We start from the raw sequence: 144179 nt of genomic DNA on the forward strand, positions 1-144179 counted from the left end.
ATGAAAATAACTCTTTGAAAATTAGAATTGGGCAAGGAGAAGCCAGTGAAGCTATGAGAAATCAAGAAATATCCAAACAGATTATAAAGAATGAAACAAATTATATTTATATATATCTATATACAATTATAGCCTGCTTGGGGGTGGGAAGCTGAAAGGGAGAAAAAAGAATAATGTAAAAAAAGTGCACAATAGAGAACAAAAGAACCATTTACAAAGAAGTAAAGATGGACACTCGTAAATATAATTTCTTCTATTAATATATATGTACACACATATATATTATATCATATATATTTATATTTACATATTTATATGTATACACTTTCTTGAACTGATATTTATTGTTATATATTTTGAATCCTTCCTGATGTTCTGCTGAGAACATGACAGTGTTCTCTTGTTTTGTATCCCTTTTCTGTTTTATTATTCTGTTTTTTTAAATAAAATAAATTTGGGGGAAAATTAAAAAAAAATAAAATTCTAATAAAGAACAGCAACTTCTACAAGCAACCAGGAAAAATATAAAAAATGTAAAAAGATATTAATAGAAACTTCAGGAGGAAATGCAATATGTTCAGAACAGCAAAAGAACTCAATATGCAATATAAAATAACATACCTCGCAATTCTGGACCTAATCATTTTTTTAAAAGGCATTTGAAGCATTCCTATAAAGACAACCAGACTTGAACAAACTATTTATTTTGCAAATATCTTTCTTTGGTATATCTAAGATCTTTATCAATATCTATCTTTAATCTCTATCTATATCTTGAATGCCAAGCTCTTATCAGAGAAATTTGATACAATTTTTCCCCTTTGACTCTTTCCCTTCTTATCTTGGGTGCCTTAATTTTGTTTTTAAAGACATTTTTCAATTTCATGTAACCAAATTATCTATTATCTTTTATAACTGGATTAAGATCTCTATTTAGCCCTCTGTTAGTTTGGGTACTTTATATTTTTAAATATATTCTATTTCTTTTCTGTTCTTATATTTGGTAGCATATAACTTTGCATAGTAAGTTCTATAAATTGTTTTGTACAAGTTTTGTTGTGATTTGTTACCATGTTTATTTGTTTTGTAGTTGTTGATTTAATTTTTTTAGCAGATTAGTTAAATATTTATAATTTTATTATTTTTTTCAGAAAACCAACTTTTGTTTTATTTATGATTTCTGTGTTTTTGTTTCTAGTTTATTTCTCCTCTAATTTTTAGTATTTTCTCTTGTGTTTTCTGTGTTTTATCTTAGGTTTATGAATTTCCTAATTCTTTAGAATATATATTCAATCTACTAATCTTCTCTTTTCCTATTTTGTAAAATACAGGGGTCCTCAAACTACAGCCCCTGGGCCAGATGTGGTAGCTGAGGATGATTATCCCCCTCACCCAGGGCTATGAAGTATCTTTATTTAAAGGCCCACAAAACAAAATTTTTGTTTTTACTATAGTCTGGCCCTCCAACAGTCTGAAGGACAGTGAACTGGCCCGCTATTTAAAAAGTTTGATGACCCTGTAAGTTAGCATATGTTTTAAGAGATGTAATTTCTCTTTGGAGGACTTACTTTAGCTGTATCCCAGAAATTTTATTATGCTATTGTATCATTATCATTTTTCTATGATTTATTCAATGACATGTTCATTATTTATGATTTCATTTTTAAGTCTCCAGTTGAGTCTATGCCTTGTTTGTACTCTCTAAATTTATAACCATTTTTGTTGTATTGTAATCTATAGAGTACATGTTTACTGTTTTTACCATTTTACCTTGTGATATCTGTGTCATAATATAAAGTCGATTGCTGTAAAACTTTCATACCATGCTGAAAAATGTGTGTATTTCTTAATTAAGCCATTAAGAAGATACCATGTCTTTTAACTCTAATTTCTCCAGCAGTTTGTTCAATTCTATATTTTACCTCATTTATCTTTCTGTTAGAACTGTCTAAAACTGAGAGAAGAATATTACAATCTTCTTTGTAATCCACTTAATTTTCATTTATAAATTTAAATGCTAAGGAATTTGAATCACATAAATTTAATATTGATATCAGTTTGTTGTTTATAGTTATTTCAGTATAATGAAATATATTTATCTTTTTATGTTTTTTTTATTTTGTCAGAAAAACATGCTTATAACTCCTGCTTTTTTTGAGTCACCTGATATGCAATAATTTTTGTTCCAATCCTTTATTTTTATTCTGTGTAGATCTTTAGTTGTTTTAGGCGTGTTTTTGAAGCAGCAGGTGTGAGGCTTTGTTTTCTTACTCAATATGTTATTCTTGTTTTTTTGAATTGTTTAATATAGTCACCTTTAAAGTTATGAGAATTGTGTTTAAATTTTCCTAATTATCTTTAATTAATTTTTTTCTGAATTAGCATTTCTTTCTTTTTCTCTGTAAAGGCAGTACTTTGTTTCTTCAGTAATTTTAGATTAATCTACTTTAAGGCAATGCCATTCCCACTGGTTCTTTTCATCTTATCCTCTTTTTTTCTCTTAATTAGATAGTCAAGTAAAATCATCCTTCCTCACTTTCCTTTCATCTTATTTTGATTATTAGTTTGTTATTTAATTTTTTTTACTATTTTTTAAAAGGACTTCTTCCTTTCATTCTCTTTATTACATTGTTTGCTCACATGAGTAAACAATGTATAGTGAATATTATAGGAAGTAAAATGGATACTTTTGATTACATAAAAACATAAAACATTTATTTTAAAAATGAAGCCAGTTATGATTAAAATGGAATGAGGAAGGGGAAGTCAGTTGTGTATGGATGTGTGTCCTTTAGTATCTAAAATAAATAGGTATAAGGACAACTAAGTGGCAAAGTAGATAGAAAACCAGTCCTGAAGTCAGAAGGACCTGAGTTCAAATGTGATCTCAGACACTTAACACTTCTTAACTGTGTGACCCTGGGCAAGTTACTTAACCCTCATTGCCTCAACAGAAATAAATAAATAAATAAATTAGGTATTGATATACATTGATGTATAGGGATATAGATACATATAGACACACATGTGTGTGTCCAAAAGCCATTCTCCAATAGATAGGTAATCAAAAGAATATGAACAGTTTGCAAAAGAACGGCAAACTATTAACCATCTTATAAAAAAATTCTAAAAATCATGAATAATAAGAGAAATTTAAACCAGAACACATCATGTCCTTAAAATTGGCAAACATGATAGGAAATAGGAAGAATCAATGTTGGATGGGTTGTGAGAAGATAGACACACAACAGTGAATCTGTGGAGCAATAAACTATTTTGGAAATAAATTATAATTATATAAAGTGAATAAAAATTCCCATACCTTTTAATACAGATATTCTATTCATAAATTTGTGTCCCAGGGAATTCATAGATATGGGGGGATACCAATATATTCTAAAATATCCAAAACATGACTTTTTAAGCTTATTGATTGAAAATTTGATTAAAATATATGTATTGTGTATTGATGTTATTGAATATTACGTATCTAAGAAGTGATGAATTTAGATAAGCTTGGAAAGATCTACATGAGGCAATATAGTGAAATAAAAAGAATCAAGAAAATATACACATCAAGTACAAAGGTATAAAGGGAAAGAATATCCAAAGAAAATTCAAAAGTGAATGTTGCAAAATTACAAAGAATAAGTGTGGCTCCAAAGGAGTGATTTTAGAAGATCCATCCTTTACAGAATGAGGAAGTGCATGAATATGGTGCATTACACATATTTTCAGATGTTTGTGATTTATTGATCAATTTTGCTGATTTTTTTCTATTTCTTTTATCTTTTTGCAATATTGTTTATTTTATGGAGTGATTTTCTGGGAATGGAAAAGGGAGTGATGTGGGGGGAAGTTTGGTAATATAAAAATATCTTTTTATTTTATTTTATTTATCTCTGATAAATATCATCTTTTTTTAAAACAAGGGAAGGAAATAACACACAATTACAGATAGGAGAAAAACTCAAAAGCAAAGAAGGTATAGAGAAGATTAAATGGATAAATATGATGACATAAAAATATAAAGCATTTATATGCAAAAATCAGTCCAGTTTTGATTAAAATGGAAGCAATTAATTGGAGAAAATCTCTTGAATTTCTCCAAAATGAAGGTACAATATTCAAGATATATAGGAGATTGATACAAATATGTAAAAATAAGAACCATTCCCAGTGGTCAAAGGATAGGAATATACAGGTCCCAAAAGAATAGTGCCGTTACTAAAAACAGTATAAAAAATTCTCCAAATAAATAATAATAAAAATTAAGATTACTCTAAAGTTCTGCCTTATATCCCTCTGACTGGCAAAGATGCCACAAAAGGAAAATGATGATTAGTGGAAGGAATAATATAGTAGGATAAGAATAAATATCCACTATTGGGATTCCATACTGTATTCCATACAGTCTGGAAAGCATTTGAAACCATACACACAAAGTCACTAAACTGTGTATACCTTTTGATCCAGCAATCTGTCAGTCTTATACTACAAAACAATCCTCCCCAAAAGATGGAAAGAATCTATATGTACAAAAATATTTATAGCAGTATTTTTTTTTAATTTTAGGAAATAAATGGTAATGAAATGTACTTTTTCAGAAAATATCTGAACAAATTATGACATATAAATGCAGTGCATCACAAGTAAGGTGAAAGGGATGAATCTTGAATGACCAATAAAATGATGAATAATGAAGCTTCATGTGTGACCTACACTATCCTCCTATCTGTAAGGATGGAAGTATTGTTGTATGGTTTGGAGGCAAAATAGGCATCTATAGCCTTTTCTTCCCTCATCTTTTTCCAAGGGAGATTTTAATTCCTGCCAAGAGAGGAAGCAGAAGGTAAGGTCCAGAGGTCACTCTGCTCTCCTCAAAGGAGGGAATAAGAGGAGGATACCAGAAAATAATTATGCCCTCTTCTCCCTTATCTATTGTTAGTCTAGGGAATACAATCAGGCTCAATACAATTTCTGATCATGTATTGGGAAGGAAGAAGGACCTTAGCTTTATATCTAAAGTTTGACACTCTTCACACCAAATACCAGTTCCATAATGAACACATATAGTGAATAGCAAAGAAAACCATTTTTCCAAATCATAACAAAAGAAAAATTAGTCTTCCTTCAGCAAACTGAAGTGTGGTTGTCTTCTTCCATCATTCTCTTGAAGCTGTAAACCAGAATCACCTGAAGTGACTGAAGTTTAAAGAGTCCTGAAGAAGACTTAACAAGAGTGAAGCACTCTTCACTTGGATCTTGACAATTCTGCCCCACCCCTCAAACAAGGTAGGACTTTCATCTCCATCAATGAGAAAAAAGCCCCATACCAATGAACTTTGGGATTGAGGTTATGGAGGCATAGGGACTTGAGCAGAACCAGAATAATTTATACAATGACTACATCATTGTAAAGGCAAACAATTTAGAACTCTGATTAAGGTAATGATCAACCATAATTCTAAATGACTGATAATAAAGCAGGCTTCATACCTCTTGGTAAACAGATGAAAGCTCTAGGTGCAAATTAAAACACACATTTTCAGACATAACCAGCACAATGTATTTTTTTTTTTTTGGCTTTACTATCTTTTTATATTACAAAGGAGAGATTTTATTTGTGGAGGGGGAATTGCTCAAGGGAGTGGATAGTAATAGTGATACAAAAAAGAAAAGTAACAATTAAACATTTTAAATTACATAAAACATAATAGAGAGGCTCACAAATAAATATAAAAGAGCAGGATTGTAATGGCACTACCATTTTAAGTTTAGCATATATTTTAAATGAGCTATGATGTAGTAAATTTGCCATTTTCCATATTATTTTCTTGTTTTGACTCTGTATTTGTAAATATTCGATTCCATTGATGATTGTCAAGTGAATTAAAAGAACATATCTGAAAGTGTAGAATATATCTACATAATAGCATTGCAATAAAAAAAATCATGATTTCATAGAGTCAAATGCTTTTGGCATTCAATCACAAAGAAAATATAAACCATTTAAGAAAGAATCTAAGAAGTTTAGTGTTCATAATGAGTTTCAGATATCTAATAAGATGAAGCATTGATATCACAAATAGGGATGCTAATTATTTTCATTTAAATGCCATTAACTAAAAGGTTTACTGACCAGTATAAATACTTTGGGCTCCGACCAATTCCCAGTAACTATGCTGGAACGCAATTCTATTTTTAAGTCCTTGCACAGTCAAGCCCCTGAGGCAGCTGAAGAAAGTGAACTTGGCTGGCCTAGACTCTTTTATCCGAGTTGGCTGACTAGAAGAAAAAAAAAAAAACTGCACTGTGCATAAAAAGTCAGCTAAAGGACATTTTTAACTATTCAAAAGCAGAACCTTTGTATTTAAAAAGGTTCTATAAAAAAAGATTATATAAAATTTTGACTAAAAAATAGAGCACTGAAAGGATGAGTAGAAAAATCACTCATAGAAGAAAAAATTTTTGAGCTCTATATTTACAAGTAGGGCAACTACTTCGAAATAGTAACTAGTGCAAATATTGTCTATGACTATAGCAGAATTTATCTGTGACAACTGATAGCTCAATACAATTCTTGTGTCTTTCCTTGAAACTTGCTTAGAATTGTTGAACTTTTATCAATGTCCATAAGCTGTTAAGATAATTCATTTGTGCTCCAGTACCATATTAGGCACTATGCAGACAAAGACAAACTGGTTAATATCATTTATATCAAGGGAAACTGTGTTCTAAGTTGATTCTTTGACTAGGGAAAAATCAGAATGGGGAATGGGTACATCTCAGAATCAGAATTATTACATATTCTCTATTAATAATTATCACTTTCATGTATGTAATCATTTATAAATTATAAAATGTTTCACATACATACTATTTGCACGTGATCTTCAACAATACTGTGAGATAAAATAGGTAATTCTATCCTTATTATTCGCATTTTACAGATCAGGAAACAGTCTAAAAGAAGTTAGGAGTACCGCTACCAAGTGGTAGAGAGAAGACATGAAAGTCAAGAGCATTTGCCTTTCTCAAATTTTTTGGTGCCTCTCCTCTTTTTCATTGTCATTTAAATATTACAGACATTGGCTCAGGAATATCTACCAGGTCTTTCAGACCCAGGAATCTTGTTCTTCTGGGCCAAATGACTTCAATCCATTAAGGGCAGGCTAGTTACACTCTTATTATCTCCTTTAAATATGTTGGATATCAACTTTCTATTAGCCATTTTCACTATCAATTCCAGTGCAAACATGATTCTCCTTGGCAGAAAAAACAGAAGCAAAATGAGAACTGAGCAGCTCTGCTTTCTTTCTGTTGTCGTTTATTATTGTCCCATCCATCCCAAACAGTGGTTCTAGTCATTCTTTGATTTTCCTTTCATCTGAGTATAGCTTCCTAAAATTCTTGTAATTGTCCTTAGCTCCTTTCAACAGCCTCAACTTATTTTGAATTGTACCTCCCTGACACTATTTTTCCTTTTTTATTATTTTCTTTTTTTTCTTATTATACATGTGCATTAATTTTTTAAAAATACATATTTCTTTAATAATCATATTGGGAGAGAACAATCAGAACAAAAGGGAAAAAACCCCAAGGGAAAAAAAAAACAGAAGAAAAAGGAAAAAAATGAACATACCATTTGTTGATTTACATTTAGTCTCCATAGTTCTCTCTCTGGATGCATATGACATTTTCTATCCCAAGTTTTCTGGGATTGCTGTGGATCAATGGTCTCCTCTTTCTCTATTTTATTTATGTAGCTATTTAGAAATATAAAACTTCCCCTAAGCTTCACATAGGTTTTGGAATATTGTCCCATTATTGCCATTTTCTTGGATGAAATTATGATTGTTTCTGTGATTTGTTGGGTTTGACTCACTCTTTAAAATTAGATTATTTTAATTTCCATTTGGTTTTTAGTCTGTCTTTCCATGGCCCTTTATTGAATATAATTTTCTTGCATTGTGATATGAAAAGGAGGCATTTACTATTTCTGCCTTTTTGCATTTGAGTGTGAGGCTTTTATGCCCTAATACATGGTCAATTTTTGTGAAGGTGCCATGTACTGTTAAGAAAAAGGTGTATTCCTTTTTGTCCCTATTCAATTTTTGCCAGAGGTCTATAATAACTAGATTTTCTAGGATCCTATTAACTAGTTTCTTTCTTGTTTATTTTGGGGTTAGATTTTTCTGATTATGAGAGGGGAATGTTGAAGTGCCCCACTAGAATAATTTTGCTATCTATTTTTTTCTATAACTGATTTAAAATCTTCTCTAGGAATTTGCCTGCTCTACCACATAGTGCATATACATTTAGTATTGTTACTTCTTCATTATTATGGTACCCTTTATCTAGATGTAATTTCACTCCTTATCTCTTTTAATAAGATCTATTTTTACTTTTGCTTTATCTGAAATTAGAATTACTATTCTTGCTATGCTTCAACTGAGGCATAATAAATTCTGTTCCAGTCTTTTACCTTTACTCTGTATGTCTCTCTATGTCAAATGTGTTTCTTATAAACAATATATTGTAGGATTTTGTTTTTTAATCCACTCTGTTATTTGCATTTTATGAGAGAGTTCATCCCATTCACATTAAGTTATGATTACCAGCTCTGTATTTCCCTCCATTCTATTTTCTTCCCTGTAGATACTTTTGTTCTCTATTTCCACCCTGTCTTTAGCCTTGTGGTTTTTGTTTTTTTTTTACCCATTCCACCTATTACTTTTTCTCCTATTACCCCTCACTCCTTCTCTTAGTAGTATTTTTACCCATCCCACCTACTATCTTATCTCCTCTTACCCCTCCCCCTTCTCTTAATAGTGTTTTTTAACCCACTCCACCCACTACCTTATTTTCTATCAACCCTTCCCTCTTCTCTTACCTTTTTTCCTAGTGTTTCTACCTTCCCTTTTATCCTGTCCCTCCCTTTTATTTTCCTTTTTCTCCTCCTACTTCTTTGTATGGTTGGATAAATTTCTATACCCAACTGAATGATTAGATTATTCTCTTAAAGCCAAAACTTCAGATAATGCTCATCCCCCTCCATTCTTTCCCTCAATTGTAATAAATCCTTTGTACTTCATGTGAACTAATATCTTCATGTGAACTAATTGTCCCATTATACCTCCCCTTTCCTCTTTTCCACCTCTTAATGTCTTTTTCTTTGATGTGATCACATCAGGGACCATCCACAATCACATCCAGAACATGTGATACCTCCACCCCCCTCTGTCTGCCCTAATGACATATACAGTTACAGATATTCTTTTTCCATCTAAGAATGTAAACACTTTAACCTTTAAATATATATTTTTCTTTGTTTACCTTTATTTGGCTCTCTTGAGTCCTGTGTTTGTAAGATTAAATTTTCTGTTTAGTTCTGGTTTTTTCAAAAGAAATGATTGAAAGTCTCATATTTCATTGAAGCTTCATCTCCTCCCCTGAAAGATGATGCTGAATCTAGCTGAGTAGTTAATTCTTGGTTGTAACCTCAGATCTTTTGTCTTCTAGAATATGGCATCCCAGCCCCTCTACTCCTTTATTGTAGAAGCTTCCAGGTGCTAGGTAATCCTGACTGTTGCTCCTTGATATTTGAAATTTTTAGGCTGGAAGCTTGAAATATTTTTTATCTTGAGATAATAATTTTGGAGTTTAGTCACAATGTTCCTTGGGGTTTTCCTTGTGGGATCTCTTTCTAGAGGTGATCTATGGATACTTACCATGAGTATTTCCCCCTCTGTTTCTAGAATATTGGGGCAGTTTTCCTTAATGACCTTTCATAGAATGTTATCCAAACTTTTTTTTTTTTTGGTCATGGCCATCAGGTAGGCCAATAATTTGTAAATTGTCTCTTGATCTTTTTTTCCAGAATGGCTGTTTTGCTAATGAGGTATTTCATATTTTCTTCCATTTTTTCATTCTTTTTAGTTTGACTGATTCTTAATATCTCACAAAGTCTATAGCTTCCATTTGCCCTATTTTAGTTTTTAATGTATGATTTTCTTCAGTTAGCTTTTATATCTCTTTTTTCCATTTGGTTTATTCTAAGGAGTCTGTTTTCTTCAGACATTTTTTCCCTTCCTTTTCCAAACTGCATACCTCTCATTTCTTTTCTAATTTTTCTTCTAACTCTCTTTATCTGCCTTTTGATGTCTTTTATGAGCATCTCCAAGAAGTTTCTTTGGAAATGAAACTAATTTATTTCACTCTTTGAGATTTCTTCTGTGGACATTCTGTCCTTGTCTGAGTTTGTGTTTTGGTCTTCTTTGTCACCATAGTAGCTTTCTATGGTCAAGGCTCTTTTATGCTTCTTGCTCATTTTCTTTCTTTTTCTTTTTGGTATTTCTTCTTCTTCTTTTTTTTTTTTTAACTTTTATGCTTGATCTCTGCTCCTGGGGTTAAAGGGGTGCTGTCCCAAGGTTCCTGCACAACTCTGAGCCTTGGCTTTGAGCACAGGGGTCCCATGTATTCATAGAGGATAGCTTTGCCTGCTCTGTCCAGGAAATCGCTTGATTTCCCAAAATTTGCCTTCTGAGCTGGGATTGGAAGCTGCTCCACTGATTTGCTTTTCTACTGAGTCAGGACTGAGGGTCTTAGTTGTTGATTTGCTGTGATTAAGACCTTCTCACTGGCTTTCCCAGAGTCTATCTGACCTGGGCTGAATACCCTTTTCATTGCAGTGAGACTGACCTTTTTTTTTTTTTTTTTTAATTATAATAACTTTTTATTGACAGAACCCATGCCAGGGTAATTTTTTACATTATCCCTTGCACTCACTTCTGTTCCAATTTTTCCCCTCTCTCTCTCCACCCCCTCCCCTAGATGGCAAGCAGTCCTATATATGTTGAATATGTCACAGTATATCCTAGATACAATATATGTGTGCAGAACGAAACAGTTCTCTTGTTGCACAGGGAGAATTGCATTCAGAAGATAAAAATAACCCGGGAAGAAAAACAAAAATGCAAACAGTTTACATTCATTTCCCAGTGTTCTTTCTTTGGGTGTAACTGCTTCTATCTATCATTGATCAATTGAAACTGAATTAAGTCTCTTTGTCAAAGAAATCCACTTCCATTAGAATACATCTTCATACAGTATCGTTGTTGACGTATATAATGATTTCCTGGTTCTGCTCATTTTACTTAGCATCAGTTAATGTAGAGACTGACCTTTCTTGAAGTTTTTTCAATCTATCTTGAGGTGGAGAGTGGTTTCATTCCATCAGACTCTGTTCAGAGGCTTCCTTTCATGTGGTTTTTGAAGAAACTGGAAGAGCTCAAGCAGCTTCCTGACTTTACTCCCCATTTTAGCTCCACCCCCAGAATTCCTCTACCTTTGCAATTTAAAGAAATTCTCCTCCCAGATAATATTTGCTGTCCCCAGAAAAATCAACTGAGAAGTTTTTTTGGATGTTTGTCCATACTGCCAAATCTGGATAGCTGTCTGGTGATTTGAGACATTTTACTCCCAAGTGTTTTTCCAAAGGTACTTGAAAAAGATCAATGAGTCTCAGAAAGTCTTTTTGGTATAGTTCTTCAACAATCCAGAAATTATTAGTCTCTTGAGAGAGTTCAGACTACCAAGTTGATAGGTTTGGAGATTATATTTAACCCTAAAAATGTGAAGCAGCTAGATGGCAACAGTGTATAGAATGCCAGACCTGAAGTCAGGAGGACTCATCTTTCTGGGTTCAAATCTAGTTTCTGAAAATTACTAGTGATATGACTCTAGGGAAGTTACTTAACTATTTGCCTCAGTTCCTCATCTGTAAAATTAGCTGGAGAAGGAAATGGTAAACTATTCCAATACTTTTATTGGACATTGTCCCAAAGGGGACATGAAGAGTTGGACATGACTGAACCAAAAAAAAAAAAAAATTGGTTAATCCAACTGTGTGAAATTTTATCAGTTATTATCTCTTTCTGACTGTAAATACCTTGTTCTAACCCAAAGGCTTTATGCCTTTATTTAAGTAAAAGGAAAAAGAAAAATAAGAATCAAAGGCAAAGTGTTCCCCAAAGAACTCCTAACTAGAACAAGAGACCTGGAGTTGATTGGAAATCATCCTTACCTTCAGGTAAGAAACCAAATGTTCTGGGCTCAAATCTCTATAACACACAAGTCATACAACATTTCCCCAATGGATTTCAGCAACATTTTGAAATACATGTCAGAGCTCACATCTCTTTGGGATCAGCAGATTAATTCAAGAAAGAAATAAAGTACATTCAGAAACGCTGAGAGAGGTGTGAAACTCTGAAAAAGGAATTAAGAACTGGGGATTGATTGCTTGGAGATTTCTCAGCCATCAAGATAATCCAATAAACCCGGAATCAATAAAGACTTCAGACAAACTGTCTTGCCTCAAGCCACAATTTTACAAATAGTCCACAACTATTCCAAGATGAAAAAAAATTAACATTGATTAGCCCCACAGCATGTTTTAGGTACAGTGCTAGGTACCATTGTTCTAAGGATACAACAAACCCACTGCTCATACTTCTACAAGCATATTAAACATGTAATACAATAGATAACCATATTTAATTGAACCATGCAAAATTTACCTCAAAAAAAAAAAAAAAACAAACTAGTCCAACTTGTAAAAGAAACATCAGAAAATTGACTATCCAATTACAGTTTGAAAACATAACAAAAAAAAATATTTTTTTTCTCCAATGGATCCCAGTAATAGTATTATATTCAAGAAGGAAAATCTTAGAAAAGCTCAAACAGTAATCTCTCTGCACTCCCTCACCTTCATCTGGTTTCACTGGATTGATCTTCTGACACCCCAACTCCAAGCCCCTGCTAGTATATTCATTTTTAATAGTCACCCTCTTGATAAAATTAGGTCAGAGCAAAGGCATTTACTACAATAGTATAATAAGAACAACAATGACAAAACATTCCTGCCTGTGGCATACTCTCCCACATATGCAGTAGTGGGAAGAGTTCACTAGTGGAGAGGCACAAATGTCAAGAACACATGTGGCCAAGGCAATACCTATCTCTGGCACTACCGGACATAAGTATTTTCCTATAATGTGTTTCTGTTTCTCTTACTTAATAGACAGTCTACAGCACAGGTCACTCCACTGAACTTCCTAAGTCTATTTCTTTCTGCAGCTCAACATAATTCACAACAATGTTCTTTGCTTAGTGAATTGCTTTGTTCTAAAATGTCATTGGTGATTGTGAGCTTCGTAAAAAAGGAATGGGTCAATAGGAAGAAAATAAATTAGGTTAAATTTAGGTAAAAATTTGCTACTGAAATGTGGAATAATTTCTGTCAAATTCAAGAATTTCACTTTAAAAATCGATGGAAATATAAGAAAAATCTCAGCAGAGTGCAAAAATTAAATGATCTAATAGGTCCTTTCCATATTTAGTTTCTTTGATTTCAAATTAGCTCAAAGAAAGGCTAAGCTTAGAACAGGATAAGCTGTAGAGCACTAGATTTCAATTAAGCAAGAAGTGGTAAATAACTCTGAAGTGACATCCAAGTCATCCTATATTAATATCACCTATTTTAGGTTAAATTTCTAAGCAAAAAAGTGAGTAGGGGGTCCTCCATTTTAGAAGGAAATTAGTCTTTTTCAAATTTATTCTTCCTACTTGGAATTAGAATTCTCAAAGATATGTAATGAATGTATACTAAAGATCATAGCTTTTTACAATATTAAAATAGATAAGGATTCTAAGGATGTAAGCAATTATAGATTATTCCTATAATCTGATTAACCATCAATAAGTATTGAAGCAGAGGGTGAACCAGATAAATCAGGATCCCACTCATTTTGTAATGAACCTCAGGAAATATTTAGTAATAGGATAATAAATTTAGAACTGTAAGGAATATTAAATGCCATCTATCTCAACACCTTATTTTACTTGTGAGGAAACTGTGACTAAGAAAGATTAGATGATTTACATACAGGTAATAAATTATAGGGTCAAGATTTGAACCCAATTCTTCCTACCTAAAAACTGAGAGTTTTTTCTATTGCACTATAATAATTTCCTTAAAAATACCTCTCATCGGGGTGGCTAATTGGTTCAGTGGATAGAGAACCAGCCCTGAAGTCAGGAAGACCTGAGTTCAAATCTGACCTCAGAAACTTAACCTAGCTATGTGACCCTGGGCAAGTCACTTTACCCCAATTGCCTCAGCAAAAAAAACAAAAAACAAAAAAAACCTCTCATCCATATATTAATAAGTGATTGAAATAATGAAAATTCTCACAAAATCATGACAGAGAAATTTCTTCAGAGAGGTGAGCAAGAGAAAAGCACTTGAACAACTATTTATTATTTGATAAGAACCCAGGAAGAAATTGGTCAGCTGACTTGGTTCACTAATCACTAAGTACCCAGTGTCTGAGCTCAAACTTCTTTCTAAAATGGGGAGGTAATAGGAGACAATTTGAATAGTGTGAACAAGAACAAGGTAAACTAGAAATACAAGGCTAATTTGAATCCAAGTTGGCAGATGTATGTCTTAAGCAATAAAATATCATAGAAATCTATACATTCAATATGTTTCCTACTCTTTTAACACTAGTCTGACTGGGAACAACATGTTTCATCTACAGTGTCTTTCTTATGCTGGCAAACATTAAGAATAGGCATTACTCTGAGTTTCAGGGAGAAGAAAGGGTTTTTTATTAAATAGAAAATTTTTCTACATCTCCTCCAACATTTGTCATTTTTTTCCTTCTATCATTTTAGCCAGTATGATAGGTATGATATATGAAAGTTGTTTTAACTTATATTTCTCTAATCAATAGATTTGAGCTTTTATTCATATAGCTTTATATAGCTTTTATTTCTTCTTGTCCATATTCTTTTACCATTTATCAATTGAGGAATGACTCATATTCTTATATATTTGACAAAGTTCTTTATATATTTGAGATATGATATCTTTATCTGAAAAACTGTCTACAAAAATTTTCTCCTAGGTTTTTACTGTTGTTGTTTTGTTGTTTTCCTTCTAATTTTGACTACAATTGGTTTTATTTAGGGGAAAAATTTTTAATTTAATGTAATCAAAATTATACATTTTACATCACAAAATGCTTTCTATCTCTTGTTTATTCATAAGTCTAATAAATCCATAAGTCTGATAAATGTTCCATGTTCTTATTTTCTTATACTATATCCCTTTATATCTAGGTCATGTATCCAGGATGAATATATATCTTGATAAATGGTATAAGATAGTGGTCTATACCCAATTTTTGCCATTCTGCTTTCCAACTTCTCCATTTTTTAAGATCAAATAATGAATTCTTAACACAAAAGCTTAAATCTTTGCATTGTCAAACACAAAGTTACTATAATCATTTGCTAATGTGTATTGTATTTCTACTCTGTTCCACTCAATTACCTTTCTATTTTTTAGCCAGTACAAGATAACTGTAATAGTTACTACCTTATAATACAGTTTAAGGTCAGTAATACTAAGCCCTATATCCCAAAGAGATTATAAAGAAGGGAAAGGGACCTGTATGTGCACAAATGTTTGTGGCAGCCCTTTTTGTAGTGGCTAGAAACTGGAAACTGAATGGATGTCCATCAATTGGAGAATGGGTGAATAAATTGTGGTGTATGAATATTATGGAATATTACTGTTCTGTAAGAAATGACCAACAGGATGATTTCAGAAAGGCCTGGAGAGACTTACACGAACTGATGCTGAGTGAAATGAGCAGGACCAGGAGATCATTATATACTTCAACAACAATACTATATGATGACCAGTTCTGATGGACCTGGCCATCCTCAGCAACGAGATCAACCAAATCATTTCCAATGGAGCAGTAATGAACTGAACCAACTATGCCCAGAGAAAGAACTTTGGGAGATAACTAAAAACCATTACATTGAATTCCCAATCCCTATATTTATGCCCACCTGCATTTTTGATTTCCTTCACAAGCTAATTGTACAATATTTCAGAGTCTGATTCTTTTTGTACAGCAAAATAATGTTTTGGTCATGTATACTTATTGTGTATCTAAGTTATATTTTAATGTATTTAACATCTACTGGTCATCCTGCCATCTAGGGAAGGGGGTGGGGGGGTAAGAGGTGAAAAATTGGAACAAGAGGTTTGGCAATTGTTAACACTGTAAAGTTATCCATGCATATAACCTGTAAATAAAAGGCTATTAAATAAAAAAATTAAAAAAAAGTAATACTAAACCTTCTTCCTTTATTTTTGTTTACTAATTTCTTTGATAATCTTGACCTTTTATCCTTCCAAATGAATTTTGTTGTTATTGTTTTCTAGCTCTGTAAAATAATTTTTTAGTAATTTAATTGGGATGGGATTGAATAAATAGATTAGTTTGGATAAAATTGACATTTTTGTTATATTGACTCTGTCTATCCATGAATAATTGATATTTCTCCAATCACTTAAATCTGACTTTATTTGTATAAGTGTTTATAATTATTTTCATATAGTTCCTGGACTTGTTTTCATAAACACACTCCCAGATAGGTTATACTGTCTACAGCTATTTAAAACGGCGTATCTCTTTCTATCTCTTTTATAGGATTTTGTTTTGTTTGTGATATGTTGAAAATGCTAATGATTTATGTGAATTTATTTTATATAATGTTACTTTGCTAAAATTATTGTTTCCATTAACTTCTTAATTGAATCTTTAGGATTTTCCAAGTATATCATCATATCATTTACAAAGAGATAGTTTTATTATCTTTTTGCTTATTATGATTCTTTCAATTTCTTTTCTTATCATTGCTATTGCTATCATTTCTAATATCATATTGAATAATATTGGCAACTATAGGCAGCCTTGTTTCATTCCTGATCTCACTGGAAAGGCTTATAACTTATACCCATTACAGATTATGATTGCTGATAGTTTTAGTTAGATGCTTCTTATTTTAAGGAAAAATCCATTTATATTTGTGCTTTCACCTGTTTTTAATAGGAATTAATGCTGTATTTTCTCAAAAGCTTTTTCTGTATCTATGGATATGGTCAAGATTTTTATTATTTTTATTATTAATAAAATCAATGATGATAATAGCTTTCCTTTTGTTAAACCATTCCTAGAAGACTAGTATAAATCCCACTTTGTCACAATGTATCATCTTTGTAATAAATTGTTGTAGTCTCCTAGTTAGTATTTAATTTTAGAATTTTGCATCCATATTCATTAATGAAACCGGTTTATTTTTTTTCTTTCTCTGTTTTTACCCTGAGAATGATACTTAAACCTCATCAGAACATAAAACAAATTACAAATCTGCTAATTAGGCTATGAACAGTCAAAACAACTCCAGTACATGTTGTCCAATCATTCTCAGTTATGTCCAACTCTTCATGACCCCATTTTGGGGGTTTTCTTGGCAGAGATATTGGAGTAATTTACCATTTAGTCCTCTGGCTCATTTTACAGATGAGGAACCTCGAGCAAATAGGACTAAGTGACTTGTCCAGGGTCACACAACTAGTGTCTGCAGCAGGATTTGAACACAGAAGGATGACTCTCCCTGACTCTAGGCCTCACACTTTATCCACAGTAAATTTCTGTTGTTAAAAGAATCAGGCTTAGTTATTGGTAACTATTTTCTCCAAAGAACATGAGTAATTTCTGGAGATCCCTACCCTGCAATCATTCAGCTCTGAAATAATAATAAAATAAAATAATCTCAAACTCAGAAGATCACCTCCTACCCTTGATATGTCCATTTCAAGGCAGAACTTCATTCTTCTATGTGATGACCATGCTAGCACCCAGGATACCTTAGAATCAGCCGGAGTCAGGATAAGCAAAAGTCCTTAGTCTTTATTCTTGGTCTTTAGGGATAGAAGTGAAGGGGATGGAAGCAGAATCTCCACCACCTCCTTCTTCCTCTTCCACTGCCAAAGAGACTCTGGTTAGTCTTACTCCACCCCCTAGTCCCTCCTACAATCCTCTATATACATCAATCATGGAGCCAGCACAGGATAGTGGGAAGGGCCATTTTCCAGGCATATGCCCATAGAGTATTGTCCAATCGGTAGTTAGCCTCAAGTGCTCGGCTGTCCTGACCTCATTGCATCAACTCAAGAGTTTCAACCCTCTACACTTCTGTGATAAGGAAACGAGACAAGCAACCCAAATGCATTCCCAGGCTTGTCTAGAAGGACATGTGCATTAGCTGTCCAATGTTTTCAGTCACATGAAGGTCAAGGGAAAAAAAGGAAGGGTTAAGAAAAATTGCTTTTTTTCCTGGTCTCCCCTACCAAAACAAAGCAACTTAAAACAGTCTGACATAATTTGCAATTGAAAAGGAAGGGTACATCTACCTAGTTATGAACTCTTCTGATACTGGAGCAAACAAGGAGATTCTTTATTATCACAAAGTATAAGCCGTTTAGCATTCTATCACATATGGCCACTGGCAGAGTCTGAAAATCCCACATGATCAACTAAAATCAGAAATACCAAGTTTAAGCATGCTTCATGGGACAGTCCCTATCAGCCAATTCATACTTTATATCTTGGCTTCTATAAGTCAATTCAGAAAAGAAAATAAACACTTATTAAACGTTTATTACATGCCAAAACTGTACTAAGGATTTTACAAATATTTTATCATTTGATTACCACGAAACCTTAGGCAGTATTTCCCATTTTACAATTGAGGAAACTGAGACAAACAAGTTCAGAGACTGCCCAGAATCACAAAGATAGTATCTGAGGTTAAATTTGAACTTAAATCTTGCAACATTTTATCCAGTGTGCTTCCAAATAGGATGAAAAATATTAGAGTAATGCATCAGGGGAACACTAACTTTACTTAAAATAAAAATGTGAAACTAGGAAAGTCCTTTTCAAGGAGTTGGCATTTAAGCTGAACCTTGACATTAACAAGGGTGAAAAGATTTAGAGGTGAAGAATCAAAGATTAAGCTATGCAGAATAGTGTGCAAAGTTGTTAGACTTGAAGTCATAAAGACCTTAGTAGAGTTCTACCAAATTTTACCAGCTATGTGATGCTGAGTGAGTCTTTTAGCCTCCTTCAATCTCAATTTTCTCATCTGTAAAATTAGGAATAATAGCATCTATTTTATAGGATTTTTATGAATGAAGATAATAAGGATAACACATGTAAAGCAAACCAAAAAATCCTATAGAAATGCTAGTTTCATGTTACATACATATATATAATTATGTATTTATGTATGTGTGTATGTATGTATATATGTATTCCAGGTGATAGGGACAATGAAGATGAAATTTTAGGGGCAGAAAATAAAAAGTAGACTAGTTTGACTATAAAGCAGGATAAGTAAACAAGAACAATATGTTGATCATCTTGGAAAGATTAAGTAAAGCCATATGGTCTTTAAATACAAAACAGAAGAATTTTTATTTTAAGCAAAGGCCATAGGAAACCAGCAAAGCTTTTTGAACATAAAAGGGATAGAGCAATATTGAAGTTTTATGAATGTCATTTTGGTAGATGTGAGAAATTTGAGGTAAGGAAAACAATTTGGAGACTATTGAAGTAGTTCAAAGAAGTAAGAAGGATGCAAGATAAAAGTAGTTATGTTGTGACTAAAGAAAACAGAATAGGGGAAGCTAGGTGGTGCAGTGGATAGAGCACCAGCTCTGAAGTCAGGAGGACATGAGTTCAAATCTGATCTCAGAACATATATAGTCTCAAACCATAACACTTCCTAGCTGTGTCACTCTGGGCAAATCACAACCCCAATTGTCTAGCAAAACAACAACAACAACAACAACATAATAGATGGGAGAGATATTAAGGTAGAATAGAGAAGACTTGGCTAATGATTTGACATTAAACCTTTTTAGGTTTAGTTCCTGCTTTAAACTTTTAATCAAAATGTAAGTATAAATGGCTATATATGTTTATGCAAATATAATAAAAATGTGAAATATAATTAAGTTGCATTTCCTTAAAAAGGGAAATTTCAAAGTAGTACTAGATAGTATAAAGAGCTCTTCAGATATCATGTGCACCTTCATTAAGATATTGATAGGAAAGTGTCTAGTGAGTTGAGTGAATTCTCATGGTATGAATAAGAATCACAAAGGATGAGAAAATTGGGTGCATTAGGTCCATCTGTATTGTGACAGACACAATGCATTCTATAATGTCTGGGTTATATAGCTGGCATATCTCATTATTTATACAAGGGTATGTTTGTTATTTAGGATGTCAAGGTCATAAATGCTAACATTCCTTTGTGAATGAACTGACAGTGTCTGCTATAAATGTATCAAGGGAAAGCTGTAATGTCCTTGAGCAAAAAACCTTATTATCTTTGCACCATAGAACATGCCTCAAGGCCATTTCTCTTGGCATTGGTCAAGTTGTGTAAAGATAAATAGAACTGCTTTAGGATACTCGTATTCTTACTAAATATTTTCCTTCTTCCCCTTGTTATTTTTTTTTTTTTTTGCTTTTGACTAATTTGCTTTTTATCCTAAAATAGCTTAGACCTTTATTTCCAGAAGTTATAATTTCATAAATAATTTCCATCTTGCTCCAAATGGAAGAATCTTTTGTAGTATTCTAGTTCCTAGGAATATAGATAATAGACTTTCATGTCCTCTTGCTAACAGGCTTTTAACAGAGATAAGAAATATGACTTTTCCAATTTTATATTCAACATCTCATTTAGTCAATCAGTATTCTAGAATCCCTGGATGCCAGAAAACTGAAATATCAATAGCATAAATCAAAAATAGTACCTCTCCAGAAGGAAAAGTTGGTGAACCCCTTTTGGGATTACATCATCTGGCACAATGCCTATCCTTTGAGCCATCAGGATCATGTTGCAAATCTCATTTCATGAAGGAACTTCTATATTCACTTCCCTACCCATCCCTACCCTAGCTCACCCCCACAAACCTCATTTAATTCTCATTTGATTCCCATGAAACCTTAGGCAGTATTTCCCATCTTAAAATTGAGGAAACTGAGACAAACAGGTTGAGAGACTGCTCAGGATCACACAGATAGTATCTGAGATTAAATTTGAACTTAAATCTTGCTACATTAAAGGTAGCTATATATGTTTCCCATATAGCTAGTGTTTACCTAATTTGGGCTAGAAATCTAAGAAGGTAGAACATCCCTTCTCTTTAACTTTCTCAAGCATTCTACTCAAATGGGTAAAATAACTTTAAATAAATACTAGTTGAAAAAATAAGTTATATGCATGTTATTTTCCCCTTCTCTATTATGGAAGTTAACTTACCACAAAATTACTTATATAGAAAAATTTTTTATTAAGTAGTAAGGGAAAATGAGCAGAAAAATTTAATCAAATGTTGCTCTTCCTTTAGCTGATATTGACTCCAAAATAATTTTTTTTTCTCATGAAGAGTTTTAGTCCTGGGTCTATTACTTACTAGTTACCTTATGACTTAGTGTAAACCATATACCTTTTATCATTTTCCTCATTTCTGAAATGAGCATATTTATTTTTATTTATATGCATTTTTTTAAGATCAAATGATCCATAGTCTCACAATCCAAGCCTTCTGCCTCAGTGGTGTCAAACACAAAAACAACTCTTTGAAAAATACTAAACAATATACAAGGATCTTGGCCCATGGCATATTAATTTGGATAACCACATATTGATATTTGTATTTTTATTTATTTTGTTAAATCTTTCCCAATTAAAATTTTAAGCTAGTTGAGGATACTCAGACATACTATAGTCAGCCTCATATTTTGACACCTCCACTGCATAATGTGGCTCCATTTTTAGTCTTATTTTGAGTCTGTCAAATCAACCATGGCTCCAAATTATGTCATTGATTAACTAGGTATATGACATCATAGTAGAGGTTCAGGTTAGGACATAATGAGAGATGCAGAATTATTATTTTCAAATGCAATTTTAAAAAAGGCTTTCACTGAAGGTTCATTTCTCCTAGCTTCTATTAATCCATGAATTGTATCATGGCATGATTGAATGAAGTAAAGACTTGGAATCAGTGACAGCTAGGTTGGAATTCTGCCTCAGATGGTCTCTTGCAATATGGATTTTGGCAAATCATTTAACGTTTCTGAGCCTGTTTCTGTTTGTGTGTATATATATATATATATATATATATATATATATATATAATAGAGATAATTTCTATATCAGAGGATTGTTGTAAAGCCCAAAGGAATTCAAGTTTGTGAAATTTAATGCACTATATAAATCTGAAAACCTACAATAATGATTAGCATTATCTTGCTCTCTTCTTTTTTTATGGAATTCAGATAGAAAAAGTGATGGAATAAGTTATTCTTTAATATTTAATGTTATGCTAGTTGCAGATATATATGTATATATCTCACCCCTCCCCATATAATTTTGATTTTTTCAACTAAATCTTTATATTTTAAAAACTTTTTCTTCCATGTAATTTGAATATTATGGAGTATTCAATATTATAATATCTATTTAAAGTGTGATTCTGAACTTTTTATATCTGTTACATCCAGACAATTTTATATCTAATAGCACTCTGCATGGATAATGCCCACCATGATTAAATTTATCCTGCCATCCATATGTAGAGAAGCTGGTAGATGTGGTGGATAGAGTGACAAGCCTGGAGTCAGAAAGACTCCTCTTCTGAATTCAAATCCAGATTCAGACACTTACTTAGCTGTGTGACCCTGAGCAATTCACTTAATCCTCTTTGCCTCAGTTCCTCATTAATAAAAATGAGCTAGAGAAGGAAATAGCAAACCATTCCAGTATCTTTGCCAAGACAACCCCAAATGGGGATGGAGAGTAGACAAGTCTGAGCTCTTCCTGGCTTCCCTCAAATCAAACCCAGATTAAGCCTCTGAATGGGTTTTGGAGTGACAGAACGCATGAATATTAGAAGTGTAACCAATTTCCAGCAAAAGATATTTTGGAAGAACCTCAGGAAAGTTCTGTCTCATTTGGGCAAGGGCGGTGGGGGGGGGGGGGGGGGGGAGAGAGGTTGGAGAAGAGAGGCAACCCAGCATAGGCGCAGCACAGGGACCCAGGGCAGAGATACCTCTGCACATTGGGGAAATCTAGTGGGAAGGTCTTAGTCAAAAGACAGCAGTATTGGCTACTCTGTTCCGATTCAGAAGACAATGGATTAGCAGACTAGCTGTGAGACTTCCAATGCAACTACAGAAGCCAAATAGTGAGCCTCTGAACCCCAACATAATAGGCAGGACTTGGCCATCCCCACCCAGCAGAAAAGGAAACCAGCAGCACCAGCCCCAGGGCAGCATGAAGTCACTATCTGAGGAAGTTTGGGACAATCTCCCCTTTGTCCAAAGAGCAGAGCTCAATCTTTAAAAATGAGCAAAAAAGCAAAAAGAGCTCTGACCATAGACAGCTATTATAGAGACAGGAAAGAACAGACCTTAAACCTTGAGGACACTGAAGGCAAAACGTCTCCAGATGAAGCCTCAGAGGGAACATGAGTTGGTCTCCAATTCAAAAGGCTTTCTTGGAAGAATTCAAAAAGGATTTTAAAAGAGAGAAGAAAAATGGATAAAGGAAATAGTTTTGCAGTAGTGTTTGGGAAAAGAAACACAGAAATTATCTGAAGAAAACTCCTTAAAAAAACAGATTTGGAGAAATGGGAAAAGAATACAACTCTTTGAAAAACATAATTGGTGAAATGGGAAAAGGGAACAACTCCCTAAAAAATTAGAACAGGTGAAATGAACAAATGAACAAAACAACTCATTTAAAAGTTCAATTGACAAATTCAAAAGAAGATAAGAAAAGTTAACTGAAGAAAATAATTCAATAAAAATTAGAATTGAAACAAATGGAAGTGAATGACTCAATGAGACATCAAGAATTAATCAAACAAAAGCAAAAAATAGAAAAGAAAAAAAAAAAGAAGAGAATGTAAAATTCTTCATCAGAAAAACAACTGGAGAATAGATCCAGGAAAGACAATCCAAGAATTATTGGACTGCTTGAAAACCAAGATGAAAAAAAGAGCCTAGATAACGTCTTTCAAGAAAATCAGTAAAGAAAACACTCCTAATGTCCTAGAACAAGAGGGTAAAAGTAGCCATTGAAAGAATCCACTACCCACCTCTGAAAGAGACCCCAAAATGAAAACTCCAAGGAATATCACAGCTAAATTTCAGAATTATCACATCAAGGAGAAAATGTTGCAAACATCTAGAAAGCAACGATTCAAATACCATGCAGCCACAATCAGGATTACTCAAGAGCTAGGAATTTCCACTTTAAAGGATCAAAGACCCTGGAGTATGATATTCCAAAAGGCAAAGGAGTGTGGACTATAGCCAAGAATTAACTGCCAGCAAAATTAATCAGTATCTTTTAGAGAAAAAGATGAAATAGAGGAATTAAATAGAGGAATTACATTTATTTTTGATGAAAAGACCAGAGCTGAACAGAAAATTTGATCTTCAAATACAAAACTCAAGAGAAACATAAAAAGATAAAAAAGGAAGCAAAAATTGTTTTTTTTAAAGGTTAAAAAGTTTACATTCCTATCTGAAAAGATGATATTTTTAACTCTTGAGAACTGTATCATTGTTAGGGGTATACTTAGAGAGTGAGAGTATAATTTGACTTTATTGTGATTATATAAAAAAAGAAGCTAGGGGTTGAAAAGGTATTGTACTCGAAGAAAAGGGAAGAGGAGATAGAATGCAATAAATTATATCACATGAAGAGACAAAAAAGACTTATAATTGAGGGAAAGAAAGGAGGGTGATAAACATTATATGAAACTTAATCTCATTGAATTTGGCTCAGAGAGAATATCAGACATATTTAATTTGATAGAGAAACTTGTTTTACCTTATAGAGAAATAGGAGGGGAAAGGGGAAAGGAAAAGAGAAGGCTAACAGAAGAGAGAACAGAAGTAGGGAGGGAAAGAAATTAAAAAAGAGAAGGGGCTATAAAAGAGGAGGCCTGATTGAGGGACGTGGTGAGCAAAAGCAAAACACTGGGAAGGAAGGAAAGGGAGAAAGGAAAAAGAAAACTATAACTTGGGGAAAATAATATGGTGAGAAATACAGAGTAAGTAATTTTGACTGTGAATATGAATGGAAAGAACTCTCCCATAAAATGGATGTGGATAGCATACTGTATTAAAAGCCAGAATCCTACAATATATTGTTTACAAGAACATATTTAAAGCAGAGTAATACATACAGAGTAAAGATAAAAGGCTGGAGCAAAATCTATTATGCGTCTGCTGGTTAAAAAAAAAAAAAAAAAAAAAAAAAAAGCAGGGGTAGTGATCCTGATCTCAGATGAAGCAAAAGCAAAAATAGATGTAGTTAAAAGAGATAAGAAAGGAAACTACATCTTGCTAAAAGGAACCATAGATAATGAAGTAATATCAATACTAAACATATACACCAAGTGGTATAGCATCCAAATTCCTACAGAAGAAATTAAGAGAGCTGGAAGAAGAAATAGATAGCAAAACTATACACTAGAGGGGGATCTGACCTTACTCTGTAAGAACTAGATAAATCAAACCACAAAATAAATAAGAAAGAAGTTAAGAAGTAAATGGAATTTTAAAGAATTTAGATATTTTGGAGAAAATTGAATGGGGACAGAAAGGAATATTTTTTTCTTGGTGGTACATGGAATCCACACGAAAACTGACCATATATTAGGGCATAAAAACCTCAAAATCAAATGCAAAAAGGTAGAAATAGGAAGTGAATCTTTTTCAGATCATGATACAATAAAAATTACATGTAATAAAGGATAAAAAAAAAAAAAAGATCAAAACTTAATTAGGAGCTAATCTAATCCTAAAGAATGAGTGGATCAAACAATAAATCAGAGACACAATAGATAATTTCATCCAAGAGAATGACAATAATGTGACAACATATCAAATTTTATGAGACATAGCTAAAGTAGTGCTTAAGGGAAATGTTTTATCTCTAGATTCTTACTTGCATAAAACAGAGAAAGAAGAAATCAATGAATTGGGCATGAAACAAAAAAAAAAAAACTAGAAAAAGAACAAACTAAAAACTCCCAATTAAATACCAAATATGAAATTCTGAAAATAAAAGAGATTAATAAAATAGAAAGTAAGATGAACTAATAAACAAAAGTAAAAACTTCTATTATGAAAGACCAACAAAACAGATAAACCTTTAGTTAATTTGATTTGAAAGATGAAAGAAGAAAATCAAATTTCTAGTATCAAAAATAAAAAGGGTGAATTTTCCATCAAAGAGGAAATTACAGCAATAATTAGGAGCTATTTTGTCTAAGTATATGCCAATAAATTTAATAATCAAAGTGAAATGGATGAATACTTACAAAAATATAGAGTGCTCAGATTTAGAAAGGAGGAAATAAGAAAAAATTTCCAGGGCCAGATGGATTTACAAGTGAATTCTAACAAAACATTTAAAGAACAATTAATTCCAATACTTTGCAAACTATCTAGAAAAACTGAGAAAGAAGGAAAGAGTTCTACCAAATTCTTTTTATGGCACAGATATGGTGGTGAAACCTAAATCAGGTAGGGTCAAAACAGAGAAAGAAAATTATAGATTAATTTTCCTAATGAATATTGATGTGAAAACCTTAAGTAAAATATTAGCAAAGAGATTACAACAAGTTATCACCAGGATAATACACCATGACCATTTTATATTAGGAATACAGAGCTGGTTCAATCTTAGGAAAACTATTAGAAAAATTAACTATATCAATAACCATAAGATTATCTCAATAGCTGCAGAAAAAAAAAATTGACAACCCAATCTTATTAAAAACACTAGAGAGCATAGAAATAAACTGAGTTTACCTTAAAATAATCAATAGCATCTATTTAAAACCAAGTTTTTTTGGTATCATATGTATCATATGTAATGGGGACAAATTAGAACCATTCTCAGTAAGATCAGGGGTGAAACAAGGTTGCCCACTATTACCATTACTATTCAGTATTGTATTAGAAATACAATATATTAGAAATGTTTGCTATAGCAATAAGAGAAGGAAAAAAATTAAAGGAATTAGAATAGGTAATGAAATAAAATTATCACTTTGCAGATGTTATGATGGTATACTTGGAGAAACTACTAGAAACAATTAACTTTCACAAAGTTATAGGACACAAAATAAATCCTCATAAATCATCAGCATTTCTATATGTTATCAACAAAATCCAGCAGCAAGAGATGCAAAGAGAAATTCCATTTAAAATAACTGTAAATAATATATTTGGAAGTCTATCTGCCAGGAGCAAAACATTTTCCATGCAAATAAAGAAAGAGCTAAACAACTGGAAGAATATCAAGTGCTCATGGGAAGGTGGAGCTAATATAATAAAAATGACAATTCTACTTAAAATTAATCTACTTATTCAGTGCCATACCAGTCAAACTCCCAAGAAATTACTTTATATAGCTAGAAAAAAATAATACAAAGTTCATCTGGAAGAACAAAAAGTTTAGAGTTTCAAGGGAATTAATTAAAAATGCAAATGAAGATGGCCTAGTTGTACCAGATTTAAAATTATATTATAAAGCAGCAATCTCTAAAACCATTTGATACTGGCTAAGAAATAAAAGTGGATGAGTGGAAGATTAGGTTCACAAGACACAATAGTCAATGTCTATAGTAATGTAGTTTTTGATAAACCCAAAGACCCCAGTTTCTGGAATTAAGAATTCAGTATTTGACAAAAATTTCTGGGAAAACTGGAAAATAGTATGGCAGAAACTAGGTATTTACCAACACCTAACATCCTATACCAAGATAAGGTCAAAATAGGTTCATGATTTAAACATAAAAAAACGATACTATAAGGAAATTAGAAGATCAAAGTGTAGTCTACCTCTTAGATCTGTGAAGAAGGAAGGAATTTGTGAGCAAAGAAGAACTAGAGATCATTAATGATCACAAAATAGAAAATTTTGATTATATCAAATTGAAAAGCTTATGTACAAACAAAACCAATGCAGATAAGATTAGAAAGGAAACAATAAACTGAGAAAACATTTTTATAATCAAAGGTTCTGATAAAGGCCTTATTTCCAAAACATATAGAGAATTGACTCAAATTTATAAGCATAGAAGCCATTCTCCAATTAATAAATGGTCAAAGGATATGAACAGACAATTGTCAGATGAAGAAATTAAAACCATATGAAAAAATGCTCTAAATCATTATTGATCAGAGAAATGCAAATTAAAACAACTCTGAACTTCCACTACACACCTCTCAGATTGGCTAAGATGAAAGGAAAAGATAATGATAAATATTGGAGGGGATTGGAGGGAAAACTGGGACACTAATAAATTGGTGACGGAGTTGCGAACTGATCCAACTATTCTGGAGAGCAATATGAAACTATGTCCATAGGTCTATCAAACTGTTTATATCCTTTGATTCCCCAAGAAATCATTAAAAAAAAAAAAAAAAAAAAAAAAAAAAAAAAAAAAAGGACCCACATGTGCAAAAATGTTTGTAGTAACTCTTTTTGCAGTGGCAAGGAACTGGAAATTGAATGAATGACTGTTGGGGAATGGCTGAATAAGTTATGATATATGAATGTTATGCAATAGTTTGATTTTTAAGAAACAATCAGCAGGATGATTTCAGAGAGGCCTGGAGAGACTTACATGAACTGATGCTAAGTGATGTGAATAGAACTAAGAGAATATTGTTCACAGAAACAACAATTTTATACAATGATCACTTCTGATGGATGTAGCTCTTTTCAAATATGAGGTAATTCAGGTCAATTCTAGTAGACTTGTGATGGAGAGAGCCATCTGCATCCAGAAAGAGGATTGTCAGGACTACATGTAGATTGCAATATATTTTTTCACCTTTTTTGTTGCTGTTGGCTTGCTTTTTTTTTTTTCTTATTTTTTTCTTCCTTTTTGATCTGATTTTATTGTACAGCATGATAATTGTAGAAATATGTATAGAAGAATTGCACATGTTTAACTTATATTGGATTACTTGCTGTGTAAGGGAGGGGGTGAGGGTAAGGAAGGGAGAAAAATTTTGAAGACAAGGTTTTGCCAAAGAGAATGTTAAAAACTATGCATATATTTTGAAAATAAAAAGCTAAAAAAAAGAAGACCCCAAATGAGGTCTGAAACAACTAAACAACCACCATAAATATATGATGTGTGTGCGCACACACACACACATATATGTTATGGGCCAGAACTTGAAACAAGGTGCTAAGTCAGTGGAATTAATAGAGACAATGGTTATTTAGCATGGTGCTTAACAGTTTTCTAGTTCAGTACATGTACTTAGTACTTACTATGGTTCTACAAGATTCACACCTTTGATAAGAGACCATATAAGTTCGACAAACTTAGCCAGAATCAGAACTAGGGAATACTAGAGAAGTGGTGGCGGGCTCTCCTCCTTCGCTTCTCCACTGAAATCAAGATCTGGAAGGCCTCCAGAAAAACTAGCCAAGCCCAAAGTGAAGGAGACAAGACTTTGAAGGAGACAATAAAGGATTTAGACTTTATTTCCTCACTGCACTTGTGATGATTACTGAGCTGAAACGAAGGCTGCTTCCAGAGACCCCAAGGAAACCTCAACAGAGCATATTACATTTGAAAGAGAATATTACACACATACATATGTATGTATATATACATACATATTCAACAATAGCTGTGAACTCATTTAATTTAATCTAATATTGAATTTATTATGCCCTGAGGATTAAAAAAAAATAAGATAAAAAGGAAATTCTGTTGGTGTTCAACACTAATTCTACTAAGAAGATAGAAACATTGTTGGTATTCAAAGATTACCAGTTTTATTGGGAGGATAGAATAATGTACACTGATAAATACAATATGTCAGAAGTAAGAGAATAAAGCATAGATTATATAATGTTTTAGAGGAAGTTTTGAAGATGTAGAGAATACTAACAAATGTAGGAAGTATCAGGGAAATCTTTGGAGAGGAGGTAATACCTGATCTCAACCTGGAAAGAAGATAAAGAATCTGAAAGGTGGGTATAAGAAAGAAATACATGAAGAATAAGAAAGAAAGGCATGAAAAATGGGCTGAGATATTATAGCAAGTTAAGAAAATAGCTAATAGTTCATTTAGAAGTCAGCATAGTATGTTTAGAGGGCAATGTAACTTGTGGTTACCTTGAAGTGCCTTGAAAATTCAGAACTGACTGAATCCAATGGATTTATGTGGATTAGGTCCAATCTTGGGAATGTCCACACTAAATCATAATTTCAGTATATTTTTCCTTACTGTTTTAGGTAGAAATAAACTTTATACTATGTAATTGTAATAATAGAATGTAAATATCAGTTGGAAAATGTCATGGGGAGTAAAATTTATTATTGTAGTTTTTCTTAGAACTTAATGGAGAAATCTAAAAGAATACCATGAAGCATTATGAAGATACATTAAATCACTAAATCAATTTTGTGACATTATTCAATTATCTTGGTATTCACAATACACTTTTTGTTATTGATATTCATAGAACAAAAACATTAGGAAATATTGGTTCAAATGATTCATAGCACCCCACTGTGATTTGAACTCCTTTTGGAAGGGAAATGAATTAGAAGTTGCTGACATTTTTAAACTATACACACACACACACACACACACACACACACGTGTGTGTGTGTATACATATATATAGGTATATATACACACATATATATATATATATATATATATATATATATGTAAAACTATACAGACTCATGCAACTTACCCTAAGGCTTTGAAACTCCCCAGAAGGAAAAAAACATTATGAGGACTATTAGAGAGGGCAACACCTTTTTCATGGCTGTCATCTCTTGATCTAAGATTTTATGCCATTGCCTCTCTAAGGCCATGAGTTTTGGCGCCCATCAGGCTATATGAATGGGAAGAGCTTCCACATGCCTCTGTACCAAATTACTCTCTGTACGACTTTGGGGGGTGGAGAAGGGGAATTCCTTGGGTTTAGTTTCATTGATAGCTCAATCCTTTCTGGTCTATCCTCCAAAAGGGAAAAAGGCAAAAGGTGACAGATTCACATTATCAAGACATCCTTTTACAGGAATAACACTAAGGGATGGCTCTGTCCCATAAGCAACAATCTTGATAGCTTACATATGTGTATGTACTCTCTTTACATGCATTATCTCACTTGATAATCACAACTCTGTGAAATAGAGTATCAAAAAGATTAATTGACTTTCCCAATAACAAAGCTAATAAGTGGAATTTGAACCCAGACCTCCCATGTTCCATCTACTAAGCTAGACAATTCCATTTTAAATTAATGAGATTCAAAAAAATTCTCAAACAACAAACAAAAAGCCTCCTCTTCCTACCATTTCAATAGTACTAGTATTGCAGAATGACCTAGGAGTTACCTGCTATACAATATTATTAAAATGAAGATCTAAACATGAGTTAGAACAAGGCTATTGAAGACCATAAATGTCAGGCTAAGGAGTTTTATTTTACCTTGGTTGGTTATTGTCCTTTGTTCTCAAGGAGAACCAAAATGACAATACTATGTTGTAGTCAAATTATGTAGTGTTTCTGACTGTGGCTGATCAGACCAATATGGGCTCAGAATACTCTAACACAGGTTGGGTACAAATAGTCCATGTGAACAGTTGAGGTGGATTCTTTTTCTTTTTCTTCTGAGTTACTTTAATCCAATTTTGCTAACAGAACACAGTATTTCTCTGATGAGGGCACACTATGCTGATGGTTTTGTACTAGTGATTCCCATGTCACAGAATCAATCCAAAAGTTCTTAAGAGACACCTTGAGAGTGTCCTTGTATTGTTTTCTGACTACCATCTGAGTGCTTAGCCTATGTGAATTCTCCATAAAAGAATCTTTTTGGCTAGCCTACATTTGGCTAGCATTTGAACAATATGGCTAGCTTGTCAAAGTTGTGCTCTCTTCATTAGAGTTTAAATGCTTGGCAGTTTATTTAGAGAAAGGACCTCAGTGTCTGTTATGTAATTCTGCCACGTGATCTTCCAGATCTTCTTAAGACAATCAAAAAGAAATGATTCAGTTTCCTGGCATGGCAGTGGAGACTGTGCAAGTTTCACGGGCATACAAAATACAGAGCACAAAAGCTCTGTAGACCTTCAGTTTGATATTTGATTGAATACTTCTCCTCTCCCACACTTTCCTTCAGAGCCTCCCAGACAGAGTTGTTCTGGAAATGTGTGCATCACTTTTATTATGAACGGGTTTATTCCTGGAAAGTATACTGCTAAAGTAAATTAATTTATCCACAGAATTCAAAAGTTCTCTATTTGCTATAATCAATATGCTATATTGCTATAATTGCTATAATCCACATATGTATGGTGTAGTGCTGACTGATGGAGCACCTATTTCCTTGTTGTTAATTGTTAAGTCAAAATAAGCAAAGAATCAATACTTACTTAGTTGCATCTGAACTTCAGAGGCTTCATTCAGTACACAATCATTTGCAAACAAAAAATCATACACCAGCACACCTTTCACTTTAGTCTTAGCTTGTCACCTTTTCAAGTTTTCTAGTTTCCCTACAATCAAGGGGAAACACTAAAAGAGTTTTGAACAGTGAGTGACAATAGAGAACTGGAAGGAGACCTCAGAGGCTAATTAGGCCAATAGAAAATTGTTCATTTATAAATTCGGCATGTACATAGTCAATTGCTATTAGATTCATGGCCTGAGAAATCAAGAACATTCTTGAAGGATCAGTGATTACTAGAGTGTGTAGGATGAATCCTTAAATGAACCTCATTTTATAAATTTTTTTAAAAATTCTGCCATGCTAACATTTCCCTCCATTCACTCCAAAACAATCAGTCTTCTATTTTTCAGAAGTTACTGAATGGAATAGTCTTTCTTACTTTTGTGTTGAATATTTTGTAAAAGCAAGTCCCAATATCACTATTGGCTATTCATATCTTTTCAAGTCTCTTAATTGTTTCAAGTTTCATTTTCCTTATCTATGAAATCAGGATATTTACATCCGTTCTGTACCTATACTCAAGAAGCCATGTACATGAGATTTATTTTTAGGATTTATTTTCTTTGAGTTATCTAGGTAGATAAGTCCTCAAACACAATTGAATGGAGCACTGGTTTGTGTAGCATCTTTAGCCTTTATTCTGTTTATACTTTTCATATTAACACATCCACATAGGTCTAAATTCAGTAGGATCAAGTTAGATACAGTTTCATTATTGTTATTCAGTATAATAAATGAGTCACTGATAACATGTATTTTAATTTCCTATAGTAATTACTAATGTATCTTTACCCATATTAAACATTCCTCTACAAATACTTCATGCTTTGGCCAACATGAACTCCTTGCTGTTCTATAACCATATTCTTCACTTTCCTCCCTTTATAACTTTGCTAATGCCCTGCTCGCTAAATGCCCATCTATTCATCTCAATTAAGGCAGCTAGATGGCACACTGGATAGAGTTTTGGATGTGGAAATAAGAAAACTTGAGTTCAAATTCTTAAAAATTTACTTTGGACAAGTCATTTAAACTTGGTTTGCCTCAGTTTCCTCATCTGGAAAATGGGGCGATAATACCTACCACTTAAGGTTGTTGTAAGGATCAAATGAGATAGTGTTTTTAAAGGTTGTTGTAAGGATCAAATGAGATAGTGTTTTTAAAGTGCTAGCTGATGCATTGAATAGAGTGCCAAGCCTGTAGTCAAAAAAATTCATCTCCCTGAGTTCAAATTTAGCTTTATATACTCAATAGCTGTGTAATCCTGAGCAAATCATTTGACCTTCTGCCTCAATTTCCTCATTTATAAAATGAGCTAGGAAAGGAAATGACAAAACATTCTATTATTTCTACCAAGAAAACCCCCAAAATGGAATCACAAAGTGTCGGAGATGATTGAACAACAAAACACATATATGTAGTAGGTGCTACATACATGCTTATTTCGCTTCCCCTCTCCTTGAAATTCCATATATGCTTAAAGTTCAACTTAAGTATTTTCTCCTTCTTGTGTCCTTCTGAGACATATCTGTCTGGAAGTAATTGTTTTTCCTCCTCTGAATGTTTAAACTATAAAAAGTATTTATTGATTTAATATGATTTAAAGCTGGAAGCAATCTTAAGGATTACCTAATTCAATTCTATCATTTACAATTAAAGAGAATTACTTGCAAAAAAGTTAAATAGCTTTGTTGTTGTGGCAATTGGGGTTAAGTGACTTGCCCAGGGTCACACAACTGGAAGTGTTAAGTGACTAAGGTCACATTTGAACTCAGGTCCTACTGACTTCAGGGCTGGTATTCTATCCACTGTGCCACCTAGCTGCCCACTAAATTGCTTTTAAAATCAGATTGATAGTAAGAAACAGAATTTTGAATTGAGAACATATGGCTACAAATTCAGTGCTTCTTTTCTTATATTTCCACTTAGCATCCTAGTTTATTTGTGTACATATCTTGTGTCTCCAAGATTTTAAGTGCTTTGAAGACAACTATATCCTACTTATCTTTGAATCTCCTTTAACCTCTGTCAGAGACAGATAAGTGGTACAGTGCATAGAATGCTGGGCTTGGAGTCAGAAAAATCTGAGTTCAAATCTAACCTCAAACACTTTTTACTTGTGTGTCCTTTGGCAAGTCACTTCACCCTGCTTATCTCAGTTCTTACCTGTAAAATAAGTTGGAGAAGGAAATGGCAAATCACTCTGCATCTTTGCCAAGAAAACCCTGAATGTGTCACAAAGACACAACTAAGCAGCAATAACAACAACAACCCCTATCACAATGACTTGTACAAAGTAGTTACCTATAAATGCATATTCAATTCATTTCATGTAATATAGATGAAAAAATACTTTGAAAACTATTTTACAAATGTATTATATTAGTTCTTATTTGTATGAAATAGACTTTCTGCAAATTCCTCTTTAATACAGTATTGAGCTAAAGGAGAAAATGCCAACATATGAGTAGATAGATAACACAACAGAAATGCACATTTGTGTGCAAAGCAGAGTATATTAACCTATAATAAAGCTAAAAAACAAACCACAACCGCAAAAAAGCACACATTAGCACATTGTGTTTGAAATATTCCTTGAAAAATGCAACTAATGGTACTAACAAAATGTGAGTAGATATCATATGATTAGAAATAATTCTACACCATAATCAGAAATACTTCATAAGGCAGGCTAGTCAAATTACTATTATTCTAAGCTTTGGATAGAGCCTTTAATGGTCTCAGACCAGTATTTTCATCAACATAAAAGGAAACAAAAGACATTCTCCCACACCGATATGCAAATACTTGTTTAATATCCATAAGCATTATTAAAAACTAGCTCCTTTACTTCATATAGTATTTATTTTTTAATTGAAGCTTTTTATTTTTAAAACATGTGCAAGGGTCAATTTTGATTGACCCTTGCAAAACCTTGTGTTCCAATTCCCTCCTCTCCTTTCTCCCACTCCCTCTTCTGGAGGGCAAGTAATTTAATATATGTTAAACATGGTAAAAATATATGTAAATCCAATATAGGCATACATATGTATACAATTATCTTGTTGTACAAGAAGAATAAGATCAAAAAGGGAAAAAAAGGAGAAAAAATAAAATTCAAGCAAACAACAACAAAAGAAGTGAAAATGCTATGTTATGATCCATACTCAGTTTCCAGTTTCCACAGTCCTCTCTGGGTATAGATGGTTCTCTTCATTACAAGATTATTGGAACTGGCCTGAATTGTTTCACTGTTGAGAAGAGCCACATTCATCAGAACTGATCATCATATATTCTTGCCATTGCTGTATACAATGAAATCCTGGTTCTGCTCATTTCACTTAGCATCAGTTCATATAACTTTCTGCAGGCCTTTCATATAGTATTTATAAAGACTAACAGTTCTCAAACTTTTTGGCCTCAAAATTCCTTAACAGTCTGAACAATTATTGGAAATCCCCTCAAAAAGCTTTTATTTATGTGGGTTATATGTATCAACATTTACTATATTAGAAATTAAAATGTCTTAGTATAATTATGAAAATAGTTTTAATAGTCTGAAAGTGACTCAGAGACCCCAAAATATACCCAGACCACATTCTGAGAACAGTTGATCTAGAGAGAACTTTTAAAATAATGAATGGTGAAAAAATGCTGAAACTCAGCCCATTACAGTGAATAGTCAATGTTGGAGGGATGAAAGATAGGCACACTAAGACCTTATTGGAAGAGCTATGAATCAAGACAATCATTTTGGAAAGCAATATAGGATTATGAAAATAAAGTAATTAAAATATACATATCCAGAGATTATATTATTGGATATATTCCCCAAGGAAGCAATTGATTAAAACAAAAACCCTCATATATAAAACAAAATGTTTATTAACACTTTTTGAAATAGCAAAGAATTGAGAAAAAAAGTAGCTGCCTATCAATTGGGGAATGGCCACAGAAATTATAGTATGAGAGAAATGATAACTAATAGCTAATATTGGGGAGACACAAGATTTATCCCTTTCTGAAATCTTATTTTCTTACTAAGCCAAGTCAGCATCTGAAAGACATTGCTAATAATGAGATGGGGTTAACTTTCTCCTCAATCTTATTCAAATCCCACCCTTTTGGGGAAGCCCATTGTGTTCTACTTAGGTTTGAGTGGCAGATAAATTCTTTGATTAGATTGCCATCAAACTCTTATTCTCCACACCCTTCATTATACTAGATTCACCTCTCATTATAATATTCTTTCTCTCTCATTACTTGTTAACTAATCAGAATCAGTGTCACTCTCAAGAACATACATCCTTCCAAGGACATATAAGCTTGAGTGGGTTCTGTGAAGAGTCTTCAGCATTTGAGAGTGTCACTGATCTCTTTTTTTTAGTTATCGGCTAACATGATTAATAAAAATGGCTGATTACCCAGAAACTATGTCTCTTGAACTTTTTATACATTCCAGGTATAATGAACATAATGAAATGCTGAAAGAAATATTGAAAGAAATTATGAATTATTATTTTAAAAGAAAATATGAATGTGATCAATACAGAGTTGGATGGAGATACATGAATTGATAGAAACAGTGGAAATGGAAAGAACTATCACACACAAAAAACTTAAAAATGAATTAAAGATCAAATATGGCTAGAAAGGAGAGATAGTATATACTTTCATTTACTTGATCCCTTTGTAGATGTTGGAGGTCCACAGGTGTTGTACGTTGTTCATAGTTTCAAGTTTGGAGTTTTTTGCCTTGGAAAAAAATTACTATTTTTATATGGGATAGCTCTCTGAAAAAAAGCAGCATACTAGGAAAACCATGATGTAAAAAAAAAAAAAAAAAAAAAAAAAAGCAAAAGGTAGCCTGTTTTTATTTTAAATAAATCATTTGAACTATGCCAGTTGGGTTCACTAAACATTTATGTTATCTGATCTCAACTGAACTTTCACTACTGCATAACAATTCCTTTTTGATTCTGACTGACTTTCTCATTCTCAAAGTCAACTTTTATTTCACATAAACTAGGACTCCATCCCCTAAGCTCTAATTTCTTTGCCTGTCCAGAAACCAGACCTTCCATGCCTCTCTGCAAGTCATCTTGTCATATATCTATGTAAGTAAACTTTTCTTCTTCCCTTCTTTCTTTCCATCACCCCTTTGTGTGTATCCTCCTTCAATAAAATGTAAGAACATTGAGGAGAGGGAAAGTTATTTATATTTATATTCTAGGTACTTAGCACAATACCTGGCACATAATTGTTGTTTTGTCCTTTGCTTTTGAAAAGGACCATGACATCAGGTAGATGATATCATGACATGCAAGTGAATTGGATTAGAGTAAGGGAAGGCTATGCAAAGTCACCTGCCTCACTTTCCCTTCCAGAACCATCTGGGTTCATTGGCAAGAAAAATATCGGACTAGAGATGGCCCTGGATGTTAAGCCATTAATAAATGTTCTTTCTAAACTAAACTTTCTTTTCTCTTCTCAGACTGCCAAAACCAACTTTTCTCTCCCTCTCAGCAGAGGAAATTTATTCCTGTTTTAGTGAAAAAATAAAAGCCATCTACTTCAAATTTCCTCTTTATTACTTCATACCCCCAAAATACTCCAATATTTTCCATTTTCTCTTCCTTCACTTCAATCTCTGGTATATAGATGAGCCTTCTTACTTAAATTTCTTCCAAGTTGTGCTCTTGGTCCCATCCCTTACTGTGTCTTGGAGCTTATCTTTTCTTTCTCTGTCTCTGTCTGCCCTCTCTCTTTGCTTATATTTCATATTTATATATTTATAAATTTATAAATATAAATAAATATATATTATATACATATAATTATATTTGTCTCATATTTTAGCTAGCTCTTTCTTTCCTTTTACTGACAAACATTCCCAGGTCTTCATGATCATCAAAAAGAAAAAAAAAATTAACTCTCATTCCTTAAAGCTATTGTTTTATATCTTTTCTTCTTTTGATGGCCAAATTCCTGAGTTACGCACAAGTCTCCATTTCCTCATTTCACACTCAAATTCCAGTCAGTCTCTTATAATTTGTCATCAAACCCCAGCGTAAGACTGAAACCACTCTCCTCCTCAAAATTATTAATCTCTTAATTGCTAAATCTGAAGACCTACACTTTGAACTATTTAAAAACTAATAATAATTTTGGAGAACAAATCATGAAAAATCTCTTCTTTGACACAATGTTGAGAATATTACACATATTGTCATATTCATTCTTTTTTTTTTTTTTTTTATGTACTTTTAAATTTATTTTAAGGAAGAATTCATTGTCCGGTATGGTGAGGACAAAAGGATGGAAAGTTTAAAATTGTGTTAAAAAAAGGCAATAATAGTACTTTTTTGAAAAAAATCAAATGACCTTTACTTAGCCCTTAACCATTTTAATCTATCTGAACTTTTGAAACTACCACTTCCTAGACCTTCTTTTCCTACATTGTTTATGTAACAATGTAACTTACTTCTGTTTATCCCTTCTTCATTTTCCTTTGCTAGGTCATATTATCTTTTTTATCTTATCTCATCTACTAAAGGTGAGCTTGCTTTTTATTCTCTCAAGGCGCTTTCCTAGACTTTCTCCCCTTTTCCTCTCTACTTAATAATCTCCTCTATTCCCAAAAAGGTTCAATAATTAGCAGTGCAAGATTCCAAAATTTTCTATCCGTCCCTAATTGCTACATTGAATTCCTTTCTATATGTTGAATAATTTTATCTATTGTTCCATTAGTATTTCAAGCTCTATATGTCAAAATAGATCTCATATTCCCCCCCAAAAAAATCTTTCCTCTGCCAGACTTCCTCATTTCTGCTGATAGTTCCACTCTTTCTTCTAGTCATTTGGATTCATGACTTTGAAGCCATTTTTACTCTTACTCTTCTCCCAATTCCCTTATCTAATCAATGTTCAAATCTTGCTGTCCCTACTTCCACAATACCTATCACATTTGTCCAGTTATCTCAACTCAAAGAACCTCTACCTCTCTTGCCTAGATTATTAATTGGCCTTTATGTCTCTAATTTTCCCTCTCCATTCCATCTTCTACAGAGATGCCAAAAGGAAATTCCTAATATAGAAAGGAGTGAAATCAATGAGTGAATGAATGAAAAAGTATTGATGAAACATTTAATATGGCCCAATTACTGTGCAAAGTACTGGGAATATGAATATAAAAATGAACCAGTCCTTGTAATCAAGGAGCTTATATTCTAGCAGAAGCAGACAACACATGTAGAAAGTGTTTGGACAAGAAAGGGAGTTTAGGTTTGGAGAGTTACACCAATAGAGAAGGGAGTTCATTGCCACACCTTTTCAGAAGTAATGGTAATAAGAATGTGAGTACTTTAAAAAAAAATAATATTTTAGATTTTTTCCAATTACATATAAAAACAATTTTTAACATTCACTTTTTTAAAATCTGGAGTTCCATATTCTCTCCCTGCTTCCTCTCTTGCTACCCTCCTTGAGATAATAAAAAATTTGATATAGTTTATAGATACAAAACATTCCCATATATATCATATTGTGAAAGAAGACATAGTTCCCAAAGCCCCACCAAAAACATGAAATAAAAAGTGAAAAAATATGGAATGCATTGCAAATTTGTTTGCCATCCATGCATTGGAGCCATGCTAATCTTCTCTGTGTCATTCTAATTTTGATATATGTGTTGCCAAAGAAAGCACAATTTGATTACTTTTCCCAGAACAAGAGATAGAAAGGTCTGCCTGCCTGACAGACAAACCACCGTGTCAGAAACAGAGGAATTCATTTTTGTTGAATCAACTCAAAATATTCTTGACACATATCCTTATTAAATGCTCTTTCTCTAAGGTTAAGTTAAATCACTTTTTGTTAATTGTCTCATTTTATTCCAATTTTGGACTTAAACTGAAGGAAAATGGCCTTAGTCAGGCTCAGCATAAAACAATAGGATAGCTCTACCCAGTGGCAGAATATATGGCATGTTGTCCAGGGTGCATGAATGTAGATGATTTTTTGCTTGCTCACTCACTCATCAGGACAACTCATACCTAGGGCTGAGTTCCCAAGCAATACTAATTTTTTCTCCCACTTTCAACTGTTCTGCTGCTTTCTTGTCTCTCTGTAAGGGCTGATAGAAAACTCTGGGACTGGTCCCCTTTTGCTGAGCCATAACAAAAAAATGGCTGTGGTCCACAATAATAAAACAATTAGCCTCCAATTGGTGAGATATAAGACAGATAAAGTTCCAGATAAAGACTCTACTCTGCAAGCTCATGAAAATTATAATGAATGAACAAATGAATGAATGAAAAACATTTATTATGCTTATTATGTGTGCCAAGCATAGTGATAAAACCTGGAGATACAAACACAAGTGAATTTTTGCCATTGTCTTATCTGAAGTCATGACTGCAACCCCTGCTTTTTGTTGTTGTTGTTATTGTTGTTGTTCAACTAAAGCATAATCCATTTGGCTACAACACCATATTTTAATTCTATGGAGTCTTTATGTTTCAAGTGTGTTTCTTGTTAATGATAAACTATTAGATTCTGCTTTTTCTAATCCATTCTATTATCCTCTTCCATTTATAGGTGAATTCATCCCATTTCACACTCACAATTATAATCATTAATACATTTTTATCTGTGTATAAATCCTCCCTTTCTTACCCCCTATTTGAAAGGAAACTCTTTGAAAATAAGGGTTTTAATTTTTGTCTTTAGACAGTTTCTGGCCTACTGTAGTTTCTCAATAATTGCTCTTAGCATTGTGTTAAATTAAATTGAAATGAATTATGATCAGAGCCTAGTTTTTAGAGCAATTACAGCTATTAAATTCATATTAAGTATCCTTGAGACTCCTTAGAAAGACATAGTTAGTCACCCAATTCCAAATTTAAATAAGGTTCTCAAAAGAAAAGAATCTGTAGGTAATACTTTATACATTAATAGATAAGGAAACATGTTTGGAGAAACAATTACATAAAGTTAGAGGCAATTTTCAATAATTCAGGGAATGAGGATCATTTGTGAATTGTCCTTTTGATGATTTTATTCTTTTGAACATTTGTTATTTTATTGGGTAAAAATTAAATCATTCATGTTGCTGCTGGTTACTCTCATAAAAGATTTGGTAGTAGATGGTTTTTAAATTGTAGCTTTTCCATTTTAAAAATGTCTTTTATTTGTCCATATTTATTTATTCAAATTTCCTCTTTTAAAAAAATTTTAAGTTCAGAATTTTTAAAAATATAGAAAGTGCTCAGTAAATATTTGTTGATTTGAATTCGGCTTTTGCTCATGATATACTTCAGGCTTTTAGATATAATCATGCAAAATTAAAAATTGAGTTGTGAATAAATTTTCTATTAGTGTACTTTAAGTACCCCTACTGTAATCATTGACACTATGTGTAGTTTGGATAGTGTATAACCCAAGTTTATAGAGTAAAGTTTTGTTATTTTTGGCTTTATGATGCCATTTAAGTAAATGTTTTTGCTTTGAAAAAAGATTAATTGGGAAGGTAAATTATCTGTTAAAATTTATGTGTCCTTTAAGAACAGCTGAATATGAAGAATTCAGAGAAACATGGAAAAATGAGTGAATTGATATATCAGAAAAACAATATATATATGACAATAATGCAAAGGGAAAGTATAATAACAAAAGCTTTTTGAATTTTATATATTTGTAATGACCAAGCTTGGTCCCAGAGAAGAATTGTGAAAATTAATCTCCCTCCTTTCTTTGCAAAAGTAGGAAACTATGTGTGTGGAATATTACGTATGTCAGAATTGATTGATGTGTTGGCTGGCTTTGAAGAACTGCTTTTATTCCTTTTTCTTTTTTATTCTTTATTACAAAGAATGGCTCTCTAGAGAGGGGAAATAGAGGGCATATACTCAGTAATAAAGTTGTAGTAAAAACTAAAGCTTTTTTAAAAGTTACTCATCATGGGGGTATACTTAGGATAGTGTAGTGGTAATGGTGGGGCACATGCATACTTAAACAAAAATTACGATTAGAAAAATTTACTCATAAATCCATTTTGGATGCTTAGTCAAGATAATGTAAATGAACCAATTGTAAAGGCCCCAAAGATTCAGCAATATTCTAAGAAAAAGATCAAAACTATACTCATCATTCAATGGATAACTAACAAGTGGTCAGATGATTGCCATTTGAGTTTTAGGAAGGAAGGCTATTATCTCCTGTGGTGTTCTTTTTTATAATATAATGGTTCTCTGGGAGCAGGTTTCTTGGGGAGGTTTTCTGGAGGCAGCCTTAGTTTCAGTTCAGAATAATAATCACTTCAAAATGGAGCCAGGTGTTAAAGTAGTTCTTTATTGTTTCTTCCAAAATAGCCCAGTTAGCTTTCTTTGGTTCCGAGAGCTTTTGTTGCTAGCTTCAGGCTCATTCTGAATCTTGGTTCTGCCCGAATGCAGATTAGTTTCTCAATCTGCCAGACTGAACTCTCACTCTGTCAATCTTCTGAAGTGACTTCCGGCTCTAGCTCAACTACGACTAGTGGCTTCTTCTGAAAAGACTGAGACTGAAGCACCCCTCTCAATCTTTTCAACTGAACTCTGCTGACTGAGCTCAGCTGTTTTTATACTCTCTCAAAGGTTGACTCCTCCTCTGAGAGTGGGATTATGGGAGGTGTGAATTCACAAAGTTACAAAGTTAACTTTGTGTATCTCCTGTGCTTGTGAATGTTATGCCACAATTCTCTTTAACTGTTTTGACTCGATTTCCCTGAACTAGTTTCCTTTGTCTCAGTTTCCTTAACTGATCTGTCAATTCCCTTAGTCGTAAAAACCCACTCTGGTCCATTAAGATTGGGAACCGTTTATTCTAAGGTTATAAATTGCTATCAAGATAAACAAGAAGAGCAGACCTCCTGTTCTCAAGAATTACAATATCTCTCTAAAATATTCCAAGATACCTCACTGACATCTTTATCTCTGGGTATTCAAACATTCTGTCTCTGGGCTTTTAGGATTTATGGTCTCCCCCCAACCTGACAGAAGTTTTCCCGCCTTCTCGGTTCTTTGTTTCTAGGGGTATTTAAGGAATTGAGCAGCTCCTATTATTTGCTGGATTCCAGCCCTGGGACATGGTTTCCTTGGTCCCAGTATATCTTTATCTCTATCTGACTGGTTAATTTTAGACGAGAGTCCTGTCCAGTCAATTATACTCTCCAATTAATAAAATATTGAAAACTCTCTAATCTCTCTCCTGCCTCAGTTTCTCCGGCATTACATGAACTCCAATGTGTGAGCTCTAATGTGTGAACTCTTAAAGGTGCAAACCCAAGCACACAAGCATTGCTTCCATCAATTCCACTTAGTACCTTATTTCAAGTTCTGGCCCATAACATCTCCTTGTAGGATCAGATCCATCAAACTGAACCAAGCTAAATTAGATAATTACTGTCTCTATCAAATCTAATGACTTAACAGATTCCGACAATCTCCCCCTTCTTCACGTTGACATATACACACTGAAGACTTTGCGGATGAATCCTGAGAAGGTATAATACTGTCTGCAGCCATCCCAATTATCATATTAAGGAGGGCATAGAAACCCATCTCAAATTCATTTTTTTTTTCTTTTATGCTATATGCAGGTTTTTGTGCAAGGCGCTGATGGACATTTTGTTTTCCTTTCTTGAAATAACTTTGGGGGAAGAATCTAAATTTCCAACAAATTAGTTTCCTTCCCAGAATATGACAAATTTAGAATTTATTAAAGAAAATGCAAAAGAGCCCACTGAATGTATTATATTTTACTTTTCTTTCTCACGCGTAACCTACAGATCTGGGAGGTCCTGGCCATGGCTTTGCGCAGAGCGATAAGCGTTTGCTGAATGAAGGAGTTTTAGGAATAAAATAGATTAAGCATCCAAAAAAATGTCTTCGGTCCAGCAAGTAACTTTATTTCTTAAGAGGAAGTTGGTGGGGAGGGAGCGAGTGGAGATAGAAGAAAAGGGAGGGGGATGGAAGGGCTGTGTCGAGGTGAATGAGCAGCTGCACGTATGAGCTCGCCCATATATTCATAATTTAATTATTTTTAAATGAGCCAGTGAGAAGTTCAGAGTCCACGACAGCCAAGATGATGACTAGTAACAGAGGATCTGGAGGAGGGAAGCTCAGGTAAAAGGGAAAGGGAAGGGCAGGAGCACGGGAGAAGAGTGAAGCAGTGGTCTCTTCCAGCCCCCCGTTTCCCCCCCTCCAGCGCAGAACACGTGGTTTGATCCAGGCGGGTACAAGAAGGGGGCGGGGGGGGGGGGAGACAGTGAAGGAGAAGGGAGGCGTAGGTGGACGCATAGAAGTCTCAGTGGCTGATGCTTCGGTTAGAAGGAACGGATAAACTCGTAACTGCGCAGGCGCGGAATGGGCGCGACCATCTCTTCCTCGCCAAAAGATAGGGAAGTCCAAACAGCAGCTTTGGATATTTAGTTATGGTGTAAAGATATAGTTCCAGTTTTTCCTTTTAAGTTCCTACACATTAATTCGTGTTATCTTTATCTATAAAATGTAGCCTATATGGGGGCTTTTCCTACCAAATTTAGAAACCTCTTTTGCGCTGTGTCCCCCGCCGCAGGCACAATGGGAGCGTCCCCGCCTCCCCACGCTCCCGGGGGGCGGCGGGGAGGGTTCCCCACCCCCCTGGTGCCGCGAGTTGGCGCTGCTTCCTCCCGGACTCCACTTGTCGGCCCCCTCTGCCGGGCGGTGCCGATTCCCCCTCCCGTCACCCCTCCCTCCTCTCCCTCCCTCCCTCTTTCCTTCCCTCCCTGCCCGCCTGTAGCGCCCCCGTGGCCGCCGCCACCACCGTCACTACCACCGTCCCGGCACAGGCCGTCCTCCGTCCCCTGCACGCTCCCGGCCGGCCGCGAAGGCGGCGGCGGCGGCGGCGGCTGCAGAAGCCCAGGATCTCGGAGACAGCAGCGGCAGCCGCGGCGGCAACCGGGAGTCCATGGCGTACAGTCAGGGAGGCGGCAAGAAGAAAGTCTGCTACTACTATGATGGTAAGAGAGGCCGGCCCTCAGCGGGAAGGGGGGGCACGTTACGGGGGCTCCAGGCTCCCCTCATCTCCTTCCCCCCACCTTGCACTCAACCTTGGCCTTCGCTCTGCCCCCTCTCCCGGGTTAGGGGTTGGAGAAAGAGAAAAGCCTGAAATTGGGATGGGTCATCCCCTGCTGCTGTGAGGGAGGGGTGGTCGTTTGTCCCCTCCCCCCCCCCGTCCCCGCCTCCGCCCCCGCTCCCGCTGAGTTTGCTGGCGGGAAAATGGGCATCTCTCCTTTTCCCCACCTCCCCATCCTCCTCCCCAAAAGTCACCACCCCCTGGGGAGCCCGCCCAAGCTTCTTTGAGGTTGGGGTAATGGCGAATAAGGCCCGCCCTTCCCTCCCACTTGCATGCGTGGGGAGCGGTGAGAGGAGTGCATCCTATTTCCACTGCCACCCCCGAAATAATAGTTTATATGTCTAAATGGGAGATGTTCTCGTTTTACACAAAGCGGCGCATCCCCCCTTGAGCCCGAGCCCCGCCTTCTCTCTCCTTCCTCTTTTCCCTCCCCTTTCATCCTCCCCCTCCCCACACTCACTCCTCCCTTTCTCCCTCCTGGCTCCCTCTCTTACCCACCTTTAATGCATCCACTGCAGAAGGTAGAAGAGTTTTCCCCTATCATAGGGCCACGGTAGAATTACATCAAGTATTCCTGTTAAGGAATGAGCTTTTCCCCTTAGCCTTTGTCTATCCATTTCATGGAACCCCACGTTGTCAGGGCCAGTGGGATAAAGAGGGTCCCTTCGGCTTAAATGTCACCGTTTTGGGGGCGATTAAAACCAAGTGTTGTTAGCCCCAAAAATTGCCCACTTGGAGGTTTTCGGTGTAGTGGACCATTAGAATTTAGTGGAAGGAGGGATCTCTGGGGGACGAGGAAGTGTTGCTACTTGGATTTGGAAATCAGACTTGATGGGCCCTGGCCTTGGGGAAGCCTCTGTCTATCTCTGTGGTGCCAAGTTAGACGTGGTTGCCGCCCACTTCTTTGTTGCTCTTTGTTCAGCAAGGGGTATTTGTATGTTTGGGGGTGAGGGGGAATTCGTTGTGCAGAACCCTTAGTTTAGAAGTTTGTCATAGCCCTTTTGGAACATTTTGTATAGGTAAAATTAGAATCCTGGGGAAGGGAAGTATTCAGCAGCGGTTCCTAAGTGCTGTATGATTGAAGGTAGTTGAGTACTTCAAAGATCTGGGTATTCTTTCCACTGGTGGTAGGTAGTGCAACCCTTCTGCATCATTAGAAGCTCTTCAAAAATTGATGTGGCTGAAAACCAGCGGCCAATATGGTGAAGAGCTTCCACTAACACCTCTTTCCCCCTCAAGTGTAGGGAGACTTGATAACAATTGTGCTGCACTAGGGAACCTTGAAGTTTTCTCCTCAGCATAAAAGGCATCAGAGCAGAACTTGAGTGGAGAAGGTGCAAATATTTTGCAAGTTAGTAGAATAGATTATGCTAGAGGAAAAAATAACCCAAATTATAGCAGAGAAATTAGATGTCTCCACCTAATGTAACTTTGAAAACTTGTAACAAATAACTCAAAAGTTTCTCTTTATAAGCCAGCCTTTTTTCTAAATTTGTTATGGTATCTTTTAGAAGGGATCTTACAAATCATTTATCCCAACATAGAATTATAATCATACCAAAAAAAAGATATTGATAATTTGCCTTTGGATTTTTTAAAGCAATAGCACATCTTTCTGGTGAAAAATGTCAACTTTTAACATAATTTTTCTTATGACTGTTCTGTGAACAAAAAAAAAATGGCCTTTTATCAAATGATGTAACATTTCATGATGATTTTATTTTATGGCTATGAGAATAAAACAATTCTTTTGTCTTTGTTAGAAATACACTTTCTAGAAGACTTAATTATTTACTGTAGTTTAAAAGTTATATATGGGGCTTAAGGTGTCTTAACAAGATTTATATTTTGCTTTTTTATATATATATTTTGGGGTGCCATAAAATCTTTTGGTTTCTTTAACCAAAATAGACTTTAATTATTTGTGTTATCAAGTGATTCTTTTTATTTAGATATAGTTTTAGAGCACTCTTTAAAATTGGTGTTGGAAGGGAAGGGCTGAAGGGATCAGGGAAACCTGATACACAGAACACTTCAAACAGCTGTTAGTTGGTCTTGGCAGTGAATTGTGGGCTCTGAATGGAGTGAGCCAGCCTGTACGTTTTCTTCTGGTCTTAGTAACATCTGTGGTATCCCAGGGAGAAACTTAGTCTCTTCTTTTCCCCATAGCACTCTCCCTCTGTATAACTAAGGGTGTTTGTGTACCTAATGTATCCCTCTTAGTAGATTGTAAGGTCCTTGAGAGCTGGGACTGTCACTTTTAATTTTTATATCACCAGCCTGTGTGTAATAATGGTTTAAAATAAATATCAGAACTAAATTGACCCTACTAGAGTTCTGAAAATTGTATGGTTATGGTGACTATATCAAGGTATTTTGTTCTGTCAGGGCACCTAGATGAAATGATGGAGTAGAAACAATGAGAATGGCAAGAGAGGATTTCTTTATTTTGGACTACTTTGATTAGTTATATTACAGTTCTAAGGACTGCCATCAAAGATGGCAAGAAAATCATTAGACTAGATGGTTTTTATGTGACACTGGTCTTTTCTCTTTTCCTCCCCACTCTGACGCCACCTTACATTTTTTTCAGCCTTATCAAATTCTTCCAGGCACTTGACAGGCAGATCTGCCTACTCCCTGTACCAAAAAAAAAAAAAAAAGTCTTCTACTTTTTTGCTTCTTCAATTAGCAGAAGAGCATCATCTCTTTTTTTCCTCTTTTGCTATGAATTCTGTTTGAAAAGAATGGCACTGCACTCATTTGACTTTCCCTAGGAGAGCTTTCCCCTACCTCATCTATCCTCAGCTATTTGTGTTTTGTAGTTCTGAAATGGATTTATTGTGAATCACACAACTAATTCTTTTTAACTAAACTTTGCCTTATTGTCTAGCATGAAAGGCATAGGTATCAATGCAGTGAATGCTCAATAAGTGTTTGAGTTGAATTGACTTACTTCTCATTTAATCTATGTTCTTAACTTGCATACTTTTAACTAATTTAACTGGTCTACTTATTTACTGGCCCTCAAGACATTCCATCATGTCCCATCTCCTTGCCTTTGTAAAGACTGATCCAGATTTTACTCCTTTCTCCTCTCAGACATTTAGAATCTCTAGATTCTTTCAAAGCCCAAGAGCCAGCTCCTATGTGAAACATTTTCTGATACCCTCATCCACCCAATACCTTGTATACATTTTGTATTTATTTGTCTTTGTTATTTCCTCAAAACAGTGAAAGATCCTACCCAGTAAGAACGGATTCTGTGTGCCAGCGTTGCAACATAGTAGGCACTTACTTAGTAGATGCTTAATATTTGACTGATTTCCTTTAGATTATTGTTGTTAGATAAGCATTTACTGCAATACTTTTTAAATTTTACCTTTGAAAAGAAGTTGGGTCCCTTTTGTATTTTTGCACCTTTGTTAGCTAACATTTGGCCTATAATATCTTTGATTTTGATAACTTTATTGTGTTTTTAATCATTGGCATTCCTTCATAGTCTTAATCCTTCTCCTGTACATAGCATTGAGATCTGTTTAATAAATATAAATGTTTTTTGTACTTTCAACAGTTTTACAGTTAGGATAATATGTAAGAAAGAATTTCTACCAAATTTCAAAGGCTACAGGTAATTGAAATTTGGGACCCTTAGAAGGAACTTTAAATTTTGCAAATTTTGCTTTAAGCCAGTAGACATTTAAGTGCCTTCTCTGTGCCAGGCCATTCTCCTCTTTAAAATGTCTTTTCTTCACTTTTTTGATGACCTTTTATTTTCATCCTCTTCATTGTAAAACTCAGAAGGACAAAATAGTAGGAGAGAGGAGAAAGAAAAATAACAACTGAAGGTACACACAGATATAAAAATGCCGATCTTAGTCATAAGTTTCATTAACTCAGAAAACTATGTACAAGACTAACATTCTAAGAGCTATTTTCAATAATAATATGATTAGGAACTCATCAGGAAGAAAAAAATAGAAGAAGCTTAGATAATTCACCAATCAAGTAAGCAGCATTTATCAAATTAATTTGGCCATAAAACACTTTCGAATTTGAGATCTGTTAATCGTATCATGAATATCATCTCAGAGAATCTTTGAGCTTGGAATACCTCTTGAGCAAAGGCCAATTGATTAAATTTAGTGACAAAATAAAAACCATAGAACGTTGTAAAATGAATGTTTTGTGTGTGCATAATTTGAGGCAAAATAATCTGGATTTTGAGTCAAAATATTTGGGATTAAATTCTGACCTTGCTTCTTACTAGCTGTATGACTTTTAGCTCTGTAATTCAGTTTCTTCTGTTAAATGAGGTTGATCTCTGAGTTCCCTTCTAACTCTGAGAGTATGAAATTTAATATTTTAGAGGGAGTAATGTAGCTATTATCATTTTTCCACCTAGAACCCTTATTGACATCATATGGAATGAGTCTTTAGAAGAGTTTGAAAATACTTATCTAAAGATAATAAGCAATTTAGCAACAATTTGAGATGAAGAAAAAGCTCATCAACTCCTATGGATTCAATACTTTTCTCTATAGATGATCTTTAGATCTCTTTATCCAACTCTAATCTTTCTCTTGACCTCCATTCAATTGCACATCTCCAGCTGAATAGCTCATATACATCTTAAACTCTTTCTCCCTAAACTCTGTTCTCCTTTGTATTTCATGTATTATCATTGAGGTTGCACCACCAGTCACACAGGCTCAAAATCTAGATATCATCCTTGGTTCCTTACTGTCACCTTATCTTTCTGTCTTTCTCTGTGTCTCTGTTTCTGATTGGCTATCTCTCTTTATGTCTGTCTCACACCCATGCTCATGTGCATGTGTGAATATACATGCACACTCACTTATATCTAGTCTGTTGCTACATATATTAGTTCTATCTTCCCACTGGCTCTCATCTATGTCTTTTTCTCTTTGATACTACCACCACCCTAATGCAGGCTCTCATCATCTCATATTTGGACAATCTCATTAGCTTTCTTCCTGCATCTTTCTCTCCACTGTATTTTATTCTCTAATCAGCTAACAAAGTGATCCTACTAAAACACATCTGACCATGTCACTTCTAATTTATCTTGTGTATTGTGTGTATGTAATTTGTATGTTGTTTGTTGTGTATTTGTATGTTGTTTTCCCTTGAGATTATGAACTCCTTGAAATCAGGTATTATTTTTGCTTTTCTTTGTATGTCAGGTACTTAAATGTAGTTGCTTAATAAATACTCATTGCTGATATATGTGTTCAATAAATACTTCTCTACTTGATTTCATTTAGGCTTCTGTGGATATATAAGGCTTCTAAATCCTTGGTAAAAACAGTTGTAGGAATATGTGCCATGATTAAATTTATTTATGGTGGATTTTTTGTTACTTCCATGAGGATCCAGGAGGAATTTTTAAAGTTTTGTTATATCACTCATGTAAATCATAATTTTCCACACCTAAGGGAATAGAATGGGGGGAATCTTTATGTGTTGCTGTGATTAAAACAACTGGTGACCAACTATCTGGTGATGACTGAACTGGGTGCATGCTTGGCAATTGCTGTCTTAGACCTAGGAATGAACAGATACTGTAATAATCTTAAAGAATCCAGGGTCACTTGTATTCCACTGTGGGACATCTGGGAGAACTTTAGTGGAAGAGAATTCATTGATTTAGAATCCAATTAAATCAGTTAAGTCATTTCAAACATATTTAGGCATGATATAGAAGCTAAATAGTAGAAAAGGCAAATTGATTTTCTGAACACTCAGAAATTGAATGCTTTTGTTTAACTTAAAAATTGAAGTTTTCTCTAGAGGGCAGAACCAGAACCAGTATGTGGAAGTTGCCAAAAGGCATTTTTAGTAACATCATGTAAGGAGAAACTTTCTAAAGATGATTAGGTATATGGACTGACAGCCTTTCAACAGAGACTGTACAATCAAACATTTGTGGAAGTTTTATAGTGAGGAGTATTGTTCAGGTACTGGCTTGACTATATAGTCATAGAAGTCTCCTATAACTAAATATTTTGCATTTTTGATAGTTCTTTACATTTTTTTCTGAGCAATTAAAGATGTCTGAATATGGAGAACATTTTTAAGCATAGTGGATTGCAACCTTGTAACTGAATATGGGGATCACAGAATTATGATTTATTATCAGATGTTTGATGTATATACCTATTTTTTATATTTATGTACTTGGGGTCACATAAAAATTTCTGGAGCAAAAAGGGATGACAAATGGAAAAAAATGAAAGAAGTTATATTCTAGAACATCATTTGTCAGAAGTCTTGTTTGTTTATTTAATAATAAGTTTTATTTTTCAAAATACACACAAAGATTGTTTTCAACATTCACCTTGCAAAACCTTCTATTCCAAATTTTTCTTCCTTCCTCCCCGTCTCTCCACTCCCCTAAACAACAAGTAATCTAGTATAGGTTAAATATGTGCAATTCTTCTAAACATATTTATTTCCACATTTATCATGCTGTGAAAGAAAAATCAGATTCAAAGTGGGGATTGGAAATGAGAGGGGGGGAAAAATAAACCAACAAACAACAACAAACACAAAAAAGGCAAAAATGCTATGTTGTAATATATTTTAAGTTTTCACAGTCCTCTCTCTGGATGCAGGTGGCTCTTTAACATCTCAAGTTTATTGGAATTGCCTTGAATCAATCACGTCTTTATTAAAAGGAGCCAAGTCTGTCACAGTTGATCATTACACAGTCTTGCTGCTGTGTAGTGTTCCCTTGGTTTTACTCACTTCACTTATTATCAGTTCACATAAGTCTTTTCAGGCTTTTCTGATATTATCCTACTTATCATTTCTTATATAGATCAATAATATTCCATAATATTGATATACCATAACCTGTTCAGCTAATGGGCATCTATTCAGTTTTCAGTTCCTTGTCACTTCAAAAAGGTCTGTTAAAAACATTTTTACATGTGTAGATTTTTCCCCCTTTTTTTATGAACTCTTTGGAATACAGACCCAGTAGAAACACTACTGGGTCAAAAGGTATGAACAATTTGATACCCTTTGGGCATAATTCCCTCACCAGAATGGTTGGATCAGTTCCCAACTCCACCAACAAACACTAACCTAGTGTTTGATTTGTTACTGTCTTTTTTCTGTGAATTGGATTAGGTGAGCTTCAATGTCCTGTCTAACTGGTATCTTATGGTAATAATTTTTTCACAATGCTAATTTTGGGGAAATTTTTTTTCTATTACTTGAGTTCTTATTCTCTAATTATTATTATTTGGGGGGAGGGGAAGAAGGGACATCATAGTATAGTACGTCAAAATGTAAAGTTAATCTAGCAAAGTTGAAGAATTTTGAGATATCTCTCTGCCCACAATTATCTTAACCACTTCTCTCTGTTATCAAAAAACAACCTAAGTGGCCATGCCATTGAAGGGAAGAAAAATGGCTTTTGAAAGATTAAGAACAATATAGTCTTCTCTGTTTGTTTTGCAGCTTTAACCTTTAGCATCTTTTAGAAAATTTTAAGTGGGAGTTGGCAGATTCTTGAAGGAATCCCTCTATAATTTGATCACAAATATTTTTGTGATTTTTCTTTTAGTGGAACATTAAGTTCTTTAACCATTGTACCTTTGTATTTGCATTATAAATATTTTTTGAATAAGGAATTAAGGAAATTCCTCAAATTATTGTTTGTAGATTTTTTTTATTGTATACTTCAGCTGTCGTGGATCTTTGGTGTTAATAGTAGAGTTAAGAAAATGTGACAATATACGGAATTAGTGATTTGTAATCATACAATTTCAAAACTGTTTGCCTTTCATTTCAAAGTAGACTATTGACATCACAGGTGATATATTAACTTGTGAGTGAATTGGATTTAAGTGAAGCAAAGTTGTGCAAATTAGTCACCCTGTCTTCTTCCTGAGTCATCCAAGTCCAATGGCAGGACAAAAGTCAGTGTGATTAGGAGTGGCTCCTTGAATGGAACTTTAGAGATCATTTTTCAATGAGCATTGGAAGTTCTTTAATCATTTTCTAAAAGTTCATATTTGGAATCAATTTGTTATGGGATTGGCTCCAACTTGTTGCTCTCTGACAATTTTGTAGATACGTTGTCTAATAGCATCCAACTGTATCCTTTGTTTATAGGATGAAGTTACTGTTTGGTTGAACTGACATTTTATTTGCCTTTGTAAATACTACTTGTTTCTTACAACACTATTATAACACATCTCTAGATAATTTCTGAATTGTGGCTAATAGAGATCAATAGTTATTATACTTTTATTTTCGTAGAAGGTCATTCTGGTTTCATAACAGTAACCTATAGGTTTGCTGGTCCTTGGTGATGGAACCTGGAAAATAGAGGTTGCTAACCTTTAATTTAAACAATCCCTAAATGCCTATTTTAATAATTTGCAGAAATTATTTGCAGAAGAGAGTTTCAAAGCTAGAAAAAGAGGGGGGAAAGTAATAATAATAGATTGAAGATGTTTTGTTTCAAAATTTAGCTGAAGTTAGAAGTTCAACTATGAATACTTAATATCAAATAATGTGTTAATGACTTTACAAACCTTAAGGTGCTAAATAAATGTTAATTATTACTTTTGGAAATATCACTGCATTTTAAGAAATGGACAGTTGTTTTGAAATGATTTTTTAATGACTATGTCACAGAAACAAAATAAATTTATTCTCAGAATTTTCATGAAATATTTTATAACTAAGACATTTCAAAAGACTGCTCTGTGCTGAAGATGAATAGTTGACTTTATTAAGCATTCAATAACTTATAATAAAACATAATTACATATACTATTGAATCATAAAGATTCAGTCCTTTGAGAATAGTTCAACATATAGCAAAATCACAGTTATTTGCATAATTTCTTCCTTTTACATTAAGAAATAACCTTTCATCCATTTGATTAATAATTTCAAAGAAATAGGTAATCCAGACACCATTAAAAACGAGAAAGACTGTTAAAACTACTTTCTATGAAATGTACAGGCAGCATGACATAGTGGATAGAGAAAAGTGTTAAAATCAGAAAAACTGAGTCTAAGTCCTACTGACAAAAACTGAAACAAATTGCAGATGTGATCTGAGCAGTTCACCTAAAGTCTGCTGAGTCTACATGATGCAAAATGGTTATTGATCTGCATTGATAAGGGGGTGTTTTTTCTTATGCCAGGAGTTCCTCCAAACCAATGAAAATACAAGTTCTGATCAAAAGAAGAAGAAGAAGAAATATATATATATATACACACACACACACACACACACACACATACATATATATATAAATATATAATGGTGACTCTAATATGAGGATATAAGAAGCAAAGAATATATGCTTTAAAAGTGCACCAAAAAAAGCTTCATGGTATGTTAAATTCCTACCGAACTGGAAAAATTAGATTAACTTGAAGCATTAAATTACTCATTTTTGACATCATTAAAGAAATTTTTGAGTAACTTGAATTTGTAAAATGTAATATGATAGATAAAAGTAACTTTGAAAACAGTGGGGGGTTTTGGTATAAGATTTCTAATATCTAAAACCTGTAAACTTTGATTTAATCTTAAATATTATCACTAAATTGAATATTTAGAAAAACATATTTAATTTTTTAAAATTTATTTTTTATTTTTAACATTTAAAATTTTTTTTAGTTCAAAATTTTCTCAAGGAAGAATTTTTCTGCTGCTTACTAAGAAGATAAGCAATATGATTCCCATTACACATGTGAAATCATGTAAAACATTCCCATATTAGTCAAGTGACATCCTCCCATCCCCCAAAAGCAAGAATTGGAAAAAAAAAATGTTATATTTAAATATCTACTCATAGTTCATCAGTTCTCTCTCTCTCTCTCTCTCTCTCTGGAAATAGATAGTAATTTTCATCATGAGTCCTAGATTGTTTTGGATCATCATATTAATCAGAGTAGCATCACACAGTTAGGTGGTGTAATGGATAGAGCCTGGGTCTAGAATCTTTTTGATCTGAGTTCAAATCCAGTCTCAGACACTTAATAGCTCTGTGACTTTGGGCAAGTCAGTTAACCCTAAGTTTCCTTCAACTGTAGATGAGCTGGAGAAGGAAATGGCAGACCACTACAATATCTTTGCCAAGAAAACCTCAAATAGGATCATGAAAAGTTGGACATGACTAAACAACAAATCTTGCACAGTTGGTCATTGTTACAATATTGCTATTACTGGGTACAATGATTTTGTGGTTCTACTCACTTATCTTAGTGTAGGTCTTTACAAGTTTTTCTGAACCATCCTTCTGATCATTTCTTATATCCTATAGTTTCCAATAACAAAGATATGCCACAAGTGTTTAAGCCATTTCCTTAATAATAGATGTCTTAATTTCCAATTCTTTTGTCTCTGCAAAAAAGAGCTGCTGTAATATTTTTGTACATTTAGATTGTTTTTCTTTTTCTTGGATCTCTTTGGGATACAGACTTCATATAAGATAACTAAATTTTGTGAATTGGTCTCATCAAGCAAATACATGAATGTACCTGTTTTCTGGTTCCTAGGTGCTCATTTACTTGTTTGAGAAATGGACATTAAACAGTGTACTTCCTTAATAATCAGTTATAACTGTCAGGATTATATATGAAGCTGTGTTCATCATAAATCCTGTCAAATGTGGTATGTCATTGTGTGGATCAGAATTATTGAAATCTTTTACTGTCAACTGTTTACAATATTGCTGTTACTATTATAGATTGTTGGTTCTTCTAATTTCACTTTGCGTAAGTTCCTCTAGTCTTCCCAGGTTTTTCTGACCTCATTGCCTCTATCATTTTTTAAAACACAAGTAGTATTTTATAACATTCATATGCCATATAACTTGGTCAGCCATTCCCTAATTAATGGGCATTACTTCAGTTTCTAATTCTTTGTTATCACAAAAAGAGCTGCTATAAGTATTTTTTTTAAATAAATATGAAAAACATGAATTTTTTTCATCTTTTGGAGGGAGATGAAAGACCAGGAATCTCTTTTGATTATAGTCCTAGTAACAGTATATTTACATCCAAAGTTATACACTGTTTATTAGACTCTTGGATATAGTTCCACATTGCTTTTTAAAATGATTGGACTATTTCACAGTTTCACCAACAGGATGTCCCCTTCAGCATTTGTCATTTTATTTTATTGTCATCTTAGCCAATGTGGTGGTTGTGAGATGGTACTTAAGTCATTTTAATTTGTATTTATTTATGATTTTTTTATTTTTTAGTTGATAGCTTCCTCTGAAAATTGTCTATTCATATCTTTTTTCCATTTATCATTTGAAGAATGGCTTATACCATTTCCCTATATAATTTAGAAATGAGACCTTTATCAGAAAAACTTGATGCAAAGAATCCTCACCCTGTTTATTGCTTTTATCATTTTAGCTATTTAGAGGTTTTTTTGTGCAAAAACTTTTAAATTTCTTATTAATCAAGATTTTCTATTTTGTCTTCCTTGAATCTCATTATCCCTTGCTTGATTATAAGTCCTTCCCATATTCATTGGCTTGATAGGTAATTTTTTTCTGTTCTCTGATTTGCTTATGATACTATTCTTTATGTCTAAATCATGCACTCACTTTGAACTTTTCTTGAAATAAAATGTGACATATTGGTCATTGCTTCATTTTTAATAATCTACTTTATAGTTTTCTTAAGTCTTTGCCAGATAGTGATTTCCTGCTCCAATAACTGGGATCTTTGGGTATATCAACACTAGATTATTATGTTCACTTGCTTCTGTATCTGGTATGCCTAATCTATTTCATTGATCAGCCTCTCTTTTTTTATTCAGTAGCAAATTGTTTTCATAACTACAGCTTTGTAATAAAAATTTTAATTTGGGTATTACAAAGCCACCCTTCCAGTTGTTGGTTTTTTTTATTAATTCTTTTGATATTCTTGATCTTTTGTTTCTCTGGGTGAGTTTTATTATTTTTTTCCCTAGCTAATCCTTTGGCAGTTTAATTGGTGTGGCATTTGATAAGCAAATTAGGCATTATTGTCATCTTTTTTATATTGGCTCAGTCTATTTATAAGTAACTAATATTTTTCCAGTTATTTAGATGTCTTTATTTGTATGAAAAGTATTTTGTAATTGTGTTCATTTATAAACTCCTAAGTATTTTATATTGTATTTAGTTATCTTAAATGGAGTTTCTCTTTCTGTCTCTCTGCTGAATTTGTTGGTAATATTCAGAAATGCTGTTGATTTATTGTGGATTTATTTTATGTGGGTTTCTTTTATCTCCTGCAAGTTTGTTGAAGTTGTTAATTGTTCAGTTAGTTGACTAGGTTGTAGAGAACCTATCATCTCATAGAGAACCATCATATCTCTAAAGAGTAATAGTTTTGTTTTCTCACTGCATATACATATTTAATTTCTTTTTATTATTGCTACAGTTACCTTTTCTAGTACAATATTGAATAGTAATAGTGATAATGTAAGCTTTGCTTCATGAACCTTGCTCTTATGGAAAGGCTTCTAGTTTATCCACTCCACCAGTAATGTTTACTCTTGATTTCAGACAGGTATTACTTATCATTTTATGGAATTCTCCTTTTATTTTTTTGCTTCCTAGAGTTTTAACAGGAATGAGTATTTTATCAAGATTTTTTCAGCATCTTTTGAAATAATGATAATTTTGTTATTGATGTTGTCAATTCTGGTCATAATATGTGATCTTTGTGATATTTTTGCTATAATGTCTTTGCTAGTATTTTTGTTTATTTTGTTCTTTTGAAACTTCTTTTTTTAAAAAATCCTCTTCTAAGAATTCTTGTTGGGTTTCTGTTTAATCTGTGTTTTTTCTTTGAGATTGTAGATATTTTCAGGTCATTGTCTGCTTCCCTGTCACCATAGTAGCTTCTTATTTTTTGTTTGTTTGATCATTTTTCCAGATTGCTTAGTGTTTTAGACATTATATTAGTGTTGAGCTCTGCTTATTTCTGGGGGGAATGTCTAGCTTGAACCTCTGTCCTAGGTGTTTGCAAGGTTTTGTAAAGGATCTGGAAAGAAATATGTTCACTGCCATAGTGGCCTAATCTCTGCAAGTTCCTGACCCAGGTTTAGGTCTGTTGACATGTGTAATTGACATGAGTAGACTACCCCTGGACTCGATCACTATTAGTTCCTTAGGAGCTTTGACAGGTTCAGAACAGTTGAACTGCTGACTCTGTTTTGTTCTTGGTTCCTACCCAGATTATTTTACCAAAGGTTTGTGTGTAGGACTAAAGGCTAAAGCTGAGTCCCCCTTTGCTGTTAGGCTCAGAGATACATAGCTATAGTTCTGGAACTTATTCCTTGCTCTGTACCCAGTGAGGCATCTAACCTGAAACTGGATGATGTTATAACAGAGTGCCAGCTGGCACCAGTTCTCAACACTGCAAGGACCCCTGGGAATTTCTTCAGTCCCTATGCTTCTCTGCCCCTTTAAAATCCTTGGAGACTAAAATGTTCCCCACCAGTTGTGAACGAATCCAACCATTTTGGAGAGTAGTTTGGAACTATGCTCAAAAAGTTATCAAACTGTGCATACCCTTTGATCCAGCAGTGTTACTACTGGGATTATATCCCAAAGAGATTATAAAGAAGGGAAAGGGACCTGTATGTGCACGAATGTTTGTGGCAGCCCTTTTTGTAGTGGCTAGAAACTGGAAACTGAATGGATGTCCATCAGTTGGAGAATGGCTGAATAAATTGTGGTATATGAAAATTATGGAATATTACTGTTCTGTAAGAAATGACCAACAGGATGATTTCAGAAAGGCCTGGAGAGACTTACACGAACTGATGCTAAGTGAAATGAGCAGGACCAGGAGATCATTATATACTTCAACAACAATACTAGATGATGACCAGTCCTGATGGATCAGGCCATCCTCAGCAACGAGATCAACCAAATCATTTCTAATGGAGCAGTAATGAACTGAACTAGCTATACCCAGAAAAAGAACTCTGGGAGATGACTAAAAACCACTACATTGAATTCCCAGTCCCTATATTTATGCACACCTGCATCTTTGATTTCCTTCACAAGCTAATTGTACAATAATTCAGAGTCTGATTCTTTTTGTACAGCAAAATAATGTTGTGGTCATGTATACTTATTGTGTATCTAAGTTATATTTTAATATATTTAACATCTACTGGTCATCCTGCCATTTAGGGGAGGGGGTGGGGGGGTGGGGTAAGAGGTGAAAAATTGGAACAAGAGGTTTGGCAATTGTTAATGCTGTAAAGTTACCCATGTATATATATCCTGTAAATTAAAGGCTATTAAATTAAAAAAAAAAAAAAAATAAATAAATAAAATGTTCCCCACCACTGTTGTTGCTGCCTCCCTTGCTATTCCTAGCCAGCCTCCAACTCAAAATCCATAGACCTTTCCATCTTCCTAAGCTCTAGGCTGGAAAAATGACTAAATGCTGGGGGTTTTTTTTATTCCCAGCTTTTCCAGTTTGGCACATTTTCTAGCTTGTTGTAATGGAGCTATGTGTTAGGTGAGCTGTGTAAAAATGCTGACTCTTCACAGCCATTTTGACTCTACCACTCTTCCCCTAATAAGATTTTTAAATCCATACATATGTGAGTGATTAGTTGCTGGCATGTTGAGCATCTAGACTCCTCAAAAGCATTTTTTAAACTATTGTCAGGTTTTTTTAAATCAGATATTCCTTTTAATATAGTAGGAACAATTTTCTTTTCTTTTTTTTCCAGACAATGTAACTCTTATATTATCCAAATCATTTGGGTTTAAGTTAGACCTCTACCCCCTACCCCACATACTCCAATAATGCAGAATGGTATAGAACATTCAACTCTTAGGCCATCTCCCAGATTGGGTTTGTTCATGATTATGTTCATCTTTAGAGACATATCCAACTTGGGTATCACAATAGTCAATAACTCATTACAGACCAAAAGGCCAAGTAAAAAAAATGTGATTCCAGAAGTGAATTGCCAATTTAGTGTGAGTGTGGCCATACTCTATTGTGACCCCCATTAAGGACAATTTTCTTTGTGTATATATTCATCTTAAAGTAAGAAAACTGAAAGGCATGCTAATTTTTCCTTGTCAGATTTATCAAGAACATAAAGAGCAAGAATAATTTTTAATATAATATTTAAGTTTGTTTTGTTCACCTGGCTGAAAATTGAAAAATATATATATTTCATTTCTTAAAGTTACTAAATGTATTTTTGGTATAAGGCAAATCTCTACAAGGTGTTAAGATAACTGGTGTAGTTCAGTGAAACAATTATTTAAATATTTAAGATATGTAATCTTGTTAGTGAAAACTGTCCTAGAATACCCCCCCTCATCAATAAACTGTTGGATTAAAAATTGTTTTACTTTTCAGTGATTTGGTAATAATAACATTTCATGGAACTCTTAGTTTTATTTTTTTTTTTTCAAACTAGAAGGAAATTAAGAGATTAATTCTATTATATATATATATATATATATAAGCACATTAAAGCTCAATATAGGTGTCAGACAATGAATTGGTAAAAGTTGAGACTGAACTAGGGCACTATGTACTCTATGATAGTTGTCTAAGCTAAATGTAGTTTGTTTAACTGATGATATTGCTGTGAAATGCTATAAATCAGGGCATTATTATGTAGGATAGGTCTAAATAAATGGTATCCTTTAAAATGCTTCTCTGTAAACCATAAATTCTTATTGGAATTATTAATTGTGTACATATTTCTTCTTATTTCAGGTGATATTGGAAATTATTATTATGGACAGGGTCATCCTATGAAACCTCATAGGATCCGCATGACCCATAACCTGCTGTTAAATTATGGCTTATATAGGAAAATGGAAATTTATGTGAGTATCACTTTTTCGCAAGAAAATTAATGATTGAATATATAATTGAACTGCTACTTTGAAATGAGCAGTTTTGACAAAATGAGTAATAACAATGGTGAATGAGAGAAAAATATGTTGGGATGTTTTCTTTCTTCTCTATCTTCAGTCTTCTTGGAACATCTGGGTTTTAAATAGTCTTTCCTCATTTTTAAATTATCCCAGTTTAATAGCAATCCATTAACTTAGTAACTTAATAAAGTGAAACAGAAAGAAACAACAACAACAAAAAAAAACCCAAGCGTGTTTGTCAAACACTAGCTACTCTATGTATGCGTATGCTTGCATAGGGTGCTGAGGAAATACGAAAAAAAGTGAGTCCCTGCTCTACTGCAACACATTGTTTAATTAGGAAGACAAGTCAAAAGGACAGAATTTGAGGCAGAAGGTCCACAACATCTTCATCCAAGCCTTTTTTTTTTTTTTTTTTTCTTTCAGGTTAGTAAATTAAGGTTCTTAAGAAAGTGATATGCCCAAGTTAATTGATGGTATTGGATCCCAAACTTCAGTTCTAATGTTCTACTGTTCTATATGACCTTAAATCCTTGAGTAATCTTTTCTTGTCCACCCCATTGTTACTATGTAAAAACTCACATAGACTTTTAAAATTGGAAGGAATCTCAGCATCTATCTAGTCCATATGTACCTGAAAATGAATTTCTAGGATAATATGTACAACTGCTAATCATCTGTCCTCTACTTGAAGACCTTCACTGAGAGGATAGCCACATCATTAACTTTTCAGTTAGTTCTGTTAGAAACTTTTACTGATATCAAGCTTAAATTTGCCATTTTACAAATCTCTGTTGTTTCTGGCTCTACCCACTGGAGCCAAATGGAGCAAGCCTAATCCTTATTCCATTCAAGGCTCTTTATTATTCCAGGTGACCAACTTTGTACACTCTATTTTATCATTATTATTCTTAAACTCTTTCAGATATGGTGTGACCAGGGAAGAGTATAGAGGGACTATCACTTACTTCCTGAATATCTGTCTGTCTTAATGTAGCCCAAGATTGCATTAGCTGTTTTTAATGACCATTTTCGATGGTTCATGTAATTTTGTATTTATGAGGTTGATTTCTTGAAGTAAGAAATTTAACTTTCATTGATACTCCTGAGGTTCAAGTTTATTTCCTTCTTGCTTATTTCCTCTTGATTATTACTTGTGTTTAGACTTTTGAAATTATTAGTTTATAGTAATTTCGCTTTTGTCTTTATAATCCTAGCACCTAGCACATTGCTTGGTATATTGTAGACATTTAATAAATGTTTGTTGATTAATGAATTTATTACTGTTAGCTCTATTCTTTCATTGTAATTCTCCTAAGTTTGATTTTGGATAGACAAGGAAGGAGATGGCATGATTAAAGATTGGAGTTGACAGTGAATCTGATATTTTGGACTGGTCTTTCTGACTGGTTATTCATTTTTTCAGACATTTTTCTTTTTCAGTAATAACAAATGGGAACATTTAAGCATCTTTTCTTAATGAAAAAAATTTTAAATTGGATATAATCCTAAGATTTTTGTTCTTTTCCCACAGAGGCCCCACAAAGCTACAGCTGAAGAAATGACCAAGTATCACAGCGATGAATACATAAAATTTCTGCGCTCAATAAGGCCAGATAATATGTCTGAGTATAGCAAGCAGATGCAAAGATGTGAGTTTGGATATTAAAAGTAAATGTTAATATTGTTTCATAAAATTACTGTTTATATAAAGACTTTATATATAAGTTTACATAAAACTTAAATGATCACAAAGTATAATAGGATAACATTAGTCTTATTCCTCACTCTATATGTAATTTTTCAGTACATATTAAGATACTGACATTTATGGAAAGAGGTCCTTAGATAGCAATTTAACCTTCAACAGTAAAAGCAAAAAAACTTGGGAATAATAATAATGACATCTACCTCACAGGAGTGTTGTGAGGCTCAAATGAGATATTTATAAAGTCCTTAGCATAGTATCTAATACACAACAGGCATTTAATTAATTAATTAATTAATCTGTTTTGTCTCTTACTCCTTCTAATCATTTTTATGCATAAGGATCTCTTGCTAAGAGTAAACCACTTGGAGGGGAATGCATAGTTCTCTAATAGTGGAACAGGGCCAACTCATATATATAATTTAGGTATTGTTATTACACAGGTACCAACTTGTGTGCTCTAACCTACAATGAATTAGTGCTGCTTGCAAATATTTCTTTAGTTCTTCTAACAATATTTTCTAGTCTTTTAACATTTTTGCTAGTTTGGAAAGTGATTTCTATTTTACTTTTGTTTTAAATTTTCATTACTCTGATTATTAGTAATTTTTCAACATTTTTCAGGTGGTTGTGGACAATTTGTATTTCTTTTGAAAACTATACTTATTCTTCAAAACACATGTCCATTATGGAATGTCTCTTTAGTTTTATAGATTTGTGTCAGCACCTTATATTTTGGATGTCAGATATTTATCAATTCTTTAATGCAAAAGGATTTTTTTTTTCCTACTCTATAACTTCTTATTCTAGATGAATGGATTTCATTTGTCCATTAGCTTTTTAATTTTACATTATCTTAATTGTCTGTTTTGTCATATGCTATCTCTTTTATCTTGTATCTAGTAAAAAATTTTCCTTCCTTTTCTTTCTTTCCTATTTTCAAAATAGTTTGATTTTTATTTATTTATTTTTTACTTTTTATTTAGATCATTTGTCCATTGGAATTTATTGTGGTAGATGGTGATAAAACATTGATCTTAATCTATATTTCACCAGACTGCTTTCCAGTTTTCTGAGCATTTCTTCTTGGCTGAGGAGTCTACTTCTTAGTAATTAATTGGTATTTTTGGATTTATTAAATACTGAGTTAGTGTTTTTATTTCTTTAAGAGTATTATTTAACTATTCACTTTCACTGATTATATATATGTGGGTGTGTACATGAAATAACTTACCAGATCATTTTTTTAATGATTATTGTAATTATTTGACTTGAGTGAGGTCTGGTAATCCCTAAGCTTCCATCATTTCTGCTTTTTTCAGTATTTTTCTTGAAAAATTAATTTTTATATTTTTGTCTAGTACAATGAATTAGTGTAGCATTGCTTTTCATTTAGTCTGTTAAAATATCTCTTCTCTTCCTTTTCTTATTAGCAGTGTTTCCTTTATTCTGTCACATAAAGTGCTTCCATGTACACATCTTATTGCATAATATTACTTTTCAGAAACCTTATTGCTTTCTGAGTAAAACCTTGACTTCTTAGCTTGTTGTTCAAAGCCCTCTACAGTCTAACTCTAATCTACCATTCCATTCTTTCACACTACTCCCTCTCAAAACTCTACTATTTGATAAATATGAAAACTTTCCTTCTCTTACTTCTAGCTGTTGAAATAAAGAAATCTTCTCTGAAGAAAATCTCCAAACAAAAACAGTCTTTCTTCTTTGGAATCTTGTAACATTTTGTATATAAAGTTTGTGTACCTACATTTTACTAATTTCTATGTTTCTTCAAGGCAGTGACTAACTTTAGTCCTTTATACAAAGTACTTAATATTTGTTGTGTTAAACTTTTTGCATTGATTCAAAAGGATAAATTAGACTTGGTATTTTTTTTTTCCACAGTTAACGTTGGAGAAGATTGTCCAGTGTTTGATGGGCTTTTTGAGTTTTGCCAACTATCAACTGGTGGTTCTGTTGGTATGTAATCTTGATATAATCCTGTATCCAAAAATGGGTTTAAAATTTCAGTTTTTCTCAGTTTTAAAAGCACCTGGTAGACACTTAAATACTTCTTGACTTGAAAATCAAGACCTGAAATTTCCCCATTTCTTATGTAATGAAAAATTATGCTAAATTCTTTCTTATTTTAACCATTGTGAGAACTAACACCTTTTTTCCTTTTTAAATTTCTCTTTCTTAGCTGGGGCAGTAAAATTAAACAGACAACAGACTGACATGGCTGTTAACTGGGCTGGAGGTCTTCATCATGCAAAGAAATCAGAAGCATCAGGTTTCTGCTATGTTAATGATATTGTCCTTGCCATCCTAGAATTGCTAAAGTAAGTTCATTGATGGTTACTTTTTTGATATTATAACTTAATTGATAATTCCACATATTAGTGAAAATACCCACATTAGCAAAAAAAAAAAAAAAAAAAAAAAAAAATTTTTAAATTATTTTATTTTACTTGAGTTTTGACTTACATTCATTTAATCCAACATTGAGAGGTTATTCTTGACAATTTTTGGAAGAGAAGAAAGTATTAAAGGTGCAAACTCAAAATTAATGTCCTGTTGTAATTTTACATTCCCAGTTATAATTGGAAACATTTAAAGATTCTTTGAAGACTTAAGAAAGGTGAGGAGGGAATAGACTTTCACTAAATAGTCAGTGAATAATTATATGGAATGGCCAACAAGTTTTGAAGGGTTTCTTCCTTATTTTAGAAGGCATAATCAGGATCTGATGTTTTCTTTTCAGGGTTTCCATTCTCTGTATGATTTCAGAGTTTTTTCACCTTTGATTTCATTCTTAAGGGGATAGACCCAGGATTTCTCCTTATCACTTCTTAAATTTACCCTAATTGTATTTCATAATGAGAAAGTCTTTTCTTATAATTATAAGAACTGGAAACACTGGCAGGTACTATGTTATATGTTAAAACAGGAAACAGAAATGTGTAGGAAGACCAGAACAATGCCTGAATTTTTGTAGTTCAAAGGATCATTGATGATCACTCCATATAGCTTTTGGTAGTTTTATGAATTAGATTCTTTCTTAACTAATATATTTTATTCTCTATATTTATTTTTCCTATAAATATTTATTTCCTATGAATCTTTTTGTAGGTACCATCAGAGAGTCCTGTACATTGATATTGATATCCATCATGGTGATGGTGTTGAGGAAGCATTTTATACAACAGACCGTGTAATGACTGTATCATTCCACAAATATGGTGAATACTTTCCTGGCACAGGAGACTTGAGGGTAAGTCTGCTAAGCTTTTTAATTTGAATTACTTTATGGGGAATTGTAGAATTCATATGTGACCTAATTAATGGATATGCCTTATTAAGTTACGTGCATTAGACACAGTATACTTAGAGCTTTCTGTGACCTAGACCTGAATTTTAATCTTCCTCAACAAAATCTTATTAAGCATCTACAATTGTCAGAGGTACTTTTTTCTTCATGAACCACTGAGTAACTGATGTAGCCATAAGATTTTTGTTAGTTGAATTGAAATGATTGTAATTAACTATTTCTAATTTTCATTTTCTTTCTTTCCTTCCTTCTTTTTTCTTTCTTTCTCTCTCTTTTTCTTTCTCTTTCTCTCTCCCTTCCTCCTTTTCTTCCTTCCTTCCTTCCTTCTTTCTTTCTTTCTTTCTTTCTCTGGATGGGGTGAATGTTATTTATTTATTTATCTATTTATTTATTTATTTTTACTAAATCTGTTTAGTACAGAAACCTTCAGCCAATTCCCATGTGTAGTCTTACTGGGTTATCCAGTTTGAATCTTAATAGTTTTAGTATCACAGAAAAATATATTGTTATTTAACAACTTTATTCATAATAAAGAAGAATCAAGTTGTTTTAAAAAAGAAAATGAAAGTGCATTTGTTTTTAATAAGGTTTTAGTCCAGTTTCTGAATATTCAGAACTCTGGTAACTTTAGCTGTTCCATGCACTTCTCTTATGTCTTCAAGTGTCCATAAAGATTGATTACTATTATAAACTGATTAGTAGAATTATATTGTCAAGTATTTATAAAGACTGGTTACTATTTAGTATTATACAGTATTATACTAAATATAATACTATTTAGTATTAGTATTAAAATGTATGTTATTTTGCATTTTGGCTGTCCAGTAGTTGAGTCTTCCATTTTTAATATTGAAAGATGGTTTAGTAAAGTTGAAAGAAGACTTGATTTGGAATCAGAACTGGATTCAAATTATCATCATTAATTATCTTTTTTTTTTTCCTGTTTGAATATCATTAATCAGTTAAACATCTCAGTGTTCTTGACTGTTTTATTTTTGCTAACAACTTTTTTTGGTCCTACTAGATTTTAGGCAGAAAAGAAGTGAATCAAAATACTTTTAATACAGTAGACTAAATTAGTATATTGAGTGAAACTTTCTGCTTTGATAGAATTAAAGCACAAATCATGAGTTATTTGATAAGAAAAAAACAGATTATATTTTTAATAGGCAATAATTACTTATTAAATGGAGTATCTCTAAGGCAGGTGCTATATTGCACATATTATATTTCAGTCTCCAGGACCTTCTACAGTGAGTGCTTAATAAATATTTGTTGAATTTAATAAATTTTAAACCATATCTGTTTTGTTCTCCTTTTTTCATGAATTTGAACTGTTTAAATGGCATGTTTGGGCATCAAAATAATTAGTATATATTGTTTCTTTGTCATTGGAAGCCTTCAAATCTAAAATATTTCTTTCTAGATATCATTTTTATTTTATCTGTCCACAAGATGATGGTACTGTTTCTTTAACCCAAAAGTCATAAATGGTGAATTATTGAGAATATTATCTTCTTTTGAAAGACAACTCAGATATTTTTATTATATGTATATATTATGTTCATATATGTGTGTGTTTATGAGAAATTTTGGGTTTATTATAATTTAATATTTCATAGTTTGCAATAACATTGGTATGGTTTTTTGTTCTCTAGTTTGAAAGTTGTTTTTGTTTTTTAACTGGCATGTCATTTTTCATATTGTATGTAGAATTCTATACCACTTGTATAGGTGACTTTAAAATATTTTGCTTGATATAAATTTGATTTGACCATGACTGTATTTGTTAGTACCACATCTCCTTTTTGGCTTAGATCCTTCTATTTTCTTTTTCCTTTTCTATGTTAATAGATCAGAAAAAAATGTTGGAGATTATCCGAAATGCCTTATTCTCTCAGAACATAATCAGAAAATTAAAGGAAAATAGAATTTTTTTTTAATAGAGCATATCTGAACTAATTTTCTCAAACTTTGTTCCTTCCCTCCCAAATCTGCCATGTTAGTGTCCAAGGAATACACAGCCTCCCAGTTACTCAGGCTCACATCCTAGATTTCATCCTAAACTCCTTACATTTTCTTGTATGTGTTGTTCCCAACATTTATAATTAGTTGCTAAGTTCAGTTGATCTGCCTTTCCAAAATTTTTCATATAGAATTCCTTCTTTCCTCTGACATTTACACTACTTTAGTATAAAACCTCATCTCCTTATGCCTGGATCACTGCAGAAGCCTGCTCATTGGTGTCCCTGCCTCGAGTTTCTCCCACTCAAATTGTTCTTCCTAAAAATTGTTTCAATCTCCTATTCATTAAACTTGTTATCTGTAGGATCAAATAGAAAATTCTATTTGGCTTTTAAAGTTTATCGTGACATTACCCCTTCTTACCTTTCCATTCTTTTTATTCCTTACCCCCTTCCAAATATTCTGCAATTTAACATCATCACCTTGTTATTTCTCATATGAGACATTTCACTTCCAATTCCCAATTCTCTTTGTATTTTCAGTGACTCTTTTTCTTACCTGGAATTCTTTCCTTCTTCATTTGTATCTCCCACTTTCTTTTAAGCAATTCTCTGCAAAAATCCCACTTTCTAAAATATGCCTTTTCTAGTCCTCATTCATAGTAGTGCAAAGGTGGGGAATCTTTTTTTCTGCCAATTTATTATCAGTTTATAGGGCAGTTTATTATCAGCAAATTATTGTGGGAGTTTGTTGTATCTAGTTTGTGATTGTCCTAACAAATGATTTTGTGGGCCTTATGTAGCCTGTGGGTTGGATGTTCCCCACTCTTGCTATGTCTTTGCCCTGTGGATTAAATCCAGTTTGTTGTATCTTTATCTTGTTTGCTCATGGATGTTTGCATATTATCTCCACCATTGTATTTTTTTATTATTTTAGTATTTAACTGTTTTGCTTTTTTTGATTTTTTTTTTTTTAATAGCATTTTATTTTTTTCAAATATGTGCTAAGTTTTTCAGTGGTCATCTTTGCAAAACTTTGCATTCTAAATTTTTCTCTGTTTGCCATCTTCAAGATAGCAAACAATCCAATGTAAGTTAAACATGTTCGGTTCTTCTAAACATATTTCCATATTTGCTATGTTGCACAAGAAAAATCAGATCAAAAGGGGAAAAAAACCATGAAAAAGAAGAAAGAAACAAGCAAATAAACAACAAAAGGGTGAAAATACTGTATTGTGATCCACATTTTGTCTCCATAGTTCTCTCTCTGGATGTGGGTATCACTTTGCATCATAAGTCTATTGGAATTGCCTTGACTCACCTTATTGTTGAAAAGAGCCAAATGCATTAACATAATGTTATTATGTACAATGTTTTCTTGGTTCTGATTACTTCATTTAGCATCAGTTCATGTGAGCCTTTCTAGGCTTTTCTGACATCAGCCTGCTCATCATTTCTTATAATAGAACAATAATATTCCATTACATGCATATAACATAACTTATTCAACTATTCCCCAATTAATGGGCATTCACTCATTTTCCAGTTCCTTGCTACTACAAAAATTTTTGTATGTGTGGTTCTTTTTCCCCTCTTTTAAAATTTTTGGGATACAGACCCAATAGAGGCACTGCTGGATCAAAGGGTATATAGTTTATAGACTATTAGGCATAGTTCTAGATTGTTTTGGACTATGAGCATTTTGAGAGAAGGATGTGCTTTTTTGAATTAAATTCCAAATGTAGGAAGTTTGAGCTAAGCAAGCATCTTTGATAAAGTTTATATCAGAAAGTAGAAGAATATCAATTTTCAAAGATCAACTATAATGTCAAGATAAAAATAACTTTAAAAGAGTTTTTAATTGTTTCCAGGTATTTGAAGATTTCTCTTAGAAATTAACAGAATTTCACTCTATTCCATTTTAATAAAGTACTTTCTCCAGCCTGTGGGATTTTATAAGATTATGGCTTCTGCTTTCTTCTTTACTACCAACTTAGCCAAGAAAACTTTTCAGTAGTATCTATAATGAGGATTTCAAGAATTTGAATTGAAAGATTTATCTCATTTTTAATGGTTAAAAATATCTGCCAGGAAAGCAACCAGTGAATAAAAATCATTTCTTTCAGAATGTTCCCAAGAGTGTATTTTCTGTTTTTTTCAGCTGCCTTTGGTTCAAACAAGCACATCAAGACTTGTCCTCTTGCAAATATAGTAGAATGGCACTTCATTTTCTGTCCCCATTTCTAGACGGACTCTTTAAAATATGATTCAAAGACCTACTTCTGATTAAGTTGGCTATTGACAAAATTTCTTTCAAGATTGTTGGAAGAGTTGTTAATGCGTGTCAGTGTTAAAAGCAGTGAACAACAGTGACATGAAGAGCTTTCTTTTTTAGCTCCAATAGCATGACCAGATGCATTACCAAGGTTTGAAGCAACTCCATCTGTATGAGACTTTTCTTCCAAGGCTTTTTAATTGACAACTCCACCCACCCCCTTTTTAAAAACATTTTCAAAACATTAATGGGCTTTGTAGTTTACAAAAAGGATTCACAAAGTATTATCAGCTATTTTCATCCAGAAATGTTTGTATTTTAATCCATACTTCTACACTTCCTAGTCAATGAACTGATGATAAAGGTATCCTTTCATGTTTGCTGCAACAAACACAATGATGGCATGCCCATTATATTCATTAATGCAAGTGAAACCATATTAATAGGTGGTTGTTGCTTATTACTTCATTTTTTTTCCATCATTTTTACTTAAATTGGGATTGTAGCTGTTTTTTAAACTTAGTATTTGTGTGGTTTTTAAGTAACTTGTTTGGTAAATTTCTAAATAGAAATAAATATTTTATACATTTTCATTAGGTATTTGTTAGTGCCCTACTATGTGCCATGCATTGTGGCAGACTTTGCACTAACAAAGAAAGGCTAAATCAACTTCTGCTCTCAAAGAAGTTACATTCTAATTGTGGAAACTATATAAAACTGCATTTACAGGATGGATACTGGATAAATTCAAGGTGATTAAGAAAGGGAAGGCTCTGACAGTAAGGGGGAACCAGGAAAGACTTCTTACAGGAGGTAGGATTTTAGCTCTGACCTTTTAAAGGAAGTCAGATCCAGAGGCACAGGTGAAAATGCAAAGAATTCCAGAAATGGGAGAGAATCGCTGAAGACATAGTGTTGGGAGTGAGAGTATCTTGATTAATAAAGGAATCTAGTGTCATTGTATCACAGAGTAATATGAAGGAAAGTAAGGTATAAAAAAATTGGACAGTAGAAAGTTCCAGGCTGTGAAAGATTTAAAAAGCTAAATATAGAATTTTATATTTGTTTCTGAAAGTATTAGGGAGCTATTGCAGTTTAATGGATAAGAGGGTATTATAGTAAGAAAAAATCTTTTCTTTTCCTTCATGATCTTTTTACATACATTTATGAAGTAAAGATATTTGCACACCGAGTATTGTATTGTAATGTTAGTGTATTTATTATTTCATGAAAATAATTTACATTTAAAAATCACTTTTCAAGAAAACTGAATTAGGTCAGAAATGAGAACCATTATTTCTAGGAATGCATGAAAAAAAAAATCCAAATTCCAAGAGTAATATGGAACTTCTAGGTTGTAGAAGTGTTAAAGCTTTAGTTAAATTATAAAGCTGAACCTTATTTTACTTGTTATAAAAAGTAATTGAATATCTTGTATTTTACTTAACATTCTGGTAACTGTTTTCTTCTTATCACTCTATTTCTAGCCTTATTAAAATATCCAGTTCTTAATCTTTCTCTCCTGAAATTCATGTCTTTATGCTAGGGGAATTCAACATACATACTGATACTCTCTCAAAACATCCTAACTTCCTAGTTCCTCAACTTATTGCTCTACCCTATCTCAGCTACACACAGAAGTGGTCTTCTCCTTGATAGTGCCATCACCTATAAGTGTTCTAAACTTCCTAGTTCACGAAATGAAATTTCTGTTTATTCTTCCCCTTTATTAATATGCTTTTGAAAGAAGCTGAAAAAAAATCCCAAAGCTATAGTTACTACTTCCATAGATTTACATTATATAATGTTATCTAAAGCCATTTGCCAAAACTTTTTTTCTTCTCATCTCATATTACTCAGATGCCTTTTGTCACTATCTTTTTCTTCATCCCTATCTCTGATGAAGAGATAGCCCTTCTCTTAGGCAAGACAAACTCCTTTATATGGAAAAGCAGATCTGAGTTCATCCTGTATTCTCTAGCAGTTGGCTCCTTTTATCTTCCCCACTCTCTCACTAATCTTTAATCCCTCCTTGTAGTTATTTCACACCTAAGTTTATCCTATCCTTAAAAAACTTGTCATCTCTGTAACCTCATTACTCTTATTTTCTCTGTACTTTTTTTCATAGTTTTAACTTCTTGAGAAGCCTGTTTGTATCTTCATTTCCTTTCTTTCAATTCTCTGCAGTCTGGCTTCCAGCTCCATTCTTCAGCAAAATTGTTCTCTCTAAAGTTAATTGCAAAATCCAGTGGCCTTTTCTTAATCCTCATTTTCTTGATCTCTGCCATCTCTCATACAGTTGATAACCCTCTTTCCCTTCATATTTTCTTGTCTTTTAAGTTTTCTTTTTGCTACTCTCTTCCTGTTTGTCTAACTATTCCTTCTCAGTTTTCTTTACTGGATCTTTATCTGGGTTATTTTAGTAAATATGAGTTTCCCAAGACTCTGTCTTGGGCCCTCTTTTTCTCTTTATTTTGCTTGGGTGAGTCTCAGTAATTGATCTCTTCTATCCTCACAATCCATCCCTCTATTCTTTCTAACTTCCTTAATTTCACTATTACTGTTAAGGGTGCCACTGTCCTCCCACTCACCCAATGTAGCAACTGAAGGGTCATTCTTAATTCTTTGTTTCCCACCTATATCTAATCATTTGATGCACCCAACCACTTTTAACTCCCAACATTTCTCATGAATATCCCCATCTTTACTCATAGATCTTACAAGATGGCACATGAGCTGTATCATTACTTAATGTGTTAGCAGTAAAGAAAAAAAAGAAAAAAAACTTTAAATTTATAGAGACACTATGTAGTCTCTGGATCTGCAATCTGAGGTGTTGCATCTGCAATCAGGAAGAATTGAGTTCAGTTCCTCCCTTGGGCAAGTCATTTAATCTCTTTCCACCTTGATTTCCTCAACTATAAAATTGGAATAATTATATCATTCTGAAAGCACTATATTAATGGTAGCCATTATTAAATAACAGACTTCAACTATTAGACATGTTGGAACTTTATCTACACTCATAGCCTGGCCCCTGTTTCTGTTGCAAAAGGCCACTGCCTTATATGTAATTATAATTCTCACTTGAACTGCTGAGTTTTATACAATTTTATCAAACAAAATGACATGTCTCCTTCCATATATTGATCTACAAATAATTGTAGATAGTATTAGAAAACTGCATTATATCTAGGTCACCAGTATGAGAGTACATAACTTTATTTGGTGGTGAATGGCTCCTTGGTGCAGACTTGCCTAATAAGTGTCCAGCTGTATCTTCTAGTGACAAAGCCATGAATATTCATAATACTACTCTGTTTTATTGAATTCATTGATAATTGTAGTAAATGCCAAATTTCATCTAGATGTTTTTTGTCCATAGATACAATCATTTATTAAGCTTTTGGATGCCTAGATGCTGTTTTTCTTTCCACGTCTTATGATACTGATATTTGTTAGTAATTTTGTCACTTTGTCATTTAAATAAATGTTATGTGATTTTTAACAATTAGTTTGATGGATAAGTTTGAGTGTTTGTTTAGAAAATTTTTCTAAGTCTTAATTATGCATTTTTAGGACATTGGTGCAGGAAAAGGCAAGTACTATGCTGTCAACTTTCCAATGAGAGATGGTATAGATGATGAGTCCTATGGGCAGATATTTAAACCAGTAAGTATTATTTATGCCAAATCTCATCCACTTTTTAAAAATTATGTGTGAAAGGGATTAATCTTTGATATCCTTTGTTTCCATATAGATAATATCAAAAGTGATGGAGATGTATCAGCCTAGTGCAGTAGTGTTGCAGTGTGGTGCAGATTCATTATCTGGTGATAGACTTGGATGTTTCAATCTTACTGTCAAAGGTAACTACTTTAAAGCATGGTATTTCCAGATAAGGATGGGAGGGTAGTTTTCACACATACACGCTTATACATGCATAATATAAAGTAACAACCTTTTGATCACTAGACTTTTTGCCTGTTGTCATTTTGAAAATTAATTTATTATTAGTCTTTTAGTAAACTCACTTGGTCATAGTGTAAAGATAATGCCAATGGAATATAATCTTTGGTAGGTGTTATCACCCTAGAAAGACTTTGAGGTTTGGTCTCTTTTCTGAGGATCACCTTAACTAAACTTGAAAGGTGCTCATCCTCAAATTGGCTGCAGAGGAGTGAATTTTTCAACCACAGCATCTCTCAAAGACTGTTGGAGGGTACAGCTTTAATGTCAGCACTCTTAGTTCAGGTTCAAATTTGAGCACACACAAGTCATTCATAAATTATTAAACAAAAGGAGGTTTACTTTGCCCTAACAGTAAGGATATGCAATCAAGGACACAGTGACACTAGTCTTCACTAGTCTTTGGGCTTTGGTAGAACTGGCCTCCCTCACCTCCTCATGGAAACTCGTCTGATCACCAGGTCATCAGGGTATGGTCCTAGGTACCCATCAAGACTGAGAGGCCTAAATTCCACATGACTTGCACTTTTCAGTGTTATTAGTTGACATGAATCTGCAACATGGAATCCAGGGCTAATCAAGTCCCAACATGGCTTTTGTCCTAAACATCTGCCGAGAGAGTGTCATTATTTGACCATGAATTTTCAACATGGAAACCAGGGCAAACCAAGTCTCAGGACAGCTGACCTACCTTGAGAGGGTTGGGGGGAAAATAAAACATCAGAGAAGCAGGAGTTAATCACCTAAGCCAATCAAGTTGATTTTGTCTTTTTAAAGTAATGTTCTTGTTTTGGATGGGAGAAAAGAAGCTATGCAGGAAAACATAACTGCTTGGTTCAGGTTCTTAAGGATCTTCTACCATCTAATGCTTATAGGACTTTTGCTGCACAGTACTAAAGGGCAAAAGGAAAAAGAGGAAGAAAAAGAAACAAAAACATGGAGGTAAACACTAACAAGAGATCTTAATCCCTTCCTCCTTCCTTCAGGAAGACCAAGTCTCAAGTTTTAAAATCTGATTCATATTGTGGATACCACCAAGTCAACTCAGGAATCCCTTTTCTACCCAGTAGTTAAGAACACTCCATTATTCCTCTATAGTGGGGGTATCAGTTCTCTAATACCATTCGAAAGCAAGAGTCCTCCCATCAAATCTCTCTCCTTCCCAGAAAGAGCTGCCCAAAATATCCCAGAGGAAGGAAAGCCTGCCAGTTGAGGGGAACATAAGCTGCTTCTCAAGAGAGATATGCTGTCCTTTGAGGAGGCAAGCACTTGAGACCAAGGCATCTCTGCCCTGGGAAGGAAAGGTCAGGGAGGGTTAGTTGGGAGAAAGTTCAAAAGTAGTCCATTCTTATTGGGTAAATATCCTGGAATTTGGATCCCAGAAACCCACTGGACTAGAACTAGAGTGTCATTGAATTGTTATAGACATGATTGGACACCTCACTTTAGCAATTAGTTGCATAATGATTCAACTGTTGATCATCAGAAGCAAACTTCTTTTCCCTGAGAAGGGAGAGTTGGAGATCAGTTGAGTGTCACTTGAGGCTGTGCTTCTTGCTTTGTTTTTAGTTAAGGGGGGAACATATAGTCCTGTGCTCCACATAACATGGAATCACTTCTCTGGTGTTTGACTTGATTTGAAACCTATTCCCTAACCTCTACTTTTCTTATCACAGTTTCACACTGGTGATATAGCATATAATGTCTCTGATGGGTGGTGATATGCCCCACAAATAGCTGTATGCAGTGGGAGGATTCCAAAAGGGAGAGCTTTTGATTGTCCAGACCTATGCAGACTCCAAACAACTTGGTCAAACCTATGGTCAATAACCAGAAGTCATCATAGATGAAGATCTTCTTGCTTACTGAATGGACTTATAAGGATCCTCATTATCTGAGGTGTTTGTGTTACAAGATTAGGGGTTGCAGAAATCAATTTGCAGATGGCTCTTGTAGCAGATGGAGGCATTGGCCTTTTTTTTTTTCTTTTTTTGGGCTGAGGCAATTGGGGTTAAGTGATTTGCCCAAGGTCACACAGCTATGAAGTGTTACGTGTCTTTGGTCAGATTTGAACTCGGGTCCTCCTAATTTCAAGGCTGGGGCTCAATCCACTGCACCACCTAGCTGTTCTTCAAATAGTTTTCTTTGGGTTTTCCTAGGAAAAAGGCCCATTAGGTCATTGGTGGAGGCAAGGTTCCCAGGAGGATTTGAAGTGGAAACTATACTAGTCTTTGGTATAGTCATCATCCACTTTTGAAGGACACTCGCATCAGAGGGATTCAAGCAAGTAAAATTTCTAATTTAGACCATTTCCATTTAGCTTTAGAAGTCTCTTATTAAGAGGCACCATTTTGCATCTCAGTTAGGTGCTAGAAAGAAGCAAGCAGCCAACTTTAAAAAGTGTTGTAGTGACAAGATTCCCTAGAAAACTTTGTGTTCCAGAAGCCAAATAATCATTTATTCTGGTCATGTCTTGATATCCACAAAAAGTTCTGCTCATCTTAATCTTCAGGGACAGAGACCTCCAGAAGCATGAGCTTCCCACAGCTATAAGGACCCAAACTATAAGGTAGCTTGCTTTATATCTTTCCAGGGCTGTGGCCTGCTTGGAAATCCATTTGAAAGAGGCAAATTTTCAGGTGAATATAAATGGGGGGCCATCAAGATAAACAAATAGGAAATATATATTCTCCAAAATTTGAGAAGTCCAATAAGGTTCCAGCTTTGTTTTTAGTTCATATAAAAACAAGTGTCCATAGCTTATTCCAGGCTCACCTGGAATCCTCTGTTTTTTTGCTACCTGCTGTATTTCCCAAAATTCAGCTGAGCAGTCTGATCCCTAGATTACTTTACGGTTGATTCCACCCCACCTCTGTCTTTTATGAGTTCCTTTCGTCCTATAAACATTACATCATCAATGTAGTGGTGATCACCAATACCTTTTCAGACCTTCCTATGTCTTTGGCTCATCTCAGCATGATAGGATGAGAGAAAATGAAAAAAGCCTGGGAAGGATGGTGAAATTATATTGGACTCCTCCAGATGAAAGCAAATCTCTCTTGAGCAATCTTTGTCACAGAAATAGAGAAAAGAACATTGGCAAAGTTGATTACCCCATGTCAGTGATCACCCTGGTCCTGAGGAACTCATCTACAACATCGATAGGGTAGGAACAGCTGCGGAAATGGGTTTGATAACTTTTTACCTGTAAGCTCCCAGGTAACTTCTACCTTCCTCTCAAATGATACAAGGCTGTGTAAGGGGAGTTAGTTTAACAAAGTGAACCAGCTTCCTTAATCTCCATCATTTGAGGAGAAATACCTTTCACCTCCATTTGCCCCCTTGGGGGCCAGATCCATTGTGATAGCAATTACATGGGTGCAAGTAACTAAACATTTTCATCGACCTTACCCAGAGTAAAGTGCCTGCAGATTGCTGAAAGGATTTGCATAGGTGCTGAAGTTACAATCCCCTTCTGTACTTGGTCTGTACTCTGTAGCCTCACTCTGAATAATCTCATTGAAGCGAGTGCTTTAGAGGATACTTTAGCGTGGACCTGAAGGACTGTTGGTACCTGTTTTCTTGATTTCCTTGAAGAGTTTTTTTGAAACCACCTTCAGCTGGCCATCAGTTGCTTTCTTATCAACCTCATGTTTCAAAGGCTTTTCCCAAGCTCCCTCTGAGGATAATGTTATTTCTTCTGCCTACCTAGCAGAGTGATGGCTTCTGATACGACCTCAGTTCCCAGCGTTCGTATTTGAACTAACAGTATTGCCTGAGCCATAATCTATTCCAACCTGCTGCTTAAGTTTCACCAGTTGATCAGCCAATTCTTGTGGTTATGAGTCTGGGGAGTCTCCTAGCTAAAGTCTGAGGCCTTCAATTGAGTTTCCACTGAGAAGGTAGGATCTCCTTTCACTTGAGACAAGTTGGGTATAGTATTCCAGGGATTCCTTAGATTTCTTTTTGAACTGCAAACACCCCAGTTCAAGGGTAGAAAAAATTTACTAACTACCAGCTGCCATAAGGTGAGTTCCTGGAGGGGGCTCACAAAGCATCAATCTTCTTCCCATCAGGAGAGATCATTTTATTTAATCAGATACTAGTTGAGCCTTGGCTTTCATTTCATGGTTCCTAAAAACTCAGAATTCTTTCTAACCACTTAATTATTCTATTTCATTCACTTTCAGTCTTCTGCTGGTAGTCCAACTTAGAACAGGGGATTTTAGACTTGATTTGCCATTCCTGGACAACCTTCTTTAGCATCCACTGAACTAGTCCTTTTGCATAAGCAGGAGCTTGCTTCCTATACTATATAGAATTACATTATCAGGAGGGCTCTTGAAACAGAGAGCTCCATAGTAGCCCAGTCACCTCCCCTATATTTTCAGGACTCCTCTCCCAATTTAACCTAAACACATCCCAGTGTACTGAAATTATGTTATTTATGATGTTCTTCTAACACCAGCACTCTTAGCTTAGGTTCATTTAGGAAGACTTGTAAACCTTTGAACATTTGACAAAAAATTTCTTTTGCCTTAACACAGCAGAAATGCATCTGAATCATAGAGAATTAAATTCCACATAGCTAAGACTTTTTATGCTTTTAGATTACCATGAACCTGCATCATGGAAGCTGGGATCAATACCAAAGCTTTGTCTTCTTATAGGTAAATCCTCCCCATATTGGTGGAGAAAAGAAGCTGCATCAGGGAAACTGGGCCTGTTACAGAAACCTAAATTTAGAAGGATTGCAGTCTTAATCATTGGAAAGATTATCCACATAGATTTCTAAATTTTGGGGGTTAATAAAACAAAAAGTTTTCTTAAAAACTGCCACCAAGAAAACATTAAAGCAGTAATTTTTATTTTTATAAGAAGAACATATAATCTGGGCTTATTAAAGTATATTCAAGTCACATCAATATTCATTGTTTATACAGACTAATCATAGATTCACTTTTTCTTTTGAAAATAGTAAATTTAGTCATATACAATCTGACGCTGAATCTCTACTCTGTAGACACCTATCCTTTTGAGAGTAACCTCAGGTTCTTGAAAAAAAGTTGTTTTTGGATGTTTTGCACATTGGAAATATTCAATTCATAGAGCAAATTAGCTGTGCTGTCTGAGAACCAGCCTAAATCTAGGAGGCTGAACATTAATAAGTCTGACCGCTAGTTTTATGAATTCTTTGAACAAGGTGATGCAAATTTTTTTTTTTAGATAAATAATAATTTTTAATCTAGGTGTTCAGAATGCAAGATTCTTGTCAAAGTAATCAGTAGTTTTTCATCTAATGGATCCATAAAAAATCATTTCATGAGATTCCTGGTCATTTTGCTATTTCAAGCTTATGATGGACATAAGCAAAAAGACTACCAGTATAATTGCATAAGTACCTCAAATTATGTTATGAGCATCCCATTCAAGAAGGAAGTTAAAAGAAAGGATAAGAGAAAATGGTCTCCATTTATAATGGTCATACCTGAAGTATTCAGATGAGCTATTTAAGCTGAAAAATTTGAAGTTTTAGTTGTCTAAACATCCTTATCTTAAGGAATACTCCAAAACTAGGAAATGGAATAACAAAAGTAATTAAAGAACTCAATAAAAATGATAGATGGTGCAAGAAAATAAAACCTCATAATCTTTTGCTTACAAGAAGCTTGTTTGTAAAAAAATATATTGCATTAGGCAAATTTCCAAACATCAGGAGCTGTGGTCATGCTGTCAGATAAAAGTAAGTACATCAGAAAAAATAGTAAAACTACATTATATTATAAATTGTCATATATTACTATTAAACTAATGTGCTTCAAATAACTTTGCATTTGAATTCAAAAAACAAAAATTGATTGAACTGCAAGAGGTCATAGTAACATAAGTGGCAAGACATATTTAGATAAGCTTAAGGGAGAAATGAAATGGAAAATAGAAATTGAACATTTAGCTGGAGAAAAACAGCTAAAAGACTAACGAGTTCTAAGTGCATCTGCTAATGTGTATACGTATTTCTTACCACATTAGGGCATGGAGATATTGCAAAAGTAAAAAGTAGTACAGTATTTATATACCATAATGTGATAAAAATCAATTCCAAGACCATAATACAAAGCCATCTGGATATCACAAAATCCTCAAGTGGGTTAAAGAATAAATTATGGAAACAATTATTGGAAGGAGAAATAATATAAAATGTTTTGCCAAAATTTCTGGGGTATAACTGAATGCAATACTTGAAGAAAAATATTTCTGAAGACAAAATAGAAAGGGAATATTAATAAGCTAATTCATTTTTGAAAGTTAAAGTTAAAATGAATTTGCAAGATACCAAAATTAAGCTGTAAATAAACTACAAAGATAGTATAGAAATAATCAAACCGAAACTTAGTTTTTTTGAAAAGATGTATAGGTTAGTAGGGCTTTAGCCAATTTGATTAAAAAGAGGATAGCAAAAATCAAATTAACAAAAAAGCAAATAAATTAAGTGCAATTACAAATCAAAATAAAATGTTAAATTGACACATTAGAAGTAGTGTGCTTACAAAACAACATGAAAGAAGCAGGGATAGTTTTAAAATTAATTAGGAAATTGTTATTCCTGTTCGTTTCTTTAACAGAAAATCAAATAGTGATTTTTAGCAATTCCATCTTAGAAAATAGGAGTAGCTGCAAAAGAAAAAACTGTTCCTTATGGATTTGCAGATTTCTCTCACCTTTTTAAAAAACCATGTTACTTCTCAAAATTGAAAAAAAAATATTCTACCACATTTTTTTTTTTTGAAAGAACTGAAATACTAAGGTAAATCAAAAAAAAATGATAAAGCAATAATGGAATGATGTTGTTAGTGGATATTGATTTTTAAAATTGGATTAAAACCTGGTCAGCCATACTCCATTGTTTTATCTAAGAAACTGTGATGGAATTAGATTTACAACAGATCTAAAGATGTTCTCAACATGAGGGAAAGACTATAATAAAAACATTTAAAACTCCACATTATATAGATGTTAGAAAAGCCTTTGACAAAATACAGAATTCATTTATACTAAAACTTTTGCAAATAATGGGCATAGAGGGCCTTTTTAATGTCATAAAATGTTCAAAAGCAAGCAGCATAAACAGCAGAAATTTTTTTTTCCAAATTTTTCCAGTTACATACAAGATTTATAAAAGTGGCATCTACTGTTCCTACTATTATTTGGCATAGTTTGGAAATGTTATGAAATGGTACTAAGGAAACTAAAGGCATAAGGATCCCTATTTACTGGTATCTCCAGTGAGGTGATGCAAGAGAAACAGTGCCAGCCCTGAAGTCAAGAAGACACAACTTCCTGAGTTCAAATCTGGTTTCATATTTGCTCTGTGACCCTAGACAAGTCATTTAACATTCTCTCGGTATCTCATCTGTAAAATGAGTTAGAGAAGGAGATGAGAAACTACTTCTGTCTCTTGGCCAAAAAACCCCAAAATGTAACCATACTCAAGACACAACTGAATTGACAAACCATGCTACCCAAAGGGTCAGCAAAAAGAGTAATTGAAACAATAACAAGTAAAGTTTCAGACTAAAAAATCAACTGTTTCTAAATAATAAGTCCAAGGAAGTTACAAAGTATCTGGGGATCATTCTGCCAAAGCACACAAAATACTTGTATAGGTAATTACAAAGTACTCCTTTATAGCTAGAATGTTAAGTACTGTGCCAGTGTAATATTTGTCACCAGTTAGTTTACAGTATTCTATACTAATGAAGTTATATAAAGGGTACATCGAGGTACTCAGAAATCAATTCTTTTTTTTAAAATTATTTTATAACATTAAGGGAGCTAAACGGGCATAAAGAAAGGGGGAGTGGCACTTCCACACTTGAAACTATCTTATAAAGAAACTGGTTTAAAATAGAAATACGGTGAAACAATATGAAAGAATCAAACAGTAGAACATAATAAATCTGTATTTGATAAATAAGAAAACAAATTTCTTAGGAAAGAATTTCATACTCAAATTTTAAAAATAATCTGGGGAAACTAGAAAGCAGTCTGTCAGAAATTAGATTTTGGCATTATATTTCATGACATATACTGACAAGCAGATTGTATACCATTCACAGTTATGCATAACAAACATATTTTTAACCAAGATACAGTGGTCAGGACAAAAGATGAAATGATTAACTGATTATATGAAGATGAAAAACTACACACAGAAAATGCACCTTGGATCAGTTTAGTGGGTAAATAAGAAACTCAAATTTCTTTGATAAAGAGTTTGGTCTGGGATACATAAATAGTTGGCATATATACCTCTGCACATAAGCAAGATCAAAAGCCATTTCTCAAAAGATAAGTGGTCAAAAGAATTTCCAAATAACTATGAGAGAGTAATCCAAGTAACTAATAATGGAAATGAAAATCAAAACAACCCTGAAGTTCACCCTTCAAAATAGCAAAAAATAAAAGATGAGAAGTTAATGTTAAAGGAATTGTGGGAAGGCAGTAGCACATTGTTAGAGCTGTGAATCAGTACAGCCCATTTGGAATGAAATTGGAATTATGTAAATAATAAAATACCAAAAATGTTCAAACTTTAGACCCAGAGTGTCTACAACTAGGATTGTGTTTGCAAGGTGGTTGTTGATAAGAGAAAAAATGCTCATATACACTAAAATAATAACACTTTTTGAGAAACTAGAATTGGAAGAAACAAGGAATTGGAAATCATGTATGCCCATTGATCAGGGTTTGTGAATATAATATTAATGTTCTGTAAGATGACATATTAATTCAGAGAAGTGTAGAATGATCTCCATAAATTGATGCAGTCAAACAGAGATAAGGGGAAAAAATGGCCAATTACTAACAGTGCAGATGTGGGGAGAGAAATACAACCAAAAAAACCTTCAAAACTAGGAACAGCAAGTTTGACTTCAAAGAGAAATGAGAAAACATTCCACTTCCTTTTCAAAAATAGCCTCCCCTAGTATTATGTATTATACATATTTTCAAACATTTTCATTTTGTTGATCAGTTATGCTGACATTTTTCCCCTTTTGGGAGGGAAGGTTTTTTAAAAATACTGTTATAATGAGATAACCTCTGGGAAAGGGTGAAGAAGTTTAGATACTAGAAAAAACTATAATCATATTACCAAAAAAAAAGTACATAAAATATATCAGTAAGAAGTTTTGGAAACATTCACAAACCCTAACTTAAACCGTGGCCTAAGAATAGTGGAGTGTTCAATGAAGTGTCAGTATTTTTCCATATAAACAGTACAATTTCACATTGTCCCAAAGTCAAATGGAATGCTTTAATCATTTATTGGAGATGCTGTTGAAGGGGTTCCTGGTTAGATATAATTTGGATACAGTGTTTGGAGATACTTTAACTGTAATGGGCTGAAGCTCTAATTGATGCACTGAGGTCCCAAGCATGTGAGGCTAAATAGTAACTGGACCATACTCTATTAATATATATGCTTGGAGAAAGAATGGCCCCTGCTCACTCTTTGTGCAAGTCCTGATGTGTTATATAGGAAATGATGATTTTGGTGGGTGGAGGCAGGAGGGGTGGAGAGAAGGCTGGCTGGCTTCTTGATGCAGCTGTACACATTGCTATTGCAATCCCCCCTTCACCTCCGATCCTTCTTCACCTCTACTGAGAATAAAGATTGAAGATTTTCCCTTAACCTGAATTCCTGTCCCTGGCTGATTTTAAAATACATGGTCATCACATTTCACTTCTGATTTGAAGCATAAGAAATTGCTTCTAACATATGTATGTGTTTGAAGTATTTTAAAAGAACAAAAAAATCCCAATAAGGTCTACATAATATTTGAAAAACATTTTGATTATTTTGATTGTTTACATTTTCTTTAAATAATGTTGTAGTTTATTTTGTAAATAAAACTGCTAATTTATGTTTTCTTTCTTTGTGTTAGGTCATGCTAAATGTGTAGAAGTTGTAAAAACTTTCAATTTGCCCCTTTTGATGCTTGGAGGAGGTGGATACACAATCCGTAATGTTGCCCGTTGTTGGACATATGAAACTGCTGTTGCCTTAGATTGTGAAATTCCAAATGGCAAGTATTATTCACCCAATTTAACAGTGAAAATGAGAAAATTATTTATGATTAATCTTTGTACAGAAGGTGGCGCAATGGATAGAGCACCAGCCCTGAAGTCAGGAGAATCTGAGTTCAAATCTGGCCTCAGACACTTAACATTTCCTAGCTGTGTGACCTTGGGCAAGTCATTTAACCCCAACTGCCCCAGCAAAAATAAATAAATAAGGAAATAAATAAATAAATAAGGTTATAGACATCTTTGGAAGTTTGGGGAAGCTTATGGACACCTCAGAATGACATTTTTACATGTATAAAGTAAGATACATAGTATTACAAAGGAAATCAATTATATTGAAATAAAGTACTCTTGAGTTAGAAAATGAATATGACTGAAGAGTTGTCAGTGTGGTGTAATAAGAAGAATACAAATTTGTTTTGCCATTCTCTGTAGAATTTATTTGTAAAATAATTGCTAGTAAGAAATTAATTTTAGTAAACAGAAGAATGCAAAATTGGATTAAAAACAATTTTTCAAATGAAAATATATATAAATCCTTTTTGCAAACTTTTAAGACATTATGTAAATGCAAGTCATTTTATTTCCCCCTCTTCCCACAAACATGAAAATAAGTAGGTATATTTTATATATACGTATATAAAAGCATTTACTATATGACAAGATGTTCTAAACACTGGGGATACAAGTACAAAAGCAAAGGAAGTCTGTATCTTGAAAGTTGGTTAAATTCTAATTAGGTAAAATAACAAACATTTAGAAGAGACCAGTGGTATATGTAGCTTTTTGGTTCAGAATGTTAACTGGGATGGTAAGTGGGTCCATAGGGAATATATCAGCATAGCCCTTACAGAAACAGTGGCAGAGTTTATTTGATGTTCATTCCAGGAGGAATTGATTGTGGAGTTGAAAGGCTAGGTTTATATAAAATGGCCCAAGAATAACAAGTTCAGAAGTGCAATTGAATGCAACACTGCACTTGGGGTCAAAAGGACCTGAGTTCAAATCTAGAAAGTGCTTAGCATAAAAGAATGGGAATTATTAGAATAGGGAGAGGGAAAAGAAGTGGTGCTGAAGAGAAACATTTCAGACTGGATATGTGAGACAACTTGTGGAAAGATTCAGAGACAGAGGACAAATATGAAGTTAGTGTGTTTAGATTATAAATGGGAGTAAAGTATAAGAATATTTTAAAAGTAGAAAGGTCATTACCCTCTCCTAGATATTTTTCCTGAGTTTTCCTAGTTTTTCCTGACAGTTTTTCCTTTTCTCCTACTGTCTGCTTAGTCTCAGTCTCATATGGTGAATTGTCTCTTGTGTTCTACCCCAAAGTTCCATCTTGGGTATCTGTCTCTGTTCCCTAGTCCTTTGTAGCCTGCCTGCAGTCTCCTTTCTGGCATTATGCATCATTCCCCTTCACGTGCTCTTTGGACCAATCAAACTGATCTTGTTTTTTATACATGTCACTTAACTCCTGACAGTGCAGTGGCTAACCAACAGATCTCATATTAGTAGGTGAGATAGGAGGTTTTCTATCCCAAGCATGTGAAGATTCCTTGGCAGAATGGGCAGATAAGAACAGTTTATTCCACTGGCCAAGAGACTGAAACAAGCACTATGGAAAGCTTAGTAAGCATCAAAGATGCCAAGGTCATTCGCTGATTCCCAGGCCATTGCCAGTCTTCTTAACTTTTGTCTGCCATTGGACTTGAATGACTTTGTGCAACTTTGCCTCCCAGGCAAGTCAAGATATCATAGCAACTCATCTGTAAAATGAGGGAGTTAGATTAGATGATCCTTCCATGATCCCTTAAGTTTCTGTCATTTCTCTCCCTGCCTTTGCACAGGCTGTGTGTACTGTCCCTGGAATGTACTCCCTTAACAGCTGTGCCTCTTAGAATGCCCAGCTCCTTGCCAAGCTCAAGCACCATATCCTACACCATCCTACTCTGATTTCCTGGTGTTGGTTATCCCATCTCTTGTTACTTTGTGTTTATTTGCATATTTTTTATGTATTCTTCTCTGCATGTTGTTTCTTCCCTATACAAGTTTTAATAAATGTTTGATGAATGATTCATAGTGTTGGATGTTGTAAACTGTCTTGTAAGTTGTGTTGTGGTTTTGTACTTTGTTCAATGAAAATTATATTGTATTATTACATTACATTTGGGGGACTTTTTTCATTTTATTTTTATATTCCCAGCCCCTAACAATGACTTGTACATAGTAAATACTTAATTGATAGTTTTTGAACCAAGTGTAGTAATAGTTCATATTCAGTTAACTTGAAAAAAAGGGGGAGAAGGGGAAATAGATGAAAGAAGGGATGTATTTTGACAGTGGCTAAAGAACTGACCTCAAAGTCAGTAAGACTAAATTCAAACCATTTTTCTTGATACTCACACAACCAGAATGTAAGTCATTTAATCTCTCTGCCTATAAGCTTTTAGGCAACTGAATTGTTAGAAGTAGTTTTCTTACTAAAAATTCCCTATCCTAATGTGAAATCATGTCTAATCTCGCCTGCATCCTTTTCTCTTTTTCTCCAACACGCCCAGCTTGTTCAAGTTTTGCTGATATTCCTGAGTTGAAGAGGAATAGTAACTAAAGTAGCTCAGATTTCTCTTGATGGAAGATATAGACTTAAGTATTGAGATTAATTATTGCTGTATTTTCTATATTTTTGCATTTCACTTGTGTGGTCTTGTTTGGTACTTAGTCTGCTGTATGTAATCCTGATTATTCTTGTAACTTTCTAAGAACTATTTTTAAATTCTAGGTTTTGGTGGATGTTCAGTATTTCTGTCTTAATTTTTAACTATAAAATGTTTGTTGTTTTCAATAGAGTTGCCATACAATGATTACTTTGAGTATTTTGGACCAGATTTTAAATTGCACATTAGTCCATCAAATATGACAAATCAGAATACGCCAGAGTACATGGAGAAAATCAAGTAAGTAGTGATTGAAATAGTTTATTTTGTTAAATATTGATAAAATAAAACTTTTGGCACATATTATGCATGCAAACATTTTTCACAGTATCTTTTGTATTGTAAAATCTAGGCATCAGTTAATGAACTCTGTTTATATTTCTACTTTTTACTTCTCCATCATATATAATATCATTAAACTGTCATTCTAAAAAAAAATTTTTTTTTCAGAGAATCTCAGAATTGGAAAAATCTTTAGAGACCATCTAGTTCAACCCATAGTAAAATAAAAAACCTTTAATAAGATATCTGACAAATGGGCATTCAGTCCATACTTAAAGATGTTATTTTGACTAAGTGACATTAAGAATAATATTATCTTTCTCAATGGTTAAGATTTATTATTAATATCAAGGTAAACATGAGTCATATTATTTTTTAATATAATCTGGCAAATAATGCCTAGTCCAATTTTGGATTTGGCAACTATAAGCTCTAACTTCTTGGTTGAATTAGGTCCAGGTTTTAAGAACTTTGAACCTCATTATCGAATAAAGCATTGATGCAATGTAGTACCCTAGACTACATAAAAAGTTGAGGAAACTGTATATACATTGCGTCTACATGTACATTTAGAGAGAGAAAAATGTGTGTGTATGTTTTTATATATAAATATAGATGGATTGCAATATAGATAGAAGAGAGAAGATATGGGACTGACAAATCAAGAGCAACATTTAACTATGAAAAACTAGCTGATATCTTGAAGTATATCTAAATGACTGGAAAGACTTTTGACTTGTTCTGTCTCTTGCTAGAGGCAAGAATAAAGGACAGTGGTTGCAGAGAGACAGAATTACACTTAATTAACAACAGAATCAACTATTCAAACCTAGAATGAATCCTATCAGAGTACATTGCTTTCTTCCTCACTCAGTGGTTAGATACTTCTTCAGTATATTCCAAAGGATTTATGTTGAAGTACAGATTTAACTATTTCTTTTGAGATTTCAAGTGTTGAGATTCTGGCTTTCAGATAGGACCTCTCTATGTAAATTCTAGCAATTGTGAATTTAAACAATGAAATATCTGAAGATGCTTACAAATAGTTCTTAAGTAATATTAACTAGACTTTACTATTAAACTTAGAAAAAATTAATAACAAATATTGAAACATTGAAATTTGAAAATACATTGAAACACTTGAAGTAAACAAAGTTCAGTAAAAATTTTACCACTGTAATAGATTTAAATCATTATTTTATGTTTGTTTTGAAACAATTTCAGTGTTTCATTAGTTAGCATTATTCCTATACTATTATAACTTTGAAGTAAACATTATGAAATTGCTTCCTAATGAAATTAACCAATGAAACAATCTTAATGATTGCTTTTTGATGGTAAATACTTGCCTAATTGTCAGATTTTCCCATTCTCTTTTATACTGTTTTAAATTGGCAATATTAGCTACAAATATAACTGTTTAGTTGAATTCATGGTGATAATTTTCTTATAATTTTCTTATTTTCAGTGTAAATTCCACATAATATTGGAATAATCCAATAACTGGATTAGAAGACCAAGAAAATTTTCAAAAATTTGATGTTACCTTGTTAAGAAAGCCAATTCTTGATGTAGTTAACATATAGTAAATCTGAATCTAATTTTTTAAAAGAGTATACTCCAATCTACAAATGTTTATTTTGAATATTACCCATGGTATTAATAGCAAATATTGGGTAATTCTGTTTTTAGCATCATCTTGAAGGCTTTTACTTGTTTTAAATTTTATTTAGTTTTGTTATTTTTAAAAATTATTGGGTTTTATACTATGGGACTAATCATAGATTGTTTCCTTTTTTTGAAATAATTTGAAATTCCAAGAATGAAATTACATATTAATCTAGCAGTTGAATTATAGCTAAGTCATTCAAAAAGAAGGAAAGAAAATTAAATCAGTATTGACTTGAACTTGGGTATTTCGAGTTTCCTATTTGTAACGTAGTATGACCCTTGTTGTACAATTTTTCTGCATACTTTAAATGACTTTCTTTGAAATTTGAATGCTAGAAAATTTTCCATTTTGCTAGAAAAATATAACCATTTAGTCCATGAATTTATAGGTACCAAAGCTTTAAAGAATTGCAAACATTCTTGCTCAAAATTCTTTTGAAATATATTAGGGATTAGTGAAAAAAATGAATTATTTGAATGACTGTTCCCTGTACAATATAGACAACGTTTATTTGAAAACTTGCGCATGTTACCTCATGCGCCTGGTGTACAGATGCAAGCCATCCCTGAAGATGCTGTTCACGAAGACAGTGGGGATGAAGATGGAGAAGATCCAGACAAACGAATTTCTAGTAAGCTAATGCTATCAAATGTTATGGAAATTGTATTCGGTTTAGTGATTTTCTTAGTTATTCAAGCAATTATTAATCTGTTTGAAAGTGGCTTATATACCAAGAACTTTGATACAGATGGAATTCTAAAATATTTTTCTTTCAAGATTTTGGATGTTCAAAAAGATTTTCTGCTGCTAACCTTTTACATGTGTTATTATATTGAGGATCTCCTTTTCTGATGTCTAAAGCCCCTCTTGGCGCATTATACCTGTTTTGTCTTTAAAAATAATAATAATTATAATAATAATAGCTGGTATGGCATAGCGATGGAAGACTATTTCTCATTTTAAGCTATATTTTTAAAATCTCTAAATTTTTCAGATTCCTTTTTGTTCTCTTTAACCGTTTTCTCCCTGATAAATAAAGTATATTTTAGTATTTATTGAGAGAGAAACATGGCCCAATTCTGAAATTTCAAGTGCCCATTTTGACTTTAGCTTTAGTTTAATAGGTATTTTGTGTTATTTATACTTTGGGTAGAATATAATAGACTAAAACAAAATCTGTACATGGTTAATGGAATATAATGAATATTCCTCTTGGACAAAATGTAATATTTATTTTTACATTGTGTTTCAGTTCGAGCATCAGACAAGCGGATAGCTTGTGATGAAGAATTTTCAGATTCTGAGGATGAAGGGGAAGGAGGGCGTAGAAATGTGGCTGATCATAAGAAAGGAGCAAAGAAAGCAAGAATAGAAGAAGACAAAAAGGAAACAGAGGACAAGAAAGCAGGTTAGTTGTTGGTCTTCAAATGATAGGTTGGCTAAGGAATATTTCATCTTTGAAGGGATGTGAACTTAATTACAGCAGTACTTAAATAGGGGATTGTGTTCAGTAAATAACTGGCCAGAAAGTGTGATGAATCTCTCTTATCCTTTAAAGAATCAATATTAAAAAAAAAAAAAAAAAACTATAGATCATCTCATTTTAACAACTCATAGTCTCCAAAACCAAAATAAAGTGAGAAATTGTCAGCAGTGTTCATTATTATATCTTTAATCTAATATACATTTATTGTGTGCACACAATATTGCACTAAGCAGTCTTATCAAATGGAGAACAGAAGGTAATTTATGTATATGTATATACATGGATATGTATGTGTTGCATCTGCAACCACATAATATAAATATTATTTGTAGAATATTAGCTTGATGATAGTGACTTAACATTTTATTCTTATCTTCCATGGTGCAATTTTTGTTTAGCTCTTTGATTTATTTTATTTTTTTGATCACTTGAGTGTTAAGTAAGTTAAGTAAGACATAGATGATATGGGGCAGCTAGGTGGTGCAGTAGAAAGAAGCACCAGCTCTGAAGTCAGGAGGACCTGAGTTCAAATGTGAGCTCAGACACTTAACACTTCCTAGCTGTGTGACCCTGGGCAAGTCACTTACCCCCAATTGCCTCAGGGGGAAAAAAAAGAAAAATGATGTAGGTATAAAAATTGTGAGATTTCAGCTACTGAGAACTTTAAAAGTTTGTATTTATTCAATGACAGTATAAAGAGGCCATAGGATTGTTTTCTTTCTTTTTTCTTTCATTTAAGATCTGAGCTTTCCTGTGTAGGCTGTTTGTATTTATTGTATATTTCTTTTGATTTTTTTATTTTTAGATGTTAAAGAAGAGGAGAAGTCCAAGGACAACAGTGGTGAAAAGACAGACACCAAAGGGTAACCCAGTCCTAATTGAATCTCTTATGAGTTAAATGTGGTTAAGTTTCAGATAACCTAGCCAAATTTAATATATTCTAGGAATGATGAATACAACTAAGGAATTTTTAGTATCATATATTCAGAAAGCATCTACATCAACCATCAGCTCTCGATGGTAGACTTTACAAAATGAATTACTATACCAAATCCTAGCTCTCAAAATTTAATGAGAACTAAATGAACAAAAAATAAACAGACATTTTCTGCCACTGTAATATTTGTTTTGTTGTATATAGTTACAAATGTTAGTTTAGTCAAAGTGCATTTAAACTAAAATTGTGCCACTTTTATATTTTGCCTTTTGAACAGAACCAAATCGGAACAGCTCAGCAATCCTTGAATTAGAGAGCCTCACACCAATTTCAGGAAAAAGTTTAAATTGGGAAAATATTGGGAGGAAAAAAAAAATACAGGTTTCTTTTCAAAAGAGACTGCTGACTTCATTTTGTACTACTTGGCATGGACCGTATTTATTTTCAAAATGGCTTTTTTTTGGTTGTTGGCAAGTTGTATTGTGAGTTTTTCTAATTATGATGCAAAATTTCTTTCTCCACCATGCTTTATGTGATAGTATTTAAAATTGATGTGAGTTATTATGTTATGTCTAAAAACTGATCTATTAAAGAAGTAATTTGCCTTTCTGAGCTGATTTTCCATCTTTTGTAATTATCTTTATTAAAAAACAAATTGTACTTGGGTTGTCTTTCGTTTTTCATTGTAATATGTTGTCAAATTTGGGTAGACAGGGTAGAGTACAAGGGTTACATAGAATTTGTATATTGGGTTTCATTGGGGGGATGAGATTGATTGCAGTTGATTTGAAAATTTCTTGGGTATCTTATTGAGTTCATATACCTCAAATTGAACTGACCATAGTATGATATAGAAGTACCTGCATTCTTGATTTTAATGAGTCCCCTAGAAATCATTATTCAAATACAGTAGAACTTTTTTTTTTCTAATTTAGTATTCAGATTGTAAAAATATCAGTACCTACTCTACATTATTTGATCTTATCTGATCTTCAGATAACTCTCTAAGATGGCCCAATTCTGTTAAATATGGTATGAGATAATCCTAGATGAAACTAGTTGTTACACCAAAGAAATAAACCATTCATGTATATCCATATGTCATAATGAACCATGTAAAATATACTCTACGTGAGTAGATTTATTTTTTGCTTTGTTTATTGGATTTTCAGTGTAAGTTTAAATTAGAAGTATTTTATCTCCTGCATACAACACTAAAAACATTTGAAAGTGAACAGACCTCTAAATCCATCACCTAACTCTTTTAGAATTAGACCGAAAATATGTAGAGTCAGTAAAAAGGGAACCAAGAATATAAATGGAATTTTTCCAATCTTTCACATTATTGCTAAGGCTGCTAGTAATATTTCTAATTTAATTGAGTACTAAGATTAGAGATTTATTTAATGCTGAAATCTTCTGTAGTAAACCATTTTGATTTGTGATTCTTTACCATATTATTGGCATTCAAAAGAAATGTGAATTTAATCATTTTATTTTGTATAGTTTACAGTCATCTAGAACACTGTTCAGTAATTTAAGTTTTTTTCTAATGCTTCAGAGATTTGGTTTAATAACTTTGGTTTATAGTTCAGGTAGTAAATTTAACTTGTTTATGAAAGTAATAACAAGCTGGACAATAAAACATTGAGTTGGAAGAATTATTTCTGAGGTTTATCATTGATAAATTGGATACCTGAAAGTATTAGAAAATGAGAAATACTATCAAAGGGGAGGGGAAGCTAAATTTAATTATTTTTAAGAGCTACTATTTAAAGGTTTCCATCTTTTTGGCAAACTCCACTGAGTTGTTTTCTTTCTTCCTGTTTTTTTAATCTAGTTTAATTTAAGAATTAAGATTATGGAATGTAAAGCCACCTAATGAATGGTCTAACCTCAGTTCTTGAGGTCTGTGAATTTAATATTTTTGTAACTATTTTAGTATGGTTGGTTTTCTTTGTAATCTTGCATTCTTTATTTTATAAATTTAAAAATGTGAGAAGGAATCTGTAGACTTCACTGGAATACTAAAGGGGGATCCTTGAGATAATCAAAAAGTTTAAAAACCCCTAGTCTAAAATGAATATTTTCTGTGTCAGTGTTCAGTATGTATCATATTAGCCAAACAATTTTAATTACCCTTTTTTCCCAGATCCTTTAGTTTCCTATTCTTCTTAGTGCTGTTTTTGCTTTCATTTCTTGAATTCCCAACCCAACTTCACAAACCCTTGCCAACGGGGGAAGATTTGGTCAATAGGTGGTCTGCTCTGTATTGTAATAATTACTTAATAAATTGTTGGTGAAATCAGTTATCAGTGAGAAAACAGCCTAATAACAAGAGTTTGTCAAAATTGTGAAATTGTATTTGAGATATAGATGTCATTTATGACACATTGACTTAGTGACCTTGCTTTACTTAAAGTACTTTACTAAAGTACTTAAAGTACCCCAAGCTACATCCTGTGAATGACTTCTCTTTCTGGCAACAAGTAAATCAAGGTCAGGCTTTTTTTCTTTTAGGTTCCTAGAGTTGGTCAGTTTTTAATTTTTTAGTCTTCTCGGGAGACTTTTCAAGTCTCAAACTTTATGCATGTACCAGTTTTATTTTTCTTAGCTATGAAGAATTTTTACCTATTGGGAACTGTTGATAATTTTGATAGAATGGTCTGTGATTTCAACCAGTACAGATCACAACCCATCCACATTTAATCATCCTGTGAGACACTTGTTTTCACTTTCCATTAAGCCTCTATACTCATCATTTTAGGAATTTTGAGATTTCTGGACATTGTATTTAAACAAACCATGCAAACATAGCACTGATTACACTAATTTGGATACATATATAGCTCATTTCTGATAAATTTCTCTAATATCTTTTATGCCCCTCCCCCTATATAATTCTTTATAAGTTTTTGTGAAATGGAGATGTATTACATAAATCACAGAGGGGAAATCTTAAAGCATTAAAATGGATTGTCATCAAAAAAAGGTCAGAAACAAAATCTGTCCAAATTTTATTTCTTAATGTCATGATGTGAGGGAGATAAGGAGACAGTGCGGGACCTATATTTTATTTCTATTTCTATTTGTGTTATTAGGGCTACTGCCTTGGGAGTACTACATGTTGAAAAACAGCTGTGGGATACAAATCAGGGAAAATTGGTGGGATTTAGCAAGAAATTTAAGTTTATATGAGCTCTGGAATTCACATATGGAAAAATATTGAAAATGAACAATTTACAAACAGATGTTTGTCTTGATTGTTAAGAAACAAGGCAGTTTATTGGATTGTATATATTTTTAGGGATTTTGGAAAAAAGTCACAAGGGAGTAATGGAAATAACATGGAATGCATTTCGTTGTCAAAAACAGCTGTAATGTGAGCAGAACTGTAGAAAGAAAATACTCGTTTACATGCAATTGTCTTTTCCTTTTCTTACCACAAGATGTCAGCTTTCTCTCTGTTCAGTTGTCTTAAATAAATATAGAATGTCTTGTCTCCTTACCATATGTATTACTATTTAAGATTCCATAGTAATTCATATTATTGCAAAAAAAGAATTGCACTAATTAGGAAGTAAAGCTGTGTTTTTTACTATCTGCATTTTGAAAGAGGATGATATGAAGAGAATAGAAATGTATATATTGGTCTTGATTTCTTCAAGTAAAATATGATATTAACTATAAAAATTTGTATCCAGGTTTTAAAAGTGTTATAATTCAGAGATTTAAGATTGAATCCTCATCTTCATTCTCTGTAAAACTAGATTTTATTGAATCAGTCAGCAAACATTTACTAAACAAGTACTACATTCTGCCAGTGGGATACAAAAGCAAAAAGAAATATCCTTTTGCATTAATTTTTAAAAATTTTATCACTTAGCTTGATAATATCAGGAAAGTAGAAATTGAAATTGTTTTTCTCCCAATCCACACTGTTGAATCTTACTTACCATCTTGATAATACCTGAAGCCTGCATCTTAGGACCTCATCACTACTATGTACCTACACTTTGCCTCCATACAATTAAACATTGTGTCCAAAGGCAGGCTGAGGTAATACCCTGTTGTGCAATGTGAGCATAGTCTTTAGAGTCAAAAGATCAAGCTTCAAATCCCAAATCTCCATTTAATACCAGTTAGACTTTGGGCAGGTTGTTTTAACATTTCTGAGCTTTGATTTCTTGATCTATAAAATGAAAAAGTTTAATTAAACTAGAGATTTGATGGACAGTGCTCCCAAGTGGATCCAAACCAGATAAATATGTAATTAGAAAATATTTTTCAAAATAAATAGAAATATAATAGAACATAGTTTATGTTAATGTGTGGTTTTTTTTTTCATTTAATTTACATACAGCCCTAATTCAGTCTCATTACCTAATCAATCAACTTTCTGCTGGACATTCTCATGTAGCTATCCCAAAGTCATCACAAACTCAACATGTTCAAAATGGAATTTTCTTCTACAATTTTAATCTCCAAGAAATTTTCTCATTTTTAGTAATAGATTTTTTAAAAAAAAAGTATTAAAGGAAGAAGGCAAAAAGTAACAAAACCAACCATTACATTAAAAAAGTTATTTATGTATTTGTTCTATTTCATACACCTTTGCATATGGGGAGGAGGTGGTGTCTTCTCACATCTCTTTAGAGCCAGCTTGTTATTGATACTTTTGCAACTATTAGGCTAGACTGTTCAGGAGCTTCTATGCAACTTTGCCAAACCGTGAAATGCTTATGAAGTTGCTATTGTGTCATCTTATTGCAGCAGATGCTGCTACTGGTGGATTCTGTTAATATTTCTAACTTTTGATTTGCATTAGTAAAACAGATGATTCTATTCATGTAGGACCCACCTCAAATTCTCCCTACAATAGGTACTTTAAAGGTACCTTTAAATGCCTAAATTCACATGGTTACCAGGATACCCCCCTTTTAAAATACTTGTTCATCTAAAACAACAACAAAAAAGATACCATATGATCAAAGAAACAGTGTCCTGGTGTAAGAGGACAGACAGCTGCCCTTTCATCTGCCTCCTTATAACCATAAGGAAAAATCTTGAGAACTGGTTAAATCACATCTTTTATATACATGCTGAATTCTGACTCAGCAGTTTTAAAGTCACAAGTTCTTCTGGCTTCAAAATTAGAAAAAATCATGCAATACAGGCCCTGAATAAAAGCTACTCGGTGTCCATATAGTTGGGTTGAAAGCAGACAGTCTCATCATAGTCCACTATCCTTGTTTCTTTTATTTTTGAGTTGGAAAAGTTATGATAGTGTTTCTAAAAAAAAATAAAATATTGTCAATGAAGCTTTTTTTTTTTTTTTTAATTCCTCCCTCCCCCACCAGAGGAGATTTGTTTTTCAGTTTTCTTTTTCTGTTCTTTGTATACAGGGAAATGTTCATTTGTCTATGTTTCTCAGGTTTGTAATAATGGTCTGTCTTCTGTTCCTAATAAAAAAATTCTGGTTTTCTTAGAAATTTGCATTTATGTGACACTTTAAAATTTGCAAAGCACTTAATGTACATTATTTAATTATCATATCAACCTTGTAAGTTATTTATTGCTTTTATCCTCTTTTTAAAGATGGGTTCACATAGGTGTCAGAAGAATTGTTCAAACCCAATTTTCCTGGCTTCAGCTCTGACCCTCTATCCACTTTGCCATTCTACTACAGTGACGTATGAACAGAAGCCATTTGGCTTTTTTACATTTTACAAGTAAGGAAATGGGCCCAGAGAGATTGTCATTTTCCCAAGGCCACATAGTATTAGAGGTAAGATTTGAATCTAGGTCCTTTGACTCCAAAGTCAGTACTATGTGTACTTTCAGTATGTGAGTAAAACTCTAATTCTTATTTTGAAGAACTGAAACACACATGCTCATTACTTTCAGTACTAGGGACAAATTTAAAAGTTAATGAACTAAGGAGAGAAAAACTGATAAAACAGCGATATCCTACTTTACCTTTAGAAGTTAAAACATTTGGACACCGTCTTTCTGCAAAAAGCTATGTTCCAACTCAGGAGGACTCCTTAAAATTATAGCAATGAAAATTCCAAAGGCTTAATTGGGAACTAATTTGGAACCTCAAAGGCAAAGAGTGCTTTTCAAGAGACATTTGTTCTAGGAGCTTCAAGTCTAATTCAGGGTAACAGTATTAGGGAGTAGAGTGGCTTCTGTCTGGCATCTGGCGTCAGTTCCAGTCATAAGTAAAACTGAAACAGATAAGTCTTGTCTTTGTTTCCTCCTGTCTCCTTCACACTGCTTTCCCACCATTCTACCATCTTGTATCCTTTCCATTCAAGATCTTGATCTCCCCTGTTCTGAGATCAATGGGCATAAAAATTATTAAGATGTTATTTATTGTGAGTTAATAATAATTCTGACAGCTAATACTCAGTATCACAGTAAATTGAATTTTCAGGGTTTTTTAGAATTTAATTTATATTTTTTAATATTTTAAAAAGAATTTAACTTAGATTTTAAAATTTGATCCAAATGCCAGTCCTGCCAAATAGAGAATATAAGTAGTAGTTTACTGTTTTACAGATAAAGAAGTTGATGTTGAGTGACTTTCAAACAATTAATAATAGGGTTAGCTAGGTGGCACAGTGCCTAGAATACTGAACTTGGAGTCAGGAAGATCTTAGATCGAATCCTACCTCATTAGTACTAAGTGTAATGTAATACTTATGTGATCCTGAGCAAGTCAACATGTGTCTCAGTTTCTTCATCCGTAAAGTGAGGATAATAGCCCCCACTTTTCAAGGTTGTATTATATGCTTGCACATGTCTATAACACAATACATAAGTGTATTATTACTTGTCTGCTTACAAGATCAGCCATGTCTATGATTTACCTTATAATTAATCATTTGCCTATTAGGCTCAAGAAATTCAACAGAATTTTGCTTTTATTGAAAAAACTATATTTGCTATTCCTCATATTCAAAGATTATTCTGTTTATTATGTGTTAGGTACTGTCCTAAGAACTGGGAATATCAAGAAAATAAAAATAGTCTCTGTCTTCATGGAATTTACATTCGAATGAGTGAGATAATTTGTTAATAATTAGGTACATACAAGAGATATACATACTAGATGGGAAATAATCTCAAAAGTAAGAGTACTAGTAGATGGGAGAACCAGGGAAGGCTGCCTACAGAAAGTGAGATTCGAGCCAAGATTTAAGGAAACTTAGGGAGAGAATTTAAGGCACATGGGACAACCTGTATAAGATCATGGAGTCAGGAGGTAAGAGTATCATGTTCAAGTAAGCCAGTGTATCTGGCTTATAGGATTCATAGATGGAAGCAAAATAGGAAAAGGAAGTTGTGATGAGTTTTCAATTCCAGAAGAATAAATTTGATTCTGGAAATAATAGGGAGCCACTAGAGTTTATTGATATGGTTGGCTGTGGAGAAACTGGGGCAGAGGAGAAAAGGGACATATAATGTGAGGGAATCTGTAATTAAGGGGGGGGGGGAATTACATTAGCAACTGAGGGGTTGAATTTGAGTAGGGAGACCCCAATCTAAGGAATCCATTTAGAAGGCTGCTGAATGAATGAGCATTTATTATGTGCCAAGCATAGTGCTCAGGACTGGGATACCCCCCCAAAAAAAAAGAAAGAAAGAAAAAAAGACAATTCCTGTTCTCAGTTATTGATCATAATATAAAATAAAATGGGGTATTGAATTTCAATTTCATACAAGTCCTAGCATTCTCTGTATCTCCATTTTCTCACTTGTTAAGATGAAATAATAATCCATTATATTCCTGTACCATAATTTGTTTCATGATTTTCCAATTAATTCCCACCATAATTTATTTCCAAGTCTTTGCTATAACAAAAAGTGCTTCTTTGTGAAATAATCTAATGGGAAAACACCTCTTAGAGAAAGTTATAGCTGAAAGCCAGTTGAAAAAGTCTCATGCTGCACAGGGTGCAGTGCCAAAGCAAATGGCCATTTTTCTTTCATGTCATTTTCACTGATCAAATCTATTTGTTTCTGACACCAAACCATTTGACAGTATCAGGGACTTTGGACTAAGGCTATAGTTAAGTGAGCAATGACGATGACCTGAATTTGGATGTAATCAGATAAAAGATGTTTACAGTAAATTTTGGGAAGTTAGAATGCCTTTCATATGGCTGTCCTTCACGTAATTGAAGATATTCCCAATTTCCAAGCCTGCTGAAAGTCTTTTCTAGGCTAAATATTACACATTCAATCAATCAGTCCTTGTATGTCATTTGATCCCCTGACCCAGTATTTTGGGAACTTTAATCCAACACTCCAGCTTCTCAGTTGTTCCTCCTAAAATTTGGAATGACCATTGATAAGGGAATAGTAAAGGTAAAGAAGGTGTCAAAGATAATAAGGATCTGAACACAGGATAACTAACAGATGGTAAAGTCAGAACAATCAATTTTAAGAGAAAATATGTTGTCTGATTTAGATATGTTGAGTTTGAGTTTCATGGTAAAATATCCATGTGAACACATATCCTAAACATAGCTAGACAGAAGTAGGCTTAGAGCTGTAAGAGAAGTCAGATTATAGGTAATGATTTGGGAATCACCAGCATAGAAGTGGGAAATGAAGTCAGCAATTGCTAAGGAGCAATAGAGGAGTAAGATAGAAAATGATTCATGCAAAGGAAAGAAAAAATGCACTGAGGGATATAGGAGAACTAGACATGTATGGTACTTAAAAGCCAAAAGTGTGAAGATGGTTGTCAGAATCAAAGAAGTAGCATGGTATCACTGACTGAAACCGAAGGACTCTTGTTCAAATCCTGCCTTTCATGCTGTTTACTAACTATGATCTAACTTCGTCACAGGGGCAAAGTTTCCTCATGTATAAATTGATGCAATTGGACTAAACATTTGAATTCCTTGTAGCAATAAATCTGAGCTTATGAACATGCCTGAAAAAAAGAAGCACTAAACCTGGAGATTAGGAATCACTAGCTATCTTTGAGAGAATAGCTTCAATAAAAGATTAGAATGGAGAAATGAGTTGCCAAGGGGTTGAGGCATTGGAGTATTGGGAATGGGGGTAAAACTTCTTCAAGAATATGTGCAAAGAATGGGAAGAAATCATGGTTCTATAAGGGAGAAAGGTCAAAGAAAAGGTTTATTTGTTTCCTTTGAAGGTTAAGGAAATCTGAGCCGAGTTGCAAGCAAATAGAATGAAGCCAATTAAAATGAAAGAACAAATCTAAAAGAAAAGAGAACAGTCTAACAGCAAGGTTTTGAATGTGGGACTCAGAAGGAAATAATGTTGACATGGACAGAATAATAAAGTAAAAATGAAGAATTCGGCAAGAAAAATACAAAGGAAACAAAACATAACTATTGCTAGACAGAAGGGGAGAAAAGTGAAGTAAAAGGATAGGAAAAAGCTAAGAAAAGCTAAAAAGGACATATGTATGTGCATTTCAAAGACCAGGAAAATAAAGTGCCCATCAGCTAGGGAAATGAATATTTGAATGTAATGGGATATTATTAAACTGTAACAAAGTATGGAAAGGATGTATTTTGAAGAATTGTTCATTGCATTCATTATAGTTGCTTTTCGTTATAGTGGCATAGTTAAATTATCCTGCTAATTCTGTTCATTCCACTGTGTCAGTTCATATGAATAGCATACACCACACACACACACACACACAAACCTGATAGAGAAACTGAGGCACAAAGTTCTAAGCATGATCAATTTATTAGTATGGATAGCAAATACCAATAAATTGGATCCAAGGCTCCTTGGTTGTCAAGAATGAACCTGACGGCAATTCTTTTATAGCATTTACAAAGTGATGATAGAGAGGTATTTCATTCCTCACCAAGTAGACCAACATTCCCTAACTAAGATCTTTTGGAAAGTTCCATATTAGGCAAATATCCTATTACCAGATTGACTCTTTCACCTTGGTCAGCAAAAGTTCACATATTAGAATTTTTGTGTTGGACTCTAACCTAACAGAAACAGGAAAATTAAACTCCTAGAAATTTTTCTAATAGGGCCTGTACAATTAAGTCTGAATTTCATTCACAAATATTGATTCTGATTAGATACATTGATTAGATTAAATTCTCAATAATTAATCATGAAATATAAAATTCAAAGTTTATAATAGGCAAATGAAGTTACAGGCTTTAAAAGCTCAAAGACAGAGAGGATCAACTAATACATAGTGGATTGATCATAATAAATTAAAAATAATATAAAATAAAAAGGGGTATTGAATTTCAATTTCATACAAGTCCTAGAATTCTCTATATCTCTCCTTTTTCTCACTTATTAAGATGAAATAATAATTCATTATATTCCTATGCCATAATTTGTTTCACAATTTTTCAATTAATGCCCACCATGGTTCGTTTCCAAGTCCTTGCTACAGCAAAAAGTACTTCTACAAGTATTTTATGCCTATTTATTTACTTCAGATTATTGTGGATCCTTTCATTCTGAAGTCTTGTTAATGCATTATGATTTATTGAAGATTTAACTAATCTAAAGATCTGTGTTCTGGAAAAGGACCATATAGAGACTGTATTGAGTGTTGAACCTCAAGTCAGAAGAGCTAAGTTCAAATCTGACCTCAGACACTTACTAGCTGTACAATATAGGGTAAAATCACTTAACCTTTATCTGAGGCAGATCAAGATTTTCTCTCCTGCAAAATGGATATAATAATAGCCCCAACCTCCCAGGATTCTTGTGAGGAAAAAATAAATTAATAAGTAAAAATGCTTTGCAAACCTTAAAGCACTGTATAAAGCCACTAAAATGTAAGGTCCCAGTTTAGAACTCTGGATACAAGCACATTTAAAAAAAAAAAAAAAAAAAAGACTTTGTTTTTCAAAACTCTTTAGCCACAGAATTTAGAGTATAATGGAGCTTGACATGGGAGTGAAAGGGAGATTTCGGGTATGAGAATATGAACTTCCTCTGGAAAGCAGCTGCAAGCCTCTGGATTCCAAGACTTTTAAGCAATTATGCATTGTATTTATAAACTCATTCCAGGTGGACAGTTTATGTGCTGAAGCTAGAGTTGGCTTGAAAGCACTTTGAAATAGAGCTCAAGAGAATAGGGGTGGGGAAAGGACTGTCTTTCCCCCCCTTTAATACAAATAATATAAATTGCTTAAAATTTTTTTCCCTTTTAAATCCCTAGCACCTAGCACAGTTCGTAGCTCATAATAGATTCTTTATAAATGCTTGTTAGTTGATTGACTAATGACATGAAACAAAAAATATAAATTGTTCCTTGCTGCCTGCTACAGTAGAAGAGAGAAAGTAATTCAACCATGAGGCAGAAGGCTTTACAGTTGCCTTTGAATTTCTTGATCTCTATATCAAGGAGACAAAAAGAAGTTGGCCCAAGATTCAGTTGAGTGATCTGTATGACCTTGTACCATTCACTTGGCTTCTGATTATCAATTTCTTTATTTTGAAAAATTTAGCCTACGCTGATTTTTTCTTCCTTCTCTGAATTCCTCTAATATTTAGTCAGCATGGCAGAATTTAGGCCACAATTTTCTTCTGTTATTTGTATCTACTAATGTAGACTGTAAGCTCTTTGAGAACCATGTCCTATTTGTATGTTATCTATTGTATAGTCCTAGTGCTGAGCATATACTAGGGAATCAATAAAACTTTATTGATTGGCCATCAGTTATGGTGTAGGAAAGTCAATGTCTGCTATTACTACTACTATTACTACATCACTAATTGTTTGCGTCATTGTTGTTTGTCCTTTGTTTTAGAAGATGATCAGTGACATTGTGAGTGATATCTTGATTTGGGCAGTAATTAAATTTATATAAGGCAAATTGCACAACTTGCACTTATGTCCCATGATAATAATAGCTAATATTTATATAGTGCTTTAAGGTTTTCAAAACACTTTGCTTATAGAATCTCAGTTAATTCTTGTACCAACTCTGTGAAATGGGTATCATCATTCTAACTTTACAGGTGAAAAAACAGAAGCTGGCCATGCTTAGATGTCTTGTCTAGTCATATAATCCTAAGTGTCTGAGACAAGATGTGAACTCTGATCTTCCTGAATATGAGTCCTATACCCTATTTATTATGCTGTCAATTTTCTCCAAGATCACATAGTATTAGAGACAAGATTTAAACATATCCTCTAACAAAAAAGCCATCTCTTCACTGCAGTGGTATTGAGTTCACACTTTGGCTCTACCACTTAATACCTATGTGATTTTTTTTTTTTTTTTTTTTGCTGAGGCAATTGGGGTAAGTGACTTGCCCAAGGTCACACCATTAGGAAGTATTAAGTGTCTGAGGCCAGATTTGAACTCTGGTCCTCCTGACTTCAGGGCTGGTGCTCTATCCACTGCACGACCTAGCTGCTAACTACGTGATGATCTTTGAGCAAGACAATTAACATCTCTACGTTTCAGTTACCTCTGTTTTAAAATGAGAGGTTTAGATTAGAGGAACTGAAGAATCTTTTCCATTTTTAAGACTATGATTTTGCCAAAAAAAGAAAAGGCTCTGAGAGTCATCTCAGATCAGGTACCAAGAATATGCTTCAGGTATTTTGTGGGGGAAGGGAGGAATTTTACTCAGGTAGATTTGACTGGGCTTCTACTTTGATGTCAGAAAGCTACTGATCAACTAGGAAATTTAAGGTTTTCAGTTTAGGGAGTTTGTATGAGTATGTTGGGATAGAGGGAAAGATGGATAAGGGAAGTAAGGAAAAAGGGAAAATGTTTCAGAAAAATACTCAGATAGAAAGGGGACTAGCAGAAGGAGGGGATACAAATAAGGAATAACCCATTGGACATAAATTAGAAAAAGAGTGCCTGTACTTCGAGGTTGCCACAATGCCAAGGCCTGCTTCTTAATTTGGCAGAGTCAGAAATTCAATTTTACCCATTTACCCAAGGCAGTACCTAACAATATTGAAAATGGAAGAAAGGAAAAAGGATCTGGTCTTGGATCCCTATAATTTTAAACTTAATCATGACTGTGCCTCATCTTTAGAAGTCTGTAGTCTTATATTTTACAGGCATTTAATCTCAAGAATTTTAGAATCTAAAAGTTGGATGTTTTTCTGGTCCAACTTGAATTTGAACAAGAATCTCTTTTTTAATATCCCAGCCAAATTTTAAATTCACCTCTACTTGAAGACATGCAGCTAAGGTGAATAAAATACTTCTGAAAACAACCCATTTCACTTTCATATAGATTTCTGAGAAAGAATTCTTCAGGAAGAGTTTTGGATGAGTGTCAGTGGAATCCAACAGGAGAAAGGCTATTCCTCAAAAACCAGTAGGAATGTGTTCAAGATGGTTTAACCAACTGAAAACTGAAAGGCACAGTTGTAGTAACATGAACAAAAGGACAAAGAATCTGCTTCTCAAAGCTTGAACTAGGCAAAGGCAAGATTATGCTAGTGATGTAATAGTTAAGGTAAACAATCAGAGGCAGGAAATCCTGGATCATTGTTTGAGTGACATTTGGGGAGAGGAAAGGGAGGGATACTGTGAGTGAGTATTGAAAGGAGGGATGTGCCTTGAATATTAAATCCTTTCATTCTTGAAAGAGGAAAAGTTTCACTAATTTTGTTCATCACAAATCTCCCCATTGTTGGCCAGCTAGGGACAAATAAATCAATAAAATAGTCAGATAAGTCCAGATCCCACGATATTATATCTGTTTCTAGAAAGCCAGAGAGAAGGAAGGGCTGGAGGGTGAGGTGGAGGGGGAAGGGGACAGGTCTTGGTGGGCATTGACCTTGCTTAAACAAAACTGTGAGATAGCTACATTTGGAATACTGTGTACTTTTCTGAACACTGCACATGAAAGGGAAAACCAGGAAACTGAAGACAATTCATAGTAGAATAATTACAGTGATTCCTTCAATAAAAATGTATTAAACATTTACTGTGGTATACTGATAAATGCTGGGGTTACAAAGTGACCCCATAGTAAAATAGTGAAATAATCCCTCCCCTCAAGGAATTTGCCTTCAATTGATGGAAAGCAATGTATACATAAAAACTTATGTCTATACCTATATAGCTTTATCCATGTGTGTTTGTTTTTACATATAACTATATCAATATATACACATATGTATATATAGATAGATCAATTTATGCATATGCATATATATATATATATATATATATATATATATACTTATCTACATATTTAATTAAGCTGTCCTAGACAGAATGCTCAATTGCCTGTCTTTGTAATATGTAGAAATATTTCTTGCCTGGGTCCAGTCAAAATGGCCATGTGAGAGATCTGTAAAGCAAAGCTTCCAGTCATATGTGATTCCTTGCTGAGTTGAATCTATTTAGCTAATGAGCCATTTTTCTGTAGATGTTCCTTAGAGACAACTTATCTCTTGGTTTCTCTTTTTTCTTCTATTTTCAAAATGTTAGGATGATTCTGAACTGTCCAAGGTACCTTCCCTTAACCTGGCCTCAAGTTCTAAGCACATGGGAATTTCTGTTTCTTTGGTATTTTGTTTTGTTTTCTTTTTCCCCCATCTTAGGAAAGAAACATCTCCAAGATGAAATTGTTTATGCAATAATCTTGTGGTCATCAAAAGGTCCAAATAAATATCATGGGAGTTCTTCAAGGTAATGACTGAGATGTCCACCAAAGTAATAATGGATGACAGCAAAAGTGAAAGTACATGCAACAGATATGGAAAGATGGTGATAGCTTCAAGAAACATGTCTATTTTTATTAAAGAAGAGTATTGGCTATCAATTCGTACACAGCTTCAAGATCCATCTAGACTCCCCTTCTAGTAGGGAGCTATACCTAAGAAGGACTTAGTAAGGCCTCCATGAATGAAGAAAAATACTGTTGGTACCAAAAGTTAAAAGGAACCTTTTGTCATATGTATTCTGTGAAAGTGTGTCCCTCTACCTTTTGTGCTCTAAATGTGAGCCTACTGTCCCCATTGACCTTGTGACTGTAAGGGTATTGTGTACCCCAGATTTGGGAAGGAAGCCCTTAAATCAATTCTTTCTAAAATTTAATGGGGCCCAGCTGACTAGTTATTAATAGAGAGCAAGCTGGTGGGGACTTATGAATTACAACCAGAAACCCAGTTCTTCTGTGTAGCCTTCTCAGTTTAAGAATTATCAGATTAGGAGTTATTTGCCACCCTTCTGAAAATTCCATATCATAAATATGAGCTAGAGTTAGGGTGGGGCTAGGGGTGGCCCTGAAGATAGCTGCTACATATAAAAAACAGTTTCCAGGAGGAAAGTACTAGCAAATGGGAGGTCAAGCTAGGACTTTTATATTTGGGTTATATAGATGGTAGAAGGCAGTATCATAAATCCAAGAAGCAGGGAGAGAGAACCTCTTACAGCTACAGCTAGTGGAGCTAGATCAGAGGAAATAAAATAAAACATATAACTGAAACATTTTTGCAGAAACAAAATTAGTGCATTTAGAAGGGTTATAGTTAACTGAGGAAATACTTGAAGAAAATTTCTTTGATAAAGATCTGATATCTATTATTGATATAGTTATATAAGATTAACACAGATACATAAAAATAAGAAATGCTGATACAGACATATAACAAAGAGAAACATTCTCCAATAGATAAATGGTCAAGAATATGACTAGATATTTCTCAAGAAGAAATATAAACTATTGCCAATTGTAAGAAAAAAAATTACAAATGACAATAAGAAAAATATCAATATAAATCAGAGATTCTACTTCATACTCATTAGACTGCAATAATAGTCAAAAAAAAAAAAAAAGGAAGAGAGAAAGAAAAGGAAAGGGAAGGAGAAAAGGAAGGAAGGAAAAAGAAAATGATAATTGCTGAAGAAATTGTGAGACTATAGCTACACTAATGCTCCACTGGTGAAACTATGAATTGATACAATCATTCTGGGAAGCAATTTGGAATTATACTCAAAAAACGTAATCAAACTGTGCAATATCACTAGTAGGCATATACCTGAAAGAAAATAAAGACAAGGTGTTGTATTGACTATCTTGTAAGCCCTGGAGTTGGAAATGTATAGTTTTGAAACCTACTTCATATACTTTTTAGCTGTGTAATCATAAGATACTTAACTTTTCTAAACATTGATTTTCTCATCTGTAAAATGAAAGCTTCAGACATAATATATAAATATGTCTTCTAATTCTAAATCTATAATCTTATGAAAGAGAAAAGGGACACATTTATAGAACTACTTTTTGTTGTAGCAAAGAAATGGAAAAAGGTAGATATCCATCTGGTAATTTCTTATTTTAATTAATTGTTATTGCTAACTAGGTGCTAAGCTTTATTATTTGGGTATGCTGAACTGAAAGAGTTGTCAACTCTTGCTAAATGTTAAATTTAAATTTAAATCTTGTGGTCAAAACTATAGACAAATGTTTATTAAATGTCTACTAAGTGCTAGGCTAAGTGGGTTAGGCACTGGGAATACAAGCATAAAGAATGAAATAACACTTATTGTAAAGGAGTTTGTATTTTGGGGTTGGAACTGCCCCTCCTAGTCATGCGCGTGCACACACACACACACACACACACACACACCTCCTCATGTAGCCCTTTTGTTCCTTCTATTCCCTTTGATACTCTCTATTCTAAAACTAAGGCATCTGAAATAACTGTCCTCTAAGCTCTATTTTAGTAATCTATGATTCTAGGATCTTGGACAAATTCTAAAAACCTTCTTCTTTCTTCTTCCTTCTTCCTTCTTCCTTCTTTTTTTCCTGAGGCAATTGGAGTTAAATGAGTTACCCAGAGTCACACAGCTAAGAAGTAAGTGTTAAGTGTCTGATCTCAGATTTGAACTCAGGTCCTTCTAACTTCAGGGCTGCCCCAAAAACCTTCATTCTTAACATAGTTTTTTCTTGCTGCGGAGGGAAATGGAGAATTTTATGAGAAGGATCATACTTTTTAAATAATAGCCTGCCTTTGTGTTGTGCTGCAAGAGTTGAACATTGCTTTCCTCACATAACCTTGTAAAGAAAGTCAGGATAAAGCAGTAGAAAGAGCTCTTTTTTAAACACAGAAAATCCTCAACCCTCAATAAATCCACTCTCCCACAGATTTACATACAATTTGGTAAGAAAAGAAGTATTCATGGTGAGGGAACACACCTAGGAAAGGTATACATGTAACAAACATATAGTCAGAGCATGGAGTTGGGTCCCAGGGTTATAACCTAGATGGAAATTGCTCCCATTCCTACACTTGATTGCTTCTGAAGAGCCACAATATAATTTTGTCTGATTGTGCAGTTCTGGGCTATTCTCTCTGGTGCTCTATGATTGTAATAGTAGGAACTCAATAAATGTTCATTGAATTATGAATGGATGAATGTTACCTGTGGGTACTCTGATTTCTGTTGCCACCTGCAGGTCATCTGTGGATTTACGGCTGCTGTATGGTTTTATTTTGATTTGTTTTAATAGCATAGGCGTAATCAGTTGATTTAATATCTAAACTTGAGATCTATATCTATTTTCTTAAATCAGAAAACCAGTGTAACAATCATTCTGAAAAGCTTGAACTCAAAACCTAGAAAGGGGAAGGGGATACTATTAAGCTGCTAAAAACTAATAGGGATTATATTTCTTCTTTCACAACATCCCAGTCAAGTTCATTTCTGAGTGAGGCAAAGCCAATTGAGGAGTAGATCCTTTGTTCAAATGGGCTAGCTTCATGTTTTGCTGTATTGAGTAGGCTGCTAGATCAAGTAGCTTGCTCCTCAAAACTGGCTCCTCACAACATTAAGTGGTGACTATTAAGTGACTACTGTTAACTCAAGTGGTCTCAACTACTGATTCTAGTTTCTTAGGGGATCATTTGTGGCTCTTCTGGCTCTTAAAGTTGATAAAGAAAATCTGATCCATTCAGTTTCCAGATAATTGCTTTTCTAAGATAATGAATAAATAAACAGAAAAAGACAAAAGAAACAAAGGTATCATGAACTTTTCCTGCTGCCTCTCCTTTAGCTGGTGGCCCATATTAGTCTCCTCACTCCAGTGATGCTTGGAAAGAGAGAGAGATTTTGTGAATGAATCTTTTTTTATGATTCCTCTGTTTGGGCTTCTCAGCCAATCAGAAGATTCATCATCACCATTGTATTAGCATAGCCCACTCATGGTGAGAAATAGACTTATCAAGACTATGTGATGGATTCAAAATAGAGAATATTTCCTATACAAATTCTGGACAATCCATCAGGAAGAGTAAATCTACAAAAGCTTCAAGGACTGGGTCATTGGACAGTACCTCCTTTAATTCGAGTTAGAAGAAACTCAGAAGACAGAAACTCTCAAAGTGAAGTTAAATTTGTCCTACAGACCTATGTAAGTCTGATTGGCCTGCAACCACAAAATCATAGAATATTAAAATGAGAAGGAACCTCAGTAGCCATCTAATCAAACCTAGATCCTAAAAGGAATCTCCATTGTAATATACTTGATAAGTTATTGTGGAGGCTTTGACTATCTCCAGTGAGGCAGAACTTGTTGCCTCCTGAGAAATCCCACTCCATCATCAACTAAATTCCTAGAATTTATACCTCTTTTAGTATAGCCCAAGATTCATTAACTTTTTTGACTACCATATTACACTGTTGGCCCATATTGAGCTTGCAGTCTTAGATCTTTTCGAGATGAATTGCTATCATTCTATCCCTCTCTTCTCTGAACAACTGGCCCAAGAGTCAGACTTTTGCTTTAAATTCTACCTCTTGAACAAAATGCTTCACCATTTTGGGCCTGGATGTCTTTATCTGTAAAGTAAGAATGTTTTACTAGATGACTTCCAAAGTTCTATACAGTTCTAGTGATGTAATATTGAGATTTTGGATTTATATCTATTAAACTTCCTCTCATTAAATTCAGTTCAATTTTCTACCATGGGAGTATGTCTTTGGGAATCCTGATTGTTATCTAGGATGTTAAGTATCTCTCTCAGCTTGGTAGCATCTATACGTTGTCTAAGCACATCATCTATCCTTTGTCTAAGTTATTGGTAAAATATTAAATAATACAGGACCAAGCATACCTCCTTAGAGTATGTCACTCATACTTCCAATTTGACATGACCATTCAACCAGTTCAAAATCTATCTAATTTTACTATTGCTTGATCCCCATCTTTTCTTCTCCCCTCCCAAGAAAATAACTAATAATAATTTATCAAATACTTTGGCTAAAATCTAGATAAATTTTTTCAACATCCCCCTGATCTACTTAAATAGTAACCCTGTTAGCAAAGAAAATAAGTTTAGTGTGGCCATGACTTATTCTTAATAATCAACCCATGCTCATTCTTTGTAATGACCCCTTCCTTATCTAGATGTTTGCAAACCATGTCTTGAATAATATAATTTAGAATTTTCCCAAGAAGTGAAGTCAAGTCCGCTAGCTTATCACTTACAGATTCCATTCTTTTGCCTTTCTTGAAAATTGAAGAACATGTACCCTTTTGTTCTGAGAGGCCTTTCCTATTCTGCATGAATTTTCAAATGATCACTGACAGGATATCAACAATCACATCCCCCAGATCTTGCAGTAGCTGAGCCGGTAGTTCATCTGGGTCAGATGATTTGGATTCATCAATGGAAACTACGAGTTCTTACAATCTCTTAACTTATGCTGGCTTTCATTTCCCTATTAGGCAATTTTGTTGTTTTTTTTTCCCCAGTCCAAAGGCCATTCTCTTTGGCAAAGAAAATGGAAACAAAATAAGAACCAATACATTCTCCAATTTCTCCGCTTTCTCTTTTTCAAGTTCTCACTGTCTCCATCCCACTAAGCATATGCTCGGCTTAGGTGTGTGGTCAATGAAGGAGAGAACATGAAATTGCTCCTGTCCCCTAAAATGTGATTTCTTTTATCTACTTACTTTATTAATAGGGAAATCTTTGTGGTAGAGCACAAACTTTCTATTCTCTTAGTAGACTACCCTGAAAAAATTCAGTTTCTTTTGAAACTCAACTAAATACCTTCCAGCTGGGCAAAATGTGTCTTGGGATTCCTGATGGCCTTTAGGACTCCTGGGCACGTTCATTCCCACGTGTAACCTTCTGCACATAAAGGCAGACTGAGTTTCATCTATCCTTTGCAGAGGAGAAATTCAGGAAACTGACCAATTCTCCAAGCTGCAAAGTAGAAAAGAAAATTGATGTTTTGATTAAATGAATCTTTGAGATCATTTCATGCCAAATTAAAAAAAAAATCCAATTTCAGTGCCAAGTATTCAACATTCACAGAGAACAGATGTAACATGTGTTCATTTTCAAATAAGCTTGAGAAAGAGACCCCAGAACCTTTGTATTTAAATGGTATAATTCATGACAGAGTAGTGAAGGTGGTTTTGAGATGAGACAAAAGACAACTTTTATTTATGTGGGTGTGTACATTTGCATGCACATACACATCTGTAAATGCATATACATACTTATTTGTATTTGGCTGTCCCATTCCCTTTATTTCTGTCTTTTTCTTTTTTTCACTTTAATTTTTTAAAAATTCTGAACTTAAGCATCAAATGCAATTATTCCACATACACTGTGAATCAGGAGAGAATTTTACATGAAATTCTCATCCACTTTCAAAGTGACAGTGGCAATCAATTCAGTAAGTAATTAATTTCAAAGGCATCAAAGAGTTTGCTAGAAATAATGGAACATTTATTTGTAGGTTAAGTTTTAAAGTTTTGGGCTTGAAGCTGCTGGAATATCATAGCAGAGGCAAACAGACTCTTCCTATTTCCTTAGTACAATTATGAACTGAAAACCTGTGTTTCTTAACTGAACTTAAAACCAAATTCTTTGTTTTAGAAATATGCTTTTTCATTTAATTTCTTTGAGCTTTTGGGAGACTGATGTTTATTAAACTCCAAAAAGCAAAAACATGTCAATACTTCTTGTTTTCCAATGATATAGCTGTAACTACTTGGGAGTAGTAATATCCATTTGTTGCTAAATAATGATTTTGATATCGGGATGTTCAAATTCTATATAATCTCTCATCTAAATGTACCAACCAGTTATAACATTCTCAAAAAAAAATTCCCATGGAGATATTTTTTTTGGTGGGCGGAGATCTGTTTTCTTTTACAACATGACTTTTATGAAAATGTTTTACATAACTTCACATGTGCTTTTTTAATAAGGGATGCAATGAGGATAAAGGAGATATTGTGAAACTCAAAGTTTTAAAAACAAATGTAAAAATTGTTTAAAATGTAACTGGGGAAAAATAAAAATATCAAATTTTTAAAATGATAAAAAAAAATTCCCATATGATCCTATCTGAGATAATATCATCAATGAATGAATTGTGGTGTTTTACTGCTAATGCTAAATAGCTCTTTTTTTTTCTCCTCTGGCTAAAAAAATTTTTTAAATTGATTCATCAGACTTTAAACATATTTCTTAAAGATTGGTGCAGTACAAGAATTTTTAAATATTTTGTAGATTATGGACTCTTTTGGCAGTCTGGTAAAACCTCTGGACCCCTTGATGTTTTTAAATGCAGAAAACACTTAGGATTGCAAACAAAACAATTATATTAAAATTTTGTTGTTGCTCAGTTGACACTTCATGACCCCATTTGAGGTTTTCTTGGCAAAAATACTGGAGTGGTTTGCCCTTTCCTTCTCCAGCTCATTATACAGATGAGGAAACTGAAGCAAACAGGGTTAAATGACTTATCCAGAGTCATATAGCTAATAAGTATTTGAGGTCAGATTTGAACTCATTCTTTGTGACTCCAGTTTCAGCACTTTAATCATTATATTCAAATATAACTTCAAAATGCACATTTTTAAAAATTCAGTCTGCAATTTCAGAACTGGTTTTTGTTCCTCAATATATTTAAAAAATAAGAATACTTGGATTTAAAGTCAGAAGACTTGAGTTGGAATTGTAACTCCATCACTTATTATCTCTATGACCTTGGGAGATTATTTCATCTGATAGCTTCAGTCTCCTCATCTATAAAAGAGGGTTTTATTAGGCAACTTCTAGACTTTCTTTCAGCTCTAAGTCTGTGATCCTAAGATAGTCACATTTATAATGAATTTGTTAACTTCATTCATTCAGCAAATATTTATTGTCTACTATGTGCAAGACACTAAGACAGTATACATATTTGCTCTGTTGTTAGATTTCATGTCAGTATCATTTTGAAAAAGAAAAAAAAATCAATCTGATGTTCTACTCTATTTTTCTTTCTAACTCTTTGTGCATTTAACCAAATCTCTTCACCTCAATATTACCCATCTGTAAAATTAGCATGTTAATACTTCTACTTATAACACTTTGAGAATTGGGGATGAAAAAGATGCAGTGTAGAAAGAAAATATTGCTATTCCTGATTTATTTAACTTGAACCTTCTGTTTCATTTAAACAAAAGATTAAAATGAAAATTGTGAAGGTCCATAAATAAAAAATATCAAAAGTATCCCATACTGCTACAAGCCTCATAAATGAGCATAGTCCCTTACTGTGTTCTCAAATTCTTTCATTGATATAATCAATGATAGGATGCGAAGACATGCTCATAATTTAAGAGAAAACTAGTTGATCACTTGTAGAAAATATTAGGGAGAAGCTAAGTGGCACAGTGGATATATTGCCTGAAGTCAGAAAGACTCGACTCCATGAGTTCAAATCCACTTTCAGACACTTACTAGTTGCATACTAACTATCTAATAGTCATTTAACCCTATTTTCCCCAGTGTCCTCATCTGTAAAATGATCTGGAGAAGGAAACAGCAGACCACTCTATTATCTTTGCCAAGAAAACCACAAAATGGGTCACAAAGAGTCAAACAACTGAACAGCAACAGAGGATTTTAGATCCTTTTTTTTTTTTTAAATATAAGGCAAACTGGGTAGCCTTTGAGATTTGTTTCAAGCCTGAGAACCATTTTATAAAGAATTGTAAAAAGAAATATAATAATGTCCCTTTTCTAGCTTTTTTTTAGTATTCAAAAAGATGCACTCCTTTTTAGAAGCCACTGGCTTTTTCAATATATTTTTTAAAAAGTACAAAAAACAATAAATCACTTCAAATTCTCAAAACTGGTTATCTTCAGTGAATATTTGACATGCACAGCCATGTACATACTCAGGGGCTTTTATGAAATGTACGTGAGTCTATTGAGTTTTTCTATGGAGACTCTGGTTCAGCCATCTGTCATCTGGAGGTCTGGTCAACTTCCTGCCTTTCCTCACCTCACCATCCGTCTGTGGCAATTAGCCTTCTGGCATCAGGAAAAAGCCAAAGCTGATTACATTTTGACCATGTTCACTTCTATTCCTAATGGAATTATTTAGAGTGTTCATGCAATTTATTTAATATTTGCAGAACTGGACCATATCCTGAATTCGTCAGAAAAGAATGTGACATGCAAGTATTCCCTATAATCTCTCTTCCAGGTTCTTATAGTTACTTACCACTCAACAGGCACTTATATTTCATGGACACATTGTCCTAGCTGTAGGAAATGAGAAGGTATACTATAATGAAGACAGTCCTAGGCTTAATTCAAAAGACTTGTGTCCTTTTTCTGTCTTCTGCCCACTGGTGACTCTGGACAAATTATTGCCTAACCTTGGTTTCCTTACCATTGAAATGAATGAGTTAGATTATAATCTCAAAAGTCCTTTCCAGGTCTAATTCTATAGTTCTAAAGTACATAGATTCCTGCCTTTAAGAATCTTACAATGTAATAGGGAGTTTAGACCTATAAACAAAAAACTATAATACATAACAGGTTGTGATAGGTTTCTTAGGGAAGTATGAAGAATGGTTTAAAAAATTCCTAAGAGAGTGAAATCACCTCTAGTTGTGAAAAATGGAAGAAGGCTGAAGGATGTGTGGAAGAGATAGCTGAATTAGGCCTTGAATAACAGGTAAAATTTCAACATGTTGAGATTAGGGAAAAGGAAGGGTAGTATATTGTTGATAAAGACAGAGATAGGAAAGCATGAGATTTCTTGAGATACAGGAGTTACTTCTGAATTATGAAATCTACTAAAACTGAACTTACCTATACTACAGAAATAGAGCTTGTGTGGAAGATCAGAAAGAAATGTTACTTTTCTCTTAAAATTTCTTTTGGATCCAGATCTTTGTGACTGAGAATTGGGTAATCACCATGCAAATCTATCGTCTCAATTTCTATGAAAATATAGGGAACAAAGATACTCCAGCAATTCTGACTTATATAGTTTTAATATAAAATTCTTAGGGAACAACTTCTCACCCTATAGTATAATAGAATTAGAAAACACAATGCACTTCCTGAAATAGAGGCCCTGTAGTTTCTCTCTCTTATCATGAGTTATTATGTTTAGAATTATTCTTCATTTCAATGTAAACTAAGTCCCATACACTCCCCAGTGGTTAATTTTTTTTTTCTTTCATCTATTACTCTTTTTCAAGGTTTTTCAAAATCATATTTCTATCCTTGCCAAGGCCCCTCTTATTCCAGTTAGAAAGAGGGCTGTAAAATATCACATGTCAAAAGTACCCCAGTCCCTCCCTCCAGTATTCCCTTGATAACTGTTCCCAGGGCAGCTACAACATCTCCATAATGCCTCTGATGGGTACTTTTCCTCTTGGTCCCAACTTTGTTCATCTCCCTTATATGTATTATTTCCCCCCTCCATTTAAATGTAAGCTCCTTGAGGACAGGAACTGTCCTTTTTCTGCCTTTTTTTTTTAGTTTAGTTCACTGGAATATAGTAAGTTTGTTGACTGAAGGACAAAAATATATATAAGAACTTTGATAGAAACCCTGCTCCCTAACATAACTGTTCCTGTTTGCTTTTCATTTTATTCTGTATTTACTAAGAAAATAACATCTATACAGAAGTTTTCTCTGTAAATCAACCAAACTATCTCTGCAATGTACTTGTAATATCAATAAAACATTTTTTTTGACTGACATACTCCAGGATTTTGAGCAGTAGATTCTTTTGTCATGACAACCCAAACACCTTTTAGAAGATTTGAGTTTGCTGCATGTTGGTAATGCCTAACTATAATCCTTGCAACTTACTAGGAGAGATGTGAGGTTGGGAGTTCTGACTTGTAAGAATAAAATCAGTTGATGTCCACACCAAGTCTGGCAACAATATGATGAACACCCAAGAGTGGGAAGTCATTAGGTTGCTTAAAGAGAAATGAACTAATCCACATCAGAAATGGAACAGACCAAAGCTTTTGTGCCAGTCAGTGGTGAGATTAGGCTTTTGAGTGGCCCTAAGTGAAACAGGAAGATTAGAAGGAGGGTGAAAAGAAAAAGGTGGAGAGGGAAGGAAGGGGATAGGGGGGAAGGAAAAGGAGAGAAGGGAGAAGAAAAAGGAAAGAAGAGGAGGAGGTGGAGGGAAAGAAGGAGAAGGGAAGAAGAAGAGCATCAGAGGAGAGAGAAAGATGAAGAGGAAAAGGGAAAAGAAAAGGAAGAAGGGGAGAAAGGAGGAGGACAGGAGGACGAGGACAACAAGACAAAGTCAGAGAGAAAGTTACTGTTGAAACAAGTGAGGTAGTTTAAAATGTTCTGATGAAAAGCCTGAGCCTGAAAGAACTTCCTCATCACAAGAGGATCCATTAGAGACTGTACTTATTGGAGAATTATTGCCTTAGATCAGGGTGCAGCCCCTGAAATAACCTGTATTTTCCTCTACAATAGGTTTCCCAACATCATTTCATTCAGATGAGCATTTTTCTTGTTAACATCCTCATGAAACTTTTGAAAACCATTTTACAGGAACACTGCAGGCAGCTAAGGTGGTACAATGGATAAAGTACCAGACCTGGAGTAAGGAAGCCCTGAATTCAAATCAAGCCTTGGGCACTTACTTATTAGTAGCTATGTGACCCTGGAAAAAAAATCACTTAATTTCTCTGCCTCAGTTTTCTCATCTCTAAAATAGGGTTAATAATTGGATCTCCTTCCCAGAATTATTATAAGGATATAATGAGATTAAAATTCCACAGCATTGGATAAAGCCCCAAGTCAATATATAATTTTATATGTATATGTATATGATTTTATACTCTAGCTCTCCCATGTGGATAACAGGAGCCAAAGGGTGCCCATGTGTTAAAGGCTTTTTACTTGAAAACAAACTCCTGACTTGACTTATGCCGACTAACCAACTAACTCTGCCCCTTTTACAAAACCCCATAGAGTCCTGTGCCCTTCGCCCTATCATCATCACCTTGCTCATTTGTGGTTTCTAACTGTTGGCACCTCAGGAGGTGGAAGTGGTAGCAGCCCCTTGGCCACCTGCTTGGCTCCTTCCCACTACAAAGTAGCAGCTGCAGATTTTTGTGTTTTTATTTTGAATCAAGACTGCTTGAATGTTGTTGGGGCACCTGTCTTCACTGCAAGTTCTAACAGGCTGTTCCCCTGTTTCCCTAGTAGTCTTGTCTTATAAACTGAGACCTTGCAGTGTTGGCATCCAATAAATTACAGATTTCTCCTTGAAGATAGGAATATATAGTACACATACATTTGTTTTCAGCCATGTCTGATCCTTCATGACTTCATTTTGGGTTTCATGGCAGAGAAACTGGAATAGTTTGCCATTTCCATTTCCAGTTCAATGAACTGAGGCAAACACTGTTAAGTGACTTTCTCGGTGTCATAGTGGGCATTTTTTGAAGAGGACAAATGATATCGCAGGATGACATCTTTTCTTCTGTGTGATTTGAATTTAAGTGTGGCAGAATTGCACAAAATTGTCAACTTCACTCTCTCTTCCATAGTCACTGAAGTCAGGTGGCGAGAAAAAAGTCAGGATTGCTGCTGATGACCTGGAGTGCAATGGATGACCTGGGTATCTTCAGTGTTTGGCCACATTCTAAGAACATCACAATGGCCTGCTTCCACTGCTTTTGGGCCACTGGAACAAATTATTCACATCTGCCCTTTCCCCAGGGGGAGGTCTTCATTGCTTTGGTACACAAGCCCTCTAACTCATCTAAGGGCTTGAAGCCTGCCAGTTACTTGCAAGTTGATTTAGCTCATCTGCTCAGATGGGTTGACTGGGATGAAAATTAAGTGGCAAGTAGACACCAAAGGTGGATGAAAAGTGCTGGCCAAGCCAATACGCCATGTATCCCAAGATCTTGCCCAAGGCCACAGCAAATATCTTGAAACCAGTTCTGAGCTCATCATGATGAGTCTTCCTGACTCTAGGCCCAGTAGTCCATCCACTGCACTATTAGTTGCTATATATTATATACAAATCATATATTATTATCCATATTCTATACCTATCATATGTTATTATATAATATATATCTGTATACGTCTACAGTATATCATGTATATTATCTGTGTACATGTATATAATTATTGAATTTATAGCTCTAAAATATGCCCCATTACTTTGAGCAGATATTAGCTTAAAAACAAATATGTCAAGTTTCTTTATAAAGAAAATTTAATTTTTAATTCCAAAATCCACAAATGTGCATGTATACAATGGAAAATTTTGATGAAAAGCTTTGAGACTGAGAAATAATTACCTATTAAATGCTTAAGAGAAACTTCATGCTTCTTTTCTGCCTCTGGACTTCAGTGCTATATCTTATCATCCTTCTCATCCTGGAAGCTCTTTTAGTTCTTATGGTTTTCCCGTTCTGGGTTATTCACCTCTGAAGCCTCTTGCTCTCATTGGTAAATTCTTCCTGGAACCATTTTGAGGAATGTCCCAGGTCAGCCATCTTTTATTCTCTCCCAATTCCACTTCTGGTTCTTTAGGTTTTGCCATGATATCACTAAGTAGATATCTCTCTCTCTCTTCATGTTTCCTTCCCCCCCAACACACATACACACACAGAGAACAAAGCAAGAACTCCTTGGATTGTGGAAGAATTTTCCTTGTTCTGGGTCTCAGGTAGCTTTTGCTTGAGCATCATCAATAGACATTATCATTAATAGCACATTGAAGATAGAGCTTAGCATAACTGTTTTTAAAAAGATGATGATCCACCAACAGGGAGAGACAGAAAGATCACAGTCATTCATGTATATATATATATATATATATATATATATATATATATATACTCCAAAGGAGACACAAAGTCAAAAAGCTGTATCAAGGAGAGACCTAGAGCTCTGTCTCTGGTGGGTTATCTCCAGTCATCTTTATCTGTATTTTGCCCTGGACCCAGATGACTCTGGAGGGCAAAGTGAGGCAGGTGACCTTGCACAGTCCTTCCTCACTTCAGTCCAATTCACTTGCACATCACAGCATCACCTCCCTGAGGTCATGGTCCTCTTCTGTAGATAAACAACAGTCGAGCATGTGGACTTAAGAGGTCTAGAGAAAAGATGGAAAATTAGTTGATATCTTCTACTATGGATATCCTGTCTATTTTGTATTTTTGTTGGGTTAAATAAAATATGTTCTTTATACTATATCATATTAATCTTAGTGTTCATAAGGGAGTGTTGATGCATCCTTTTGTTTGAAATATGTCATTCTTAAATCCAATCCAATTCAATTAAATAATTAACTATGAAGTGCCTAAAACATGTTTATCTTTATGTTAAGTGCTAGAAATATAAATAAAATCGAGATCATCCCTATTTTTACCAATGGCATTCTATTAAATGAGACGTGAAATATGCAAAACAAAATAAATAAATATAACAAATAATTTTAGGTGATGAAATATTAATTTTTAGAGGATTGTGAGAGTCTATATACAGCTGTAGAAATAGAAGATACGTCTTGGTTTAGCAATAATAAATAGGCTCATTTGCCTGGAATATAGAGTATAAGAGAGAAGAATTATTAAAAAATGAGTCTGCAAAGATTACTGGAACTAGCTTCTGAAAGGGTTTAAAATGCTTTTTGTAGAACCAACAGGGAGTCACTGAAGCTTTGTGGGGAAGAAAGTAAGTGCCTGTACTTGCACTTTCATGACTTTACATGGGCTACCAATTTGGTAGCTATGTAAAGGAGTAGAGTAAGTAATCAGATATAGGGCTTGAAGGAGAAGGAAGAGTGAAGAAGAACTTTGAAGTTGTAAACTTGGGCAACTGGAAAAATAGTGCTACATTCAAAGGAAAGATTACTTTTATATATATACATATATATATATATATATATATACACATATACATATATATAAATAATATTATCATGGTAGTATCATTTTGTGTATATATCCAAGATATGCATAGTGGGAGAAAACTATATTATAGAAGTTCCCAATTTCATATACAATCTTATTTTTTTCTTTATATATTGGAATGTTCATATTTATTCATGTTTATTAAATCCATAATAAAGAAAATTTTTAATTAGGAGACAATAAAAGGAACCAAGTCCCCAAAGAAATGAGATGTAAGGTTGTGGAAAGAGGTAGTAAGGTTGGCCTTGATGAAGAAAAAGGCTGTCTCTTCTTTATAAGCCAGAAGATAGGAAGAGAAAGTAGAAGAGTGATGATGTTAAGGAGATTTGGAGAATAAAATTAAGGAATAGGAAACTCATGATAGATGTTAGAGTTTGATTTTTGCTTTTACTTTTTTTGGTGGAGGGAGCAAGTTATTCTAAGAATAAATGAAGGAGGTAGTAGAGATGTCTTGAAGACAAAAGATAAGTTTTAGGGCCGCAGTTGAGGGAGTGAGAAAAAGTCAAAACATTGCTGAGCAACAGTGATGATCAAATTGATCTTAGCATCAGACTCTAGTGGCCCTGCTCAGCACAGTTTTGTGGCTTGCTCCAGTATCATTTAGTAAAAATACTCTTAACAGAGTAGGAGTGGAGAAGGCTATGGTGGGGGTATTTGAGAAGACATGAGTGAAGGAAGGACAAGGAGGGAGGAAGGGATTCAAGAGTAGTGTAGAACAGTATTTTGAGGGAAAACTATGGATACGAAAATGAACCAAAATTTGACATTTCATGGAAGTTCTTGTCAGGTAGCTTGATCCATGACATATTATTTGGGGAAGCTCTACAATAAACCTAGTCTTCTGTGCAGTGACAAAATCCCAATCAAAAGAAGAGGTGCCATCAATTGATTGTACTGATACAGATACTCCAGTCATCAAGGGCTGCAGTCCACTCACTTCTTATCCTGTATGATTCTTGTCTATTTTTTCACCTAGATCTTTTTAACATTCTAGAGGCTTTCACTAGGTCTCTTAGCTTTTGGGGAGTATTAGTGCATTATAGCTGTTATTCTTCACTATGTTACTGACCCACCTCCTTTTCTCATCAGATGTTCCCCAGATGATATTCTTTATGTTACATAGTAGGATGATATTATCATTAATAATATTGCCCCTTTTATTTTTTTGTTTCCTTTGAATCACTAATACTTTTGATTCTTAAATCAAAATTATGATGCATCATGATTTGTAATCATAAAGATGCAATGGAAAAAAAGCTAGTGATAAAAAAAAAAGACTTTGTGTCAGAGAGCAGCTTGAAACTGTGTACCCAATTTCTTAAATTAAATCTAATCCACTCTTTCTCCTGTTCAGTTCTGGTTCCAGATCTCTAACCATGGCTAGTGTATGTTAAAGAGGTCCATGTTGACACAACTAGTAAGTATCTAAAGCTGGATTTGAACTTTAGGCCCTTTACTCTCTTTATTATGTTACCTAGTTGTCTTAATAATATTCGTTTAATTGAATTTATACCTCTCATCTACAGAGTTGCATTTTATAGTTTATACTTTTATTAAATTTGTAGACCACTGATAGAAGCAGGAAAGATTCTCAGGCATGTCTTCTAATATGTATGCTACTTCTTTTTGTTTATTTGTTTGTAATTCTTTTCAGTGAACAAACACTTATTATCTCTCCCTCCCATCTGCAAAATAAATTGAAAAATAAAAAATAAAACTCATAACAAATACATATAGTCAAGCAAAACAAATGCTATTTCTAAAAACAAATGTCTCATTCTGTACTTTGAGTTTATCACTTCTCCATATGCACCTTCCAAAGGCAGAGTCATCTCAGACTCTCTTTTTGTGGGAGTGACATGTTTGAGAGCTACACTCACCTAAGGCACCCTGAGGAGAACACACATGCCATCTCTTTCCTGTCTGTCTTATAATGGGAGTTCCTACAATAGCAGAGAAAAGGACACATGACCCAGGACCGAAGACCAAAGCCATAGCCATCTTCATCTATCTTTCTCTCTCAGGTTGTAATGCAACAATTGGCACATGGAGAATTTAAGAATTCCTAACTTATCCTTGCAGTGGTTGAATTGTTCCTTACATCCACAGGCTACAATCAGCCTTCACATGAGCAGAAACCCTCAGGAATTCTCTCAGCAGAGCTCTGCCTGTTCCTTCCCCTTGTTCATGATAGCCTTCTTTCCTGTGCTAACAGGGCCTCCCTACACTGCAGGCTTCATTGAACTAGGTTAATACCCAAGGGGGTTTTTCAGGTCTTCTGAAAGACCCGGAGGGACAAGCACAATAGACACCAGAGAAATTCTGCCCCAATTCCAGTAGAATGTCATTTCTTCAGCTTAATATCATGGCCTCAGTGCTTCTTCCATAAACTCATTCTTCTGGCTGGACTATCCCCAGGGGAACCTTCCTGAGCAGCTAGAATGCAACAAGGAGGAAATTAGAGGGTTCTTTAGGCTTATATTGAATATTTAGCTTGCAGGATGTCATCACGTTCTTTCCAGCAAACAGTCCCAGAGGGAGTGGAGAAAGGGAGATGGGATCATCATCACTCTCTTCTCCGGGACAACAGTGGAAGCAGAAGCTGTGTGAGCATGAAGGGACCAGAGGGAAGAGATACAAACTTCCATCACCACACTCTTCTCTGTTCTAACTGTGGAAACAGGAGTAGAAGCTGGGAGCTGTCATGTGGAACAGAGCCTAGAAACTTGAAGTCAACCACAGGAGACATGGCTCACCCAACAGCTTAACTGAAATCACAATATCAGAAATACATCATACCAGACACTCTCCACACACCACCCAGTTATCTCTCTGAATCGGACTCAACTCAAATTCCCCCCTTTTAAGGAGACTCTTCCCAGCCCACTCTACTTCTAGGGTGCTCCCTCTGAGATTATCTCCCATTTACACTGAGCATATATTTTACATGCAGTATTTTATATGTTGTCTCCCTTTCAGGAGGGATATGAGTTCCTTAAAAGCAGGAAGTATTTTCTGCCTTTCTTTATATAACCAATACTTCCTACAGTCTCTGGAACATAATAAATATGTAATAAATGCTTGTTGACTAACTTTATATTGAACAAGTCATTATTCCTATATAAAAAGAATAATATTAAGCCTGAAAAAATTTACAGCAAGCAATAACAGAACAAACTTGAATAGAATTCAATCAAAACTTATAGCTATTGTTACAATCTGTCAGGAAGCTAATGTTAAACTTCAGAACGCAAAACAGTTGACAGATCTGTTACGTATATATTTTGCAATCCACATTGATTTTGTACTATTACTCTGCTCCAAATTCAAACTCAAGAACCCATTTGGATTTCATGCTCCCAAGCTGTTTATCATCCATGGAATACTAGCTTATTATGTAACATCATAAGAGTAGGGTTTGCACTAGAGAAGCTCCATCTATCAACACAGTCTAGAACAACTACTCTAGTCAATTCACCTGATTACAGGTATAATAATATGAAGCAAATGGATGTCACCCATTTTTGGTTGTTTCTTCATATCTAATTCTCTCAATTTTCTGAAGTCATTCAGGATTTACATTATGGTTAGCAAGCCCAAAGGATACCAACATTATAGCTGCAATTGTTTCACTACTTTTCTTGTTATGTGAGTTCCTTCTTGGGATTGGGGGCATCAATTTCTAGCTCAAGCTAAGGCTATGCATCATCATCCATATCTCTTGGAAATCAGTATTCTAATGTGGGATATTATTGGTCTTCATGGTCTGGGTCAATAATTCTCAAAAATAAGAGAAAGGAAGAATCAGTCAATCGTAACAAATTCCTTCAAAACCCATGTGAGAATTTCCATGAATATTAAATACAATTGAAATGTGGATCCAAAGTATTCCCAAAACTTCCTAGGAATATGAATGAGTAATCCCCTCAGGAGAAATTTTGATTAATGATGATGAAACTGATTTGAGATTTGCTGAGTACATGTCAACAACAATAATAATAATAAATAATGTCCCAATAATAATAATTAATAATAATAATAAATAAATTTAATTTAAGACAAACACCAATGTTCTTTCCAGTATATCACAGGTATTTCCAATATACCACAATACCTCCTATTGAGAGCAATGTAAGACAAAGTCAATATTTTCTTTCTTTTCATGAAAGTTTTTACAATGCCATACCTATTGAAGGTTAACTTAAATTAGTATTTTTATATGCAGAATTTAAGCAGTTCACAATTCCTATATGTTAGCAAAAGTAAGTAATTAATTGTTCCACCTTCTGATAGCAAAGTATGAAATCTAGCTATAAACAATGTATTATAGCAAAATAATTTATTTTAAACTTTTCTTAAAATAACAAATATTAATTTTGTCTATATTAGCATCAAATGCCATTATTTCAGAGTTGGTTCCAAGTCTCCTAGATTATAATCAATCTACCATTGCTAATCTTAGAAAGGTATATTTGTCTCAGAGAAGCTAAGCAACTTTCCAATGTTGTAGAAAGGTACAATTTGAACCTGAGTTTAGAGATACAATTTGACTTGAGTTTTCCTAATTCTCTAGTCCAGCTTACCACCCTTTGTTTCATGCTGTCTCACTGAACCAAACCTTAAGAAATATAAATGAATTGATATTAATGTTATTATTATTAAGATTCTACATTAAGATTCTATTAAGAAACATTAAGTTTCATCAGAGATGGGGAATTCCAAGTGAGAAAATTCTCTACCCCAATGCAGATTGGTACCTGCTCTTCATCTTGGTCTTATAGAGTTGCTTGGTGACACTGAGATATTAAGTTACTGGTCCAAGATCACATAGCCAATATAGGTCAAAGATGGGATTCAAATATAATTCTTAATTCTCAGGCCAGTTCCTACATTAAGATTGTAAATAGAGATAGTCTTGAAAAAAAGAACACCTGGGTTCACCCAGGACAGCTAGATAGTGCAGTGGGTAGAGCGCAGGCTTGAGTTCAAATCTGCACTCAGACACACTAAGTATGTAACCTTGGACAAGTCACTTAACTCTGTTTGCCTCAGTTTCCTTATCTGTCAAACAAGCTAGAGAAGGAAATGGCAAACTACTCCAGTATCTTTGCCAAGGGGGAGAATCAGACATAAATGAAATGACTCAACCAAAATAACAACAAAATGGGGTTAATAATATTGTACCCACTTTGCAATGTTGTTTTAAGGCTCAAGTAAAATAATAATTATAAAGCTCTTATCACAGAGTTTGGCACATAGTAGCTGTCATTATTATGATTAATGTTCTGTTTTTGATATATATTAACTCTTTTGACTCTGAGAAAGTCATGTAGTAATTAATGTATGCCCCTAGCTGTTCTCTAAGAGGGTAAGTTGCACATGAGTTTGCATTATTGGGAAGTTTCTGCACTGAGAGTTCCCTATACTTCCCACATGTCTAACTCTGGAGAAAGTGAACATAAGGCATTTCACTCAGTAGTTCTGCTGTGTTTAACCAGCATCTATATTTTCACTACATATTCTACTTTGCTGCTTTCTTATGATTTTCTAAATTATAGTAAAGTGAAATCCTCTGTGATTTCCTTCATTTCTTCCCAACCTTTAAAATTGTGTCTTTTTTCCTTAACTTAGTGATAAAACAGATTGAAATGACCAGATACTAGGATATTGGAAAATGCGAGCATATGCACAAATATTACATTATTAATGGGATGATGGTTGCCCTAGATTGGTAATGATGAATGAGGACTCTGGATAAAACAATATGCAGTTAATTACATTAGCCTTTATAAATACTGTCAGCAGCAAGTAGATACAATACCAAAGGAGAGTTTCCAGCCTGACAACATCAAAAGCATTGTTGAAGACTTTTGTATACTCCAGTTAATTAACTTTAAGAGAGGGGAGGGGAAGGAAGTGGTACCTTTTTTGTGTACAGTGGGTGCATCTGCTTTAAAATAGTTTTTTTATGTTTAGCAAAGAGCAAAGTGGAAAAAATACAATTTTACCACATAATGAGATGATACCTAAGTAGGATTGAGCAAAAGTTTAGCCTGTTGATAGGTGTTGGAGAGAGTCTGTGGTTTCATCAGAGATGGGGAATTCCAAGTGAGAAAACTCTCTACCCCAATGCAGATTGGGACCTGCTCTTCATCTTGGTCTTATAGAGTTGCTTGGTGACACTAAGATATTAAGTTACTGGTCCAAGATCACATAGCCAATATAGGTCAAAGATGGGATTCAAATATAATTCTTAATTCTCAGGCCAGTTCCTCATTAAACCACACTGCTTCCCTGCACTATTCCATTCTACAGACATATGGCCATGGTACTGATAGTAGAATAGGTCCCCTACTATTTCTCCCAAATTTCCAGGTTTGGCTCTGGTCATTGCTCCTAAGAGCTGGATGCTTGCCAGATATTCCTAAAATTGTGTAGATAAGCGTAGTACAAAGTATGCCCTCTGCTAGCACAGTTTGTGGTCTTTTGTAAAACAAGATCATCTGTGGATAAAACTTGTATGTCCATCCTTATTGATGTTAGCTCGGTGCCTGGCACATAGTAAAGCTTATATAAATGTTATAAATTAATTAAATAAATGAATGAGTAAAGTAAATAGAGGATGATAAATAAATAGATGTTATAAATAAATAAATTATTGTTATTTTATAGCATTAAATGAATAAGGAATCCTCTAATAAACCTTAGCTTTCTCAGATCTATTTACAATTGAAAATTCAGGAATATGTCTAAAGAATACAAAGATGGATATGTATACATATATTGTATTTAACATATACCTTAACATGTTTTTAAAAAATACAAAGAAGGTTCATTTTGGATTGGATTTTTTATATTAGAAACACAAATCTCAGTTTTGATAGATATAACATTTGGTATGATAGTGGCTGTTTCCCAACCATTCTGTGCCTCTGTAATTTCCTGTTGTTGGGAGAATTAAATAATATTAAATAATATGGAAACATACTTTGAAAAGTATTACACTTTTGTAAAATATTGAAGTAAAGGACCTTGAACCTAGAACTGGAAAGATTGGTTTTGAACTCTTTTTGAATTGATTGCTAGTTGTTTTATGGTGGTCATTTGGAGTCTTCCATTGGAGTCAGAGATCCTGGGTTCAAAACTTTCTTTGTGATCTTGGGGTAATAACTTAACCTCCCTGGGATTCAGTTTCCTCATCTATAAAATGAGACTACACAAGGTTGCCAACAAGTAAGCAGTTTGAGGGTGGTATAAGGGAAAGACCACTGACTCAGAAATCATTTTGCAAACCACAAAGTATTACATAAATCTAAGCGGTGATGATAACACAGCAGAAAGCCAATGATTTAGACAAGAAATAATAGATTTAGTTGAGGGTTTTTTTTTCAATATTTATTTAAAGCAGCCACTTCATGCAGGGTACTTTTCAAGGTTGAGGGGGAAGGGTCACAAAATTTAGAAAACATTTTATTTGCCCTCTTGGATCTTAGGACTTTGGTCTAGAACTGTGATGTAGGGAACTCCCAGAGAAAGAAAGAAATGCAAGTTGGCACCTTCTCTAAAAATCTATAGTGTTAGAGAGTTGCCTAGGACACAAAGATGATAAGTGAATTGTTCAAACTTACACAACCACCATGAGTCAGTGATGAGCACAGGTCTTCCTAGATCTGAAGTTAATTTCTCAATACACTATGCCAATTGGTCAGGCTTAAAATTTATAATCTATTAAGAAATTAAATAAAAAATATGCTTGCTTTAGTAGCATACATACTTAAAATATAAACTTGATTTGATAAGATAGAAAAATATTCTGTCAAAAGTAGTTAAAAAACCTTTCAATATTGAATTCCAGATAATTGAAACTCCCTTTCTAATCAAAGCTAAGAAAGGTCAAAATGGAAGTTCTAAGTCTGGCTCCCAGTGTTTTTTCTTTATATCTCCTACAGAACCTAATACAATGGGTTGCACGGAGCTTGTAGCTGGAATGTCCCACTTCTTGCCACTTTTTCCTTTATATTATTTCTGGACTGAGTCAGGGTTTGATAGCAGGAGTGGCAGGGAGAAAAGAGAATACCTTCCAGCTTAGACTCATAGGAAATTCATTGCCAAACTGGTTAAACAAGATGCTTAATTAATTGTTCCCAACCTGTTAAACCAGATAGATTATTCCTAAACCAGTTAAGCCAGAAACAACTAACCATATTGCCTAAAACTATTGAGTTTTTAAGTGAAAAAAGAACACTTATTTCTCCTCTAACTTTCCCAGGTACTTTCTAATTATATTCTAAAGAGAAACAATTCCAATTTGTTTAATTAAACAAGCTATCAATTTTTAAAAATTATTAGAGTTAAATTAGAGTCTAAAAATTAGTTAATATTTTATCAAGAATGAGTTTTTTAAACTTTTCATGAAAAAATTTTTAACTTCTGCCCAAAGGGGTTTTCTCAACCTTCAGCACACTGTGACTGTGGTGATTGAGCTTTAGTGGAAGACATACTAAATTTGGAATTATATATAAGTTAGCTTCACTATTTAACTTGCCTGTGAGGTTTGGAGCAAGTCTGTGGATTTCAGATTTTTATCTGTAAATTGAGAGCATTGGACTAGTTCAGAGCTTCTTCAACCTTTTCTACTCATGACCCCTTTTTGCACCCCTAAATTTTTGTGACCCCAGCTGTATAGGTATATAAAATACACATACAAATCAAACATTTATTGATAATTAAGCATAATTTTGCAGCCCCCACATTCAGTTATGAGCCTTCATATGCGGTCATGACTTGCAGTTTAAGACACTGGGATCTAGATGACCTCTGAGGTCCATTTTAACCATGATTATAATCCTAACTACTCTTTGAATGCTTTGGGGGTACCTAGAGACATCTTTCCACAAAAAGGGAATGAGTAGAAAGGGGGAAGAATAAGGAGAGAAGCTTCTACTCTTTAAGAAACTGTCTGAAGCTGCTCATTTGAAAAGTTTTCTTGGCATTATATAGTACAGTGATTATGAGGTGAATATAGGGCAAGGAACTAAACTGTTCTCTGGGTTGAAGTTTTGTATCTTTCCTATCAAAACTTTTTTTCTCTTCAGGCTCCCAAGGCCACTTCCATTTCTCTTAATTCCCATCCTACCTGATCCCCAAAGCTGTTTAATTGAGAAAAGCTATTAACATGGTTTGTAGTTCCACACAGTCATTTGCTGCTGTCATATGCTTTTTTCCCTGTGAAAACTAATGGTTGTATGGGTTAGGATTCCCCATTTCCTATGAAAAGAAACAGAATCTAGTTTTGAATTCAACATAAAATCAAGGAATCTCAAAGACAATCTAACTAATTTTTTCATTTTATAGATGAAAAATAGACCCAGAAAGTGTTGTCAACAAATTAAGTAACGTGTATAACGTGTTCAAGTAACCCAATTAGTAAATGTCAGAGTCAGAATTTGAACTGGAGCTTTCTTGATTCTGTCTCTCATTCAACCATTTAGAGGGAAGAATCCTTAGAAATTATTTGATACAATCCACTATAAGGCTGCCTCACAGGTCTCTGTTATACCTCTAGTGGAATACCAGTGAAAGGAAGTTCACTCAGCTTATAAAGTATTGCATCATTAAATAACTATAAGGGAGTTTCCTTTCACCTCTAATCCTCATTCAAAATGGAAAAGCAGAAGATTAAATTTAATAATGGCATTTTGGAGGCAAATATCTGAAGTGCTGGACTCAGAGAAGCATTTCTTAAACCTTAGCTTTTTTCAATGGTTCTATTCTGCTTTTTTTAAAAATTATTTTTAAAATTCTAAGCCTAGAAAACAACAAAAAGTACTTCCATTGAAACAGAAGAATAGAAAAAGAAGTGTCTAAATGGCTCTGAAGTCAAGAAGACGAGTTCAAATCCAGGTTCAGATATTTAACTAGCTATGGGACCTTGCACAAGTCATTTAACTTCTGTTTACCTTAGTTTCTTCATCTGTAAAATGAATAAAATAATAGTGTCTACCTTCCAAGATTGTTGTGAGAATCAATTGTGATAAAAAAAAATTATAAAAAGGGGTTACCACAGTGCCTGGCACATAATAAACCCTATATAAATATTAGCTATTATTATGAAATCATACTTCCCCACTTAATAGTTCTTGTTCTTTTTATTTTTTAAATGTAGAATAAATTCAATGTTAATTTCAAAACTGCCCTATTTGTTTATTCTTCCTTCTGAACTTCTGTCTGTTTTCTTGTGGGTATTTTTAAATGTTATAATGTCTCTGCTTTTTTTTTTTGTCTCTGCTTTTTTGACATCATTGTTACAAGTCCCTCTTCCCCTTAGTCCTTTCACACCTCCACTTTAAAAAAATGAGAGAAAGGGGAAGGAAAATTCTTTTATAACAAATTCTGTTCTATTTCTAATCATAGATATGAATGATGACTACTGAAGTTACAGAGACCTAAGTTTTTGCTTCAGTGCCCTTTATCGAGTCTCTTGGAGAAAGATATTTGTAGGAAGTACACTTTCAGCATGATTACTGGAATCTTCTGGAAGTGGTTAAATTGTTATATACACAATGTTAGAGTTTTTTTCCCCCCTAATAAAAAATGTAAAAAGAAAAAAAAAAAGGAAATGTTTTAAGTAAGACTAAAATGTTGGTATTTTTTCCATGGAATATTCATGTTCATCAAAGCAAAAGAGATGAGTTATTCTGTCTTGGAGCCTTTAAATCAGTCATTTAACCTACACTTAATATGCTTCTAGAAAGTATTAAGGTGGGTAGTACAATGACCATACATTCGTCCAACAATATTGAAAAGTAAAGGTCAAATAATATTAATAGAAGGTAATATTGAGTAGCTATAAATGGAAAAAATGAAACAGTGCTTGCTTCAAAGAGTTTACAATCAGGTAATTAAGATAACACACTAAATACATGCAAAATACAATAAAAATAAATGCAAACTAAATAGTTTGTGGGGAGAGGGGCCACTAACAACTGTAGAGATCTGGAAAGACCCATACAGGAGGTGATGTTTAAACTGAGCTTTGAAGAAAACTAGGGCTATGAAAGGTAGGGGTAAGGAGGGGTGAATTCTACATATGGGAAAGAATAAATTATAATAAATTGTATTGGTAAAAACAGCTATTGAGACAACCTTTTCAATTCCATCAACGTCAGGAAGCAATTTTGGTTACGGAAAAAAATTAAAATTCAAAAACTTTTTCAGATAAAATTTAACTCTGATTGTATTTACAATTGACAAACTAGATCCACATGATGAATATGTTTATTCTTTGGCATTTAAAAAGACTCCATTTGTCCATTATGTGAATTCTGGTTGTACCACTAGAGGGAGCCCATACTGTTTCATACGAACTATAAAGAGTGATGACCAGTGACATTAAATTACCACTATCACTACAAAGCTTTCATTAGCAATAATAGAGGTATGAATTAATTTTTAAGACAAATAAATATTATGCAGTTATTTCATGTCTTCTTTTTGAGACTTTCTCATTCTCCCAACTATACTAAGAAGTAAGGATCAAATAATATTAATAGAAGATAACACTGAGTAACTACAAATGTCAAAAGTACAATTAACACAAAAAGAACTTTAGCCAAAAAAACATTTAATTTACTTATATGATATTTCTTTGTAAAATTTGACTATGTATTTAAATAAAATCGTACTCTGTATTCCTACAAATGTTTCCCAAAGTAGAAAAACCATCCTTTCCTCTTCAAGGAATAGGGGTGATGCAGGGGTGATAATACATTTGCCAAATAATGAGTATTCCAGTTTTTATTTCCAATATATTCTGTCTCTGTTCTCTCTGTACCTGGGTTTCTCTTTCTTTTTCTCCCCCACTTTTATAGTTTCACTCTATAAAAACAGAGTTTTTGTATGAGGGAGGGGGCAATCTAATGTATAGTCCAATTCTTATCGTAATTACCCTCACCTCCATTTCTTCATCTTGAGTATTATCTTCTGGACCACCGATAATGGATAATCATTGGTCTTATCTAAAGCACTTGACAAATGCTTCAACTTTTCTGTTAGTAGTATAACTTGATTAAACATTATTTAAGTTCACACAGGTGCTAGGAACACCAAAGAGATAATTCCTGACTCCATAAAGCTAGAAATCTATTAGGAAGATACTATGAATTCCAAAAAACAACTCTATAATACAAAGGAATGGTACCAGATATATCCGTAAGAAAAATATGTACTTTATGCTTTACTTAGTCAACATCTCTAAACACAAATTGACAGTTCTAAAGGCAAAGAAAGGTCACTGAAGCCAGGAAGAGTGGGTTTGGGAAAGATTTAATGATTTCTAAGATCCCTTGCAGCTCTAAGATTCTATGTGTGACTAAGTCAGTGATGCTGTTTAATCATTTTTTCAATCATGTCCAACTTTTTGTGGCAAAAATACTAGCAAAGTTTACCATTTATTTCTCTAATTCATCTTACAAATGAGGAACCCAGGCACACAGGGTTAAATGATTTACCCAGGTTCACATAATTAAGTGTTTGAAATCATATTTGAACTCAGATTAATCTTCCCGATTCCTGACTTTTTGACCTCCTAACTCCAGGCCCAACACTTTACTGTTTTCCCTACCAGTGGTGGCAGGAACTGGATATTAACTATCAATTAGGGAATGGCTGAACAAGTTATGGTGTATAAATGTGATGAAAACCTATTGTGACATAAGAAATTATGAAAAGGAAGGTTTGGAGAATCATGGGAAAACTTGCATGAACTACTGCAGATGGAAGTGAATAAAACCTGAAAAACAATTTGTATAACATTAACACTGTAAAAATAAACAACTCTGAAAGACATAAACCCTGATCAGTGAATAACAATTTCTGAGAATTGATGATGAACATTACCCACCTCCTGAAAGAAAGGTAATGAACTGACTCTCTCAAAAATAAGAAATAAATTTTTGAACATTGCTAGTGTAGGAATTTGCTTTGCTTCATTATGCATATTTATTACAATGGTTTTGTTTCTGTTTCTGTTTTCAATAAAGGTAATAAGAAAGAAAAAATAAATGTTTATAATTTTTTTAAATCAACATTGCAGTTCTGATGAAAAGAGCATTATCTTTCTAACAACCCTATTTGTTTCCTTTCTAGAGAAGTCTGAATCCTTTGAGTAGTACCATTAGTATGAAGGCTTATCTATATTGGAAATATAATTGAGATGCTACCCACTCAAACTGAACCCAATTCATGTAATCCCAGAACTTGAGTTATATGGGTTATATGAACAAGATGAGAAAGCAAGAGAGAACAACTCATAGGGTAATAATGACAGGGGAAGAAATCAGGAAAAAGAATGAAGTAAGAAGACCAGAAATTTCTGTAGTTGATAAAATTGGAATTCAGACTTAATTCAACCACCATAAAGATTTCGAATGGTCAGCTCAAAATGGATCATCCATGAAAATAAATTCCGTTCATAAGCTCTTGAACTAAAAATGAACAAAATTCAAATAATGTTCCTCTAATTCAACATAATGCTTTTAAAAAAACTCATAAAAGTGTTCTAATGGAAAAGGATTCAGAAACTTAAGAAGATTTTAATAACATCTTAGAAGTACTGTTAAAATGTTTTAAGAGCCTAATATTTTTAAGTTTCATCAGAACAAAATGTAGTTTATGGGACCACAGATTGGGCATTTAACATTTCACCTTAGCTCTGCATTATCACTCTATACTAAATCTAGACCTCTTTTGAATTTTGCCCTCAAAAGTTTCCACTGTTACATCTGCTGCTAACCCAATCACAACTGTTCCAATCACAACCCAATCACCACTACTCCTTTAGACCCTCCTGTGATTCCACTTGAAAGTATCTAGACTTTTTTAGCTAACAAGATAATGTCTAAGTTTGATGCATCCTTCTCAAAAGTGTTGCTTCTACATCTAGAAAGCATAAAAGAGGCAGAGACTGCCAGGGACCCTGCAGACTTTCAGCTGAGTTCACACTCTATGTGGGGGAGGTAAGAGAGACTCAAATTTCCCCAAGCCTCATTGGAGTTATGTCATGCTACCTGGAGTTCAGCTGAAAGGCCCCAGCCAGCAACAAACAGTCCCTTCTTTTAAAAAGTTCACTGAGTCATCAGCTCTCCTAGATCAGCATCCAGTTAAGGGACTCTTCCTTATATCATGTCCCCTTGCTAGCCTCTTAGCAGTCACATGTAGCCGGAAACTGGCACAGCTGACCGAACCAGTAAATTCCAAGTATGATCTATGGAAGTGGGAATAAATAATGGATCCTCCTTTGTAAATATGGATTAAGGCAGGGGTCCTCAAACTTTTTAAATAGGGGGCCAGTTCACTGTCCCTCAGACTGTTGGAGGGCCGGACTATAGTAAAAATAAAAACTTTGTTTTGTGGGCCTCTAAATAAAGAAACTTCATAGCCCTGGGTGAGGGGGATAATCGTCCTCAGCTGCCATATCTGGGCCCCCCCCCCTAGTTTAAGGACCCCTGAATCATTAAGATTTGGGATAGCCAATAAGTCAGTAAGAAACTGTAAGAATGAGAAATGTAGACTGTGATTGTAGACTCAGGGAAATAATATTTGTTCATAGCTATCCCAAACTGGATAAATCACAGGGTCTTAGAGGCAGAGCCAGAAAAGCTTTTAGAGGTCATTTAATCCATCTTCCTCATTTTATAAATGAGGAAATTGACAGAGAAATGAAGTGACATGCCCCAAGACAGGTAGGATTTTAATTGAAATCTTCTGATTCCAATGTCAATATTGTTCCCATTGTAACACAATGCCTTCCTCAGTTCCCTCATTTGGTTAAGTCCTAAAGTGCTGGACATTTTTTTCTCCCTAAACCAATTAAAAGATTAAGAATAATTTTGACCACAACATTTGAGAGGAGTTTACTAGAAATGCTGTTACAGCATCAGCAAAGCCAAAGCTTAACTGACATTTCATCTTATGTGCCTGGGCATCCAAGTAGGTTCTGCTGCTTGTGTTTTTGTACTTTTAAATACTTCTTGGTAACGCAGGAGAACAATCTTGGGGGAAAATAGCTTCCATTGACCTCATTCCAGGAAACCAGTAACAACAGTCAACCGGCATTGAAAAGCTAAGAAGACGATGTTTGGAGACCCAGAAATTCTCAGTATGGGCAAAAGAATGGGAACCACAGGTCACTTCTTAAGACCTCCTAGTGGGACTGTGGCGCCTGAGCCTAACAAAGAGGTTGGCACAAATCAAATACTGAAACCCAGTGGAGAAACTGGCCAGACCACAGTCAAAGCAAGTAGCTGTCCTTTGACAGTGCCTTGGGCTCTCCAATTCTCCCCTGCTTTCCCGTCTGTCCAATTGCTGGCCTGTCAGAGAAAAAGAAATTTCTCTGGCCCCAGGATTCCCGACTCCTTTTCTTCCTCAATCTTTAACCCTCCTTATAAGTCCTCCCCTCTTGACTTGGAAATATGACTGTAGAAGAATTTTTGAGAACCAAATCAAAAGTCATATACAGATAATGAAACTGGCAAGTACCATGTGTCAGTCCTTGTTCTGTGAGAGTTGGAAGCCCTTCAAGTTTCAGGGGATGAGAGGATGGACTTTATAAAACTTATGTCATACCTCTGAGTCTCTAGCAACATCAATTACTGAAAAAAGGTAAAATTCTGCAGGGAAGGTCAGATATTCACAGCTCGTGCAACAGGATGCCCTATCAAGGGATCACCATTCTGATAAACATATACCAACTAAGGAAATGAAAACATTGAAGATCAGCTTCTGAACGCAAGAGCAAATTGCTTTGGTCCAGGAAGTAAGTAAAATACATGACAAACAGGATCCAAATGAGGTCATTTGTTTTGGATAAGGTGGGGAGGAGGGAGAGGAACTAGAGGGGAGAATAAGATGAGTTGTCTGCATATACCACGGAAATTATCTATGAGAAGACATTTTGCACTTTCTTTCTCAAGTTATCCAGTGGCTTATGTAAAGTATTTCCTTTACCATGAGGATAATTTTTAAGATTCATATGCCATAAAACAAGGTCAACTCCAAAATCAAATATTTGGGGAGCTGATTCTGGGGCAGTTTTTTTTTAAGGGTCTATCATCATATGCTCTGAATTTTTTATTGCTGACATGACATACTGAAGTGCTTGCTGCATTTTTTTATGGAAATCCTATCTTCTAAACAAATTGCCTTGTCTGTGGTAGACAGTGTTAATTTTTTCAGGAATATCTGTTTTGTATGCTTTCGTGGCGAGCTCTTTTCATATTCCTGCATGGCAGAAGGATATAAATATAAATATTCCACACATACACAGACCTTTGCATATCTTCAGATGTTGGTCTTGTTAGGAAACAATTCTGTGGTTAGTGGTTTTATCAGAACTTTGTATCCTGAAAATCGCATGAATCCAATGCCATAAGTTCAGATGCCACAAGTACAGCACCACAGAGTACAAATATTAAAAAGACAAAGAAGAACATTAACCAAGAATACCAAGGGGAAAAAAATCTCAAAATAATTTGCCAAACTTTTATTTAGCTTCTTTAATTTATTGTTGCTGTTGAGTTGTTTTTCAGATATGTCTGATTCCTCATGATCCTATTTGAGGTTTTCTTGGCAGAGATGCTAGAGTAGTTTTCCATGTCTTTCTCCAGCTCATTTTAGAGAGGAGGAAACTGAGGCAAAAGTGATTTGTTGAGGGTGACACTGTTAATTAATGTCTAGGATCAGATCTGAAATGAATCTTTCTGGGGCTAAGCCCAGTGCTCCAGCAACTACATCATCTAACTACCTTTACCTTTAATTAGTCTGAAATCTGAAAGAACTGTATGCTTTCTTTAAAAAAAAAGTCCTTTGAAGATATTTTCTATTTTTGTGCCACAAAAATGACATTTTTTCCCCATTTCTTTAATAGGCTTTACCCATTGGGAAAGCATCAATAACTACCTACCCATGCATCTCCTTTCTCTCATCTACAAAACCTTTATACAAATGATCTATATATCTATATGGTTAAACATGACCTCCTTGAGGGCATGGAATATTTTATTTCTTTCTTTATACCTACAATGCCCACCACAGTGCTGACACAAATACTTGTTGATTGAAAATAATAATAGCAATAGCTTTGGCCCTGTTGATTCAAGCTCTACTTATAAAATGTCAGAGGCTGAAAGGTAAACACATGTATAGAATTCATCAACTAAAAAAGTGGGGGGATAAAAGGTCAAATGAACTGATAAAAAACCAACAATGTTTAAGTACTTTTTAAGTGGGTTCAGCTGCTCTTAAATGTTGTTGCTATCTACCCTGCTGTTTTCAGATCCTTGGAGACTGAGAAAACTTACACTAACCAATTCCATTTTAAAACATTGCTTATTGGCTCTAAAGTAAGGAAGTGGAGGGAGAGAAGAAGAGAAATGTAGAGGGATGGGGGTGGGGTGGTGAGAACTAGTGGGAACACCTTTATAAAACAATGGGACTCCAGGGGAAAGGATTGGGAAACCAGCCAAGTTCAACAGAGGAGATTTAATATCCTAGGGAACCTATGGGGCCATTTCTCAGTTTGAAAAAGATGCATTACAATGATTTCTCTGCAGGCTTCCTCTGCATTCCTGAGTGAGACAAGACATGGGCAAGACTTTTTTGACATTTTCCTTTTTTTCCCCATTAAGCATCTTAACTTAAATTTCTTTTCTGGAAACAATCACCTGGCAAGGAGTAGTCCCAGATGTTGCTGGGGGAGTTACTAGGCACAGCCATATTCTTAACTTAGTAAGAAACACATCTTTTTAATTAACCAGCGAAAAATCATTCCTAAAGAATTACAACAATGGATTCTCTTCACTGTGCTTGTGAAAGAAATCTTTATGACATATCTCAGTTCTCAAAATATATTGTCAAAGGAGTAGACTGTACAGTAGAAAGTTAAGACCATGATCTGTTTTTAAGTATCCCACTAAACACAACAATAATAATAATCTCTTTCTCTTTAGTATATTCAATTTAATTCAACAAACATTTATTAAGCTATGTCCAAGGCACTGTGCTAGATCTGGAGAGCTGATAATGATGCTGAATGCCAAAGCATCCCCCTGACTCCTGGAACTCAGAAAGTAATGGAGGTCCTGTTCCTTTCATTTAGAAAAGGCCAATTTTAAAAGCTATGGACCCAGACCTATTTCCCAGGGACCATATATTCCAAAAAAAAGTGTCCCTAAGGCCATCCCCCTTTCTTCATGGTCTCTCACTGAACACCTGACCTTTCCAAGATGGAAATGAATTGAATAGGCAGCCAGAGACGATTCAGGCCTTTCCAAAGACTTCTAACTAATTCAAATAGTTCTGGCTATTCAGACAGCTGAAAAAAAGGCTTCATCCAACCTTGTGGTTTACCAACCAGAACAAGTTAGAAAATGTCTGTGCATACTCTATAGTCTCTTTAAGGAATTTCTATTATATGTCATCAAAGGAAGCAAGTTTCCCAGATCATGAATAGCATCAGGACTGACTGAAGGGAAGGATTTTGTAAAATGGGGTGGGAGCAAGCCATGATCTGATTAGATGTTCCACTCATATCTCAGAACTGAGCTTATTTTTGGGAATGAGGGAGTAATGGACCCATTTGGCAGTATAGTGAAATGTATGAACTCAATGTAGTATTTCTGAATGCATAAAATAAGATATATAAAATTTAAAAGAAAACAATTTACATTGAAATACAGTCTGTAGATAGGAAGACTGTGATCACCTGCAATCTAGTAACAGGTCTAATAACTACAGTATTCTCAGTAATGATGGGTGGAAATTACTGTAATGATTGTGATGTGTGTGCTATGAAAATACATGTGATTTCTCTTACAAAATCACAAGTACTGCTAAAAAAAAAAAACTATTGCTGTTTGTTATGCGCATTTAGGAGTGAAAAGAAAAAAAGTTAGATTTCAATTAAAGGTTAATGAAAAGAAACAATCATTTCTATATTCATGTTCACAGTCCCTCTCCAAGGTTTGTGGGCCCAAGTTAAGAATATTTTCTCTAGATTAATACAAGAATCCGGGTCACCATCCATAAAGGAGCAGGTTCAATGGGGTGAGTTGGATTCTGATGTGGAGCCAAAGAGAGACCCAGAAACTGTGGCTGTTACTCCACAGTACTCTTTGATAATAGCTGATGATCTTGACATTTAGGATAAGTGCCTGAATGATAGAACATGTCCTGGTTGTTAGTACTGAAGAGGTAAGGCTTAGCAACTTAGCTAAATAATGGAAGGAAGGAAGGAAGGAAGGAGGGAGGGAGGGAGGGAGGGAGGAAAAGAAAAACACAAAATTCTAAAAAAAATAAAATACTCGTTACATATAGACAATCAATGCCAAATATACTTGGCAAAGTGAAGAAATACAGTTATGAAATTATATTGTTTCCCAGCTGTATTTCTTCACTTGGATTAATTATGAATAAGTAGACCTTAGAACTGTGTCCTGATGCTTTCAATTGCCAAGATTGTATGATGCTAGAAATATTTATGGGCCTTAAAGGGAGAATCACAAGGGAGTCCTCCCAAACTATCTTTTCATCAAGTCTAGTACTAGAAAGTCTTGATTAGGATTACTCCTGTTTTCCAATAACTCTGCTTCCCCTCACATACTGTTGAATGCTGGTGGAGGAGATCATACAAACTGGATCTACTACAAATTAGTATTAGCCAATCTTATCTAAGTCTTCAATGTTTCCATCATCCTTCCCCCCCCCCCAAACAAAAAGGGTAAAACACTCCAATCTAGGTCAGTTCTGAAAAGGACTTGGATTGGATACAGTTAATTCTTTAGACTTTGGATCCTCTGTAGTGGACAAATTTTATGCATTTGTGAGAGGGTATTTTCCTTCTTGTATCTTATATAGTCACTGTTAGTTTTCTAAGTTAGTGGTCTTTTAAGGTTAAGGTATTTAGCTTAGCTTGACTTTGAACACCATGTATGTATGTATGTATGTATGTATATAATCAAGCTTTTCTTACACAGCTGTTAAATGGGAGTAAGGTCAAGGATTCACCAAGGTCAAATTTACTTCGTTTATAAGGCTTAATGTGAGGACCATCTGAGGTGTTATATATAGGTATGTGTGTATGTACATGAACATATTTATTTATAATTATAAGTTTTTGTCTAGTTTGGTGTGTGGCTTTTTTATTTTTTATTTTTAGCCATACCAGTAAAATCAAAATTGAAGTTCAATATGCTCTGTGGTTCTGAAAGCCTTAAAAATGATAACTCATGAGCCTCCAACCCCCATGAAAATATTTATCTTTAATAGCCCAGAGACATGATTAGTTTTTTGGTGTTTTTTTTAAGCTTTGAAATGAGTGTCTGAATAATACATGTCTTTGTTCCTTTATGCTTGACTCTCTGGTGATAATAATAATAATAATAACAACAACAACAACAATAAAAACCAATAACACAGCTGTGCTGAGGAGGTAATGATGACTATAATCTCATAGTATTAGCCAACTTCTGGTTACTAACAATATGAAGAATGGAAAAATGTCACTTGAGGCAAACATTCTTGGTCTGCTCACTGATCAAGGGGGCTGCACAGTGCTATTTAAAGCTGGCAACATGTAAATCATGCTAATCTTGAATTATGATTCCTTTAAGAAAAGATGATCTTTCTAAGTCAAATAGATGCAGGTTTTTTATTAATATGTAGGGGAAAATCCCTATCATATCCCCTTTAAAATGACAAAAAAGCTTGAAAATTATCAAATGAAATCATAAATGAAGCAAAAATAAGAAAGAATAAATAAAAAGATAGACCAAATGTTCCCAAGGTCTATGTCTAAAAATCAGGACCCCAATAAGACCTATGTTTTAATATCTTTATATGTAGACTATTCACTCTCCTCATCTTTAAAATACTTTTCCACATAACTAATATCTGATCATTTACCATCTCAAGGAGGAGAGAGAGAAGAAGGAAAGAGGCATAAAATTTGGAACTCAAAACTTCAAATAAAAATGTTAAAGAAAAAATATATAATGAAAATGTATATTAAAAATAGGCTACAAAGTAAATTTTTCTTTAAAATGACATGATACATGCATAAATTTCAAGTGATTTTACTGTCTGCACATTTTATAGAATTCAATTTTTTTAAAGTAAAATTCTAAAAGTTTTAACCAAAAAAATAAAAATGTTCTTCCAAAGGACAAACACATCACCTGCTTCTACTTACAACCTATACATCATCTGATTCTTCTGAACATCTCTACAGAGACCTAATTTATTGTTCTTTATGTAATATTTTATTTGTTTTTGTCAAAGCAACTTTGTTGCCCATGGGAGCTATAACTAGCAATTTTTGGCTCAGGAGTTAGAATTATAGTGATCTGCATAAAATAAGTCCGTAATTAAGTTGGGGGGTGGGGGGACAGGGCAAGAAGAAAGCCATCATCAGGAAGCAGAATGAAGGAGGCAGAGGAAAAAGGTTAGTAGGATCAGGATGAGGAAAAAGAGTTTCTTATTTTAACTAATTTTTTCTTATTACTTGTCAAGCTCAGTTATTTCTAGCTGTTGAAAGAATGTAAATGTTTTCAACACTCTAAATTGTTTTACCCTTAGAAGAAATCCCAAGTTACAGGTTTGATCTAATGATATAAGGCACCATGGGGAAAGAAATCAGGCAATACCACAAAACTGTCAGTAGGGCAGCTGATGGTGTTAGTGTCCTGGAGGAGATATGTAATATGGTAGCTTCCTTTTCTAATTTATTATTCTTGCTAATGCAGCACATGGGAACACCCTTCCTAAATGCTCAGGAAAGAGTCCTCCAGAGAATTATTACTCAAAGTTCAATATACTCTTGAGGCATAAAAAAATGATAATTCATGAGCCTCCCAACCCCAATCAAAGTGTTTATCTTTTACAATCAGCCCAGAGAACATGATTAGTTTTTTGGATTTTTTTTTAAGTATCTAACTAATGAAATAACATGGAGCTTCCATTGTCAATATTTTCTAATGATGCTAATGTGTTATTCTTGAAAGGTCTTACTCCACTCCTATCCCATATTTCTCATTTATTTCATAGTCTAGGCTAAATAGGACTTATCCTAGGTGCTATCTCAGAGATGAGGAGTTTCCCCTGCATGCTGTTCTCCTGTAATCCCCTTTGGACAGTGTTCCTCTAGATGCTGCTCTGCTGGATGCTGCTGGACTGGACAGTATTCAGATGGAAAGGTAATCTTTCCTAAATAATATTTTGCACATAAGCTCAAGTCTTCAATTTACCTGAAATGTTTGATCTAACCAAAAATAGACAGAAACATGCTGAAGACAAACAAGGGCTCCAGAAAAAAAAGACATCCATATATCCACTTGTTGTTATTGTTTAGCAAATACATTTTCTAAAAGTTTAATAAGGTCTGACTATCAATAGGAAGGGGGCTCATGAATGACTACTGAAAATCCTGACATCCAAGATTAGCCCTAGAATATGGAGTTACAAAAGAGAGAGAAAAGAAGTTGCCAATCACAGTGTAGTAGCTCTTCTATACTACTCTCTGAACTTGCACTAGTGAGTCCTTCGTTAGGATAATGCAACAGAATCCTGTCTCATATGAATTTATCTTGAGTAAAATATTCCCTGAAGCTTCCTCAGGTAGTCTATCTTTGGAATTCTACCTTCTTTACCTATTTAGTCCATGTTTCTGGGCTTCCTGCATTAGAATCAGAGAAGAGATGATGATCAAAGAGGCTTGGCTTAACTTGCCCAGTATATGCTGCTTCTTATCTCTCCGTCAATGTGCCTTGTTGCTTCAGTTAAGCTACAGACAAAATTAACACAATATCAATAACAATCAATTGAAAGTTTTTCTCCAGGGTCATCGTCAAACATTAGGTGGTCACCCTAGT

The 144179-nt window shown here is 34.0% G+C and overlaps 1 protein-coding gene and 1 non-coding gene across 2 annotated transcripts; one reads left to right on the forward strand and one right to left on the reverse strand.

The window, feature by feature from the left end:
* Positions 1–40146: 40146 nt before the first annotated feature.
* On the reverse strand, positions 40147–40253 carry LOC111720671. The gene has a single exon (XR_002770263.1). It is a non-coding gene; the product is annotated as a U6 spliceosomal RNA (small nuclear RNA).
* A 4979-nt stretch (positions 40254–45232) lies between these two features.
* On the forward strand, positions 45233–92723 carry HDAC2 (histone deacetylase 2). The gene is made up of 14 exons (XM_031964384.1): positions 45233–45583; positions 61471–61583; positions 63169–63286; positions 65245–65319; positions 65543–65681; positions 66472–66613; positions 74489–74581; positions 74670–74778; positions 84826–84966; positions 87813–87921; positions 90136–90266; positions 90888–91043; positions 91927–91984; positions 92336–92723. Exons 1-14 carry the CDS (start codon positions 45532–45534, stop codon positions 92364–92366), a joined length of 1467 nt encoding a protein of 488 aa, XP_031820244.1. The 5' UTR covers positions 45233–45531; the 3' UTR covers positions 92367–92723.
* The last annotated feature ends 51456 nt before the right edge of the window (positions 92724–144179 follow it).

The sequence above is a fragment of the Sarcophilus harrisii genome, chromosome 4 (assembly GCF_902635505.1).
Source record: "Sarcophilus harrisii chromosome 4, mSarHar1.11, whole genome shotgun sequence".
NCBI lineage: Eukaryota > Metazoa > Chordata > Mammalia > Dasyuromorphia > Dasyuridae > Sarcophilus > Sarcophilus harrisii.

Bases quoted from the DNA above. Each gene is read 5' to 3' on its own strand.
- HDAC2 (XM_031964384.1), top strand. From the start codon at position 45,532: ATGGCGTACAGTCAGGGAGGCGGCAAGAAGAAAGTCTGCTACTACTAT. The intron at 74,582-74,669 runs GTAAGTATTATT...GTTTCCATATAG, and splicing joins ATGGGCAGATATTTAAACCA to ATAATATCAAAAGTGATGGA. The intron at 91,985-92,335 runs GTAACCCAGTCC...CCTTTTGAACAG, and splicing joins GAAAAGACAGACACCAAAGG to AACCAAATCGGAACAGCTCA.